Genomic DNA, 143,467 nt, shown 5'->3' with positions numbered 1-143,467 from the left:
CCTGAGTCCTACCCAGCTTTCTCTAACCCATCTCTGCATCATGAAGGACCAGAGCAGAGATCTTCACCGCACATACTGAGCCTGCTATGTAGGTCATCGCTGGACTCTTTCTGCTAACGTTCCTCACCTTCTATATACAGGAAACCCAGGAGATGTCTGCAGGAGTCTACCCCTGTCCAACTAGGTCTGTCCCAATAAATGAGTTGATGTGCAGAACAGAAAGGTAGCTTAGGGTGGGAGATTTGACCTTTGCCCCACTTTGACACCAAATAGACCACAAATATGGGAGGTGAGCATCAGCTGTGCTGCCTGCACTTCTTCCAGCATGGGAAGCCACGTATGAATGGGACCTCTAATGGCGTCAGGTCCAACCATTCCCTCCCATCGTGACCAAGCCTGAGGGGCCTCAGCTCATGAAGAGGTGACATCTACTACAGGAATTTGCCAAGGCCACCTTTAAGTGGGAATCAGTGGTGGAGCAAAGGGCAGTTGTCCAGAGTGCCACCATGATGTTCACCTCAGACGAGACAGTAGGAAACTCCTGGGACAAGTGGCACGCCCCCCAGAGACGCTGACCAGGGGCCCTAAAGACCCTGAGAACCATTAAGAAGGAAGGACACATGTCCAACTGATGCCTCCTTAGAGAACCATAGGGAATCCCGGAAGCAGAAGGTACCACGACCACAGACGCTTCGGCTATCCAGGGAGGATCTTTTGGCTGAGAAAAAGAAACAGGAAAGAATGTGAGGATATGGTGAAATCTAAGATCGTTCTTTGGCTATAAGAAGGATTTTCTCCCTAAATGCCTATGTTTGAGCTCCTGACCTGAGCCATTTACAATGGCCTGTCTTCTACTTCATCTTATTTAAACTCTCAGCAGCCTGGTAAGATAGGTATATTGTCCCCATTTTAACAGATGGGGCAACTGAGGTTCACAGAACTGACATCACCTTGTGCTCATAATCACACAAGAAATAATGACCAGAGGTCTGGGCACCATGGCTCACACCTGTAACCCCAGCACTTTGGTAGGGCAAGGCAAGAGGATTGCTTGAGCCCAGAGTTCGAGACCAGCTTGAGCAACATAGCAAGACCCCATCTCTCCCCCCCAAAAAATAATAATAATAATAATAATTAGCTGGGCTGGGCATGATGGCATCCCCACTACTCACTTGATTCCCGGAGTTCGAGGCCCCAGAGAGCTGTGATTTCACCACTGCCCTCCAGCCTGGACAAAGCAAGACTGTCTCAAAATTAAAATAAAATGAAATTCTATAAATGAACGAAAGAATAAAAAGGAAGAAAAAAAGAAATAATGGCCAGAACTCCTCCCCAGACCTTCTGAACCTATATCCAACCTCTCCCACTATACCCACTCTTCCCAACACATAGAAGATATACAGGAAACCTCGCAGAGCTTCACCCAAAGGAATGCTGTCCTTTGACTCTGCTCCCACAGGGCTCAGCAAAGGGCCGTCTTTTCTCACCATGACCCAGATCAGTGAGGACAAGTGGCTTTCTCTACCTCTCTGGCTCCTGGTTAACCCTGGTTACCATAGTTACCCAGCAGGACAAGCCGGGGGTGAGGCCACTGAAAATGACACTGACTCTGAAGGAAGGAGGCTGTGTCTCCTCCACTGCCTGGGAGCCCCAAGGCCAAGGGACTTGGCCTTTGAGGAAGAAGACTAGATGGGGCCAGGGCCTCGGCTTAGAGTCTGGCTCTGCCACTGGCTGGCTCCATGCCAAGGATCAAGAGCCTTAAAATGTTCATACCTTCGAGTCAGTCATTTCATTTCTGGGAGTATCTCATAACCAGATCCAGATGAGGACTCCTGCATAAAGACGTCACCAGTGCGTCATTCATACAGAAAATATTTGAAAACGAGCTAAGTGTATGACAATAGGGGAGTAGTTAGGTGAACTATGGAATATTAACTTATAAATGGAATTTCCAAACTCTCTGTAATATAACTTCCAATTCTAGTAATTGGAAGTTATATTACAGAGAGTTTGAAATAACATGAAAAAAATATTCTCAAGTTAAGTGTGGTGGGGTGCAATGGTTCACACCTGTAATCCCAACACTTTGCGAGGCCAAGGTGGGCAGATCACCTGAGCTCAGGAGTCGGAGATCGGCCTGGCCAACATGGTGAAACCCCATCTCTACTAAAAATACAAAAAAAAATTGCCAGGCGTGGTGGCTCACACCTGTAATCTCAACTACTCTGGAGGCTGAGGTAGGAAAATAGCTATGGAGGCATAGATTGCAGTGAGCCAAGATCATGCCACTGCACTCCAGCCTGGGTGATAGAGCAAGATTCTGTCTCAATAAAAAAAATAATAATAAAGTTAAGTGTAAAATAAAATGCAAAATTGCCCACTATAACATCAGTGATGTAAGGCAAAACGTGTAGAAAAAAGACCAGAAGGAGACTCACCATCATCTTAGCGCTGGTGGGTATGGGCATTAAATGAATACAAAAGAAAGCTACTTCTTTCTTTATTTATTTTTTCTTTTTTTCTTTTTTGAGACAGAGTTTCACTCAGTCACCTAGATGGGAGTGCACTGGCACAATCTTGGCTCACTGCAACCTCCGCCTGCCAGGTTCAAGCAATCCTTGTGCCTCAACCTTCCGAGTAGCTGGGATTACAGGCATGTGCCACCATGCCTGACTAATTTTTTTATTTTTACAGACAGAGTTTTACCATGTTGGCCAGGCTGGTCTCGAACTGGGATGACAGGCATGAGCCACCATGCCTGGCTGAAAATCACTTCTTTCTGCATGTTTGCATTTCCGATTTTTCTGCCTTATTACTTTACAAAGGAAAATATAAAATCAACTCTATTTTTTAAACAGAATATAAACTGAATCAGAAGATTTCCTATTATAAAAATGACAATTCTCCTCAAATTGATTTTATCATGTGAAATTATGATTTAAAATTCCATAAGAGTGTGTGTGTGTGTGTGTGTGCGTGTGTGTGTGTGTGTCAGAGAGATAAGGAGAAAGAGAAAGGTGTCAAGATGATTCTAAAATGTGTTTGGAAAGGCAAAAAACAAGACTATCCAAGTCAAACTTGAGAATGAAGAACAAGCTAGAAGACTTGTTTTCTGAATAAGATTTCACTAGATACCAAATTAAAGTTGAAATCTGGGGGGGAAAAAAAGGCTGAGCATGGTGGCTCACACCTGGAATTCCAGCACTTTGTGTGGCTGAGGCGAGCAGATCGCTGGTGTCCAGGAGTTAGAGACTAGCCTGGGCAATGTGGTGAAACCTAATCTCTACAAAATAAAAACTAAATTAGCTGAGCATGGGGGTGCACTCCTGCAGTCCCAGCTACTCAGGAGGCTGAGATGGGAGGATCACCTGAGCCCAGAGAAGTCGAGGCTGCAGTGAGCAGAGATTGCACCACGGCACTCCCGCCTGGATGACACAGTGAGACTCTGTCTCAAAAAAGAAAAAAAAAAGGGCATTGTAATATGATGTAAAGATAGACAGATCCATCAATTAGCTTAGGGAGTCCAGGAATAGCCCCACACCCGTGATGTTGGATGGAGGACAAAGGTGACACTGCATTGCACTGTGGAAAGGCAAGTCTCTTCTGTAAAGGATCAACCAGATGTCCCTATGAGAAAAAAGCCTTGACCCCTACTTCACACGGCATGCACAAAGCTATTCCAGATAAAGTGTCAGGCTAAATGTGAAAGATTAAAAAAAGCTTCTAAATATAAGAGAATATTTTCATGACCTCTGGGCATCAAAAATTTCTTAAACAGAAAACGGAAAGCACCAAGCATCAAATAAAATAGTAGATACATTTAGCAGATTAAGGTTTACAACTTCCATTCCCTGAAAGACACCACTAAGTGAGTAGAAAGACAAGCTAGAGTGGGAAAAAATATTTGAAATCCATAGATCTGACAAAGAACCTATGTTCAGAATATATAAAGAATTCTACAAACAAGCAGGGTGCAGTGGGCTCATGCCTGTAATCCCAGCACTTTGGGAGGCCAAGGCAGGTGGATCATCTGAGGTCAGGAGCTCAAGACCAGCCTGGCCAATGTGGTGAAACCCCATCTCTACTGAAAATACAAAAAACTAGCCAGGCATAGTTGGGCACACCTGTAGTCCCAACTACTTGAGAGGCTGAGGCACAAGAATCACTCGAACCTGAGAGGCAGAGGTTGCAGTGAGCCAAGATCACACCCCTGCACTGCAGCCTGGGTGACATCTCAGAAAAAAAAGAAGAATTAAGGAAAGAAGACAATCCAATACAAAAATGGGCAGAAGAAAGGAACAAGCACTTCACCAAAGAGGCTATCCCAATGGCCAGATTAAAACCATAATGGGACACTAGTTCAAGCTCATACGAACAACAAAAATGAGAGCTGGACGTGGTGGCTCATGCTTGTTATCCCAGCACTTTGGGAGGCCGAGGCAGGTGGATCACTAGGTCAGAAGATTGAGGCCATCCTGGCTAACACAGTGAAACCCCGTCTCTACTAAAAATACAAAAATACAAAAAAAAAAGTTAGCCAGGTATGGTGGCACATGCCTGTAGTCCCAGCTACTCGGGAGGCTGAGGCAGGAGAACTGCTTGAACACAGGAGGCAGAGGTTGCCTGAGCCAAGATCCCGCCACTGCACTCCATCCTGGGTGACAGAGTGAGATTCTGCCTAAAAAAATAATAATAATAAGCAACACTAATCCATGTTGACAAGAGTCAGGATAGCTATTTTCTTTGAGAGATTGCTGGAGAATGGAATGGGACACGTTGGGGGCTCCTGGGGTGCAAATGACATCTCTGATCCGGTGTTCGGGGGCCATGTGTAGGAACACTCACTCTCACCGGGTCTTCCTCCCCATGCTCCTGCACCACCGCCAAGCCAGAACTTTCTCCCTAAGCAGCTGGAAGATTCCAACACAAGCCTCCAGACTCCATGTCAAGATTCTTAGATGACTTTCTCCAGTCAAAAGCCACCCCGAGCACTCTTGTGACCCTCATCAGTACCCTCACTTTATCCCCCTTCCTGGATCTCCCCCTACTCCCCTCCAGAGAGGAGGAACAACCTGTTGTTGTCCATCTCAGCCAGCATCCCCTCTTACAGCCTCGTAATGGTCTCTGCCCCACTCGGACTCCGGCCCACCCACCCATCTCCCCGCTGCAGATCCAGAGAGGCATTTCCTTTCATCCAGTCCTTCAAACACTTCAGCATATCTGCTTGGCACACCCTCTGGCCCCTCTCCCCAAGATCCATTCTCCAGACAACTCTTCTCCTCCTTCAGACCTCAGTGTAAATAATGTTTCATCAAAAAAGCCTCTCCCAAGCCCATTATGCCCACCCAGAGTTTCTCCCTCACTGTCACCCAGGGCACTTGTCATCACTTGATATCTGCACATCTTCCCACTAAGTTCTCTGGAGACAGCACTGTTGTGCCCACTGTCTGGCACACAGTAGGTGCTCTCTTAGTGCCTTTGAACGGCCCAATGAATGAATGACTTACGTGGCTATGTCCACAGTTATTACTGCCTCCTCTGGCATGTGACCCTCATGAAGCCTTCTCCCTTCCCATACTACATTCTAGGAAGGATATTTTTTGGCTCATCTACTGAGTGTGACTATTTCACTCCCCCAAAAGCAAGCATTTCAGAACAAAATTTACCAGCCTTCTCATGGCCTTGAATTAGCCTTCATTACTCAAGACTAATTTAATTACAAGTAACAGAAACAAGCTGTAAAAAGAAATGATTTTTGACTCGCATGCATTAATCTGCTTTGATCTCAGGCAAGTCTGGCTGCAGAGCATCGAGGCACCACATCGGGTCTCAATCTCCCTCTCTGCACCTCTGGACCAGCCTAATCCTCAGAGGGAGTCTCTTCCCTCATGGAGGCATAACAGCTACCAGCAGCTCCAGACTGGTCTCCCATCCTCTCATAACCCCAGCAGAAGAGGACCTCTCTTTCCCACGGTTCCAACGAAAGTCCCAGTGCTTGATTCTATTGGCCAAGCTTGGGTCACATGTCTATCCAGAATCCGTGGAATCCTCTGATTGGCCAGGCCTGGTCATGTGCCTACTTCTGGGTATACAGACCCGCCATGTTGGCTCACTTGGCAAGAGCCTCTTCTTTGAGTTGAAATAACAACATCCACCTTTATTCCATGCTTTGTATGGCCCAGACCTTACACTTGGTCCTACATCTGTGCGTCTGTTTCATTTTCACAAGGACTGTATTATGATCTCCATCTTAAAGAAAAAGAAGTGGAGCTCTGGGCAGGAAGTACTTTCCCAAGGAAATGGGAGTTGGGGGAGGGTTAGGATAAGAACTAACTCCTGAGTCCATAGCTCTGGCCACATATGCCAGCCTCCTCCTGCCTCCCTGATCCCATCCCCTCCCCTAACCTGTGCCCCGGCCCACTAGACTCTCATATTGCCCAGGACTCACCACCTACTAAACACCAGAGAAGCCCTACAGAAAAACTCTGTTGAATGAGAAAGGGCCCGTCCCCCATCTGCCCAGCTGTCCAGTCTCCTGCTCAAACAAGCAGGCTGGGGACTGACGGGAGCAAGGCTCAGCCTTGACCCTTCCCCATTTTGGTCCTCCTGCCCACCTCATGTCCCAGGACCAGCTTCCAAGGTGGGGGAAGGAAGTGCAATGAATCCTGATGGGGCAGCTGAGGAGCTCCTGGGCTGCCTGGTCTGATCAAGGACCAGCACCCTTGGGAGGTCAGGTCTCTGTGACCCTGGGAGTGAATCGGCTCCCACTGCTCCCACAGAGAAGTGGAGAAAAGGATTCGAGCCCAGTGCCAATTCAAGGACAAGACAAGATTAGACACATCTTACACAGATTGCCCTTTGCAAATCCTTGGTCAAACTGGGATATTCCCCACATCCCCTTTTTACACCCTTCCTCAGATCAGGTCCCAGAAATAAGGTTCTATCTCCAGCCATGCCTGTGGGTTTGTCCTTTAGTAGTAGTAAAAACAACAGTGGCTTCCTCTTAAATTGCAACAGCTCTGGACCAGGATGAGAGCCAATCAGAAAGGCCATAGATTTAGCAGTCAGGAGCATGAACCATGCAGCCTGATGGTCTGGGTTCAAATCTTGGCTGCCACTCACCCTCCGCTGCAGGACCTTGGAGAGCTACCTAGCCTCTCTGAGTCTTAATTTCCTCGTCTATAAAATGGGGCTTGAATAGTACCGAGTCAGGAGGACTAAATGAGTTTGCACATGTGAAGTGTTAGCACAGGGCGTGACATGCAGTAAGGGCTCAAGGAGCGCTCTCCCTTAAGGGCTTTAAGCCATGTCCTCTGGAGAGAGAAAGGATACTTTCTTGCTACCAGGAGACTGAGGCCTCAGGGACGTGGCCACCTCCAGGATGGCACAGGTAGCTCAATCACTCAGTAGCCATATACGAGGGCCTCCTGAATGTCAGGGCCCGTGCTGGATCCCGGAGCACCACGCTGCACCAGAACCCATCCCAGAAGTGCTCAGCCAGGTGGGATTTAGTGGGAGAACCCAGGTCTCTGAGTTCTTGAGGCAACCGGGGCCGCCGCTGATAAAGGAAGCTGTGGTCTGAGGTCGAGCGTTTTTGGTGTTCCCATTACTTTCTAACCAAGCTCAGTTCTGCAAGCTGTGGAACGCAGCCAGCAAATCCTCTGTGCAACGCACGCCTTGGCAAGCACCCACCGAGCACCCAGCACTCAAAGAAGAGGCCAAGGTGCTGTGCTGTGATCCCACCTTCGAGGAAGTCCTCTGTCCTCCACATCCCTCCTGGTTCACCCCCAAGACAAAGGAAACAAGACAACATGCACGAAAGCCCCCGGCCAGGCTGGCACACAGTAGGTGTTTTGTGAATTGTCATCCGTTTACCTTGAGGAACACCTCACTGGACAAGTGCAAAGATCTGACTTTCTCTGCACAGAGGAAAATACTCTCAGAATATGATAGGGTCGCCGGACGTGGTGTCTCACGCCTATAATCCCAGCACTTTGGGAGGCTGAGGTGGACAGATCATGAGGTCAAGAGTTCAAGACCACCCTGACCAACATGGTGAAACCTCATCTCTACTAAAAATACAAAAAATTAGCTGGACATGGTGGCACACACCTGTAATCCCAGCTACTTAGGAGGCTGAGGCAGGAGAATCACTTGAACCTGAGAGGGAGAGTTTGCAGTGAGCTGAGATTGTGCCATTGCACTCCAGCCTAGGCAACAAGGCGAGACTTCGTCTCAAATATATATATATTATTTATTTACATATACATATATATGTGTGTGTATATATATATATATATATATATATACACATGACAGGGCCACAGATAACTCAGGATGCCTGACACTGACCAATCAGTGGCCTCTATCCACAGTACCTGCTCTTTCACCTTCCTGGCCATGTGCTCTAATGGGACAAACTCTGAAATGGGATCCAGGCACTTGGGATGGAGTCTTGGCTCTGCTGCTAAATCCATTTGAGACCTTAGACCTTTGTCCTGTGGATAAACCAAGAGATTTAGACAGTTTGTGAGCTCTTACAGCCACTGGGTCTCCAGCGCACATTCACTGGGGCCTTTCTCACTTTCTTACTCTGTGCCAGGCCCTAGGCTCTATCCCACAATGCTTGAGTGGAGCTCCTGTGCTGGGGACACACAGAGCAGGGTCACTGCATCAATCCTGGAGGATCTGCTGGAGGAGGTGGTACCTGGACTGAGTCTCACAGGATGAGTAGGAGTCAGGTGAGTGAAAGAATGAGGTTGAACAGTCCCAGTGGATCAGTGTAACTTAGAAAAAGCACTGTGGCAATTTGTGAAGGAAGAACTAGAGGGGGTGCCTGGAGTCCAGAGTTAGGGGCAGGCAGAGGGGTCTTGTTAGCCTCAGGACATCCCAGACCGAAGGTCGTTACCGAAGGTTCTTGACTGAAGGCTGGGGAGTCCTCAGGCAGTAGCTGGTGGCTGAGGCCATAGCAGACAAGACTATCGAGAAAGAAAGAGCATGCAGAGAGAGACACAGGCAGCAGGAAAGGGAAGCAGAGTGAGTGCCAGAGCAGGGGGTGGAGGTGAGAGCAGACACAGCCCCTGCGCCCACACGCAGGAGGACAAAGACCAAGAAGGTCTGGCCACCACATATCCCCATTTAGCACAGCCTGGACACACGCAGGTGCTCAACAAATGTTTGGGTTTTTTTTTTTTTTTTAAATCCTTTAAATGAAAAGATTAAGAAAATCCAGGAAAGGCCATGGTGGCTCACACCTGTAATCCCAACACTGTGGGAGGTTGAGGTGGGCAGATCACTCGAGGTCAGGAGTTCAAGACCAGCCGGCCAACATGGCAAAACTCTGTCTCTACTAAAAATACGAAAATTAGTCAGGCATGGTAGCATGCACCTGTGGTCCCAGCTACACGGGAGGCTGAGGCAGGAGAATCACTTGAACCTGGGAGGCAGAAGTTGCAGTGAGCCAACATCACACCATTGCACTCCAGCCTGGGTGACAGAGCAAGACTCCATCTCAAAAAAGAAAAAAGAAAGAAAACCCAGGAGAGGTGGAGGAAAGTTAAGCCCAGGAGAAGAGCAGACTGTGAGGAGGAGGAGCCACCCCTGGCACCAAGGCTACTAACAGGTCAGAACCACCGGGTTCTGCCCACAAAGGTCCTGGTCTCCTTGGAGGGATGTGGGATGGGGTGATAGACCCAGGGATTAGGACTGACTGGCAAGTGCAGACATGGAAACAGTGAGTGCGGAAAACTCTAGACCTTCTGATGAAAAATAGGAAAAGGAAGAAGAATGGAGTGGAAGATAAGGGGCTGAAGGAGGGGGAGGGGAGGGGAGCAGGAGGGACAGAAGAAGAACAGTGGCTAGAAGAGGAATGTGAAAGTCGGGTGCGGTGGCTCAAGCCTGTAGTCCCAGCACTTTGGGAGGCCGAGGCGGGTGGATCACGAGGTCAAGAGATCGAGACCATCCTGCTCAACATGGTGAAACCCCATCTCTACTAAAAATACAAAGAATTAGCTGGGCATGGTGGCACGTGCCTGTAACCCCAGCTACTCAGGAGGCTGAGGCAGGAGAATTGCCTGAACCCAGGAGGCGGAGGTTGCGGTGAGCCGAGATCGCGCCATTGCACTCCAGCCTGGGTAACAAGAGCGAAACTCCGCCTCAAAAAAAAAAAAAAAGGAATATGAGCCAAAAAAAATTAAATCCCAAACAGGTTACATGCTGAGTGATCTCAGGTGAGTCAAATCACATTCTGAGCCTCAGTTTCCTCAAGTGTAAAGTGAAAAGAAATAGCCCCTACCTGAAAAGTTACGGGGAGCATCCAGCATTACCTATGCTAAACATCTAGCACAGCACCCGGCAGGCCACAGTTCCCCAGAGAATGTGTCCTTGTCATCCTCTCGCCAGAGCCCCACACCAGCCCAAGAGTAGCAGGACACTCGTTATCAAAGCATTATCCCTATTTTACACATGAAAAAACTGAGTTACAGAGACTCGTCTCTACCTTCTCAGCCCCAACACCCCCAAACACACAGGGCAGCGTCTGTTCCCCAGTGGTATGGGAAAGGTGAGTGTGGCCCAGGGCCTGGCACAAGAAACATTTGGCGATTAAATGAATGAGACTGCCAGGCACAGTGGCTCACACCTGTGATCCCAGCACTCTGGGAGGCCAAGATGGGAAGATCAGTTGAGCCCAGGAATTCGAGACCAGCCTGGGCAACATAGTGAGACCTCCCGCAACAACTCTACCAAAAAAAAAAAAAATTAAAAATTAGCCAAGTGAGGAGAGGCATGGGGCTCAACACCTGTAATCCCAGCACTTTGGGAGGGCAAGGCAGGCGGATCACTTGAGGTCAGGCATTCAAGATCAGCCTGGCCAACATGGTGAAACCCTCTCTAGTAAAAATACAAAAAAATTTAAAAGGCATGGCGGCACATGCCTGTAATCCAAGTTACTCAGGAGGCTGAGGCAGGAGAATCACTTGAACCTGGGAGGTGGAGGTTGCAGTGAGCCGAGATGCTCCCCCAAACTCCAGCCTTGGCAACAGAACAAGACTCCATCTCAAAAAAAAAAAAAAAAAAAAAAAAAAATAGCTAAGTGTGGTGGAGAGTGCCTGAAGTCCCAGCTACTCAGAAGGCTGAGAATTGCTTGAGGTGGGAAGGCTGATGCTGCAGTGAGCCATTTGCCCCACTGCACTCCAAGCTTGGCGGACAGAACAAGACCTCATCTCCGAAAAAGAAGATCAAATGGGAGAGACACAGAAACCAAAGGAAAGCTTCCCTGGCCTGACGGCCACAGCACCACAAAATAAAAAGAGCCTGGAGGGTAGGTGATCAGAGCCAGGCGTGTGAGCCACAGGCACCACCTGGTCCAGGGATTCTCACACTAGAGTGTCAGCTTAAGTTCACCCAGAGAACTTGTGCCCTGGGCCCCACCCTAAACCCACCGAATCCAGGCATAAGGGGCAGGAGTCCAGGAATCTGCCCTTTCTACCCAGCACCCAGGTATTGCTGATGCCAGTGGCCCACGGACCATGGCCCTAGTTTATAGAGAAAAGGACCATCTATGAGATCACATGGCAAAGCCCTACAGGGCCTGACAGATCACCTGGGGGTCCAGGCTGCAAGCCACTGTCACTCCTGGTGCCTGCAGGTGCCCTGGGAGTGGAAGGCAAGGAAAGAAACCCCGGTGGGGAAGAAAGACAAGAAAATGCAGGATAATAGTTCCCATCTAGGCCAGGCGTGGTGGCTCATGCCAGTAATTCCAGTACTTTGAGAGGCTCAGGCGGGCGGATTACGAGGTAAGAGATTGAGACCATCCTGGCCAACATGGTGAAACCCCGTCTCCACTAAAAATTTAAAAAATTAGCTGGGTATGGTGGTGCACAGCTGTAGTCCCACTTTACTTGGGAGGAAGAGGCAGGAGAATCACCTGGGAGGTGGAGGTTGCAGTGAGCTAAGATCGCACCGCTGCACTCCAGCCTGGTGACAGAGCAAGACTCTGTCTCAAAAAAAAAAAAAAAATTTCCCATCTAATACACACCAGTACTCGTGCCTGTGTTCATGCCATCGGCACCCCTCCAAAACTATAAGGTGAGCTTTATTATTATGTCCACTTTTCAGGTGAGGTGAGTAATGTTCAAGAGCTGAAGCCCAAGACATCACAGCTGGTAGGTGTCAGGACGTGAAACCTGGTCTGTCTGGTGTGCTAGAGCCAACTTCCTTAACCACCTGGTACACTGCTTCCCGGAGAAGCAAGGAGAAGAGGAAGAAGAGGAGAGAGGAGAGGGCTCCAGCAGAGGGAGGAGGTGGGGCCTGCATGGAGAGGGGATGGTGTCCCCTCAGTGCCCACCCAGGTGGCCGAGCCAGGCTGGCTGCTCAGGGCAGAGAGTGCCTGCCTGTCCCGGTGCCCTGTGGTTGCCATGCCAACTCCCAGCCTGTGTTTGCGGATGTTGTATTTGATTTCACACGTTTGGAACTCCGATTACGTCATTTCGCAACACAGGGTTGCCATGACAGCCGGCCCCACGTTCCCCGGGTAGCTCACACCTTGGGGGACAGGGAGGGGCCCGGGCTGCTCCCCCAACCAAACCTCAACCCTGAGCCCCCCTCGGGGGGTGAGGCCAGGAATGGGGTTGGGAAGCACCTTGGGATCAATCAGCATCTACATGTGGGGAACCCACGGTCTGGGCGGTGAAACAGCTCCCCAGGCAACACACCGCCTGTTGACAGAGTCTTTGCACACCTGGCTGCACACAGCTGAGGGCCTGACAACTGGCACCCAGCAACCAGCCTGGCCTTCTGCCCTGATCGTCTCTCAGGGGCCTCAAAGTAGCTGCTGCCCTGGTCCATATGTGACTTTCCACAAACTCACAAAAGCATGTGCCAGTGTGGGGGTGGGCTGGTTGGCTGAGAACACCAGCCTTGGCGTCAGATTTAGGTGCAAATGGTGGCCTCGCACTAACCAAGCGTGCACCCTGGAACCTCGCTGAGCTTCCGCTTCCGTATCTGAATTTGATGATGGAGGTGCTTATCCCTTCTGGCTGGGAGGACTCACTTGAGCACACAGAGACCCATGCAGAGTAGAGCCAATCAACAGTGAGAGTTAAGCCTTCTATTTTCTTTCTTCTTTTCTTGTTTTTTTTTTGAGCTAAGTTCTGGCCCTGGCTTTGCTACCAGCCTGCACTGTGTGACTGTGGGCCACTGATCTTCCCTCTCTGGTCCTCTCAGCTAGTAATAATGTGATGCTCTTTCTCCACGTCTCACTTCCCTACCATTAAACTCTCCAGCCCTTGTCCCTGTATTACAGTTGTTTAGCATCTTATATCCTGGCTTCCATCTATTGGGTAACGTCAAACGGAAGGGCTGCCGGACTTAGTTTGGAAACCTCAGTATAATGTCTCTAAGTCCCAGCTTTTCCCAACAAGCTGCTCATAGAGACATAACATACATATGCTTCTATATGAGTTCTGACACCTGTCCATCTGTGTGTTTAGACATGCACATATATATGGATAAATCATGGATTTATACTGGTATTTCTGATTTCAGTTCAACATCAGAATGTCTCTTTATTTTTGAGATGGAGTCTCACTCTGGCCCAGGCTGGAGGACAGTGATGCGATCTCAGCTCACTGCAACCTCTGCCTCCCAGGTTCAAGCAATTCTCCTGCCTCAGCCTCCCAAGTAGCTGGGCTTACAGGTGTGCACCGCCACACCCAGCTAATATTTGTGTTTTTAGAAGAGATGAGGTTGCACCATGTTGGCCAGGCTGGTCTTGAACTCCTGACCTCAGGTGATCCGCCCACCTCGGCCTCCTAAAGGGCTGTGATTACAGTTGTGAGCCAAAGAAGGTCCCTTCTTATTATACCTCCCCACGTTCCTTCTTCATTGCATTCTTTTTAATTAATACTGGTTTTAACTGACATCTCATAATTGTATATATTTGTGGTCAGAGGCTCCCGTCTATCTGTAAATTGGGACTGGCCATTCTCCACCTCTATGTTATGAGACTCCCAGGGAAGATGACCAAGCCTCTCAAAAGGACACAGGACTTTTTTCATCATCAAGACCCTGTCACAGTCATCCTTGCAGAGGATTTGCCCACAGAAGTCCGAGAGACAGGCAACCAGTTAAATGCCCAATTTGGGCCAGGTGAGGTGACTAATGCCTGTAATCCCAGCACTTTGGGAGGCTGAGGCAGGAGGACTGCTTGAGTCCAGGAGTTCGGGACCACCCTGAGCAACTAAGTGAGACCACATCTCTACAAAACAAAGTCAAAAAATTAGCCAGGCGGGGTGGCACGTGCCTGAGATCCCAGCTACATGGGAGGAGGATCGCTTGAGCCCTGGAGCCTCAGGGAGGAGGACCCTTGAGGTGATCCCATGGCTCCTCCCATGTAGCCTCCTGTGTACAAAGGTCAAGGCTGCAGTGAGCTATGAGAGTGCCACTGCACTCCAGCCTGGGTGACAGAGCAAGACTCTGTCTCTGTTTTTAAAAAATAAATAAATAAATGCCCATTCTGTAGATGTGGAAAATAAAATGAGAACCGGAGAGGTGACAGGAGTTGCCCAGGATCTTAGCAACTGGTGAATAGAAACTCTGATCCTCTCCACCAAACGCACACCCTCGAACACCGTCCCGGAAAATGTGAGGAGTTATTCCCGATGGGGAGGGCCATACCCCCGGGCAGCCAAGGGCTTTCTAGGATGACCAGGGAGACTTGCCCACTGCCCCTGCTGCCACCCAGCACCCTGCCCGGCCCCCCTCACCAACCTGGATGCTTCCCCAGACCCGGAGCCAGGACCAACACGAGCTGTTTTCCCTTGATGCCACCTCCAACTCACATGTGCTTGAGTTTGCTGGAAAAATCAAACGCTGCCACATGTTCACAGACATGCACTGGGCGGGGTCATTCAGCCCAGTCCAACCCAGCATGTCTTTCTGGGGCTCAGCTTTGGCCTGGAGCAGAGTACAAGCTTGGAAGTCTGGCTGGCCTAGGTTCGAGCCCTCGCTCTTCCTCTGCCACGCGTTGTGATCCCCTTAACCCTCTAAGCTGCGGCTTCCTCAGCCACAACGTGAAAATGACAATGCTCGTTTCAGAGTTGTCGGATGAATGAAAGGACACAGCAGGCTCAAGACCGCCTGGCACAAATTTGCCCACTGAGTGTCCTCAAGGTCTGGAGCTTCTTTCTCTGCTTTTCACACCCGGTGCCATTCTCCCCACCTACATGCTCACGTGACATCTCTGCCTTCTCTCCTGTGTCCAGCCCATGCATCCTCCGAGTCTCTAGAAATCCAAAGCCTTCTTCTCTGTGACGCCCTCACAAAGCTGTCTTTTCTCTCCTTATGCCGTTTCTTTCCAGCATAAGGGAAACAGAACAGAGACCATAGGTACCTGCCACCACGCCTGGTTAATTTTCGTATTTTTAGTAGAGAGTGGGTTTCATCATATCAGCCAGGCTGGTCTTAAATTCCTGACCTTGTGATCTGCCCACCTCGGCCTCCCAAAGTGCTGGGATTACAGGCGTGAGCCACCGCGCCTGGCCTTCTGTTTGATTGTTGGAGGAACCTCCCTCCTGCAGTCCACGGTGGCAGGACCACTTCACATCCCCACCAGCAGCGCACGGAAGTCCCGGTTCCTCCACCCTCACCAACGGTTGTTATTTTCTGGTTTTCTTACTAGTAGCCATTCTAGTGGGTGTGACATGGTGAATTGCTAGATCTTACTGAATTATTGTATGTGAGGAGTTGAGGGGATAAAAGAGTGAGGGAAAGGGAAATAATGACTCCTGAGTTTGCAAATGGCCAACTGGGTGGGAGAAGATTCATTAGCTGAGTTGGGGTCTCTGGAAGGAGAAACGAGCATCAGGAGGAATTTGAGGTCCATTGAGCTTGGGGATACTATAGGACATCCTGGTTGAATATTCTGGTCTGGAGGCCTGAGAGAGTCTGTGCTGAAGATTCAAAGACACCAGCATCTGATGTGAAGCCACAAGTAAGAACAAGATTGCTTAGGAAGCAAGAGACGCAGAAAAAAGGAGGGCCCAGAACAGAAACCCGGGAGTCCCCACGCTTCAGTAGTGGGACAATGAAGGTATCCACAAGGGGCGATGGGAGATCAGCCCAAGAGGTAAGAGGAAAGCCAGGAAACACAGTTCCAAAATTGCATCATAATCTGGGACTGGGTTCTGCTATAAGCAACAGAAAACCCAAGTCAGTGGGTTAATCAAGACACAGGCTCAGTTCTCGCCTCTGGAAAAGAAATGCAGAGGTAGGCAGCCCACTGTCGTCGGAGCCTCGGACTCTTTCTCTCTTGCTTGCTATTCTTTGCCCTGATTTCCCTCTTCAAGGACGCCTCATGGTCACAAGATGTGCTGCAGCTCCAGCCATCACCTTCATGTTCCAGCAGCAAAAAGAGAAAGAAGCAAGAGCAGAAGATTTGCCTCCTGGTTGAGTGTTCCTGGAGGCCCTTCTCCACCCCTCTCCCCTGGTTTTCACTTCCACCTCATTGGCCACCCCCAGGTGCAAGGACGGTTGAGAAATGTGGTCCTTTAGCAGAGCACATTGTCTTCCTGAATAAGACCCAGGCTCTGTTAGTAAAGAAGCAGGGGAGAATGGCTGCAGGGGAGGCTCTAACACAGAGAGAGAAGTTCCCAGAAGGGAGAAAAGGGTAGATGCATTGGCTAAGGCATAAAGGGTTAACCACCGGACTCGGCAATGAGGTCTCAGGAACATCCCTCTGCCGGGTGATGGCGGGAGGTGGGGGCAGGTGGAGTCGGCAGCGGCTTGAAGCATACAGGAGAGAAATGCAGGCGTGTTCATTGACCAAGCTTGGGAAGTCCCAGGCCAAGGGAAGATCTTGGTGCCCAGGGAGAAGACACAGGATCAAGAGCAGTTCGGGGTCTTTTACCTTGAGATGTGAGGACTTAGCCATGATAGTAAGCTAAGAGGGCTGAGTCAGAGAAGGAAGGAGAAGGGATGGGGGGGGGCGGAGGACGGCAGGTGTGAGGCCCCGGGGGAAGTCGGGGGCAACAGGATCCAAAAGAGAGTGGCGGGGCAGCCAGCCAGGGGTTCAGAGGACAGCCGGTGAAGAGGGAGTGGAGGAGCCGCTGTCCGGTGGGGGGGGGGGGAGGAGGCAAACCAAGGATGTGCCCACCAAGGGCCTGAGGACCTGCACAACACAGGGGTGCCAGCAACAGAGGAGGGAGGGGTGGGACCAACCAGGGCTAGGGGAGTGGGGAGAGAGACAGCGCCAGGGAGGCCTGGGGAGAGAAGAGAGTGCTCCAGCAGGCTGGGCCTCTCAGAGGGCTGCACAGGAGGTCTCAGGGCAGACGTGGTGGGGTGGGGGCCCAGGGGGTGGGAAGTGGTCATCATCGGAGAGTGGGGCTCAGCATTTAGTGTTTCAGGGGAGGGCAGGCCTGAGGGATGGCAAGGCCCAGGGTGGCAAGGTGGTAGGCCATTGGAGAAGGGAGTCCCTGGAGATGAGAAGGTCCAAGAATTGGGCAGCCGGGGGGCTAGACAGGTCATCCGTGAGGTCACCAATATCACCCAAGTTCCTGGATAATGAATGATGGGATGGGTGGAGGGAAAGCGTGAGCCAAGTCTTCAAGGAATGCGGAAGGCATCGGAGAGGTCAGCGGGGGACGACGATGAAGACCCCAGCCTGGCAGAGTGTGACAGGGCCGGAGGAGTGTCCCCAAGGAAAGCAGGGTCCTGGGTGGGCAGGGGGTGAGGGGGAGCTGCGGACAGGCTGAGGAGGTCACAGAGAGGTCTGTGAGCTGTACAGACATCCAGGACCCCCACCTAGGACCAAAGGCTTGGGCGACGACAGATGCATCTGGAAAGGACTTGAGGAAGTCAGAAGGCGAGAGAGGGTCTCCGGGCACACCACCCCCAACGCGCCCGGTCTCCTCTGATCTTGGAAGCAAAGCAGGGTCGGGTCTGGCTAGTACTTGGACGGGAGAAGGCGAGAGGATCGAGTGTTCAGGGCACACTTGCTTATCCCACTTTTTATTTTATTTATTTATTTTTGTGAGATGGGAACTTTTGCCCAGGCTGGAGTGCAGTGGCGTGATCTCTGCTCACTGAAACCTCTGCCTACTGGGTTCAAGCAATTCTCCTGCCTCAACCTCCCAAGTAGCTGGGATTACAGGCTCATGCCACCATGCCCGGCTAATTTTTTGTATTTTTAGCAGAGATGAGGTTTCACCATGCTGGCCACGCTGGTCTCGAACTCCTGACCTCAAGTGATCCACCCGCCTTAGCCTCCCAAAGTGCTGGGATTACAGGCATGAGCCACCGCGACCGGCCCCGGTTATCCCATTTTACAGATGAGAAAACAGAGGCCCAGAGAGAAGAGATTCACCCAGGATCACACAGAGAGTGACTGAACTTGAGCAGGCCCCAGGCCTTTGCTCTGGCCACACAAGCCTGCACAAGTCCCTTCCCCTCTCCAGGCCACAGTTTCCCCATCTGTAAAAGGAGATCGGTGGATGTGGTGGCTGGACCTTACCTGTGACCCAGGAGGATTTGGTGACTACATAAAAGTATTTGGAGGGAGAGATCCCCTTTCCTGGCCCTGCCCTTTTAACTGAGTCATCTCCAAAAAGTAGACTTTCCAAATTCCCCCAACTCTGTGTTGGGTCCTCAGGGGGGCTGAGTCACAGGGAAAGTCGAGACTGGGAGGCAGGTGATTGATGCATATGAAGTCGAGTTGCCTCCAGGACGGGTACCTACATGCCCTCTTTCCCCAGAGCCTGCCACTCACCCACCGCGGTCACCCAGTTGGGTTTATCTGATCACGGCAAGCCCTCTGTGGTGAACAGACAGCGGGATGCGCATTCTCTGCCTCTCTGCCTTTGTCTCCACCCACTCCCGTCCATCTTCTGCATGCCGCTGGAGCCATCGTCCCACTGTCACCTCACTCCTCGTTCCTCCTCTGCTCTGAAGTTCCAGGGCTCCCCATTGCCTATAGAAAGTCAAGTCCATAACCTAGCACGCCAGCTCCTTCCTGATCCAGCCCCGTGGCCCTCTGCAGCAACACCATGCATGGGTCCTCCATGCCAACTTCATGCAGGCCTTGGGTCAGGCCATGTCCCCACCCCCTCCCTTCCAGCAGGATGCCCTTTCGTCTCTGCCAGTCCAAATAGCACAAGTGTGAAACCGTGACCCCAATGTCCCCATGTCCTCTAAGCTCACCATGTTCTTAGTTTCAACCAATAACTATGATTAATAAAATAGTCCAAAACCCCACGCTCCGTACTGCAGGGCCTCCAGGGCCCTTCTCAACACCGCGGACACCCCCCACGCTGGATCTCTGTGTCCTTTCACCACTGGCTCTCCCGTCGGCCTGAGCCACACGCCCCCCGCACCCTGCTGCCTCCCAACCTCTCTCTGCTCCCTGACCCTTCATTCCCCTGGCCCCCCACACAAGCCTGGGTGTGCAACAGACTCTGCTGAAGGTGTGGAGAAAGGAGAGAGACTTCAGAACCTAACCAGCAGCAACACCAAACCGAACATTCCTGGACCCTCCCTGCCAGCCCACCCCATGCCCCCCTGCCCCTGGGCCCCCTGCCACTGAGGAACCCTGGCCCATCTCCACTCTGCTCCATGTCCCCAGGGCCTGTCAGAGTCCCGCTCTCCAGCTGCCAACGCCTGCTCCTCACCTCACAGGGCCATGTCCTTCACTTTGCTCGGGAGGTGCCAGGAGGAGACACCTGCCCTCTATTAAACAAAAAGGGCCTCTGAAGGGAATTTCCCCAAGCTAAAGCACAGCCTCCTCCTGTCCCAGCCCCACCTCAAGCAGGGAGCAGCTGCCTTCAGTCCTTTATTTAAGTAACACTAGGGTTTTTTTAAGTGTTTTTTTCTCACAGTGTGGAATGTTACAGACAGAGGTGGGACCATCAAGCCCAATGTCATCGCTTAACACATAAGAGGCTGATAGAGACCCAGAGGGCAGGATCCCACCCAAAGAAAGCTCAGCAGTTTAGTGCCCCACTTGGTGGAGAACCTAGTTCTCTGACTCCAGATCTGGGGCATCTGCACTCCCCACAACGCCTGCTCTTCCATATCCAGAACAAGGTGGGGAGGTGGGGAGAAGAAACCGATATTTACTGAGCACCTGCTGTGTGCCAGGCATGGTGCTAAGCATTTTATATACATTATGTCATTTAATCCTCACATTCACCCTTCAGGTAAGAACTGCTATTATCCCCCTTTTACAACGAGCAAACTGACCGCCAAAGAGGAAGCCTCTAGTCCAGGCGTCCCCAGACTTTTTACACAGGGGGCCAGTTCACTGTCCCTCAGACCGTTGGAGGGCCGCCACATACTGTGCTCCTCTCACTGACCACCAGTGAAAGAGGTGCCCCTTCCTGAAGTGCGGCGGGGGGCCGGATAAATGGCCTCAGGGGGCCGTAGTTTGGGGACGCCTGCTCTAGTCGGTTACCCAGCGTCCCTCAGCTCAGAACTGGAATTACAATTCAGCCCAACTCTTTAAGAAATTAACCCAGCTTGGTCTGAAGCAGGGTTCTTATTCTTCATAACAATAAAAGCAAACATTTGTGGACTCTTTGCCAGGCAGCAGACTGAAAATCTCACATGATTTATAGTGTTTAATCTTCACAGTAATTCCAGGAAGCATGCAGGATTATTCCCATTTTACAGATGAGAAAACCAAGGCTCAGAAAAGTAAGGTGATCTGCCCAAGCTCTCACAGGTGATGCCTGGCAAAGATATATTCAAGCCCAGATTCATCCAGTCCAAGCTGCTCTCCCCACTCTCCCCACTCCTCTCCCCAGGAACCCCCTCATCCCTTCCTACTGGGAAGGCCAGGCGTGGCCGCAAAGGCCAGCCCCTACGCCTGCCTGTTCCTTTTGCTCCAGCCAGCTTTGGGGCCTCTTTTTCTCCCCACTTGTGGATTTACTTCTGGGCATCTGGGGACCCTCCATCTTAGAAGTTGGTTCTGCTCATGGTGCCAGCGAGGCAGATGTAGCCCCTCCATCCCCGCTCCCAAGTCTCAGCAGAAAGAATTAGATGTGGGACTAAGAAGCCCCCCAAGCAAAGCCCCAGCTGCTAGGCCCAGGCAACTCCTGAAGCTGGAAATGGGTGCCACTCAGGGACTGAGTCAGCTGATGCCCATTCAGGGCCAAGATAGGGCACTACTCTCCCTCCAGGCACTGCCACTACCACCCTGGTAACAGCATTCATAAATTTGACTCCTCCAGGCACCTCGCGTAAGCGAGATCAAACAGGATTTGTCTTTTCGCGTCTGACTTCTTTCACCCAGCACAACGTCTTCAAGGTCCGCCCATGATGCAGCCTGTGTCAAAGTTTCCTTCCTTCGTAAGGCTGAAGAGTATCACGTTGCATGTGTAGACCACATTTTGTTTCTCTGTTCCCTCCCTGTTGGTGCCCTGGCTCTCAGTTCTGGCCAGCTACAGCTGGAGAGACATGGGGTCCTCTGTCCCAGGAGTTGGGAGTGGACCTTTGTCATCTGGGGGGTGTCTCCCTTACAGTTCCTTGATTGCAAACAGGATCCGATTTGACATCCTTGTGCTTCAGGGGCATTTACTGAGAGACAGTGAAGAGCTCACAGGGTGGAGGGGAGGCTGGAAAACCGGGTTCAGATTCAAGTCCAGGAGAGGAAGGACGTGGGTCAGTGCTAGCAGCCCTAGTAGCATCTCATCGTGTCCCATGGGCTCTGATGAAACCAAGCCACAAGCAGGTCGGCTTAGGCAGGTCACGTGTTCCACCTCTAAGAGAGGAGAGGTGGACTAAGAGTGGGCAGGGAGGGAAGGGTCTCAGGGACCCTGGGTCCTGCATGGTCAAACCCAACCAACTGCCTCTACAGGGGGCCTCAGACATTTCTGGCATCTGTCTATTCTAGAGGCTTCTCAGGCTTGGTGCTGTGCTTCTTCCATCATACTAAGAGTTCCCCCTAGACCAGGACGGGCGATGCTTCCACACACAGAAGGAAGGAAGGAGAGAGGGGCGGAAGAAGGGAGAGGGAGGGAGGAGGATGGTGAGCTTTTAAAGCACCGTAATGAGTTTAACTTAGTGCTGAGCTCTTTTACATAAGTTATCCCTGCAAGTGAGGAAAGGAAGTCCTAGCAGAGCAAAGGAGCAGAGCAAAGGCATGGAGCTGTGACACAGCAGGGCTGCCAAGTGGCCCAGGGCTGACAGGGGCAAGGAAGATGGCCCAGGGGAGAAAGCTGGAGGTGGGGGCAAGGACCTGACAACGAAGAGCCTGGAACTGGGACACTAGGCGAAGAAGCTGGGCTCTCACTGAAGCTCGGCCTGACCTCCACCTTCCCAAGGCAGCCCAGGATCTAGCCACCTGCTAGCTACCCAGCTCACCCCACAAAATGGGACCCTCCTGAAAAATGTGCCTGGCTGAGCCCAGGAAGCCCTTCTAGAAAACTTCCCGGCATCCAAGTTGAGACCCTCAATTTGGTAGGACCTTCATTTGGCCCCAGCTTATGCCATCCCTTCCAGGGCCAAACAGACAAGGAACAAAAGAACAGGCCCACAGGCCACCTGGCCACCGATAGAGGGTCAGGAAGGGGAGCTCGTAGCAGAGATAAAAACACAATAATGGTAATTTTTTTACCACTTTTATGAGGCTAAAAATGAGCTGGAAAACAAAATAATCACGGCTTTCAAGCTAGATAAAAACACGTAATTTTGTTCTTGTTAACTCAACTAAAATGATTCACGGCCTGGTGGCCGGAGATTCAGTGTGTGATCTGATCAGCACGGTAACAGTTGCCAGCTGCAGATTTCTCTGCAACTGAGCTGCTCAAATGCCACGTGTCCCTGTAGGCTCACCCTGTCTTGGCCAGGTCTGTCTAAAGTGCCTGCTGACCTATACCACAAGCCCCGACCAGTAGGGCAGGGCAGTAAAGCCATGGGGTGTGGGGTCGGTAGGATCTGAGTGGGACTGGAGCGAGTGGCCTTCCATAGCTAGAGAAGGTTGGCCAATGGCCAGGGAGCAACCTGGACTGAAACCTTAGCTCCGTTGCAAAGCCATGAAACTGGTCAAGTCACTTCACCTCTCAGAGCCTCAACGTCCTCATCTGTGAAATGGAGATAACAACATCGACCCCTCAGAACTGTGAAATTAAGAAATCAGATGCAAAGGTGCTTATCCTGCTGAGATGCACATAGTAGGCCCACAGAAAATGGCCACTTTCCTCAGTCTACCCCCATTGGGCTGGTTGAACCCTTTCTCTTGCCCATCGTCCGAAGTGTCCCCCAGCCCTGTCTCTGAATCACGAAGGTAACATTCCCTTATAAGGTGACTACAGGAAGCAGGGCCCACTGGGTCTGAGCCAACCTCAGATGCAGATGCTTCCTGGGTCTATCCTGGATCCCACGGGCATGAGGTGTGAAGGCTGCCGCCAGGTGACAACCTGCCCTGAGTCACTGCAACAGACAAAGCCTGACGCCTCCCCAAGCAACAGCCCCACCACCCAGTGAGGCCCATTTATCTGCAATATCTTGGTCGGCCAAGCCAGCGCCCCAGGCCAGCAGGGCATTTGGTGAAAACCCAGGTCAGAACCTGCCAGGTCTTGCACGCTGGGCTCCACTCCCCGGGGAGGGCTGCATGGGACTTGGAGATGCTAGAGGCCATGAAGGATGGTGAAGGGCTCCATTCTTCTTCCACTCAGCACCCAGTGTCTGATGGCAGCAGCGCCACTGGCCCCCACTCTCTCCGCTCTGTCCATAGCTCCAGCCTGCTTCCTGTAATGGCCAGGTCTCTGCTCCAAGCCCTCACCTGCCAGAGGCTGCACCCTCCTGGGCCACGGGTCAGATGCTGGCTGGAGATGGGCTCTGTGGGTAAACGCACTGACTCTGGAGCCAGACTGCCTGGCTATGCATCTTGATCTGGAACTTGCTAGCGATGTGACCTTGGGTAAGTTACACAGCCTCTCCTGCTTCCTCACCTACAGAATAGAGAGAATACTTACCTACCTTGTAGACTCACGATGTGGTTAAGGAGCTGAAAAACAGCTCATCGTAAACGATCCCCAGTTTTGCCTTTTTAAAAAGTTGAGCCAACGTTTAAAAATAAGATTCCACAGAGAAATCTCGATTTTGGCTTTTCTTGAAAAAAATCAAAAAATTTGGAAAGACACATTCCTTCAAGGCACCGACTGGCATTCCTTTTGGATCAGTCGTTCTCAGCCCCAGCTGTACCTTGGAATCCAATTAGGGCCGAGAGCAGTGGCTCACACCTATAATCCCAGCACTTTGGGAGGCCGAGGCAGGCGGATCACCTGAGGTCGGGAGTTCGAGAGCAGCCTGACCAACATGGAGAAATCCTGTCTCTACTAAAAATACAAAATGAGGCGGGCGTGGTGACGCCCAGGTACTTGGGAGGCTGAGGCAGGAGAATCACTTGAACCCAGGAGGCAGAGGTTGCAGTGAGCTGAGATTACGCCATTGTACTCCAGCCTGGGCCACAAAAGCAAAACTCCTTCTCAAAAAAGAAAAAAAAAAAGAACCCCATTAGAATCACTGGGCAGACCAGGTGCAGTGCCCCACACCTATAATCCCAGCACTTTGGGAGGCTGAGGCAGGAGTTCAAGACCAGCCCAGGCAAGGTAGTGAGACCTTGTCTCTACAAAAATAATTTTAAAAAATTAATCAGCCAGGCACGGTGGTGTGCGCCCATAGTCCCAGCTACTTGGGAGGCTGAGGCAGGAGGATCGTTTGAGTTCAGAAAGTTGAGGCTGGAGTGTGCTATGATTGAGTCACAGCACTTCAGCCTGGGCAACTGAGTGAGACCCTGTCTCTAAAAAAGAAAGAAAAAGGCCAGGCACAGTGGCTCAAGCCTGTAATCCCAGCACTTTGGGAGGCCGAGGCGGACGGATCACGAGGTCAAGAGATCGAGACCATCCTGGTCAACATGGTGAAACCCCGTCTCTAGTAAAAATACAAAAAATTAGCTGGGCATGGTGGTGCGTACCTGTAATCCCAGCTACTCAGGAGGCTGAGGCAGGAGAATTGCCTGAACCCAGGAGGTGGAGGTTGTGGTGAGCCGAGATCGCGCCATTGCACTCCAGCCTGGGTAACGAGAGCGAAAGAAAGAAAGAAAGAAAGAATAAACAATCACCTGAGCAGCTATTAGAATATGTTGCTACTGAGCCTCACTCTGGTCCTAAGAAGTCAGAAACTGGGCCTGGGGTCCAGGCAGCCTACACCGTCAAAGCATCCCTGATGGTTCTGGTGGGCAGTCAGGGTTTAGGGCCCCTGCCTGAGGCAGACATTTTAGCTGTCCGCAGTGACATTGCCCTTCATCATTACACTGTGGCTTCTTTCAATTAGAGAGAACTTATTGGATCCCTGCTTTATTAGATCTTTATAAGATCCCTTATTGGATCTTGTGAAAATGGGGAAGAGACCCAGAAAGTCATGGGGTCTTCCTTATACTTGAAAGACTCAGCTCATTCCAGGGCCTGCCTGGTCGCCAGAAGCAGCAGCCTGTGGCCGTGGTCTCTGCCTCCTCTTTGGCCAAGCCCCATCCACATGTTCTTCAAGACAAACAACCCGCAAGTCCTCATCTTTAATCGAATCTCTTCTCTTTCTGAACACAGCACAAACTCTTGCTTCTCAGCACCTTCACCTCCAATGCCCAATTCCTGACTTCTTCCCTAGCAAACTTTTTTTTTGAGACAGTTTCGCTCTGTTGCCCAGGTTGAAGTGCAGTGGCTCAATCTTGGCTCACTGCAACCTCCACCTCCCAGGTTCAAGCAATTCTCCTGCCTCAGCCTCCAAAGAAACTAGGGCTACAGGCATATGCCATCACTTCTGGCTAATTTTTGTATTTTTTAAAAGTAAAGATGGGGTTTCACCACATTGGTTAGACTGGACATCTGACCTCAAGTGATCCACCCCCCTCAGCCTCCCAAAGTGCTGGGATTTCAGATGTGAGCGACCGTGCCCAGCCCTAGCAAACTTCTATTCATCCATCATGGCTCCGTTCGAGGCCCACCTCCTCCAGGAAGCCCTTCTCAACCTGCCAGGCAGAGTTGGAGTCTTTCTCCTTTATGTCCCAGGAGCATCTCATGCATCTTGTGATGCTTCACGCTGAGACACAGGATTCATTGCTTAGGGGTCTGCTTCCCACAAGATTGGGAGCTTCTCAGGAATGGAGCCATCTCTGGAGCCCCAAGGCCTAGTATAGGACCCAGCTGAAATCAGGAGTTCAGTGAGCGTTAGCTGAGTTTCCACATGGCCACCAGTCCTCCAGGAGCCCTTTCAGGAAGAATCTAATAGAAACCACACAAGAAACTTCCCTCTGATTCAAATCTCCAGTCCCTACAAAGGTAACCCCTAAAGTTTTACAAAGTGAAGTCAAGGTCAGGCCACCCGGTCATTCCCATGGCTTCTCATTGGCTCTGATTGGGTCATTCCCCCATTCCAGAGCCAGTCACTGTGGCCAGGAAAATCCAGTGCTCTGATTGGCCAGATCTGAGTCAAATGCCACTCTTCAGGTGTTGTCTTGGGAGGAGGGGAAGTGAGTCCTGGCACTCACAGGATGAAGTGTCACTGTGGTCCTGAAGACACGCCCTCTGCTCATCACACTCCCACAGCTGTGGTTCTAACATTTTCAAGAGAAGCATGCCTTTATGTGAACATTTTCCCAGATTGTACATTTTGTATTGCTTAGATGAGAAATTACCTAATGATAATGTATTTAATGTGAATTCAGGAATCCCTTGAAACTGATTTGTATTTTAGTCATCACTTCAGCATCAGTACCTTCATGTGTGTTATGCATTCAGCCTGCAGACAATGCTGGAAGCACTGTGAATATGAACCGGAGGCCCGTTCCTACTCCACTTGGCCCTCCCAAGAACGGACCTGGTGAGCGCGCAGCCAGAGTCTCGTGGGAAATTGACAAAGCTTCTCAATGAACAACAGAGCCCTCTCCCACTGCGTCACAGCCCCTCAGCCGGCGTATCACTGAGGATTTTTTGGTTGCAAGCAACAGAAATGACCTTTGCTGACCTCAGCAAAAGGAAACATCTTGGAAGGCTACTGGGAGCTCACAGGATCCACAGGAGTCTGGAGCACCAAGCTTGGGAACCAAAGATGCTACAGAGGTGCAAGAACAGAAGGCCCACGATTGGGCTGGCGATCTCAGCAACATAGTAAGGATCCTGCCTAGGAAGGGACAAAGCAGTCCCTTCAGCTCAAGGTACAGTGCCAGTGAAGGAGCTTCTGTTTAGCCTGCCTTTAGCTAAGGGAAACTGGGACCCCTGAGATAATTCCAGTAAAGCAGAATGGTGGCCGGCAGGAGAGTGGATGCTGGGAACCAGGAGCAAGGATGACACACCCTTCAGGTGGCTCTGATTGGGATCCACCCTCCTCAATCAGGAGACTACCCACTTTGAGTATGATGGTCAATTATTTCACTATTAGAGTTGCCACCACCTTTTTTTTTTTTTTTTCCTTATTGGTTATTCTGGAAGCATTCACTTGGATTTTTCCCTGCTCTGGTTTTCTGTATGTTTCTATAATCTTTCGGCTCCTGGGTGGTCTGGTTTCCTACAGGCAGCAGAGTCAGCTGGTTCTCACAGAGTCCATGCGCTCATGGAGGAAATGTGGCCTGAGCTGATGTCGCCCCACCCACGGAAAGGAAGTGACAGCCACACAAGGTGGAGGGATGTATGGGCTGTATCCACAAGGGTGATTTTGGTTACAAGGAACTGAAAACCCAATTCAAACAGCCTTAAAAAATAAAGGTGATTTATGGGCCCACATTATTGAAAGGTCCTTCAGGAAAGGCTTGATCCAGCAGCTTACCAGTGCCAGCAAGAGCCTGGTTACTTTTCTCTCACTTGGTCTGCCATTTTTAAGACTGGCTTCTTTTATAGGCACAAGACACTTGCCAGAAGTTCCCAGGACAAAAGTTTGACAGGTCTGGGTCTTATGCTCAATCTTAAACCAATCACTGAAATGCACTTAGTGACTTAGTCCTGCCCCTCCCTGGCATCAGAAGTGGAGTCAGTCCCTGGAACTACATGGATCTCCAAACCGAGATCAAGGTTATCTGGGAAGGGGTAGATACTGGGCAACAAGCTGCCCACACAGGCCCGCTGCCCTGGGCCACCAGGGACGTGGGAATTGGTGGGTTAACCATCACCATTGCAGCTGCCTTCCTGCATTAGGCATTGAACATGCATGAGTTCTATGATTTAGTGAACTGTCACAGAACCTTGGGATGTGGCCTGCTAATCCTATTTTGCAGACCAGGAAGCAGGTTAAATGAAGTGACTTGGAGCACCATACCCGGGGTGAGTCAGAGGCAGGATTTGAAGCCAGAGCTGTCAGACCCCAAAAGCCATTTTCCTCACCTCCACTCACATCTTGCCTCTCAATTATGTGCAAAGCTCTGCTGGGAACACCAGGAAAAGGAGCACATTTACTCAACTGGCCTTAACTGAGCACCTACTATGTATGTGCATCCTGCCAGACTCATTGGGGTATAATCCCTACCTTCAGTGAGGTTCTTTTTTTTAGAGACAGGGCCTTGCTCTGTCACCCAGGCTAAAGTGCAGTGGCACAATCATGGCTCACCACAGCCCCCAACTCCTGGGGTCAAGTGATCCTTCTGCCTCAGCCTCCCAAGTAGCTGAGACTACAGGTACGCACCACCATGCCTAGCTAATTTTTTGTAGAGAAGGAGTCTTGCTATGTTGCCTGGAGTGGTCTTGAACTTCTGGCCTCAAGTGATCTTCCTGTCTCGACCTCCCAAAGTGCTGGAATTACAGACATGAGCCCTCGTGCCCAGCTTCTGTGAGGTTCTTGATCTGGAAAGGAGACAGTCCCAAATCCACAAAGGCAACCCCACGGGAAGTACTATTTATTTCTGTGTTGTAAAGAAATATCTCTGGGCACTTCCCAAGCATTATTTCATTGAATACTTACAACAAGCTCTGGGAAATTGATTCCTGAGTTAACAGATGGACAGTGAGATTAAGTGACTCTAAGTCATTCGGCTGGTTGGGTTACGTGGTCTCACTTTCTAGGAGTCAAGGGGTCATTCAGGAAGGTTGGATCAGCGAGAGGGCAGCCATGGCGAGAAGGCAGCCATGGCAGGTACAGGTCCGTTGGGAATTGAAGGACGGGAGCAGGGGAGGGGCACTGTAGATTGTGGTGGGCAGAGAAGGCTTCCCAGAGAAGAACAAGTTTTGCTGAGAGAAGAGTAGAGATTGAAGATGCCTCGGCTTCTAGTGCTGCTATATGAGGGGCAACAGGTTGGGCACAGTGGCTCACACCTGTCATCCCAGAACTTTGGGAGGCTGAGGCGGGCGGATCACCTAAGGCCAGGAGTTGAAGACCAGCTTGGTAAATATGGTGAAATCCTGTCTCTACTAAAACTACAAACATTAGCTGGGTGTGGTGGCAGGCACCTGTAATCCCAGCTACTCAGGAGGCTGAAGCAGGAGAATTGCTTGAACCTGGGAGGTGGAGGTCGCAGTGAGCTGAGATCACGCCACTGAACTCCAGCCTGGGAGACAAGGGCAAAACTCTGCCTCAAAAAAAAAAAAAAAAAAAAAAAATGAGGGGCAACAATCCCCACTCCGTGGGACTGGGATCCTACGGAGCAAGCCAGAAATCTAGAAGCTGTCCTTAAGTGTTTCTCTCCCTACCCCCTCCCCATCCAATCAAGCATCAAGTCCTATTAATTTTACCTCCAAAATGTATCTCAAATCATCCACCTCTCTCTGTCTCTGGTGTCATTTCCCTCCTTCAAGCTCTCTGCTGCCTGGGCTGCTACCATGGCCAACGAACTGGTCTCCCAGCACCTGCTCGTCCCCTTCATCCATCCGCCATAATACAGCCAGAGAGATCCCATAGAACTTACACTCCATGATGTCACCCCCAGTTAAAACTCCTGCGGCTTCCTATTGCTCTCGAGGAAACCCCAAAACTCTTACTGTCACCTCCCTGGAGAGGCCCAAATGATCTGACCCTAGTTGATCCTCTCTTTGCCCGACTTCCTGGTAGTTCTGTTCCCTCTGCTTAGAACTATCTTCCCCATTCTAAGCCAGTTAACTCTCTCTCTCTCTCTCTCTCTCTCTCTCTCTCTCTCCCCCCCCCCCTTTCTCATGCAAGACATGCCTTTCGCCTTCCACCGTGATTATAAGGCCTCCTCAGCCTCACTCCCCTCCACTCACGTAGAACTGTGACTTCATTAAACCTGTTTTTCTTTATAGATTACTCAGTCTCAGGTATGTCTATCAGCAGCGTGAAAACAGACTAATACACTCATGCTTATGCTTGAAATCTCCATTCACAGGCCACTTGCTCAAGGAAGACTTTCTTGATTTCTCAGACCTGCCTTTATTTATGTAGTTAATTAGTTAGATTTTGTTTTTGTTTTTGTTTTTGAGACAGAGTCTCACTGGATCACCCAGACTGGAATACAATGGTGTGATCTTAGCTCACCGCAACCTCTGCCTCTCGAGTTCAACCAATTCTCCTGCATCAGCCTCCTAAGTAGCTGGGATTATAGGCGCTGGCCACCATGCCTGGTTAATTTTCTTTTTTTTTTTTTTTTTTTTTTGTCTTTTTAGTAGAGACCGGGTTTCACCATGTTGGCCAGGCTGGTTCCGAACTCCTGACCTCAGGTGATCCTCCTACCCCCAGACCTGCATTTATTAATCTCACCTAGTACTTCTTTGTAGCCCCAGTCACAATGATAATTACATTAAGTATGGGTTAAATTGGTCCCTGAAAGTCCATCTTCCCACTCATGGATACATTGTTTCTGCCTCTTTCTTAGGAGAACCATTTCACGCAATCGTGAAAATGGTGTCAGAAGCGGATCTGGAGGAAGCCTGGACGTGTGGATGTTGATACTGGTGAGGGCAGCCACCTTCCCTGCCCCGTGGAGAATGCCCAGATGAGAATGAGGCCCCAGACAGAGAAAGCAGAAGCAGGAGGCAGAGAGCAGCTAAGGCCAAAAATGTTTTGCCCTGGAGCCAGCGTGCCCGAAAGTCTCCCAATTAGGTGACCCTCTCCCCCAGCCCTGTGTTTCGCTTTGCTTTGCTGAAGGTGGTTTCACCTCGCAATTCCAGACTGCAAGTGCCTTGAAGACACAGTCTGTGTTTGTCTTCACTGCTGTACCCCCCGTCCTAGCTCAGAGCCTGGATTGATCACTATCTGCGGGCTGAATGAATGACGTGGAAAGTGGACAGGCCGTGGTGTGGGATCAGAAAGGAATCGTGATCAGTAAGAAACCGGCCGCTGTCTTTCTCTCTCATCACACGGGACACAGCGGGCTCGCCCAGAGCAGAAGCCTCCCTGGTGTCCTGTTACCAGGACCCTGCCCTCTGGGCAGGAGAGACCCCCAGCCCTCCCGCAGGGCCTGGCTTCCATGTAGCGGCCTTCTAGGACAGAAGAGGCCCTCTCGGGCCCTCCAGCTCAGGGCCTCCACCTCGCTCTCAGAACCTGAGGCCTCCCATTTCCTTCCTTCACTTCCCGGAATATTCCAGAGCTGACCCACCACCGCCCATGGCACGCCCAAGTAGCCAAGGTGACTGTTTACCCTCTGCCCTTAGAAACCATCTCTGGCTGGTGGCAGCAGCCACCCCACACAGCTGCCCTCTGTCCAGGCTGACCGAACAAGCAGAGGTGCTTCCTGCTAGGGTTGGCACTGCCAGGCTGGGTTTCCCACCCCTCCCCAGCCCCTCGCCCCACTGCTCCTGGCCCACTCAGCTCCCCACAGCCCCAGATGCCACACATTCACCTCTGGTCAGTCTGGGGACAGAGCGGGGAGCAGAACTCACCCCTTCCGGATCCTCCAGCCACACTGCCTAAGGTCCAGCGACACCCAGGTGGCACACAGAGACCACTCCTGCCTTGGCAGCCAGAGAGGCCTGAGCCAACCCGCTCCCCTGCTACCTGCAGCTTCCTGACCTCAGGCAGTGGCTCCAGCTCTCTGAGCCTCAGTTACTGGAAGTTACTCGCGATGCAGCCTGAGGACGACGGCTGTAGCCACCCCGGAGGCTGTTCTGACGGTGAAATTAGCGCAGTGCCAGCGTGGGATTCAACGCTGACTGACCGAGGGTGCTGTCGGGAGGGCCACCATGCCCCGAAGGGACACAGAGGGCTCACCTCTATTCTGAGAGGGTACTGAGGCTTCGTCCCCTTCCTGAGGGCACTGAGGGCTCCACCCTCTTCCTGGGGGGACACTAAGGGCTCCACCCCCTTCCTGGGGGGAGGCTGAGGGCTCCACCCTCTTCCTGAGGGGTTGCTGAGGGCTCCATCCCCTTCCTGGGGAGACACTGAGCATTCCACCCCCTTCCTGGGGGGACGCTGAGGGCTCCATCCCCTCTTGAGGGGACACTGAGAGTTTCATCCCCTTGCTGGGAGACACAGAGAACCTCACCTCTCTCCTGAGGGAACACAGAGGGATCACCCCTTACCCCAGGGTCGCTGGGCTGTGTGATCCCTGCCCCCCTCACCCCCAGTAATGAGTCCTGAGTTTGGGGTCAGCCACCTGGTTGGAAGGGAGCCAGAGATTCGAAACTGATGCTGCATGGTACAGTCAGACCTTTTTAATTTGATTAGTGTTTATCTGGGGAGGCTCTGAGAGGTCTGATGGTGCTTATGGGGGCCTGAAAAGCTCCCACGTTGTCCCTCAGCACTGCTGATCACCTAGTGGACCCCGTCCTCCTATGCGACCTGAGACCTGTCCTGGCCCTCTTCAGGACAAGCTTCCCAGCCACGCCCTCTTCCCGCAGCAGTCCTTCACCACCCCCGTCAGCACGTGCACCCAGCCACGTGCTCTTTGCTAAGAAACGAGTCCCCCCAACCTGTGAGCACGGACTTTGGAGTCAGAGGAGCAACGGGGTTCTCAACGTATGAGTCACCTGACTCCTCTGAGCATCACAGGGCAGGGACACATTACCTACCCCTGGATGCCGTAAGGATTAAACGTGGAAACTTAAGAAAGGTCTGGACACAGCAGCAGGCCCTCAATAAATGAGGAACACGCACAGGGGTATGGATTGAAGGTTTTTGTCCCCTCCCAAAATTCACATGTTGAAAACTTATCCCCAGTACAACAGCACTGGAAGGTGGCACCTTTTGGGAGCTGTTTAGGTCATGAGGGCTCTGCCCTCATAAATAGAGCGATGCTGTCATAAAAGAGCATGCAGGAGCGTAGGCTCCCTCTCTACTGCTCTTCTGCCACATGAGGACACAGCAGGAAGGCCCTTGCCGATGTCAACACCACGCTCTTGGACTTCCCAGCCTCTAGAACTGTGAGCAATATATTTCCGTTCTTGATAAATTACCTTCTCCCAGCTATTTTGTTAGAGCAGCTCAAATGGACTGAGATACAAGCCAGGAAATAACACATGTGCGTTCTTCCCAGCCCTTCTCTTGCTTGCTTTCTAAGGGGGACTTAAAAGCAGAGAAACCTGGAGAGAAGCCAGCAGCAGGTGACCAGGCCCCAGGCCCCAGGCCCCAAGCGAGGCACTAGGGATACAACTGGAAATGAGATTCAGCTTTTGCAAACTCACAATAAAAGTACCAGGAAGGCCCCAGCTACACCCTGTCCGCTTTCCCTTCCCACCCGGGCTCAGTGTGTGGACACTCCAGCCCACACATCACACCTCCCAGCTCTGTCTGCCTCCCCCAGACTCCATGGCCACCTCCAGGCCTAGCAGCACAGAGGAGTCCACCCTCGGGAGAATGCGCCAGGAAAGGGAACCACACAGGCCCTGGCACAGGCCGTTCCAGCATCCAGAGTGTGCTCCACAAGCCGCGGTGGTCTGGGCTCTGGGTGGGCACCTATCCTTGGCCCCTGACCCTGTGGGACGGGGTGTGGGCCAGAAGTGACCATAGCCAGGTCCGGGGTCCAAGCCTGGGCCCTGCTTGCCTAGACCTAGGGCAATTAGACACTGACTGGGTCCGTGCACGCTTAGAGTCAAACAGCGAGAACAGGTATTAAAGAACTTGAGGAAGGTGAAATCCGTAATACAAACGCCAATGGAGGGAGAGCCTGGCTTTACCTGGGAGCAGGAGGAAATCCCCCGATGCCCCCAGCCGAGGCTCCTCTGAGTCCTGCTGCCAGGGCTCCCTCCCAGACCCCCGGACAGAGCGTTTAGGGAGCTGTGCCCACAGCTGTGCCACGCTCTGGGCTCTGGGGCCCAGGGTCCCTGGGGCACTGTCTCCCAGCAGATGGCTTCCTGCCCAGCTGCAGAGGCATGCCCACCCCAGCCCAGGGAGCCAGAGGCTCAGCTGGCAGTTAACACGTGCCTTGAGGGCAGAGAGCCCCTGTTGGAGGGGGCACACCCTGTTTTTGCATTTGTTCAGCATTCTTTTATTGAGCACCTACAGCATGCCTGGCACCGATCTGGGTGCTGAGGATACACCTGTGCACAGACATGGCCCCTGAGCCCACGGATCCGGGCATCCTAGCTGGGGAGACCCGACAGTAAGACAAATAAATGCATGGCAAGATCATCCCCATAGTGGCAAGTTCCGTGAAGACAGTAAAACGGACAGGGAAGGCCTCATGGAGGAGGCTCCACTGAAGCCAAGACCTTTTAAAGGACTTAAAGTCAGGTCTGTCTGCACCACATCCTCACCATCGCGTGACCCTGCCTCCCTGTCCGGCTGGGGCACCCTCGGGTCTGAGGGGCCGGGAAAAGTGAGGGTGATGGTGGAAAGAAGCTCATGCCTCCTCCTCCCGCCGGAGAAAAACCTTCACAAACGGAGCGTGGAGGGAAGTGGTGATATAAAACCCACCACATATAAATAGGCCTGTCCGCTCCACAGTCGCCCGGGAAAGCTGCGGTCAGTTTGGACTTTGCTTAAGGCTGAGCTCCCGGCCACCGGGAGCCCAAAACGGCTGAACAAACTTCGAGCTTCACATGGGGCCGGCCCTCGGTGAGTTCAAGGCCAGAGCATTTCTCCAGAGTCAAAACCGCAACAGGAAGACACAGAAACAGTCTTCCGAGGAGGGCCGCCCTGGCGCAAGGGCCCCGGTCAGCGTTCCCAAAGGTCACCGTGGAGGAGGGCCGGGGAGAAGCCAGGAATACCCCCTAGCTCCAAAACCTTTCCCCCGCCCGGGTGCCACCATGCCTGAAATTTTGCCATGACAATTGAGGAACTGGATTAAGCCTTGCTGCGCCTTTACTCCTGCAAGAAAGAACACACTTCGTCCCGAACGCGGGGAGGGCGGGAAGAGGGGCCCCGGGGAGTGTGGCTGTTCTGACGGTGTAGCCCGAGGTCTCCTTGGCAGTTCTGACTTCAGATCGTCTGTACCCGTTTTCCATGGGAGCCAGCCGGTGTCTTCCAGGGACATAAGACATCCTCGCAGTTGTCTAGAGAACGGAGCCCCAGGCAGGGAGTCTGGAGCGCTTGGTTGTGGCTCTGCCACTTGGCCAAGTTTCCCCTCCTATTCCTGGGCCTTCATTGATCCTACAGTGGGGAGTGTGACCTCACTCAAGGCCAGGGGCCCTCGGGCTGACTCCCTTCCCTAATAAGAAGCAGAGATGCGGGCTTCAGAATGAAGGTGTTGGCGTCCATGGTGAGGGGAGGAGAGAGGAGAGAAGGGCCCTGGGGAAGAAGGTGGAGACGCTGGGATGAGAGCTGCCAGCTCTGCAGCTGCTGCCCGCTAGCCAGGTCCTGCCTCCTTCCTTGGACCCTTGGGCCCCCAGGCAGCTCAACCGAGTCACCCCAGAGCAGATCTCAGCCTGCACTTCGGCCAAGGTAGCTGCCAACGCCACGCCCCAGGGCTCCCCTCCTATGGGAGCAAGGAGGAGCTTTGCCAAAGCTGCTCAGACTGTCACTGGACCTCCAGTGGTGCCGGGGAAGTGACCAGCACAGAGACCCAAGCACTGTCCGTGCAGGAAAGAGCACGGGAGTTGGGGCAGGCAGAGACCTGGACCGGAATCTGCGCTCCATCCTTAATTGGCTGCCTGACCTCCACCAGTCAGTCCCTCAGCTTCTCTGAGTCTCAGTTGCACCATCTGTAGAATGGGACGAATGATCCCTCTGAGAAGCCATGGAGGCTCCTGGGACATGACGCACCCACTCTGCCTACCCCCACGCCTAGCACACAGTAGGAGTTTTAGAGAAAAATCATTCCCTCCCTCTAAGAAATACACGTTTACTGTGGACTTGATCCTGGTCCCAACATTTAACCCAGGGGCTAAGCTCATTCCACAGGATGAGCTGGATTTACAGTTCAGAAATATAATTGCCACCCAGACTCCTGCCACCAGACAGACTCCTGCAAGCAGACACTGCCACCCAGACTCCTGCTACTAGATCTCTATATTGTGGCCACCGTCTGAGGTCCTGCCACTGCAGGGATACAACCACTGATAGTACCCGCAATTGAGTGCACACCTACTATGTGTCGGGTGCTTCACACGCTTTCACTGTCTATTCATATTCTCACCTCAAGCGTCCAGCCTGAGGAAACTCCCGATTTTACAGATGTGCAAACTGAGCAGCAGCTCAGGGATGTGAAGTTCCTGCTCAGGAACCACGCAGTCAGTCCCACTGTCTGCCTGCAAAGCCCATGCGCTTACCACTAGGCTGCCCTGCCTGCCTCTGGAGGCTGAGAGAAGCCTGTGTTTCTCGGTACCCCAGTGAGGGCCACTGGGGAGAGCCCAGGAGAAATAGCAGAGGCCTGAGTGTCTCTCCTCACCAACCAGCAGATGACAATTTCACTAAAACCAAATTTCCCCACATGAAGAGCTTCTCCTCCTCCTTTTCAAAAGACCTGGGCTTCAGGGTGGATCCCCAAAGTGGCTCTGAATTCTGAAGCGGCCAAGAGTCGAGTCGTGATGCTGAGGGCACATTTCCAGGGTGATCATGTTTACCAAGTTCAATATAGTCTTTGTGAAATGTGAATTTGGGGCCATTCTGGGCAATCAGGGTCTTGGGGTTGCTGCTGGGAAAACCCCACAATGCCTCAGTTCTCTCTGGGAAAGTGCAGCTGTGCCTCCAGCCTGGGACTCACTCGCCACATTTATGGGCCAGCCGCAGTGATCAAGGCCCTGTGGGTCTCTCCAGCACCCCCACCATGGCTGTTGGTAAAGGGCAGAGCAAGGTCTCTAATGACCCTGTCCAGAGTCCCTTCCACCCTCCAGCTGCAGACAGAAACCTTCTGAATGGAACGCAGGAGGCAGGGTAAAATGCCTGCCCTTCCCCTGGCCAGAGTCTCACTGTTGAGTGGGAGGAAGGGGTCCTCAGGGGCAGCTGGGGGCTTTGGGGCCTCTCCCACTGCTACAGGGCCCCTTCTCCTCTGCAGGGGAAGGAGCACTGGATTTGAAGTCAGGCAGTCCTGTGTTCATGTCATGTCCTGACCGAGTGTCCTGGGCAAGACACTTCACCTCACTGGACCTCAGTTTCCTGATCTGTAAAATGGGAACAATGATACCTGCCCTGCCTGATTCACTGGGCTCATGAGAAGCTGTGTGAAGGTTTCTCCCATTGGGACATAGTCTGCAAATGTGTATAAGGCAATGTTTTCATCCCCTTCTGCCCGGCCAGCCTGACCAGCCCTGGGTCTCCAGAGGCTAGCCCAAGCTCTGCACAGAGGCGTATTCAGGGACTGTTTTGATGAACTGAATATATTAATATATATTCTTAATTCATCTCATCAGGTACCAGCCAACTTCAGGGCCAGTGCTGTGGATAACAAAGTCCCTCGGTCCTACGAGGAGCCCAAGCACTGTCAAAAATACGGGAGCCTGGCCAGGCGCGGTGGTTCAGCCTGCAATCCCAGCCCTTTGGGAGGTTGAGGCGGGCGGATCACCTGAGGTCAGGAGTTTGAGACCAACCTGACCCAACGTAGAGAAACCCCGTCTCTACTAAAAATACAAAAAAATTATCCGGGCATGGTGGTGCATGCCTGTAATCCTAGCTACTTGGGAAGCTGAGGCAGGAGAATTGCTTGAACCTTGGAGGCGGATGTTGCAGTGAGCTGAGATCCAACTACTGCACTCCAGCCTGGGCAACAAAAGAGAAACACCATCAAAAATACATACAGCTATGGGAGCCTGAGAGGTCGCAGGCCATGCTAGGCGCTGGGCACTCGTCTGGGTATAATTTGGTTCACGGATGTATAGCCCATCTCCCCCCACCAGCCTGTGCACTCCATGGACGCAGGAAATGGGTCTGGCTGGTTTTCTGCTAAATCCCCAGCACCTGGCCTGGAGCCTGACATGTGGCGGCTCCTCAGTGAATATTTATCGACTGAATGAAGGATCCTGTGGATCCGGCTCTGTTCCTTCCAGCACTCCCATCTCTCTTCGCCTCGGATTCTTTATCTGTAAGAGGTGAGGAGGTGGGAAAATAAACTGAGGTAACAAAGAACTCAGATAACAGTTCACAAAGCCCTTGGGTCACCAAAAGGCTCGCAGTGGGCATGGCTGCTATTATCACCGTTATCATCACTATCATATTGCAGAGATGAGAGGGATCCCGTAGGGGCTGCAAAGGGGAGCGCTCCAGCCGGGCCCCCAGTTTGTCCTGAAATACCACACACATTGCAGGTCCAGTGCCAGCCCCATAGTCCCACTTCGGCCTCCAGACAATGGTTTTTCTCCCCATATTTTGGAAGAAGAAATGAAGAACTTGAGACTCGGCAATGAGAGAACTCGCCCAGGTCACACAGCACCTAGGAGACCTGATCCTTTCTGAGTGACTACAGGGTGCCTGTCCCTGGATGAGCTGTGAGACTCACCTTGCCTCATTTTATCATGTCCATCTTACAGGTGAAGAAATGGAGGCCCACAGAGGTCACAGGGCTTGCCAGAGATCACAGCCAGTTAATAGCAAAGAACCATCTCCTGCCCCCACTCGGGCCTCAGCCTCCATCCCCGGTGGCCACTCCACCCCTAGGAGGCTGGGATCTGAGCGGGGCCCTGGCCACCCTCTGCCACTCCGGAAGTGCCCTGTGTCTGTACCTTGATCTCCACACCCACGGTGCCAGGAAACCCCAGCAGGGGCGGCGAGCTGCAGGATATTTATAGCGAGCGTGCAGAAAGCTGCCACCCCCATCTGTTTACCCAGCAACGCACTTCTCACTGGCCACTTACAGCCCCGCCAGCCACAGACAGACCCTCTCGGTCGCCTCATCTATTTTTTCCTCCCCACTTAATTTTGCATCATCCCAGCTTCCAAAATAAACTTCCCCAAACCAGCCAGGTTCATTCTGGCCCAGAATCCCTGCCCGAGAGCCCCCTTCAGCCCCTGCCCCCACATCGGCCCCCGCGGCGGAACCACCGAACCCAACCCGGCCCCTTGGCTGCCTCTGGCCTTGATTTAGAAGCAGCTGCTCCCGCCCCGGCGGTTTCTGACGATGCAGTGCCGGGCGTCTGCCTCGGTGGGGATGCCGGCTGGGCGTCTGTGGGCATGGTTGCCGGTAGGGGACTGAAGACACTGCCCCCTGGGCCCCATCTACCTCCCCAACACACATGCACACACACGTATGCACACGCATGTATACACAGAGCCCCCAGGCTTCAGCCTCCTCCAGGGCTCCTCTCCCCTGGCTCCCTGGCCCAGGCTGGCTTCCTCCAGCTTTGCATGCGGCCCGCCCACTCCTCACCTGCCCACCACCACTCTGAACTTCTCATTCCTCAGTCCCACCCTGCCATCTGACCTCCAGGCCTTTGCACGTGCTCTTCCCTTAGCCTAGAACACTTTTCCCCTCACCACAAGCTAGCCTTCCTAATCCCTCAGGCTCAAATTCTAGGTCACCTTTTCCAGGAAATTCCCTGTCCAGCATGTCCTGGGCCGTCCTACCTTCCACCAGCCAAGAGAAGCTTCTGAGTCACACCCAGGGTGGGATGGCGTTCCCTCCACCTTACCCACCCACCCCCACTTCCTTCTCCGTGAATTTCTCAGCCCAGCCCTGGCCCTGCACACATAAGCAAACCATCCCTCTCATCCCCAGGGGAACATATTCCTTCACCCCAGGACCAGATACCTGCCTTGCCTAATTCACTGGACTCATGAGAAGCTGCGTGATCATTCAGAGAGGATCACCAGAGAGGATCATTCAGCCCACCCCGCTGTTGCAGAAGGCAGGGACACCTCAGTCATTCCAGAATTACGATTCCAACTTGAGTTGTACATGTTTCAGGCTACTAAATCACAATACTATCTATCTCTTCTAAGTTTTTTTTTTTTTTTTTTGCAAAGGTTGAGGATAGGAAAGGAATTGTCATGTTTATTCCCATTTAAAAGAAAGATACTCATAGGTCCGTTCTTGGATAAAGACACTGTAACTTGGAGAATTCCACTTTAATTATTGATTCAGCACTGAGGCACTGAGCTCTCACCACGCGCCAGGCACACCACAGCACCAGGGGCACCACAGTGGGCAAAACAGGCACAGTTCCTGCTCTCCCAGAGACCCCATGCCTCCAGAAAAGACACGTTCAACAGGTGATTGCACCAATAACTGTTGAATAACCATTTGTGTTAGGTTGATGGTGTTTCAAAGCTCAGGACCAAGACAGAATACGTAATCAGAAGCCCAGGGAAGCCTTCTCAGACCCATTATGGAAGGTAAGGCCTGCAGCAAATTAGTCCACTAAAAAGCATGTTCGGTCCAGGCACAGTGTCTTCCACCTATAATCCCACACTTTGGGAGGCTGAAGCGGGAGGATCACTTGAACTCAGGAGTTCGAGACCAGCCTGGCCAACATGATGAAACCCCGTCTCTACTAAAAATACAAAAATTAGCTGGGTGTGCTGGTGCACACCTGTAATCCCAGCTACTCGGGAGGCTGAGGCAGGAGAAATGCTTGAACCTGGAAGGCAGAGGTTGCAATGAGCCGAGATCATGCCACTGCACTCCAGCCTGGGCAACAGAGAGAGACTCTGACACACTGACACACACACACACACACACACACACACACACACACACAGAGCAAGTGGAAGGGCATTCTCACAAGGAGAAACAGCACAGGTAATGGCCTAGAGAGACCCCTTGACCTCCCAAAGTGCTGGGATAACAGGTGCACATCACTGTGCCCAGTGGTGCGCACCCGCAGTCCCAGGTACTCAGGAAACTGATTGCTTGAGCCCAGGAATTCAAGGCTACAGCAAGCCATGATTGCATTACTACACTCTAGTCAGTGACTGGACAGCAAGACCCCGCCGCAAAGAAGGAAGGAAGGAAGGAAGGAAGGAAGGAAGGAAGGAAGGAAGGAAGGAAGGAAGGAAGGAGGGAAGAAGGAAGGAAGGAGAGAGAGAAAGAAAGAAAGGGAGAAGGAGGAGAAAAGAAAAGAAACATTCTGGAGCAGTTCAGCACCTCAGGCAGTAATCCTTAGCTGTCAGTTACATTCCCTGTTACCATGATCTTGACAAAATATCTCTGTTACCATGACCTTGACAAAATGTCTCCTCGAACTTATCTTGAATTTTTCCTTATCAATCAGACCTTTTTCTGATACTTCAGAATTTCAGGTGTCCAGACTGTCTCCCTCCCTCTTCCTGGTCACTGCAGGGCTAGATTTTAATTCCTCCAGGTTCCTCTGATTTCTTTCCTTGAAGGTGATGTGAATTACCTCTGAGAAAAAGTCAAGTTCACCCTGCCCGCCCCCAAGCTCCTCCAGGGCAATGGGCTGCGTTAGAGGCCTGCCATGTGGCAGGGATGGTCTCACAGGGCCTTGCCACCCCCAGAGAGTGTGTTTCCCAGGTTGAGTCCTGTTAAATGCGGCTGTTCTCCTAACCGCAGCTTCAACACAGACTCAGACTCAACCTTCTGTTGAAGGTCCAGCACCAGCAAAGCCTCCATGTCCCCCTGTGCCACTATGCTTCCCAGAGGAGTGGTATCCCTTCCAGGTCAAGCCATTTCAAAATTCAAGCAGGGGCCGGGTGCGGGTGGCTCATGCCCATAATCCCAACACTTTGAGAGGCTGAGGTGTATGGATTGCTTGAGCCCAGGAGTTTGAGACCAGCCTGGGCAACACAGTGAGACCCTGTCTCTACAAAAAAACACAAAAATTAGCCGGACATGGTGGTGCACGCCTAGCGTCCCAGCTACTCAGGAGGCTTAGGTGGGAGGATCATTCTCAACCAGGAGGTAGAAACTGCAGTGAGCCATGACTGTGCCAGTGCACTCCAGCCTGGGTGATGGAACAAGGTCCTATCTCAAAAAAAAAAAAAAAAAAGATTAAAGCAGAACACTCAGCTGCAACGAGTGTTTTCACCACAGTCCTCTGTTTCTGGAAGGAAAGAGCACACTCCCAGCTGACTCGGGGAGGGGACAAGGGGATGAAGACAGATTCCACATTGAATCTAGGATTCAGTCCAGTCGGAAAGACCACTTGAGGACAGAAGCCCTGTGAGGGAATCAGAGTCACAACCTGAGGCTGGGCCAGTGGACAAGACCCCAGACCTGCCAGCCAGGCTGTGAAAGGGGATCCCAGGACGGCAGGTAAAGATGAATGCCCTCCACCCCAATCGGTGAGAGCCCCATCCTTCAGGTGGGTAGAAAAGGGAAGCATGCCTTCCCCTGGGCAGGGAGGGGCTGGGGCATAACAAGGTCATAACTGGGTGTCCTTGGGTGAAATGAAGACTGCTGCAGGTACAGGCCTTAGAATCCTGGAATCACAGGACATTGGGGGGGGTTTTCTCCTCAGCATTACAAGAGACTTGAGAGAGAGGAGGTTAAGAACTCAGGGCCAGGTGCAGTGGCTCACACCTGTAATCTTTTTTTTTTTTTTTTTTTTTTTGAGACGGAGTTTCGCTCTTGTTACCCAGGCTGGAGTGCAATGGCGCGATCTCGGCTCACCGCAACCTCCGCCTCCTGGGTTCAGGCAATTCTCCTGCCTCAGCCTCCTGAGTAGCTGGGATTACAGGCACACGCCACCATGCCCAGCTAATTTTTTGTATTTTTAGTAGAGACGGGGTTTCACCATGTTGACCAGGATGGTCTCGATCTCTTCACCTCATGATCCACCCGCCTCGGCCTCCCAAAGTGCTGGGATTACAGGCTTGAGCCACCGCGCCCGGCTCACACCTGTAATCTTAACACTTTGCGAGGCCAAGGCAGGTGGATCACCTGAGGTCAAGAGTTCAAGACCGGGGAGGCCGAGGCAGGTGGATCACCAGGTCAAAAGATCGAGACCATCCTGGTCAACAGGGTGAAACCCCGTCTCTACTAAAAATACAAAAAATTAGCTGGGCATGGTGGCGTGTGCCTGTAATCCCAGCTACTCAGGAGGCTGAGGCAGGAGAATTGTTTGAACCCAGGAGGCGGAGGCTGCGGTGAGCCGAGTTCGCACCATTGCACTCCAGCAGTCTGGGCAACAAGAGCAAAACTCCGTCTCAAAAAAAAAAAAAAAAAAAAAGTTCAAGACCAACCTGGCCAACATAGTGAAACCCTGTCTCTACCAAAAATGCAAAAATTAGCCAGGCGTGGTAACAGGTGCCTGTAATCCCAGTTACTCTAGAGGCTGAGGCAGAAGAATGACTTGAACCCGGGGGCAGAGGTTGTAGTGAGCTGAGATCACGCCACTGTACTCCAGCCCGAAGGAAAGAACCAGACTCCATTTAAAAAAAAAAAAAAAAACTCAGGATTCCAGGTGGAGAAAATGGGCTTCACCTAAAGCAGGAAAGACTGCAGTCAGACTTGCAGTAGGAATCCTGACCATCCAAGCGGCAGCATCTGGAATGAACTCCCGAAGGCGGCTGTGGGCGCTGCATCCCCAGGACCAAATGCAGAAAGACCTACCCTGACTGGTGAGGCCGGATCAGAAGGGCCAGCTTTCCTGAATCTGACAACCCCTCCTTCATGGCAAAATGGCAATGGATTCCATAATGAGGGCACTTTTAGTTCACGGTCATAGCAAAATTACAAAAAAACAACATAATCTATTCAGACGTTGGGGCACATACAGAAAGTCCAGGGACAGAGGAACAGATTAATCGGCGGTACAAACACGGACTGCCGGTTGGGGACCCTCTACAAATCAGCTTCATGTCTGCACCAGCCACGGGCACCTTAAAAAGCCACAACTGGGGGAAAAGGGGGCATGGCTCTAGATTAATAAAAGTCAGGAGATATAACAATCAAATACCATACGTGAACCTTGTGTAAGTCCTGATTGGAGAAGCCATCGGTAAACAGACTTTTTTAAACTACTGGGGACATTTGATTCTGATGGTGGCATTAATTTCATTAGGTAAGATTATAACATGGTGGTCATGTAAGAAACTGTCCTTGTGTTCGAGACAGCGGTGTACTGGTAAATGTTTAACAACCAGTTCTGTGGGATAGGGAGGTGGAGGGGAGCCCTGGTTTGTGGTGTGTGCCAATTCCCATGGTGTAAACTCTCCCACCGTGGCCAATTTCAAGCCACCAACCTGATGTCCCTGAACACGGAGTTGGAAGAGATGCGCCTGTCAGGTCCTAGCCGCTGAAATCAGCGGCTCTGGCACACCCTTGGTTTTAGAGCCGCACGCTGAAGTATGTACAGGCGAAATGAAAAGGTATCTGGCATGTGTTTTGAAATAATTTAGTAAATATTTTTTAAAGTTTTAAAAGTAAAGCTCACGCCTGTAATCCCAGAACACTTGAGGTCAGGAGTTCGAGACCAGCCTAGACAACATGGTGAAATCCCAACTCTACTAAAAATACAAAAATCAGCCGGGTTGGTGGCACTCACCTGCAGTAATCCCAGCTACTTGGGAGGCTGAGGCAAGAGAATCACTTAAACCCGGGAGGTGGAGGCTACAGTGAACTGAGATCACACCATTGTACTCCAGCCTGGGTGACAGAGCAAGACTCTGTCTCAAAAAAAAAAAAAAAAAAGCAGATGAAACAAATGGGATGCAATATTGATAATTGTTGAATCTGGGTAATTCAGATATGGGTGTTTATTAATACTATTATTCTTTATTGTGTATATTTGAACATTTCACAGTAAAACATTTAAACTTGTGATTATCTTCTATATAGGAGGAAGGCTGTTAGTCCAAGAATTCTGGGTGTTCAGATTGATTTCCAGATCTCTAACTCTGCAGCTTCCCAGCAGTCTGGAGGTAAGGAATGGGAGCCACACGCCTTAATCCGTCTTCTGATTATCAATGGGTCATAACCAAGGTTACTCTACAGACCTGGTGCCAGGTGAAGGGTGGAAAGAAAGCCCTAAAAAGAAAAAGAAACCTGTGTCCTGGTTGGCAACCCTCGTTATACCATCTGCTACCAGTGTGATGATCTCAGGCAACTTCACTGGACTCCCTGAGGCTGTTTTCTCATTGGCAAAATAAGGGTACTAATAGCTTATGGTAAAGATTAAATGCATTGTGTAGGCACAGCTCTTGAGGTGTTCCGTGACACACAGTAGGATGCTCAGTAAATACTGGCTTCCTTCCTTCCCATAGGCATCTGATAGGGGTTACAGGGGCATGAGTGAGCTGTTAAATATACAGTCCCCAGCCGGGCTCGGTGGCTCACACCTGTAATTCTAGCACTTTGGGAGGCCAAGGCGGGTGGATCACAAGGTCAGGAGATCAAGACCATCCTGGCTAACACGATGAAACCCGATCTCTACTAAAAATACAAAAAAAAATAGCAAGGCTTGGTGGCGCGCCCCTGTAGTCCCAGCTACTCAAGAGGCTGAGGCAGGAGGATCACTTGAACCCAGGAGGTGAAGGTTGCAGTGTGCCGAGATCACATCTCTGCACTCCAGCCTGGGCGAAAGAGTGAAACTGTCTCAAAAAAAAAAAAAAAAAAATGCAGCCCCCATCTAAAGGCAAAGATCGCTCTTCACCTGAGAATGTGGGTCCCATGTTGCCATATCTCCCATTTCTCAAGAGAAGCTGGAGATCTAGCTTCTTATGTGAAATCTCCCAGTCTTGAGAGAGTATCAACACATTTATGAACTTGAAAACACACTAGGCAGGCCAAGCAAAACACCGCCGCAGACCAAGTCGCACCAGTGTGCGACTTCTGGTTCCAACCATAGATCAAGATGAAGCACTAACAATCACGAAAGCCTTACTCAACATTCACCGAAGCTGGGCGGTGCTCAGAAGACCTGTGCTCAGAAGCCTTCACACGCCTCATCAACTGATTCCTCATGACATCTCTATGATCCACTTGAACAGATGAGGAAACTGAGGCTCAGGGAGGCAAAGAGACCTGTCAGGGCCAGGAACAAACGCAGGTCTTTAAGGAGCAAATGCCAGTCCCAGAGAAGAGCAGGAACTTGTCCAGGGCTGCAAATAATGTGGCTGGCTGGCTGGGACTGAGCAATTTCCCATTCCCTCCCTGGTCAGGGTGAACAGCCTTGGAGGAGATAGACGCCTGTCAGAACTGCCCAGCCAACCCTGACACAATGCAGGCCATGGCGGCAGGGGAAGAAACTACCTTTTATCTCCTTGAAAAATGCATGGATAGGCATTAAGAATGTTCTAAACCCCAATTAGCCAGGTGTGGTGGCGGGTGCCTGTAATCCCAGCTACTCAGGAGGTAGAGGCAGGAGACTTGCTTGAGCCTGGGACGCAGAGATTGCAGCGAGCCGAGATCACGACATGGCACTACAGCCTGGGCGACAAGAGCAAGACTCCATCTCAAAAAGAAAAAAAAAAAAAAAGAATTTTCTAGACCCAGAGCCTAATGCCCCCAGTTTCTCCACCTCACAAATCTGGGAAATTGGACTAGAAACCCCAGTTACCACCCGACCAGACACTCTTACCAGGCGCTTCCAGGACTGAGCTGGAGACACATCCAGCCACATGGCTTGGGACCTACTCCCTGAGAGCTGGTGACAACTTAGACACGCTGAATGTGATGCTTTCTGATTAAAAACTTGGCTGGGTTTCCCTTCCTCGGTGAATTTTCCTAGTTATTAAGGAGGGAGAACTAACTGTAAAAATGGGCCGCTCAGGAAGTTAAGGAACTGGTCCCTTCAAGAAAGATGTATTCAGATTCCATTATGTGTGAGGTACTCACGGCATTGGGTACAGAGAGGGATATGGAGTGGAGGGCCCTGCCTCGGATTTTGAGGGTTTCTAGTAACCCCCAGGAGGAACCTACAGAAACCCCATGAGCTTCCCCTTCTGAACACGGACATTAATTCTGACATGTGAAAGACTTTCATCCATTGAACAGCATTGTGCTGGCTCAGTGCCCAGACCACCTGCTTCCAAACGCTGGCCGTGCTGCTCACTGACTGTGTGACTTTAGAGAATCCACTCGACCTCGCTGGGCCTCAGTTTCTCCACATGTAAAATGGGAATAACAATAGTCTTAGGTATGTGACAGGGTTGTTAATATGTCTTATAGCAGTTTTAGGGCCACACTGGGGCTTCCCCTCCTGTAAATGGGACTAATAACAGTATCTACTTACCAGAGCTGTGACCAGGATTCCAGGAGTTAATGCAAAGGAACAAAGCACTTGAGACGGTGGCTGGTATACAGGAAGCACCAGACACACACACACTTTTTTTTTTTTTTTTTTTTTTTTTTTTTTTTTGAGACTTCTCTTGTTGCCCAGGCTGGAGTTCAGTGGCACAACCTCGGCTCACCACAACCTCCGCCTCCCAGGTTCAAGTGATTCTCCTGCCTCAGCCTCCCGAGTAGCTGGGATTACAGGCATGCACCACCACACCTGGCTAATTTTGTATTTTTAGTAGAGACGGGGTTTCATCATGTTGGTCAGGCTGGTCTCAAACTCTGGACCTCAGGTGATTCACCCATCTTGGCCTCCCAAAGTGCTGGGATTACAGGTGTGAGTCACTGCGCCCGGCCCAGGTGCACTCTTACTACTGATATTAAAGAGCTGTTGACAATTTGACTTGCTGGTTAATTTGCATTGATATCTCCACAGTTGGGCTATTCTTAAAAGTTAGAAGAGCGTTTCCTCCAAGAGACTTTCTCATTAAGAATTTCCACTGACTCAGAGCAAAGGGCTCCTCCTCTCCATCATCACGGATGAGAGAGACCTTCCAGTCAGTGGTTCCAGTTCTCTCCCTCCTGGTCTCAGCTTGGTCCCGCTCGTGGGGCTCACTCACACCCACTCATATGCATCTCCCAGCACCCCAGGAGAAGGTGAGCCAGGTAACGTTGTCCACACCTGATGGATACAAAACTGAAGGTCCTGTAGCTTCCCAAAGGTCCAGTGTCATGTGCTTTGGGACGGGGGGGCTTAAGCACAAACACCTGAGTCCCAGGCTCAGGGTGGTATTCGAGCCAGGGATGTGGCTCTGGAGTCCCAGGCCCACCACGTTCTTTAAGCAAGTCACCTTGGTGTCTTCATCTGTAAAACGGGGGTGACAACAGTACCTACTGCCTAGATTTGTTGCAAGGATTGAATGAGTTCACACTGAGCACGATGCCTGCCACACCAGGGCACATTTGAGTGGCACGATGCCTCCTAGGTAGCCTAGCAGAGTCTTGGTCTACGCCTGGTAGCCTAGCAAATCTTCCAGTTAGAGCCCCCTGTCACTCTTGAAAACATCCTGGTTTGGAAGAAAATTATATGGCCATCCTAACATAATTGCCTGTTGCCATCTAAATTATTATTATTGTTATTATTATTATTTTCCATCATACCACAATGAGTCGCCAGGAAGTGAACATGTTGCCTCAAAATAGGTCAGCACTTCAGTGCCACTCTTAAACCCAGGTGAGAGTGGCCCTTGCTCTGGTCCCCCCGAGTCTGGCCCTCCTCCAGCTAACTTCTCATCACAGGGAGGGAAGACCATGGGAACGAGCAGACATGCCCACCAGGAGCTTGTGCCACCTCCACTAGAGCATACTCTGAATTCCCAGGCCCCTGGAGTTCCCTGCACAGATGGCCCTGAGCCCACTGCCAGGACCTATGTGGGTCTCTTCCCCAGATCCCGCCTGAAGAGAGAGTGTACCATGAGTGTGCCGAGCCCTAAGCCTGAGGAGTGACCAAGGGACAGAGCTTGCACGTGCAGACTGAGATGTTCACAAGTGTGCACAAGGCCCTTGAAGGACAGTTCAGAGGCGGAGGTGGGAAAAGGTAGGGGGCAGGGGCACAGGCCAGGCACTAGCGGCCCCTCTCCCTGCGCCACCAGCTCCAGGGCAAGGTCTGAGGAGTATGAGAAAGCCACACTCAAAGCCAGCTTCCCGCCTTGCTAGGAAAGTGGATTCATCAAGATAGAGGAATAAAACATATTTTATTTTGCATTTTGTTAGCTTGATTTATAACCTGCAAATATTTGGACATATGGTATGTGAACCTCCCTCCATCTGTACTCTTGCCCAGCCCCACAAATCCCTGTCACCTTCCGCCCGGTCCCAATACCAAGTGTTTACTGAGCCCCTCCTCTGTTCTGAGCCCAGGGGACTCCAGGGCACCATCTCCAGCGCCCAGACATGATGGCCTCTGTAGGAGCAAACCTCATACTCCAAAATCAGTGAAGAACTGGCGTCAGGGGTGAGGGCATAGACCTGGTCCTTGCCTCTGCTCCCAACCCCTAGGGAGGTGAGGTAGGTCCTTCCCTTTCTGGGCCTTAGTTTTGCTGTTTAGGTAAGAGGCCCCTCTAGCTCTGAGCAGTCTGGAGGGTCAGGGGCACACAGAATCAGATCAGTGACCTGAGAGGGCGTGGCCTGGGCTTGGGCAGACAGTTCTTAGGGGTTACTGTGGTGTGGAATTGAGCTTTCTGGACTAGCCAAGCAGTCCATTCCATTCCATTCATTTATTCCTTCCACAAACATGGCAGCCACCCCTCTGTGCCCGAAATCAACAAGAGGCTGAATCCGCCTAGTATGGGAGGATAATTAGAACAAGCACTCAGAAAACCAAATGCTAAGCGACACTTGGTGAGTGGGCAAGAGAACTTCCCTAAACTCCTCCTGTCCTCCCAATCTCGGCGTCTTAAGCCCACTTCTCGGATGAGAAAACGGAGGCGCAGAGTCAAGACCCTGCCGCCTGAGGCGCGCCCAGATCTTGTGGCTAGCCAGAAGCAAGGTTTCGGATTCCCACTGTCTCGGGCCGCTGTCCCAAGCTGCCCGAAGTGGTGAGGCCCCGTCCAACTCCCGGAAGGCTGTAGGGAGGTGAGCGCCAGGGAGTGGCTGGGCCGCTAGACTCGGGGGCCAGGAGGCAGGGAGGGGCCGGGCAGGGGGCGGCCGGGCGACGTCCAGCGCCCCGGTGCGCGGCCCGGGACACCCGGAGCGCCAGCGCCTGGGCGCGCGCGAGTGGCAGCAGCGCTCCGGTGGGTCCGCCGCGATCCAGTCGGGGTCTGGGCTCCAGGCGCCGGCGGGGGGCGGTGGCGGGGGCGGCGAGGGCCGCGCTGCAGTGCACGCAGCGTCGGTTTGGGGGAGCTGTGCCCGCCTGTCCCCGAGGCCGGGGCGGCGACCGGACAGCTGGGTCGCCGCGCCTCTAGCCGGGCCGGGCTCGGCGGCGCGCAGCCAGGCGTGCTTGGAGCGGGCTCGGGCCCCAAGTCCTCCCAGACGCCTGGCCGGGGAGGCCCCCGGAGCAGCCCAGTCCCGCGGGCTAGGGCGGCAGCCGCCGCCGCTCCGGCCCGCCCCCGGGGGGTGTCCCGGGCCGCTGGGCCCGCCCAGGTAACCCCATCCTCGGCCCGCCCCCGGCCCGCCCCCCCGGCCGCCCGCCCGCCCGCCCGCCCGCCTCCGCCGCCGCCGCCGCCGCATCCCGGCTCTGGGGCGGCGCTGACAGTCTGGTCCGCGCTGGGCAGCGGGCGCAGCAGCGGGCAGGCGGCCGGCAGGCACACGGAGGCAGAGCCCCGCCGCGCGCGCCCCGGCCCGCGTCCAGCGCCGCACCCCGGCCCGCCCGCGGGCGCCCACCTGCCGCCCCGACGGGAGGCCTCCCGCGGCCGCAGCCGCTGCCCCGGGCCGGGCGCCCGCGGCGGCACCATGAGTCCCCGCTCGTGCCTGCGTTCGCTGCGCCTCCTCGTCTTCGCCGTCTTCTCGGCCGCCGCGAGCAACTGGCTGTAAGTCGGGCCGGGGCGGGGCGGGGCGGGGCAGGCCCCGGGGGCAGCGGCCGGTGCCAGGCGGCGCGGGGCAGCGGACGCGGGGCGCCCGGCAGGTGTCTCCGCCGCGGGACCTGAGGCTCGCTCGCTCCGCTGCGGCCGCCACGACCCCAGCCTCCCTCTGCACACCCGGAGTCCCCTCCTGCCGGGGTCCGGCTCCCTGCGCAGAGGCGGCAGGGGTGGCGGCGGCAGCGTCCGGTGGCACCCATAGGCGGCTCGGGGCGCTCGAGGGCACCAGGGGTGCGAACGCGGGGCGGTGGCCCGGGAGGGGCGTGGGGCGCGGGGTGCAGCTCAGCCGGGCTGACAGGTCGCCGAGGAAGCCCATTGCAGGGAAGGGCTCCGGGACATAATAGCAGGTTAATCCCGAGAAGTCCGGAGCGAGCTCCCCGCGCCGAGCTGCGCCGCGCTGCGGGCTGGGCTGGAGGCGTGCAGGAACCTGTTTGTGCTTGCGGGGCGGGAGCCGGAGATAGAAGGAAGGGACCGGGACGCCTGGTCTCTCAGGGCCCCGGGCCTTGGTTTTGCCCTGGGGCAGGAAGAAACTCCATCCAGACCTTAAAGAAGATAACGGCCCCCACCTCCCCGAGTCTCGCCTAAGGAGGAAGGGGTGGTAACCGCTGGTGACCTGTCTGTTTCTCCTTGACTGGGTCTGCGCTCAGGGCGCTCCCTGGGTAGGGGCGGAAGGTTTGCTGGGGGGAGGGGAACTAAAGGGACGAGCTCCAGTGAGTGGGTGGACAGGGAGCAAGAGGACCTGCCCTCTGTTCATCCCCGCTCAGAGACGCTTCCCCATGCCCCACGCTTGACCCTGGCCCCAGTTCCTCCTGCTCAGAGCTCTGCCACCATCCGCTGTGGGCAGCCAGTGGGGAGCCAGGCTCCAATATTGATCTGAAAAGCATGGGGTGGGAAGGGGGATCGCCAACAGTGTAGCTGGGGTTTCCATGGAGACAGGGAGAGAGGAAAAAATTCTCTCTGCATCAAGACCAAAGAACAAATATCTCCCATGAAATTGCCCCGAGTGTCCAATGGCTGTTGCTATGAGGTCATTGTGGCCAGCCGGAGCCCTCCAGGCTGGAAGGAGCCTGTTCGCTGGGGTCAGAGCCACCCAGGGCTTGGGGGACGGAGGTGATGTGGAATTCTCCCAGCTGTTCGGAGAGCAAACTCCAAGACAGCCCGAAGTGGCTGCAGAGCTTTTGTTTTTCTTGGAGCCTTAATTTGATTAACACTTCAGGAGCAGTGGCAGAGTGTACAGAAACCAGGGCACCACCACCTTCTCTCACTGCCCCCCTGCAGTCCACCCCCCTGAATGCTGCCTGGGTCGCAGAGCTGGGGAGGTAGCTGATTTGGACTTGAAGGACCCTGGGGGGTCCCTGGAGCTGGTTCTTGTATGCATGCGTTCAGAGCTGGGGTCTCCGAAACAGAGCTGGGCATCAGGAGGAGCAAGAACTGGGTCCCACCTGCCCAGCACCGCCAGAGCCACAAAAAAGCAAAGACAAAAAAAAAGTGGCAGTCCAAGCATCTGGCCCAGGCCTGCATGGAAGACAGCGACATCTGCAGTGGAAAGTCGTTCCGGAGCATCTGGTCTTCGACTCATTTTACAGATGAGGAAACTGAGGACTAGGGAGGGGACGCTACTTGCCCAAACTCAGAGCTAAGCACTGAACCCAGGTGTTCTGGCTCCCAGGCAGTGGCCTTATACCCCCTTCCCTGAAGCTGCCCCAAAGCGCAGCCAGCATGGCCTGGGTGGCATCACCACTCACCTTCACCCATGTCTGCCCCCAGAATCCCAGCCAGGAAGGCAACCCCGGCTTTGGATCGCACAAACCATGGGGAATTCCAACAACTCAGTTCTCCTGCCTGTGCTGTTGGGGGTGGGGTGAGGAGGGGTGGCCTAGGAGGAGAAGAGAGGTTGGCAAACCTGTTCTCTGCAACGGTGATGGTTCACGTTGCCACGAAGCAGGTCTCTGGATGACCTAGCTCACTCCTGCTCCACCCCTGGCTTCAAGCCAAGGGTCTCTCTGCTCTGCCCAAGGCAAGAGGAACAAGGGGCTTCCCAGGACCCTCCCAAACCAGAGAGGCTATGAAGGAGCACACACCAAGGTTGGGTCCGATATTTATCAACCTCCATCAAACCATCAGCTGGCCACGGACGGCAGTGCTGGGGGAAATGGATGTCACAGCCTGGCCTCCCACAAGCCTGGAGTCTAGGTAGAGAGACATGATAAAACCACAAATGGGTGGAACAAGGCGCATGCTCTGTGACTGTCAGAGGGAAGAGCTGAGTGTGAGCCTGAGCAGGCAGAGAGGGACTTGGTCTGAAACTGTAGGATCATGACAATAATAATTATTATTATAATGACTCCTACTGCACGATCTAAATCCCAACAACGTTTCAATGCCATTACAGGCAAGAAAGCTGGGGATCCTAGAGGTAACTGCCCAAGTCACCCAGCTGGTAAACGGCAGAGGTGTCCGACTGAAATGCTGCCTCTAGAAGGAAAAGCTCAGACAGGCAGGTGGCCCTGCAGGCATGTGCTCCTGCAGGCGTGGTGGCTGGTACTGTGTCTTTTCAAGTGTGAGGCATGAGGAATCCTGGCCGCAAGAGGAGAGTGGACAGCAGCTGCCAAGGAGCAAGGTCTGCGTTCAGCTCCCCTCCCAATCCCTGGAGTCAGGCTTCGGTCCAGGGTGGGTCTGCTGGCCGGTGGCAAGAGACAGGGCTATCCGTTGTCTCAGAAGGGCGTGTGGCCTGGTGAGGAGGCCAGGTGTCCTGCCGCATGCAGATGTTGCATAGGATGGAGGCTGGGGCTGGGAGGGCAGCCTGAGGCCTGGGCAGGTCCGGAGAAGCTGGGAGCTGTTGATTAGACTCTCCTGTCTGGCACCCAGAGGAGCCGGCTGACAGCTTGTGACAGCTCCCACTACCGAGTGAGGGCCGGATACAGAGTCGCTGGGGGAAGGAAGGCTGGGACTCTGCCCTAAAGGAGGCTGCCCTGCCATGGACCTGAGCTCAGAAATGTTTCTGAATGTCCCCTCTTCCCTGCACTGACGCTGTGCCGGGAGTCAGGACACTGGGTTCCAGTCCCAGCTCTGGGCCACATATTGGGTGGCCCCTTCCTCCCTCTGGGCCACAGTCCTCAGCAGATTGTTCTGAACCCCAAATGGAAGGGCTGGGGAAGGTTAGGGAATAAATAAACTAAGGTTTCAGGATTTCGGATCTCTCAGAGGAAGGTAGTGGGGTAGCAGGGTTCTAGCAGAATCTCACTGGTGAGGGATGGGAGCCCATGCTGCACTCAGAGACAGGCCAGTGGCATGGCCAAGAAGCAGATCTTTGAGATCCAACTGAGTTCTGCCCTGCGAAGCTGAGTGACCCTGGACAGGTTACTCAACCTCTCTGAGCCTCGGGTTTCTTATCTGTAAAATGGTTCCCACCGATCCAAATGGTGCACGAAGGTGGTTGAGAAGAGTCAGCTCATGCATGTAGCAAGCTGGCATGGGGCCAGCCACACTGACGGAAATGGCAACCGTGCCAGCTGCTGGAACCAAGGGCTGCTGTCGGGGAGCTGCAGGGCCATGTCCCTATCGATAGGGGTGGTGGAGGAAACAAGCTTTCAAGCTGCTGCTCCCAAACTCTGTTTATCCCAGACTGGCCGGCCCAGATCCACTGATCTCACACAGGTAGGATCTTTCCGAGTGCACCTGTGGGTGCACTCGGAAAGCTACAACCCCCTTGCTCAATAAGGGTGCCTACAGGAGCTTCCCAGAGTCAGGGAGCCCTAGCCTGGCTCACAAGCCCATCTTGCTGGCCAGAGGAGTTGCTGCTTTTAGTGCCCTGGGGGAGATGAAGGAGGCATCACGGCTTCACTGGCTCTGAGTCCGACTTCGGGCCAAGCTCCCCTAAGCCTGCTTGCCCGGGGGCAGGGGGCCTTTTACATCTCCCTTGGCCATGGGTGGAGTCCAACACTCTGGATACAACTCCCTGGGGCAGGGATGGGGCAGAGCCAGCCCAGACGTGCAGTGCCAGCCACACAAGTACAGATGTGGCCCATCTCCCCCACGAAGTGTCCCCCTGATTCCCAGCTTTAAAAGATCCCTCTCTCCCCTCTGAATAGTCAAAAGCCCATCTCCTTGGAGCTCCTCCATGGCTCTGGGCAGTGAATTGCAATCACAAACACGCTCACTGTACTTTACAGTTCACACCAGGCTTTCTCAACCTCCATATCACTGATACTTGGGACTGGATACTTCTTCTGTATGGGTCTTTTCTGTGCATTGTAGGATATTTAGCAGCATTCCGGACCCTTACCGGCTAGATAGCCAGTAGCATCCCCCCAGGTAACAACACAAAATGTCTGTAGATTTTGCCAAATGTCCCCTAGGGGATGGGGGTGCAAAATCATCCCCCCATTAAGAATCAATGGTTTACAAAGACCTTTCCCAACCGATTACCCTATTTGAACCGCACACCCTCCCCTCCAAGCCTCACCACACCGCTTTCGGAGGAGAGGAGTGCATATTGCTTTCAGCTCCACTTCAGAGGCCGAGCAGTGCAGTGACTTCCCCAGGGTCATTCTGCAAATCAGAAGCAGGACTGGAATTGCTCTCACATGTCCAGATTTTATGGTTTTCATCCCCTGCCTATAGCACCATTTCATATTATATGTAACTTCAGTCTAATAGTGTGGTTTCTTTACTGCTTCTACAAGGTTATAAACATCTGGAAGCCGTGGCTGTGACATAAACACCTCTGAATATCTCACAGTGCCTGGCACGTGCCTGCCGGGCACTAGGTGCTCAGCCATCTTTGATGGATGAATGGAAGGCAGGCTTGTTCCCAGAGGGTTCCCAGCTGTTGTCCAATGGTAGCCCATCTTCAAAGGCCTGGAGTAGGAGGAAGGCTCTGCTCCACTGCCCCGAGGCTCGGGGATACTAAAAAGCACAGAGGTGGCTGGCAGGAAGTGAGACTGCTGCCCCCCAGATCTGCTGCTCTGCCCCTCACCCCTGGGCTGGGACAGACCCTGAGAGCCAGGTTGAGGGTTTTTCCCCCAGCACTGCAGCGCCCCAGGACCAGACTCCCCCGGGGGGGCGGGTGGCTCAGGCAGCAGTCACGACCCAGCTGTCTGCTACAGTTTGACTTTCTTCCCTCAACCCTGGATTAGCAATTGAGCAACACAGCAAGCATCTGACAAGACAGTGCTCCCCAAACCTGTTGAAACTCGCCCAATTTAGGCCCTGTGGGTGCACTCGGAAAGCTGAGTATTTACAAGGCTCCTCCTCTCGCTTCTGCCTCTGGGAAGAGGGGCTTGGGCTGAGCCAGTGGGAGCTGTGGGTGGGGTGACAGATGCCTGCCGTGCGCCCTCCAGTCACCCCTCCACTGCATGGAGCAGGCGCAGCTGCAGGCAGAGCTGCGACCCCAGGGCTGCTCTCCAGATTTCCACAGGAGTTGCCAGGTTTTATCTCTGAGTCCTGAACTGCATCTTCTGTGATTCAGCCAACCTCGGGAAGGCTCGCTCCCTGCCGTGACCCCACCAGCTCCCCCTCCCCCATGTCCTGGCAAACTGAAACCAAACTGTGTTCTGAAGGTTCCCTGCCAAGTCAGACCCCGGAGAGGAGGGGACCTGGTCTGAGGAGAGAGAGGGAGGGAGGTGGGAGGAGGAAGGGATGCATCCTCCAGGGGAAAGGAGCCTCTGACAGCTCACATGGATCTTTGGAGAGGCCCATTAGAACAGCGGGAATGCTGACCGGCCTGGGGGCCCTTCCCTGCGGTGACTCTGAACGGTCCCTTCAGACCCTATTTCTCACTCTGTTCACACAAGAGCCCTGAAATCCCAGGATTGGGCACCAGAGACCCTTCCCCAAGGGCTGAAGACGGCAGAGTAGCCCCTCCTTAGTTGGGTGCCCAGCTGTTCTGGAACCCCAAGCTTCGAGGCATCAGAGTGAGGGGGTTCTTGGGGATTCTCAGCTCAACCCCGTTGGGGAGGCTTCATGCCAGGGATGGCCTGGGATGCCCCCATGCAAACATGTCAAGCACTTCCCCACCTCAGGGCCTGTGCTGGGCACTCAGGGCCTGTGCTGGGCACTCAGGGCAGTACAGCATGGCAGTGGTAGAACTCCATCCCAGGGCTCCCAGAGCTAGCTGTTCCCGCAGCCGCTGGAAGCAGCCCCACAGCCCCGACACCCTAGCCAGTTATTCTCTGCTTGGGGGACGAGCCACACCAAGGTTTCCTCCCTGCCTTGGTGGGGGTGGCAGTAGGGGGTCCAGCCATGGGCTCTCCCAGGACTGGGCCTTTGAAAGGGATTCCCCAAGGCCAAAGAACTCTCTAGAAGCCGGGCGCCTCACTCCAGGAAGCAGCACTGGCTCTCGACATTCCACCTGGGGTTTCACCTGTCCCTCCTCTTTCCCCACCCTAGGTTCCCTTAGCCCAGCAGGGAGGACAGTTCAATGGTTCGGTGGCCACAGGACATGAAAGGTTCTGGGGACGCGGCTTGGGTGGGTCTGCTGATCGGGGGATAAGGTAAGGTCAGGCAAGCCTTCAATTTGACGCCCACTCCCCCAGCAAGACACCTGCCTTGGGGAGAGAAGGAAGTTCTCACCTGAGGAGCTCTGGGCCCATTCGGGCTCCTGTCCAAGTGGCTACTTCATGGGAACGCATACACCAGCGCTCTGGGCACACACACAGTGAGATGGGAAATGGGGCGGGGGCTCCCAAACAGGAAGTGGGGGCCACAGAGCTCTGGGGAGTGACACAGGTAAGGGGGCTGGGGTACCAGGATACTGGAAGTAATGGGAACTGGGAAGTCAGGAGTCAGAAAATGAGGACATTGAGGCTTCCGAGGATGGAAGATGCGAGCGAAAGGTCCCAGGAGACAGGGAAGAGGGAAAAGGGCCCCAGGTGCAGAGCAGGGCGCACCGGCGGTGAGGCTCAGGCCCAGGGGAGGCTCCTAAGCCAAGGAGGACCTGTTTTCAAATCCTAACCTTCCACTGCACGCTGTATGGCCTCGGACACGTGCTTCTCTGAGTTTGTTTCCTCATCGGCAAAACGGAGGGGATGACACCTGCCACGCCAGCCCTGCGCTGTTGCACTAAGGACATACTGAGGCACGTGACTACCGATGGCAGGGCATAAGTGAAGGTCACACGCATCCGTTCTGTTATGCCTACAAATGGTTTCCAAGTCCCCTTGACACTCCTGAGCTTATCCTGGACACACACTGTCCCTGCCCTCACCCCGCTCTCCCAGCTCTTGACGTCCTAGCAGCACCGCCCACTCTGCCCATCTCTCACACTCCCCAGCCTCACAGGGTCTGACGGTCGCCAGGAAACACACTCTCGAACTCTGCAGACCTCATCTGGAGACTGTCAAAAACCTGCCATCGGGATGGCTGCCAAGGTCATTCACTGTACCCCGGGGGAGCACGCCCTACCTCTCAGGCACGATCAGCTGAAAAAAAGATCGGGAACCCAGGTCTAAGAGGGCAGAGAGAGCCAAGCAAAAAAAACCACTCAAATGAGCGGAAGTCTGGTCGCAGTGTGGCAGAGGGGCAGCGGGAGGAACCGGGAGAGGCTACGGGAGGGGTGGTGACGGCCCCAGTGGCAGTGAGCATCTCGGTGCTGCTGCTAGAACAATGCTACAGCAGGGACGAGCATCTCCTGCGCGCACGTTTCATTCGTTTAGGCCTCCTGGGCACAGGAATCCCAGTCTCCCCACTTTACAGATGAGCAGGCTGAGGCTCAGAGTTGTTCACTAGCTTGCTTCAAGCAACACAAAGATGAGATTTGGACCCAGGAGGCCTTGGTGCGTGTCCTTACTGCACCGCCTGCCACGGTAAAGGCCAAGGGTCCCTGGGGCTAGAGCACTGTGAGGGAGGACAGGAGGATACTCAGACTGTGGTTGTAGAAACATTCGAAGATCTAAAAGTGAGTGGGGAGCATGGTGAGGATCTTGGAAACCAGGTGCCATCCCCCTAAGAACACAGTCCTGGATGGGGACCAGGGTCACTTTTGCCCCTATCGGCCACTCTGTTTTCTTCCGGCTCCCCCTCCCACCCACTTGGCCTCCTTCTCCCTGGTATCGCAGGCACGACCGCTCCTGAGGAGGCTCTAAATGTGGCCCAGGCAGGCAGGGAGGCCAAAGGGAGGGGGCAGAGAGGCCTGGGCTGGCGTCCCAGCCCCCACCTGGACACCCGCAGGGCCACCAGGACACTGATCTGCTTGGCCTCCCAAACGCTCCAGCTATTTCCCGTCCCCTCTCCTCCTGACTCACAGAGTAAGAGCCGGGAGGAATCGCAGAGGTGCAGATTTTCCTCTAGGAATTTGTATATTTTTTTAAAAAAGCAAGCAAACCTGGAAAAGCTTGGGACAAGCCCAGCTAATTTTAGTTTCTAATGAAAACAGCAGGTGGCTGAGAGGATCTGATCTCCCTGGCAGGGCAAGGGCCCTCCAGCCTTGCAGGCTGTAGGCACGGGCCGGGCTCGGGGAGGGCCTCCTGGGAGGAGCCTGCAGGACCTGTAGCCCTCGCTGGAGAAGATCAGGGCATGAGCTGGCTAGTAGCGGCAGCAGGGGCGGCCTGGGCTGGTGGGGTAACCTGATCAACGGCAGGGCCATGGCTACAGTCCTGGGTGGCCAGGGCAGCAGGCGGTAAATTGCTAAGCCTGTACTCTGTGGTGGCAGGAAGGAGCCTAAATTGGGGCACTGCAGCCAGGACAGGAGAAGCCTCTGGGATGGCCAAGACCCTGCACAGCCTGGCCTGGCCCACCCATCATGCCCTGGCTCTCTGTCACCCCTAGAAAGAGCTGGTGCACTCCATGTTTGAGCCTGGCCCGGCTCCAGGGTCAGCGGACGGCACACGTGTCTCTGGGATTGAGCCACCCTGGGGTGCTGGAAGGGGATTCCTGAGGCATCCAGGACTAATCAGGCCTTGCTCTGATGGCTCTCCAGGCCCTCAGCAAACCAAAAGACCACCGCAACCCCACATTCCTCCTTCGTCCCTATCCTTCCCCATCCTGAGCACTCTGCCAGGAAGCGAACAGAGGAAACCCCGTCAGAATAGAGCCCTCCATCCTTGCTGCAAACATTTATTAAACACCTTCTATGCACCATGCCTTGTGCGAGGCACCAAGGGTGGTGTTAGCCCCCTCAGCAGGTAAATGAGGCAGATCCACGGCCAGGTACAGAGGAAAGAAGGTTGAGAGTCGAAGCTAGGTTTGCACTGCAGCTCACAGCTCTAGCTATGGAACTTTGAGCAGGTTGCTTTGTCTCTGTAGCCTCAGTTTGCTCATCTGTAAAATGGGACCAGACACTAGCTGGATGCTGAAGCAGGCAAGCAGAAACATTGTGGATGAGGGCCTGTAATGCCTGGGATTCTCACTCTCCAGAGCCAGTGCCCAGTTCCATTTCCAGCGCTGGCACCCAGCCCTGCCCAGGCGAGACCCTGGGGTCTAGGGGAACGGGTAGGGGTGGGGCTGGGCCCCATGTGTACGGAAGGGGACAGCTGCTGTGCCAGATGAAGGCAGGGGCTGGGGGTGGGCACTGGTGCCAACGGAAGAGGTTGCTCAGCTCCTTCCTGGAAGCTGGCCCAGTGACTCATGGCCACGGCAGCCCAGCAGCTCACCCGAAGCCCCTGTGACTGTCATTCAGCCTATCTCCCCTTGCTGCGTTCTGAGCCTAGGTGGGGGGATGTGGGTAGCTCCCCTGCCCTGGTCCATCTCACTACTTGTTCAATGGCAGAGACACATCTGTCAGACTGGCATGGGGTGAGCAGGCCCCTGAGGCCCGGCCACACCCTACCCTGCCAGCAGAAGGAGGCCCACCGACTCTGACAGTGGGAAAGGCCATATGGACCCCCCGGTTTACCGTACCCATGAGGAGACAGGCTCCAAGTATGGCAGAGACTTGCCCAAGGTCATGGTGGGTCGGGGCTGCTACCCCTGCCCAGAGAACCCCTGCCCTGGGGTGCCTCCCTTGACTAGAGGCCAAGCACCAGCACAGCCAGACGTAGCCTCCTTGGCTGCAAGCAGCAGGAGCAGAGGCTGAGTTGGGGATGAGCCAGCTCTGTGCCCCCACATCACAAACAGGGCCCCCACCCTTCTCTAAGAGGCCAAGCCTGGGTCTGGACAGGAAAGGATCCACCACCAGGCTCAATTTCTTGTCCCCCCAGCAAGGGACACCTGTGGCCTCCTGAACGTGGACCTGGCCCACCGCCAGTAGCCGGGCTCTTGGCGCCCCCTGCAGGCCAAGAGCAACAGGTGGGACTGGCTCACAGGCGACCCAGGGCTGCTGGGCAGAGGCAGGGGAGCACACAGGCAGGGCTCTCCGTCCAAATACAGCCTCCGCTGCTTCTCAGCTCCCTTCCTGCTCTTGCCTTCCCTCTGAGGGGCTCCAGGCTCCTGCCTCGGCCTGGTCAGGACAACATCATTCTGCACATCCCTCGGGCTGCACCTGGTAGAGAGGAAGGAGGGGCGGGGAGGCCCCTGGGAGACCAGGAATGCCGCGGGTAGGGAGGGGAGGTCGGCCTTCCTCGACCTGAGACCACTTCGCACTTGCCCCATGCTGCGCATGTGCCCCCACCATTACCTGGCACCTACGATGTACCCGACAGCCAGGTGCGTCACACAACAAATCATGGGCATTCCTCTCTGCACCCCTCTGGGTGAGAACCGTTATCTCCATTTACAGATAAGGAAGGCCAGGCCCAGGCGCCACAGCCACGGGGAAAAGGAATCACGCTGGGGATCGATGCCACAGTGAGGAGGAGAGTGGCGTCCCTGAGTCAGAGCTCCCTATGACTGAGAAGGAAACATCACCCATACCTACCCAGACTGCTCTCCAGCCTGGTGCCCGCCTGGCCTCCCAGCTGCACCTGAGGCATATTAAAACCTCAGACGCCCACCAACCCCCGCCAGGGCTGGGGCCCAGGCACCTCCGCTTTCTACAACCCCTGCACACGTTTCTGATGCACAGCCAGAAGCAAGAACCATTGCTTCGTCTGATCCACATACCTGACAATTAAACTTAGCTGCTGCCTGCAAACCTCCGGAGATGGGGAGATGGCCCCTAACTGCACCCTGGCTAGCATCTTCGGGTTGAACAAACCCAGCTTCCAGCTGCTTCTGGCCCTGGTGTCAATTCTAGTCTGTGAGCCAATACTGTCTCTACCCAAGGCTGTGAAGCCAGGCAAACGCCAGGTTCAAGTCCAGCTCAACCTCACTGGCCATGTGGTCCGGCACATGAGGCAAATTACATAACCTGTCTGCACCTGTTACCTCCTCTTTCAAATGGGAGTTGGTTGGCTTTCTGAGAGGAGTAAATGCAATAATGTAAAGTCCTTAGCCCGGTCCTAAGTTCCATAAAAGTTACCTATACTTATCATCAGAAAAACTACCCATAGATAGGTCTTTCTGTATACTTTTCTATTTGCTCACCATTCATTCATTCCCTTATTCGGCAAACAAATGGCAACTTCCTGCCTCGTTGCCTCGGGCCAGTGTCAGGCCATCTCTGACACACAGATCCCTCCTGCTCCAGATAGCAAAGCAGTTCTTTGACTCAGACAGAACCAGTGGTCCCTTCTCTTATTACAGATGAGGAAACCGAGGCCCAGAGAACAGTGACCTTCCCTTTATCCTTCTTCAAACAAGACATTGGTGCAGCTTCCTTGATAAGATGCAACAGCTTCTCCACTGCCACCCCTAGAAAATCCCTGACCCTTGGGAGACTCTGTTTGCTGAGCAAGCCCCGGGGGAGGCCTGGCTCAAGATGCTCACTCTTCTTCCAGAGCCTTTATTCTGTGTGGCTGAGGCTAAAGGTAGAGCCAGGCCTGGAGGTTCCTACTGAGAGGCATGGGAAGGCTCCCTGCTCCATCTCTGGGCCTCAGTGTGCCCACCTGTAAAACGAGGGGTCTGGGCCAGATCCCATGTTAGGGAATATTCCTTAGGTGTGAGTCTCTGCGTTCTGTTGCTCCTCCAGGAACCTGGAAGGCAGCCTTGCCCCGGGAAGTGATCAGATGCATCTCCCACTCACCAGATGGGAAAGGGGTCCTTCCAGAGTCACCACTTGGCTCTCCTCTCTTGCGGGCTGCCTCTTCTGCACCTAACATGAGCACTTGGCCCTGGCTGGGGACACTGGGGCGAAGGGTAGGGCAGGCTGAGGGGCAATGGTCAGGGCACAACCTCTGGGTTGTCCAGACCCGAGCTCTAATCCAGGTCTGCGCTTAGAGCTGGGCGACCTGGAGCCAGTCACCACCTCTCTGAACAAGACCTGACACTTATGTGCTCAGTTAACGCGAGCTCCCCTTCCCTCATGAGGGGTACAGCTCCTCCCTCACAGGGCCCTTCCCCAGCTCCCATCCCAATGGCACTTTCATGTCTTGCTCCAGGTCCCTTTACCTTCTGGCCCAGATCACAGGGATCAGGGCCTTTCCAGGCCCCTTGAATGCCACCAAGGAGGACAGGCAGGAGAAAGACCTATGAGTTTGAAGGGGCTTGAAGCTTAGTTCTGGCACTTGCTATCTATCTGTGTCACCTTCAGCCTGTCACCCTCTTGGTCATTTTAGAATTCATAAAATGGACCAGGCATGGTGGCTCATGTCTGTAATCCCAGCACTTTGGGGGGCGATGGGGGGCAGTGAGCGGATCACCTGAGGTTGGGAATTTGAAACCAGCCTGACAAACGTGGAGAAACCCTGTCTCTACTAAAAACACAAAATTAGCTGGGCATGGTGGCACACGTTCTGTAATCCCAGATACTTGGGAGGCTGAGGCAGGAGAATCACTTGAACCCAGGAAATGGAGGTTGCAGTGAGCTAAGATCATGCCATTGCACTCCAGGCTGGGCAACAAGAGCAAAACCCTGTCTCAAAAAAAAAAAAAAATAGATTCCATGAAATGGGCATAAAGATCACCTCATAGATTTGGGGCGAGGATGCAACAGGGCGAAGTGCAGCCACGGTGCGCGGCACTCAGGAGGTGACCTATAACCATGGTGTTCTTGTCCTCCACTGAAATCGAAACACTCACAGCCCCTCCTCCCGCCTGTGCCTGGTCCTGGAGCACCTTCACAGAACTCCTCTCATCAAGATCGTGATCCTTGCAATAACCCTCTGAGGAGTAGCCATCGCTGCCCCATCTCCCCAGCATCGAAACTCAAGGGGCAGAGGGGAGAGCACGCTGCACTTGGCTTTTGAACCATCCCCACAGCCCACTCTCGCCACCACCAGCCATATCCTGACTACCACTGGACCCTAGCCTGTCACTGCCCTCACTGTCCCAACTCCAAAGGGCTGCAGCAATGACACCGGTCTCCATCTGGTGGTCCTAGGATGTGGCTGGCAGTAAGGATCTTGGTGTTGTGGCCAGAAGGTGGGCCAAGGTCACTGGGGTTCCTGCCTCAGGCAGGGAAGGAGACATCCTGGGCAGACAGCGGCTCCAGCCTCCTAGCTAGAGGGCATCTTGGCAGGAAACAGTTGAAGCCCACAGCCAGGTCTGGGGTAAGGTCTTGGCACAGACAGTGGCACAGGGCCACCAGGGCAGAGAGGGATCCCGTAAGGGCTCAGTCAGCTTCCCTCCCACTGCTGCTGCCTGCTTTGCCCGACTTGAGATACAGGTCTTTAGTGGAAGACGGTATCTCCACTCCCCTGTGCCCCTAGAGCTGGGCGAGAGGGCTATAACTGGATCCAGAGAGAAGTTGGCACCTAGGCCCAGTCACTGGGATGAGTCAGTTCCCAGAGGCCCGGGCCGGAGCACAGGCCTGAGCCGGGAAAGATGAGGAGGTGGGCTCTGCATCGCATGCCACCCTCTCCCCAGGTACCTGGCTAAGCTGTCGTCAGTGGGGAGCATCTCAGAGGAGGAGACGTGCGAGAAACTCAAGGGCCTGATCCAGAGGCAGGTGCAGATGTGCAAGCGGAACCTGGAAGTCATGGACTCCGTGCGCCGTGGTGCCCAACTGGCCATTGAGGAGTGCCAGTACCAGTTTCGGAACCGGCGCTGGAACTGCTCCACACTCGAATCCCTGCCCGTCTTCGGCAAGGTGGTGACGCAAGGTGAGAGAAGGGTGTGCGGGGCTGCCGGGGAGCCTGTGGTGCCAGGGCGTGGTCCCAGGCAGGAGATGAGATGCTCGTGAGCAGCAGGACTATTACAGGTCAGTTCTGAAGCAAAACCAGCACAGGGCCCAAGTGAGGGCATAAAGGACACAGAGCGTTGGGAGCCCAGAGACAGGAGGATGATCCAGGCGGGAGGCACATGTGGGACGGGGGCCATCGGAAGAGGCGGCAGCTCTGTGCTGGTGCAGCACTCAAAAGCATGCAGTGTCTCCAGGAGAGCTAGCCTCCTGGAAGTGTAAGCAGATGATGAAGGAAGAAACTGAGACTTGGGCAGGGTACAGGACTGACTTGCCCAAGGCTCCTCAGAGGGAGAGGAGCAGTCAGGGCTCAGACCTGAGACCCTGAACCCCCGGCCCAGTGCTCTTCCCACCCCAGCACTTGGGCCCATCCCCTTCCTTGGTACATCCGACCAACCCTATTGTACACCTCTAGCACGGCCGGGCTGGAGATACAGGGATGAGCAGAAACAGAGGCACATGGAGGTTAGGTAGCTTGCCCGAGGTCATCGAACTACAAAGTGGCAGAGCCAGGACTTAACCCCCGGCAGTCCTGCTCCAAGGTCTGAGGTCTTACCCTCGATGGGGAAACGCTGTGATCAAGGGGCCCGGGGAGCCTGTGGGAGCACAGTGTGGACACCACCCTGGCTGGGGCTGGGATGCTCAGGGAAGGCTTCCCTGAGGAGGTTGGCCCTCAGCTGATACCAGACATATGAGACAGCATGAAGCCAGAATCAGTGGGGCCAGGGCATAGAGCACATTCTGTGGAGCTGGAAGTCTCCTCCAGAAGTCGCTGGCCAAGCCCCTGCCCTCGAGGAAGTACTCTAAACCACGGGCCCCTTTTTCTACTTACCGAGCATGAAACTGACACTTCTGAGCCACTAACCATCGACAGGGTCCTTTGACTTGCTCAGACAGCAGGAAGGGGTTGCCTGGGCCAACCCTTCTCCTGGCACCTGTGGTCCTGGACGGCCCGGGCTGCTGGGCTTGTGGCAAACCATTTGGATGTTGCTGGAAACCAACTGTGATAGAAATTTGGAAGCCATTCTCCTAGGAGCTGGCAGGGGCCAAAAAGGCATGATCTCGTTTGGCATTGCTGAACATCGCTGCTCTGGAAAAGCAACAGAGACCCAGTGAGCAGCCTGGCAGTGGAGGATTTCCCAGGATGGCAGTGCTGCCTCCAGGGGCCCAGGACGGCCTGGTCGATGGGGCCCCAGAACCAGCCTCAAACAGCAGCCCCTGAGCCTGGGAAGCCCTTGCATGCAGTAGGTGTGTCTTGGGCAGATCGGTGGATAGACTGGCTGTCACCCTCTCCCCACCTCCCTTTCTACATGCAACGCCCTCTACCTCAAACACCCAAGCCCCTTCCTGAGGGCTCAGCAGTTCCCTCCTCCGCAACACCTTCTCAGATCTTCCTCCTGGGTTCCAAAGCTCTTTGCTGCTGTGCGATTTTTTTAAATCATCATTTCAAACTTACAGAAGAGTTGCAAAAGTAGTACAAGGAATTCCTATATCCTCGTCACTCAGTTCACCAACAGCTTACACTTTCACCCATTTGCCTTGTTATTCTCTATTTATATAGAGAGAGATACAACATTTTTGTCTAAACCACTTGTGGTCACACTGCTTCCAGCACACCTTTTAAATTGAAATGTGCATCTCGTCACCCAACTCCATTCCCCTATCACTGGGACTCGAGCCCTTCGAAGCCCTCATTGACCTGTTTCTCAGCATGTGGCAAAGCCTGGCATGGAGGAGACAGTGGATGCCATCTAATGACAGAAAGCAGGTCGGAGTCGAGGACTCAAAGGGGCAAGGAAGGGAGAAGCCTGGGGCCATGCTGGCCTGAAGCCATCATGGGTACTCAGGACCCAGAGAAAAGCCCTCCTTACCTATGGGAGAGGAACCAAGGGGCACCCAGCACGGGCTCAGCAAGTTCTGAGGGACGCTGATATTCCTGCCAGGGCCGGGTGCCACCTGCTCTGGACCGAAGTCTGAGTGGTGGAGTCAAACGTCCAACCCCCTTTGGAGGGGGACATGTCAAGGTGCCGAGGCTAGGCCAGTCACACCCGGCAGGTACCAGTCGCACTTGGAGGAAGAGGCTGAGCTCTGCTCACTCATCAAACTCTTCCCTTTTGCATTTTTTGTTTTCTTCCCTAGTAAAATTCCTCTTAGAAACTTCTTAATTTGTCTCCACTGACTAAGAGGAAAAGGGGCTTGCCCTTCCTGAGGTCCGAGAGGAAGCCCTGCTCTCAGAAGGTCCAGGGACTGGCTAGTGAGGCAGATGGAGGAAGGGCGTGGACAAGCATGGCCCCCGACAAGTGACTGCACTCCCCTGGGCATCAGTGTCCTCGCCTGGCACCAAAACCACACGCAGACCCACCTCATGAGGCTGTCACAGAGATACAGTGACTTCATGCACGGCAAGCACTGCGTGTAGGCCCTCACCCAAGAGGGGCGCCTCCCGTCACCAGCTGCTATCACCTGCAGCAGCCAGTGGTAAGCGGGCCTCGCTCACATGCCCAGCCCTCAGGACTAAGGACATGGCTGGAGCCTGCATACATGAGTGGCCTGGCTTGGTCGTGGCATCAGACGTGGAAGACAGAGCTAACAGACCAGACCAGCCCCCATGGGGACTTAGAGGAGAGAAGGAGCCCCCATTTGTTGAGGGCCTGTCGTGTGCTATTGCATCGGGTCACCCTTGTGACACTGTGAGTTTATAGTCCTGTTCTCCCACATCACAGCTGAGAAAGGAGACTCGGCAAGCAGAGGGTGGGAACACCCCCAGCCCTGGGCCTGCCGACTCTTGGCTGGGAGATTCTGAGCAAGGTCTGTGCCCTCTCTAAGTCTCAGTGTCCTCCTTGACAACCCCAGGACCAGCCTCGTAGGATTCCCGTGAGGATCGGGGAGATTAGGAAGGGCTAACTGACCCCCTCAGGGCTCAGGGCTGGTGGGTCCCACTGCCAGCACTGCCCCAGGTCTTAGCCTCCCCTGCTCCTGGCCTGGAGGCAAGGAGGACAGTGAACTAATAAAGAACAGTGAGGCAGGTGTGTAATTTGGGGCAAAACCGTGTGTTCCAGGCTGAAAATCTACCAAAAATTTGGTAAAGATGGCATCTGGCATGGCCGGGAGTGCGGGGATCAGTGGTTCTTGGCTGAGCAGGTATCCAGGGCTAGATGTGGGCTGGCCTCTGTGTTTTAGTCACTTCTTAATCCCAAGGCCTATTAAAATATTAAATGAGCAGGCTCTGCACATAAAAGGTAACTGATAGTCAATGAATCATTAAATACTGAATGAACTGATAAATATCAAATAAACCAATAAATATCCATTGAACCAAAGGGTGTGAGGGTGGGAGGGAGGCTATAGGGCTTGGCAAAGGCGTGCGGGGCCTCCGGTTGGGCTGGCCTGGGCAGGATGGCAGAGGTAGGAAAAGCAGTGAAAAGTGCCCTTCTCCCGCTCTCCTCCCTCTGGAGACAGCACCGGGCCTCCTCGGCGTCTACCATGTCTCATTCTACCACCTTGAGCAAGTCCCTGTCCTGAGATGACGGCCATGATGAATTCTGAGGCCCCTTCAGGCTCTGACTGCTACGGCTGGGAGGCCATGTGGTGCCCTGGCCATAGCAAAGCGAGGGTCCAAACCCAGGCCTGTGTGTCCATTCATTCCCCATGTCTAAACCATCTAGGACACCTTCCTGACTACAGCACCACGCAGACCTAAGAAGCAAATGCTCTGTAGTCCTGGGTGTGCCTCACTAACACCTGTGCTCTCACCTTTGTCCTCAATATTGGCATCACACTGGACCCAATAATGGGTTGAACACTTTTTTCTCCTGCATGACCTCTGTGGCCAGCCTTTTGATGCCATAAGTTACAGAAGATCTGGGGAGAGGGTACCCCAGAGACACTCCCAGACTGGGAATGCCTTGAAGCTCCAGTGGCCAGACACACACAAGACAATTAGAAGATAAAACTGGCGACATCCTGATTCCGACACGTGAGGCAGGGAGAGAGAGGTGTGAGGTCTGGCCTGCTGCGGTGGCATTATCCCCGTGTGAGAGGGGAGAACACTCAGGAAACCTCAGAAAGAAAGGTCACACTGCTAGTGAGAATCCAGTACAACTTTCCTCTGAAGCTTTGCTCTTTCCCTTACCCTATATTGTCTCTTAAATCCAAAAAAGCTTCCAAGAGGTGGTTACAAGAAAAGGTGGGGTTTTGCACATCTGAGAGAGTAAAGGGAACTGGAAAGGCAGATTGAGCAGGGATAGAGGTTAAAGAATGGGGGATAAGGTTATCCTGGGAAACGGTGCCTGTCCTGCCCCACCTCCCCAAGACTCCAGCTGGGCCTCACCTCCATCAAGATACCGGCCCTGGTACCCAGGGGATCAGCAAGCCTATGGCTTCATTGCTGGTCCAACTCAGCCTTAGCCAGTTCTCCAAACACTCCAAACTGCTCAAACACCCTTCCTTCTCCCGTATCTGGGAAAGACTTCACAAGTGATATGCTCTAAAGAGCACAGGCTGAGTCCAACAGGCCTTAGTTCCAATCCCTACTTGGCCATTTACTGCCTGAGGGACCTGGAGCAAGCCACCAAGCCTGAGCTTTTCTTCTATAGAGCAGAGCTGTAGAGAACTGATTACTGAGACTGTCGTGCGCCTCAGGCAGCACATAGCAGGCCCTCAGAAAGAGGGGCTGTTACTGGATCTACAGGATAACTGAATTCCCAGGCAGTGCAGCCTTAGCACCTTGGAAAAGGTAGCATTGAGGCTGGACCCAGAGGACACCCAAGTATTTAGACCTGTGATGTCAGGGGCCGGGGATGCTCTCTGGGAAGAAGAAACAGCGGAAGAAAGGAACTGGGTAGAGGAAGGGGCAAATGGCTGTATGAAAAAGGAAGAACACCACAGAGAGTGCTGCCTTACCCTGGCCCGGGAAAGGACCAGGTGAGGATTGCCTTTCTGCCTTGGACAGCCCCTGGCCAGGGCACACCATCTGCCACCTTGCTAGGGAACCCCTGCTGCTACCTGCCCAGGTGGACCATAGGTCTTTCTCTATGTCTGAGTGGCCCCTGGGAGAGTGCTCTGCCAGATCCTCCTCGAGCAAGCAGGGCTCCAGCATGGGCACCTGGGCAGAGGTGAGGAGCTGGGAAGGGCCACCACACTGGAGTCCAAGGGCTGGAAGCCAGGACTAGGTGGAGAAGGCTGGTGGAGGAGCCTCCATCAGCTTTCGGGGCACGGATGCTTGCCCACATCGTCCAGACTTTCTGGGGCCTCCTGTGCTGAGCCCAGAAGCCAACTGCTCACCATCCCCCAGTAAAGAACCCACAGAAGGAACTGGGCTTGTCCTACAGCATGTGAAGTTTGGTGGTGGTGGGGGGGGGTCCCTAAGGAAGCCCTTCTTGGCTTCGTATGTGGGTGGTGGAATTAACTGCATGTGGACGCCCAGGGGATCAGGGGCTCTGGGAGGCAGAATAATGTCAAGTTTGAAAGCTCTGGAGTCTGGCTGCCTGGGTTCAAATTCTCGCTCCACCACTTCCTGGCTGGGTGTTGTTGGACAAGTTGCTTCACCACTCAGTGCCTCAGTTTTCTCATCTGTCAAAGAAAGATGAAAGTATCTACTTCATAGGGTTGTTAGGACAAGTATATAATATATGTAAAGTGCTTAGACAGGGCCCAGCACATGGTAAACTGCCTATAAGCTTTAGCTCATTAGTATCTTCCTTCCAGAATCTCTTCCGTGAGGCCCATCCCAAGCTGAGAAAACTGCAGTGTTCTTGCTCCTGAGGCCAGGGCAAAAAGAGCCTGGAGTCTCAGTGGATGAATGTTGGTTTGGGGAATGAGGCAGAGGTCTCTCTGAGCAACCTCCCTGGGGGCCCTGCACCCCAGGGACCACCAGTACACAGGGGAGATCAGCCTGGAGCTGGTTTGGGCTGGGGCGGCCTGGGAGCCAAGACCAGCAGAGGAGGAAGAACCATGCGAGGCCAGGCTGAGGCGACCTGCCAGTCTCATCAGCCAGCCCCATCTCCTTCTTTGACTTCCCTTCCCCCTTGATCTTTGGGGCAAAGATCTGTGCTGGTTCAGGCCTGGAAATACCAGAAATACCAGAAACTGAAGTTGTCTCTCTTTGGGCGGCCACAGCATAAAACCAACCAACATGATCCTGCTATTAACCTCAATTAACTTGCAGAAGACTCAGTTTCAGGCTGTCGAGGCTCCATTGCTCCAGCCAAGCCCCCCAACGCTGGCCCAAAATGGCCAACCCAGGGAGGAGAGCGGGCAGTGGAGAGTGGGTAGTGGGCACTATCGCCAGCTCAAGGCCGAACCAAGAACAGGGCGTCCTGAGTGGTCGGGGACTGAGCTGCCTCCCGCCCCAGCGCTCAGCCTCTACTGCCTCTGTCCACAGACGGGCACAGAGAAGGTGATTGTTTCCATCTGACCATGGTGACTGCTCCCTGGGGCAGCCAAGTGCACAGGCCTGGGTGTCACAGAGGTAACTGCCAACCATGGGGCCAAAGCCGGCCCCCTCCGCTCCTGCGGACACAGACACTCCGGCAAGAGACAGAAGGACAGTCACAGCACACAGAGGCCTTCCTCACAGGGTCCAGGAGGGGAGCATGGCCTGCTGTCTGGTCACACACCCAGCCAGCCATGCATACTCCAGCTCACACAGTGTCTCCCACCCCCAGAAAGAAAGTCCACAACAGCTACACCCCCGAGGCACAGTTCTTAGGATAAAAACATCCATTCAGGCAGCGGACGAGGGCCGGCACCAAAATAGAATCACTGAGAAGTCATGGGGCAGAGGCAGACAGACGCGTGCTTGAGTCTTGGTTCTGTGGTACTCTGGCTGGGTGACTGGGACCAAATCCCTTCCCCCGCTGATCCTCCATTTCTCCATCTATAGAATGGGATAAAATGAAGTCCCCAGTGGTGGCGAGCTTAGGCATACTAGGTAGCTCCTAATTAGCCACAGTAGGGGTCAGGGGTTATGTAGAAGCTATTGTTATTAAGTCTACTCTGAGAAAGCAAGACGTTTTCAGAAATAGGCCCAGTCTGAGGAAGGGGCAGGATCATAAGGTGGGGTGACTCCTCAGAGCCCAGTGGGGCCAGCTGGGGAATGGAAGCCAGATCTGGGTATTAGAGTCCAGTCCTCCTTCCTACCTGCAGCCTGGCAAGCCAGTTCACCTCCCCCAGCCTGTCTGGTCTTCCATAAACCTTCACAAACCTTCTGGGGAGGGAGTAAGAACAGCTTTCCACAGGAGCTGAGAACACAGGCTCTGAAGCCAGACTGTCGGCTGGTTCAGTGGCCTCGGAAAAGCCAACGAGCCTGTTTAAATGGAGATGGCAATAGTACTTGCCTCCTGGGGTGATTGTGAGGATGGCAGGATCCTCCCATGTGAAGAGCCCTAAGCCTTGCCTGGTTAAGAAAGCAGATCCAGCTATTGGTGTGATAAGAACCAGCGCCACGGGGTGCCTAGCACACAATTTCTCCCTGTCTTGCTCCCTCCTGGCCTCCAGCACGCAGGAGGCCCAACGTGCCCCTCCCCTTCTACAAAGGAGAAGGGACCCTGGGACCCAGCTCTGCCCTCCCTCTGCCTCCCACAGGTACTCGGGAGGCGGCCTTCGTGTATGCCATCTCCTCGGCAGGTGTGGCCTTTGCAGTGACGCGGGCATGCAGCAGTGGAGAGCTGGAGAAGTGCGGCTGTGACCGGACAGTGCACGGGGTCAGCCCGGAGGGTAGGTACAGGAGGTGGTCAGAGTGGGAGGGCGGGGGTTTTGGCCTTGGCCCTTGCTCACCCCAGCCCTCTCTGTGCCCACCACACCCCAGGCTTCCAGTGGTCAGGATGCTCTGACAACATCGCCTACGGTGTGGCCTTCTCACAGTCGTTTGTGGATGTGCGGGAGAGAAGCAAGGGGGCCTCGTCCAGCAGAGCCCTCATGAACCTCCACAACAATGAGGCCGGCAGGAAGGTAGTGTGGCACTACCCCCAACAGCAGTGGGGCAGGGATAGCGCGGGCAGGGCCCCACACACTCTCCCACCCACACGGCCACTCAGAAAACATTTCTGCAAGCTCTTGCCAGCACCTGGCACCTTCTACAGGCCAGTGGGGTTCAGGCCAGGCCAGGTGAGTGCACAGACAGGTGGGCAGGTGTTACAGAACAGGGTAAGTGGCCCCCTCCACATATGTGCCCCCTCCACACACATATGCACATGCATGTCCATCCTTGTCTCTCACACACACTCACTCCCCAAAGAAGCGCAGAACTAGGATGTGAACCTTTCTCTCCATCGCCACCAAGATGGTGTACCTAACTGCAATGCCACCTGCCTACCAATGCCTGCTTCCCAAGGTTCCTGTGGAGGGCAAATGCGGCAATGCTCTCCCGACCCAGAACCTGTCACTCACTGTTGGTAGGACACCATCCTTAATGCTTCTCTTTCATCAGCTCCCAGTGTCCCAACTGCAGGGGCAGTACCTCATTCACCTGTCCCAGCACTGCTTAGCAGCCCAGTCCTACAGAATTCGTAAGACGAAGCACGACAGCAAATCTGAGTGCAGCGTCAGCCCCAGGGAACCCGACTCTCCGCGTCGGCCTCCAAGGCCCCTCCCCTGCATCTCCTGCTGACCCCTCTCCCTACGCTCTCCCACAGGCCATCCTGACACACATGCGGGTAGAGTGCAAGTGCCACGGGGTGTCAGGCTCCTGTGAGGTGAAGACGTGCTGGCGAGCCGTGCCACCCTTCCGCCAGGTGGGTCACGCACTGAAGGAGAAGTTTGATGGTGCCACTGAGGTGGAGCCGCGCCGCGTGGGCTCCTCCAGGGCGCTGGTGCCACGCAACGCACAGTTCAAGCCACATACAGATGAGGACCTGGTGTACTTGGAGCCCAGCCCCGACTTCTGCGAGCAGGACATGCGCAGCGGTGTGCTGGGCACGAGAGGCCGCACATGCAACAAGACATCCAAGGCCATCGACGGCTGTGAGCTGCTGTGCTGCGGCCGCGGCTTCCACACGGCGCAGGTGGAGCTGGCTGAACGCTGCAGCTGCAAATTCCACTGGTGCTGCTTCGTCAAGTGCCGGCAGTGCCAGCGGCTCGTGGAGCTGCACACGTGCCGATGACCGCCTGCCTAGCCCTGCACCAGCAACCACCTCATGACCCAGGGAAGGCCCATAATTTAAACAGTCTCCCACCACCTACCCCAAGAGATACTCGTTGTATTTTTTGTTTTGGTTTGGTTTTTGGGTCTTCATGTTATTTATTGCCGAAACCAGGCAGGCGACCCCAAGGGCACCAACCAGGGCCTCCCCAAAGCCTGGGCCTTTGTGGCTGCCACTGACCAAAGGGACCTTGCTCGTGCTTCTGGCTGCCCGCATGTGGTTGCCACTGAACACTCAGTTGTTATCTGTGTCCATTTTTCTACTTGCAGACTTAAGGTGGAGTAACAAGGAGTATTACCACCACAGAGCTACTAACCGTGTCATCGGGGAAGAGGGGGCCTTATGGCAGGGAAAATAGGTACCGTCTGATGGAAGTCACACCCTCTGGAAAAAAGAACTCTCAACTCTCCAGCACTCATACACACACGGACTCCTGGCAGCTTAGGCCTAGAAACCATGTCTCTCAAAAGCCCTGAGAAAGGGAACAAGCAGATAACCAGGTCAAGGGCACCAGGTTCATTTCCACCCTCACATGGGCAGCTAGCAGTTCAATCTCTGTAGGCCATTCCAGGCAAGAAGAGGGAGGTGAGGCCTGCCATCCTAGACCAGGGATCCTAGCTGTGCCTTTGCAGTATGCCCCTGAGTCACCTATCACAGTGCTGTTCGTCCATGAAACTGAAAATGGAAAACACACACACACACACACACACACACACACACACACACACACACACGAGAGAGAGGGAGGAAAGAGAGGGCTGTGCAGTAAAGTCCTCTCCCATTATCTTACTCAACACCGTTTATTGAGCAAATACTATGTGTTCTAGGCAGCCCTATGGCCACAACAGTCCTGGGAAGCAGACAAAACAGGAATGCTAGTGCCCATCTGACGGCAGAGAGGGCAATGCTCACCAGACCTCACAGCAAGCTGGATAGAGAGGCAGAGCCAGGAGAGTCCTCCAGCCAAGGCTCCTCCTTGGTTCCTGTACACAGAGGCAGAGAAACTGCAGGTCTTCTTGGGGCTGAGCCTGGGGTAGGGGGGTTCTGGTTAGAGGAAAAGGGGCAGGAAAGCAGCAGGAGCCAGAGACCACAAACTGAGCTGCAGCCCACATGGTTCCTGAGGGCAGAATGGGCTCTGAGAGAAGACACGAACAGCTGACAGTGAGGTCTCAGCAGTGTACCCATCCCCAGCACCTCTGGGTCCCTGGGGTCCCAGGTACCATGGGTACTGCAAGATTTCCCAAGAAACAGCACCAGCAACCCAGGCCTGACCCTGTGCAAACCATCAGGAGCCCAGCCCAGGCTTGTGAGCGGGACATGTAAGGAGCAGGAGCTTGCCCCTGAGCCAGCTGCTTCTCAGATGGGCTCCCAATCAGCCGAGGAACTTGCTGTCAGCCCAGTTTCCAGACTGCCCCCACAATGGGGCTCTAAGTTTCAGGTCTGAAATCTTGTGCTCTGTGATCCCATTTGGGGTTCCCACACTCCAAGCTCTTGGCTCCTGTGTTCAGTGGCTGAATTCAGCACCCGAGATTCGGGATACGGGCTCCAGGCTGCAGAAACTTTTCTCCAGGCATTGTGGCTTGTGCCTCCTAGTGTTGGCTTCCTCACAAAGACAGGGTCAACACCTTTGGCCCCCAGCCAAGATCTCTGCTCAATGTCCATACAAGGAGGAAGCCAAAACCAAGTGAGGTGTGGAGCCACATTCAAATGTGGGGATAATCTTGGGGCAGGCCAGCTCTGATGTGGATGAAAAGCTGGGCCAACTGTCACCACAGCTGCCCAGCTAGGTGCACTGCTCCTCTGGCTAGCTGTTCAGCTGTCCACTAAGCCCAGAAAAAATGCTACCCCTCACTAGCAGAGGCCAGACCCAGAAAAAGGGAAGTGAGGAGCCCTCCCCTCCCAGAGACAAAAGCTGAGCCACTTTCCCCACCCAAGGAACAGTAGGTCCAGGCTGGATGCTGATATGATGGGAAGTGCCCTTTTCACCTGCCAGGAAGCTCCTAAAGCAGATCCTCCTGGGGTTCTGAAGGTTGTGACCTAGGTTAATCAGATCAGATTCTAGGAACCACTGCCCAAGCCGACCACCACCAGTGCTGCAGAGGTCAAAGGAATCCACAGCCACAGGAAAAGGAGCTTCTTTGGACATGCCCAGCTCCAAACGGACCTGGGGGAACTGGCACAACCCTTACATAACCCACTCCATCTTGGCCCCACCATGGCCTGGAAATTGGCCAGAGGGTCCACGTCCTACCCAAACCACTCTCCTCTCATCCCAAGGCAAAGGTGATGTCCTTAGGCCTAGGGCTGGATCAGCCCAGCTCTGGATGCTGCTAACCCATTCTGCTGCCCCGCCCCATCCTCCAGTTTTTATACGAGGCTCTTTGCCATTGTGATGTCCTCATGGCATAGTCTGATGCATGATAAAATGATTATTTCTTTATCTTGCAATTGTGACAGTGACTTTTTTTATAGAATAGGGAGAAGAGACTTGGAGAAGGACATGAGAATAGCAGATAAATAGTAGCAAATTCTTTATGTAGGGGCCCCTTTGCCTTAATAGGTGGTTTAAGGGCCACAAAGACCCATCTGCATGCCTTCTGAAACTTCCCTTTTAACACACAAAGGCTTCTTCATGTGCGTTTCACTGCATCATGACCAGCTACTTAAACCTTGGCCTGGTCAGATCTTTCAGGAGTGTTGATGTGGAGCAGAGGGCCTGGTAAACTGGGTACTAACAGGGAGGTAGGGGACGATGGAAGAGGATTTAGTTTCTGTCCTGCAACATGGGAATCCACGGCCTGTGGCTTACAGGTAAACGCCAGGATTAGAACCCAGTTAGAATAAAGAGTCTGGGTGGAAAACTTCATATAACTCAAGTCTAAAGCCACAGCCAAGGGAACTCGCTGCTGAGAGGGAGATCCAGGGTGGCTTCTCAGGAACCTTCATTCTGAGTAAAATCCTCTCATTCTTACCAAGGCAGGCCCCACCCCCGCTGCAAGCAAATTCACACCAGCCGGGGAATGGATAGGCTGCTGCGTGCTCAGCTTTCCAAACGTTTAGCGGGGTGAAGGGCTAAAGGAAAAGTGCTTTCAGGACATCAGGAGGGTATATGAATTTGTGAAGGATCGCGGGCAGAGGCATAATAGACAAAGGGAGGTCCTAGAGTTATAGGTGGGTGGAAAAGGGACACCTCCTCTTCAAAAAGGCAGAGAGGGCATAGAGGACACCAGAGGAGCAAGTCAGTCAAGATCAGCAACACGGTGACACGCCACCTCCACAGAAAATTCAAAAATTAACCCAGCACAGTGGCACACACCTGTAGTTTCATCTACTCAGGAAGCTGAGGAGCAGGGATCGCTTGAGCTGGGGGACAGACGTTGCAGTGAGCTGAGACTGCAGCTCCAGCGTAGGTGACAGAGCAAAACCCTGTCTCAAAACAAAACTAAACAAAAAAGTCCAGGTGACTGTGCTGAACAATTTTCCTAGCACTGTGAAAAGGTCCCAGGCTTTGAAATCAGATAGACCTGGTTTGAATCCCAGTGCTGCCACTTCTTCACTAGATAAAACCTTGGACAATTCATTGTCCTCTCCCAGACTCAATTCTTAATCTGTACAATGGGCCTGCTCCCACCCCCTTACACACACACTTCAGTGGGGCTAATAATAGAATCTATTTATTGGTGGTGTTAAATATGAGAACATCTATAAAGTTCAACAACTCTTCTAGGAAGCTGCTGGCTCCTTTGCCCAAATGCCCTCACCTCAGTTGCTGCCCTGAGCTCCCTCAGCATCTTCTCTAATTCTCCCTCTTCGCTTTGTGACGACCCTCCCAGACAACTCTCACTGGAAATATTACTATTCCCTTTTCAGGAACCTAGGAGGCAGTTGAGGTCATTGTAAGATGAAGGGAACGGAAGGGGAGTTGAAACGAGGAGTGGCTCAATCCCTCTAATTCACATGGAACAGGTTGGGGGCTGAGGCAGTTGCCCCAAGACTTTGGCCCTACTCAGGGCTCAGAAGCAGGCAGATCTCTACCCAAAGTAGACAACCCCTGGTTGGAAAGCAGAGAACCCCAGCGGCCAGGATACCCAGGCAGCAGCCGACAAGGTTATGGCAAAGCTGTCCGTAGGCACCAGCTGGAAGGGCTGACTGAGATCCCAATGTCTGGGAAAAGCAGGGCAAGGCCAGAGAGCAAGGCCAAGTCGGAGTGCCAGAGCTGCGGAAAAGGGTGTAGTGGGCCCCAGGACTCTGCTCGAGGGGACGGAAGGAAGGCTTTCAGGCTCCCAGGCTGGGTAGGCTTGCAGAGAGCCCGTGTCCAGGCTCCACCCTTGTAGCTGCCCTCAGAGCTTGGGCCTGAAGGTCTCTGGGAGGGTTGTGAAAACGCAGTGATAAAGCAGACCCCCTTCTCAGCCTCTCACTGAGAACGACCAGCCATGGGAAGTCTGGGGAGTAGCAGAGGCCAAGCAAAGGCCAGAGAACACAGGAAAACAGGGCAGAAAGGAATTCCAGGAACCAGACAACTGCGGGACGCTAAGAAAGGCTAGACCCAGAGTGAGGAAAAGGCAGAGTGGGAGGACAGACATGAGGAAGACAGGGAGAAAGACAAGAAAAGACACTGCGCGAGCTCCGAGCAGCGACTGAGGTGAGGGCATCTAGGCAAAGGAGCCCAGCAGCTTCCTAGTAAGAGGAGAAAGTGCTGAGCTTCAGAGAAAGCGTCTGATTCAGAAGGGGAGCTGGGGAGGCGCAGTCTAAGGCATGTGGGGGAGGGGTGTGTGGAACACAGCCTGGCCTGGCCCAGTCAATGACTTCATAAGCATCTCCCCCCATTCCTTCCTGAGCCGCCAGTCCTGGTGACCCCCTGCCCACATCTCAAGGGTCTAGGCCAAGCAGGCGCTGACAGGGGAGAGAAGGGGCCCTTCTGGGCCAGGCCCCCAAGCCTGGCACAGTGCCCGCTTGGGGAGGAGGTGACTGGAGGCCCAGCCCTTGTCAGCATCCCGGCCGGCACTTCGGAGGCAATTAGCAGCCCAGCTGAGCTAATCCCCCGCCCGGTGAGGCCAACACAAACAGGCCCAGACCGGGTGCACACTCGCCTCCCTGTTTGCTGAGGGGCCCGGTGGTCCGCCAAGAACAACACCAATAACCCAGGGCCTTCTCTAGGTTAAGAGGAGGATCGAGGCCTGCTGAAGAGCTGACAGTGCCCGACAGAGCACACTCTGGCCAGGTGCCCTGGCTGCCCCAGAAAGGCAGCCACTGTTCCCAAGCCTTGGGCCAGTCGGGAAGAGGAAGCTGGACACAAGGAGCCATGTATTCCAATTCAGCACACACCCTACCTCCTCATGCCACCTGTGAGGAGGAAAGCCCCACGCAAGCTTACACCACCGGCCTGAGGATTACAGGCTCAGTGTTGGACAGGGAAGGCCAAAGGAAACTCAGACCTGACCCCTGCCCTCAAGGAGCGGAGTCAAGCCAGAGAACAGATTGTGTGTATCACCTTGGAGCAGCGCCAGTCTCTAGCCCCACCAACACCCCAAGACTTGGAAAGGTTCAGATAGAACCCTCAAAACAAATAAGGGAAAGGGGGACCCAGGTGAAGGAACTGAGGCCCAGAGATTGATCACTGGGGAAGATGGTACAAAAGCCAGTGGGAAGGACCCAAGACAGGCTTTGCCAGACTGGTCCGGGACCAGGCAGTGGCTCCTCTGGGCTTAAGTAGCTCACCTTAGCAGCAACTGGGAGACCCCAGGCCCCAGGCGTGGCCCTTCTCATGGAGCCCCGCTTTTTTCTGTTTTTGAGGCAGTCTCCCCCTGTCACCCAGGATAGAGTGCTGTGGCACAATCTCGGCTCACTGCAACCCCTGCCTCGTGGGTTCAAGCAGTTCTCCTGTCTCACCCTGCCAAGTGGTTGGGATTCCAGGCGCCTGCTACCATACCCAGCTAATTTTTGTATTTTTAGTAGAGACAGGGTTTCACCATGTTGGTCAGTCTCAAACCCCTGACCTCAAGTGATCCACCTGCCTCAGCTTCCCAAAGTGCTGGGATTATAGGCGTGAGCCATCGTACCCAGCCTAGCCCCACCTCTTGACTCCAGACCAACTCCACCTTCATCAGCCCCGAGTCTGATCCCGCTTCTCAGCCAAAGCCTCCAGTCAATTTGGCTCCTCACCTACCCAAGTACTCCCTTTTTCTCATAAGTCCTCACAGACCTCCTGCCAGACATAAGGGTCAAAAATGGACTTCATAGCGACATCAGAAATGGTTGCTTCCCTCAAGCTTCTATTTGAGAAAGCAACAGACATGGCTTCCCTGAGAGAGCAGTGACCCCTCGGGACACCACTAATTATCAATACTCAACACCACACTATCTACTGAGCAACTCGCCGATTATGGGTAAAGCCGCACTAAAGCAGTTTACTAGCAGTATCCCATGTCATGGTCATAGGCAAGCAAGTGAACACAAGCACTTCGTGTCAGATAAACCAGCCAAGAAGCAGGTGTAGGCTTCATCGCTGTTTTACAGGTGAGACTGAGGCCTGCAGAAGGGAAGAGACTTGCCCAAGGCTGGAACCTAAGGCTTCAGCCTCCTGGTCAGAATGGAATGAGTGTCGCCAGAGCCCCTCCTGAGTCCCACAGACCCTCCATTTCCCTCACTTCACTACTGGCACAGACCTACCTTGGGTGCTTTCTGGTCAGAGGACTTCAGAGCCTTGAGCCTACCCCTCCCCACACAGGAACATGAAATCTGTCTCAAGCTGGGCTAAGCTGAACTCTGTCTACAGCTTTCTCTTTAAGGCAGGGGATGAGGAAGCCTGGAGTCACATTGCTAGAACTGACAAAGCCATAGCTGGAAACAGCAGCCCTCCCCCCAGCCCTTTCCCTGGTTGGCGTGGCAGAACTTTAGGCCCAGTTCCAGGCCTGCCAGATTGGCCGTCAGGTTCCTGCCTGCAGCAGGAAGGGGCTGACAATCCAGTCTAAACCCCTTCTGGGCTGCTCTCACACCTGGCTCTGGAGCATCTCGCTTGGACCAAGGTATAGACAAGTTGATGAGTCCTTTTCCCCTTCAGTTCAGCCAAACAGGGAGGTATTTTTCAAAAACATCTTTTACTAGGAAATTGAAGGAAAACAAACAGATCGTAAGGACACAGAAACAAGCAGATTCCTAAGCAGGACTTAACCAGCACCTAACCAGAGCCCTATAGATGCTTGCTTCTCCCTTCTCTCCTGATGAAGCCTCTTTCTAGGCATCAGAAGACCTGGTCTCATTCTAGCTCCACTGCTAGCAGCCTGAAGAATCTAAAGCAAGTTCATAAACCTCTAAACCTCATCTGTAAAATACAGATGAAGATATCGCAGGGCCAGGACTGGACCCAGTTCTAATTCTGAAGCCTCCTTCTACACAGCCTTCCTGACCCCACACCTCCACCATTATGGTTGCTGGAGGCCCAAGTGAAACACTGTATGGGGAAGTGCTGTATGGATTGGGAAGGGCTATAAGGGACGTTGATGGTAGTCACTGTCCAGTACACTGGCTACTTCCTTAAGAGTGAGAGAAGTGTATATTGGGCATGTAGATGATGGCTCTCCAGGCTCCTGGTCTCATCGGGTTTAGGTGACACTAGATTTGCTTGCTGGATCTCTCTTCTCCCATCCCTCCTCCTCCTGCCTTCCAGCAACTCCTGCAACCTGGGCCTCCTCCCCCATCTCCTTCTTGGACAGCGGCTGGAGCCACCTGGGAAGCTTCAGGAATGGCTGATGGTTATCACAGCCAGGACAGGGCGAGCTGCTGCCCCTCTGATTCATCACAGAGCTGGAGTGGATCCAGAGAAGTGACCAACAGGATGCAGGACTGCTGCTATGAATTCAGATAGCTTCAATCCGGGAAGAGGGAGGCTGAGAGGAGTCGCTCAATCCCTCAAATCAGAAGGGTGTGAGGAGAGGGGACTTCAGACTTGCTCTCCTAAACAACAGGCAATGGTGTGGTGGGAAAAGCCTGAGAGCTGAAGTTCCACAGCTTCCCCATCTGTCCCATTTCAAAGAACTCCTGTGAGAACTGAACCATATTGCAGGTCGGCATCTAATGAATAGCTCTCTCCCCCATTCCCTTCACTTCTGATCTGGGACACACACTCACCCTTCCCACCCCCGACCCTCTCGTCTCAGAATCTAGGAGACACTCAATGTGGGTATGATTGCTGGTCCACAAGCTGCTCAGGCGCCCACTGCCAACCACAGCAGGCTTCAGTTTGATAGGGAGACCCCAGTACGGCAAGGGGTAAGACAGGTTACTCCCCTCCACTGTGCCCTCAAGCGTCACAGCTCTGTACAGCTTACCCAGTGAAGCAGCCACTTGCTGGCAAGCAAGAGATTCTCAAGCTTTAACCTACGTCCCCTGCCTCTGAGAGACAAACTGCTGCCTTGTTAAATGTGTCATTTCAAAATAAATCTTGTGACTAAAAACAAATCAAAGCAATTGTGACTTTGAAATAACCATTTCTTTATTATTATTATTCTCATCTGATTAAAATAAGCATTTCAAATTGTACACATCACTTGTCTACCAGCTATTCTATTACTACCCCCAAGGGGAGCTGGTAGTTAAAAGTTCTGAAGTCAGAAGTTCAAGGCTACAGTAAGCTATGAATGCAACACTACACTTCAGCTTCAGTGACAGAGTGAGACTCTGTCTTTATAAAAATATATTTTTTTTAATTTTAATGTAGAGACAGGGTTCCACCATGTTGACCAGGTTGGCCTAACAGATGTGAGCCACTGTGCTCAGCCATACTTTACCACTTTTCTATAGAAACCAATATGGAACCCCACTTTTCATTGCCAGTTGACTAATTTCAGCTTAAGTAAACTAATAATTTAGTTATTGACATATAAGAGGCTTAATGTCAACTCTATACTAGAAATTTTTACGTTTTCCATAAGGAAGTTAGCTACAACATACCACCAATAGCACCAGCTGGATCTCAGTTACAAGAAAAAATAGCTCAGAACATTCTCAGAAGTAAAATTTTTTTAAAGTTGTGAAGTCAAACAACCCCAGCTCTACCATGGACTGGCTGTGAACCTTGGGCAAGTCATTAACTTGTTTCCTCAGTTATAAACTGGGAATGAAGACAGTAGCCATCTCACAGAGCTATCACGAAGACACAGCATGTGAAACCCTTAGCACACTGCTGGTCATAGAGCCAGGGCTCAGCCATTAGCTATTCTACTGCTTTTAACACCAGAGAATGTTCCTGCCCTCACTTCCAATCTTCAGACTCCTGAGCCAGCAGATGTTTAACAGTAGGCTCCCCAAGACTTCAGTTAGGCAGAGGACCACATTTTACAGAAAAAAAGGGCTGGTGCCCCTTTGACAGACCTGTGCTTCCTGAGGTACAAGCCACATTGTGTCACACATACTACTGCTTACACATTCATACCCCCGACTAAACTGTGAGCACCTTCAGGGTGACATCTGGAACTTCTATCTCATAGTGAGGGTGGGAAGGAAGCCCTGAATGTCAAATGAACTGAGACATGCATGTCGGGAAAAAAGCAACACAACCATCTGCTGAACACCAGAGAGGTGCAAGATAGACCGACTCTCTGATGACGGGCCACACAGAAGTGCGCTCCAGCCCTTTTCGAAAATGCTACAGGTCCATGACTGTCACTCTGGACTCTTCATTCCCAAGAATAAAGAAGTCCAGGGAATAGATTAAACTACCTCTACCCACTACTATCACTGGACTTCAGGGCCCCTTAATTCCCCTTTCAGGGCCCCAGAGAAGAGCCTTGGCCTGGGTACACAACCCGTGGTCCCTGTGAAAGGCCTCTCTGGAGGGCCAGCCCACATGGCTTTGTTATAAATGATGTCCTGGACAGCTATCTGACCCACTGCCTTCTGGTCTCATCTCAAAGTTCCTGAAGGCCCAGCCAAAGACAACAGTGTGGACTTGTTTTTTCGGGGCCCAAAGTAGAAGGTTCCTCAGCACCTGGGAGCAGCTGGAAGCTGGAACTCAGGATTCATCACTGCTGGTCTCCCCATCCTGTGCCAAGTGCATCTGTAAACAAGCCTTCTCAGTGGCTCCCTGCAGCTGCTCCCCAAATGGGTCAAAACAAAGAGAAACAGGCTAGAATCAGGGTAGCCCATAGCTTACAAGTGAGAACTGAGCCAGGCAGGGCCTAGTCTGAAAGGTGGTCCCAAGATACAGCCAGGCCTGCACTGCTGGCCCTGTGCCCAAAGCCTTGGACGGGTTCAACATTGCCCACAAATGCTGCCCTTGCCAAGGTGTTGAGACCTCAAGAGCCACGGGGCCTGTGTCACACTGCTGTAGGTCCCACTGTTTTACAAGCTGGCGGGAAGAAAGAGCTTGCTGGGGTGGAGATGCCTGGATGCTGGGCTGTTGTGTGTGACTCTGTTTGCTATAAAACAGCCAGACATTCCTAGGACCTGGAACCTCGCCGAGGCCATGGAATTAGCCTTCCCAGCCATATATCTCCAGGCGGGGGACAGGCCTGAGACATCTGAGATAATAAAGACATGATTGTCTCAGCCCTGGGGCTTGTCTCCCCTTTGTCCCAGGGCCCGGCAGCCAGCAAAAAGTTTAAAGACATCCTCTCCCTTCTCCTGGGAAAATGCAAATGCACCAGATTCTATAGGCCCTAGGGTGAACTTCCCAAAAACCAGACCTGGGTCCGGGATTCCTACTCTCAGTACCCCAAAGCAGAAGGTAACTTGGCAGCACACAGGAGAGACACAAATAGCTAGAACATAAGACACTCACTACATCCATTCTCATGCATGTATCTCTAATTCTCACCAGCCCTACAATATAGCAATGATTTAATTTTGGGGATAAAGCAACTAAAGCTAAGAGGTTAATGGACTTGTCCAAAGTCACAGCTATTAGATGGCACAAAGGGGTTTGAAATCTAGATTCATTTTATCCCAAAATCTGTAATTTCTGTGGTAACCTGAAAACTGCTTTTTAAAAAATGTTCCTTCTTGGCCGGGCATGGTGGCTCATGCCTGTAATCCCAGCACTTTAGGAGGCCAAGGTGGGCGGATAATGAGGTCAGGAGTTCGAGACCAGTCCAGCCAACATAGTGAAACCCCGTCTCTACTAAAAATGGAAAAAATTAGGCAGATGTGGTGGTGTGCACCTGTAATCCCAGCTACTCCGGTGGCTGAGGCAAGAGAATCACATAAACCCGGGAGGCGGAGGCTGCAGTGAGCTAAGATCCTGCTATTGCACCCCAGCCCAGGTGACACTGTAAGACTCCGTCTCAAAAAATAAAAATTAGTTCCTTCTTCCCTAACTTATAGTTTCTCAACCCCAAAAGGGGGAGGAGGACTCCCTTTAACACATGAAGGGAAAAATTCATATGAGGGAGGCAAAATCCAGATTCCTTAATCTGAAAGCCAAAGCAGCTGCTGTCAGCCTCGTCTCCATAAGTCACTTCTACCTCAATCTGAGCAACAGCCTGTCCCAAGGGTAGGTGGCATCATGAAGGGAAAACAGGGACCTGACAGGTTGCTAAGAATGAAATCCCTACATGCTCCAAGGATGACTCTTACCCACTTCACAATGAGTGGACAGCTGGTTCTAGCCTTCCTAACCATGGGAAAGAAGAAGGGGCACCACCCACACAAAAGTAAGGTATTTGAGTAGAGAGAACACTGGACTCAGAACCGAAAGACTCCAGTTCAATCTGTAAAATCTTGTAGAAGCTCAACTCTAAGCCCATTTTCTCATTTGTAAAATAAACACCTATTCTATTTGCTTCACAGGCTTTATGAAGATGAACATGAAAGCATTTTCTCAGTGGCTTTATAAATAGATGGTATTACGACCCATGCAAACTTTTTCCCTGTTGCCTTCTTTTGCATTCCTGACTCCCCTCTTCTCCCTGCCTTTCTTCTGTTCATCCATCTGAACTATGTGCTCAACATCATGCTAGATACAAGGAGAAGCTCAAACACAGGTTAAGAAAAGAGAGCAGAGACATTAAGAAAATCAGACAGTGCAAGACCAGTGCCACTTGGTTCCCCGTGAACAAGAACCGGGCCTGCTGAGGCCCAGGAACAGAGCTCAATCATATACTTCTAAGTCACAGGCCTGCCCAGGACACTCTCAGCCTGGCTGCAGGGCCGCAGGATTAGAGGTTTAGGGTCTTCCTAAGTCAGACATTCATTGCTGGACCACATGATCGTTTTCAAGGCTACTTCTAGCCCCAAGATTCTACCAATTTGCCCATAACTCACAGCTTTTTCTATCCTCAATTCACTGGTCTCTACAAACCAGGCAGCGTCAACTCCATTAGAAATACAGCAAAAGGGGCCGGGCGCGGTGGCTCAAGCCTGTAATCCCAGCACTTTGGGAGGCCGAGGCGGGTGGATCACGAGGTCAAGAGATCGAGACCATCCTGGTCAACATGGTGAAACCCCGTCTCTACTAAAAATACAAAAAATTAGCTGGGCATGGCAGCGCGTGTCTGTAATCCCAGCTACTCAGGAGGCTGAGACAGGAGAATTGCCTGAACCCAGGAGGCGGAGGTTGCGGTGAGCCCAGATCGCGCCATTGCACTCCAGCCTGGGTAACGAGAGCGAAACTCCATCTCAAAAAAAAAAAAAAAAAAAAAATTCAGGCTCGATGTGGTGGTTTATGCCTGTAATCTCAGCACTTTGGGAGGTTGAGGCAGGTGGATTACCTGAGATCAGGAGTTCAAGATCAGCCTGGTCAATATGGTCAAACCCCGTCTCTATTAAAAAACTACAGATCGAGACCATCCTGGTCAACATGGTGAAACCCCGTCTCTACTAAAAATACAAAAAATTAGCTGGGCATCGTGGCGCGTGCCTGTAATCCCAGCTACTCAGGAGGCTGAGGCAGGAGAATTGCCTGAACCCAGGAGGCGGAGGTTGCAATGAGCCGAGATCGCGCCATTGCACTCCAGCCTGGGTAACAAGAGCGAAACTCCATCTCAAAAAAAAAAAAAAAAAAAAAAAATACAGCAAAAGGGGGCTGAGAGAAACCAAGAATAGGAAGTCCTCCTAAATGGCCCAGGGAAAAGGTGAACATTCCGCTGACTTACCCATTTTGGCCACCTAGACTCAGAACTCTGTAAGAACGGGGAGGTCATCTGGTGTAACAGTCTCAATGGCCGCCCTCAAGAGTTCTCTGCTTGTACCTATTTAAAACAACCTCAACAGCCCTGAAATCGACCAATTTCCTCCAAGCACCATCCCAGACACAGACATTTCACTATTCCCTAACAGCCTAATTCTGCTTGAAGGGACGGAATGTGTCTGTCTAAAACAGAGGATGTCTTGGTCTGCAAGTTCTCCAAAGACAGAATCTACACCAAGGCTTGACGCACGACCCAATTTAAAATGAAAAATAAAAATAAATAAATAAAACAAGGAGAATGAAGATTGATACTTGGCTGAAGGTTAACTGAAAGGCAATTTCATGACAATCAAGCAGCCTGGGGTCTAGGGAATTGGCAGCAATTACTTTAAGAAATGAGGAGCAAGATCATCAGCTTCGGAGGGCAGTAGTGTTTCTGTATCTACACAGGCTGCGGGTATGGTGATGATATTCTCTGGGCGGTGGGCTATTTTCCCAGCAATGTGGGAGCCTGTACTCTCCTCTCACGGACAATTAGAAAGAAGCTGAAGAAACCTTGCTAAGTTCCAGGTGCACAACCAGCCAGTCTTTTCTTGCTGTTTCTCTGCCATCTAGTGGCAGCTCTGGATCATTACAGGCTCACCTCATGGTCATTTTCCTTTGTCCTTCCAGTAACTTCCTAAATAACGATACCACTTAGACAGTAACGATACCACTTAGACAGCTACGTATACTGATGGGTGCCTTCCCCATATTATTGCTAGTCTTCACAACACTGCAAGGCACATATTAATTTCATTTTTCAAATGAGAAAGTCAAGGCTTACAGAAGTCACTTGTCCAGGGTTACAAAGGCTCAGTAGAAAATGTGATACCAAACTCCATCCTCATGCCATTGTATCACTCCACCGGAAGGAACAGAAGGTCTCAAAACTAAACCTAATTTCAATTCTTCCATAAACCCCTACATGCTCCAACTCCCCACAGCTGGCTACTACCTTGGTCAAGTAGATGGCACCACTGCCTCCTCCAGCCCCACAATACACACCGGACATCACACTGGGAACTGGGCAAATAACCTCACTCCATTGCTCCATCTGAAAACTGAGAGACCACCTAAAAATGTGTTCACAATGTTCACTGTAACCAAAAGGTGGAAATAACTCACCTGCCCATCAATCGATGAATAAGCAAAATGTGGTATATCCATACAATGGAATACTATTTACCCATAAAAAGGAATGTAGTAGTAACATGCTACCATATGGATGAAGCTTGAAAACACACTACGTGAAACAAGTTGGTTAAAAAAAGACTACATATTATATAAAGTATCCACAATGGGCAAATCTACAGTGACAAGAAGTGGTTCGGGGGTTACCTAGGGCTGGGCAGATAGGGCAGAAAGTTTTGGGGGATGACAGCGAAAAGACAGAGTTTTTGAAGGAAAGAAAATGTTCTAAAATTTATCAGATGACAGTTACACAACTTTGTGACTAAACTAAAATCCACTGACTTGTACACATAAGTGAATTGTATGGTACAGGAACTGTATCTCAATAAAGCTGTTACACTCACACCACCACCCCAAAATTCACAGGGCTAGTCTCAATAACCTCTAGAAGTCCTTCCCACTCTTTTTATTATTTTTTTTTTTGAGACAGAGTCTCACTCTGTCACCCACGCTGGAGTGCAATGGCACAGTCTTGGGCTGATTGCAACCTCCGCCTCCCTGGTTCAAAGGATTCTCCTGCCTCAGCCTCCCAAGGAGCTGGGAGTATAGGCATGTGCCACCACACCCAGCTAATTTTTTTATTTTTATTTTTTTTTTATTTTTATTTTTTTTTAGGGCTGGAAGTTGATTTTTAATGATAAAGTACAATGGAGGGAGGGCAGCAGGGCTAAGCCAAGCTGTCTGGGGTGTGGTGTGGCGGGGTGCTGGCTACACAAACTGCTGCTGCTGCTGCTGCTGCTTGGTGGCCGCCTTGCTGGCGAGGTCCTTGGCCTTCTCTGTAGCTGCCAGTGCTGTCTCCTTTGCCTTCTCCTTGGCTTCCTTGGCTGTCTCAACAAGTGTTTTGGAAGGGGCCTCACCTTGCAGCTTTGCCAAGATATATTCAAAACCCTTCATAGTTTTGGTCACGTTGCTTTTGAACCGGGCAAGACCAAATTCCTGGACAGCTCTGGAGACACCAAATAAGCTGGAGGAGACCCAGGCTTCACGGCGGATTTCGGTCCAGCCACTGTTGTCAGAGTTCACACAGTAAACACATCGTTCCTCCACCACCATCAGCCGGGCGTGGTTGATGTTCCAGGTGAAGGTGGTCATGGTCTGATTCTGTGGGTCCACAATAGAGTCCTCCAGGACGTACACCGAGTGAGCAACATTGGCAGGAAACAGTCGCTTGGCCCAGCGGGGCATCCTGTTGGTCTTGGTCAGGAGTCGCCGGGACAGCAGTTTCTGGTCAGGGGTCACCTCCCGGTGTACTATGTCTTCCGTCAAGACATGTTTGCTATAGGGATTCGGGTACCGCTGCCAGAAGGCGGCGAACACTTGGTCCCAGGAACTCCGGAGCACTCTCTGGCCCAGGAAATACTTCACCATCGTCCCGGCCGGAGCGGGCTCAGCACCCACGCAGCATCAGGGGTGCGGAGCCTGGGAGGCACGCGGGGGCCGGGCTGGGCCGGGGCTCGGCGCACACCCGCCGCCAGGCTCGTAGCTCAGTCACCACCGCACCGCGCCCAAGCAGCTGCCGCTGCCGCCACCGCCGCCACCATGAGTTGCCCGGCTGGGAGCCAATTTTTGTATTTTTAGTAGAGACGGGGTTTCACTATGTTGCCCGGGCTGGTCTCGAAATCCTGACCTCGTGATCTGCCCACCTCAGCCTCCCAAAGTGCTGGGATTACAGGTGTGAGCCACCGCGCTCAGCATTTTTTTTTTTTTTTTTTTTTTTTTTAAGACAGGGTTTCGCTCTTTTGCCCAGGCTGGAGTGAAGTGGCACAGTCTCAGCTCACTGCAACCTCCGCCCTCCTGGGTTCAAGCAATTCTCCTGCCTCAGCCTCCCAAGTAGCTGGGATTAGAGGTACCTGCCACCACACCTGGCTAACTTTTGTATTTTTAGTAGAGACAGGGTTTCACCATGTTGGCCAGGCTGGTCTCAAAATCCTGACCTCAGGTGTTCCACCCACCTAGGCCTCCCAATGTGCTAGGATTACAAGTGTGAGTCACCACGCCTGGCCCCCACTATCTTTTTAAAACTGAGAGACTCACCTATCATTATCATTTCCAGCACTGACAACTTGGCCTGAACCAAGTTCAACTAACTTGAACCAAGACTATAATATCCTCAAAGCAATTAAAATGAGAGAAGAAACAAATGTAATCTGAATCTTCTAGCTCTTTAAATTACCTATGGTTCTATGATACAGATAAAACCTAGATTTCGAGAAGCAGTTTATCTTCCTTATGGCCTGTTAAGACTTGCAAGGATCTCCTTTTTAAATCCCAGAAGTCTAAGTAATCAGACCTGATGGGACTATGGAGTCCCCTACTTTTGCTCTATCGCATTTAACACCATCTCTGACATATACACATCTGTCTGCCTCCCCCTACTAGAACATTAAGTCCCACCAGTGTAAGAATTTTGTCTTGGTCATTCGGCTCGTGAGAGGTACTGATATGGTTGGGCTGTGTCCCCACCTAAATCTCATCTTGAATTGTAGTTCCCATAATCCCCATGTCCCCACATGTCATGGGAGGGACTTGGTGGCAGGTAAGGGAATCATGAGGCTGGTTCCCTCCATGCTATTCTAGTGATAATGAGTGAGTTCTCACAAGATCTGATGGTTACATAAGGGGCTTCCCCCCACTTTGCTCTGCACTTCTCTCTCCTGCCATCTTTATAAATTACCCAGTCTTGGGTATGTCTTTTATTAGCAGCAGGAGAACAAACTACAACAGGTACTAAGTAGATGTTTGTTAAATCAATGAATTTAAGAACAAATGAATGAACTGCATTGTTAGTGTTATGCAGGCAAAGGAACTATACAGTACCTTTAGATCTGTACCAGGTATACCACTAAGGCATACCAAAGAAAAATGCAGCATGTTAAGAAATATGACTGACATCACTGTAGGCAGTGACTGAATGTTGCAAAATAATACACCTCTACTGACAAACAATTAGATCTGTTCCCAAAGTCACTTCTAGTCACCCTCGATCAGGCAAATCACACTTTGCTTCTTCCCTTTATTATTACAATTATTCCCAGAAGTGCATCAGACCTATCACTGGCCCCATGGGGAGGCACCATTAGCTCCTCCAAGAGCTCTATGAGCTAAAAAGGCACTGGTTACAGCTCTCCAATCCCATGATCGTGATCCACACATCACTGGTTACCACATGGTAACAATTCCTTAGAACCTCTATCAGAGGAGAATAGGACCAGGCTGGCATAAAAGAACACTGGCCTAAAAACAGAGGCCGAGAGTTTAGTCACCAAATAGCTGTGCAGTCCTAAGCAAACTGTTTTCCTTCCCAGACCATACCCTTATTTTAAATTTAATGAATTACCACCCTTGGCCTACCCATCTCACAGACTGTGGGGACAAACTGAAAGAATGTGACACACTGTGCAAATGTAAAATCCTGGTCATTATTTTCAGGGAGGAAACAGGCCTCACCACATTTCAGCACTAGCTGGGTCTTATCCAGAAGGACTTGAGGGTTCACCAGAAAATATTGCTGGGATTGCTTGACAGGTTTTTGAACTGCAGTCCTATCCATCTGAACTATTAAGCACAGTCTACATGAAATGCTCAATTCAAACCTATCTGCCATTTGGGCTATCTTTGTAAATCTCAAGATCTTGAAGCAGCAAGCTTCCCTCAAGATAATCATACAACAGCTAACGATAACCAAAAACTGTTCTAAAATACGCACATGAACTTGTCTAATGCTCACAAAACCCTATGAGGTGGTATTGTTACTATCCTCACAAGAAAAACATCCAAGTTAAATATCTTGCCCAAGATCCCACAGCCAGTAAACAGTGAACCTAAGATTCAAACCCAGGCAGTCTGGCTGTAGAATCTGTTTTTACTACTACTTTATGCTGCCTCTTACAAAACAGACAAGATACACACAAGCATTCCTGAGATAAATAAAATGCGTAAACAAAAGTAAATCACAGCAACAAATTACCATTTTGTACCCACAAACGTTACAAAATTGGGTGCTGTTCTATGAGAAATCCATGTCAGACAAAGGTTTGTCTGTCCTGTTATCTGAGTGCTCACTGGAGGAGAGTACGTTATCCCTAAATCCTAATGACAATTCTGCAAAAGGTAACCAGGTATAATTGGCTTGATTTTACAGATGCATAAGTCAAGACTCAAACACTAAAGCAGTTTGCCCAAACACAACTAGTCATTAACATAGCCAGATTCAAAGTTAGGTCCTTCTACTCCAAAATACATATGCTTTTCCTACTATTCAAAACTGTTTATCTTTAAAATCAAAAAGTTATATACAGAACTAGCACTAAAATGATTCCTGAAACATGAACAACAGGAAATGTGCTATTTTACGTAAACTGTAATGAAGAATGCCAGGATACTTACAAGAAGGGAGACAGGTAAGTATGTGTAAAGGGATCTAGTTTCACCACTGAATTTATGCTTGGATCCTACTGGTATTCCCAAAAAGAAGTGATCCACAAGGTAGAAAAATATGCTGTCTGCCACTGTTAAGAAGCCATATATATCCTATAAACAAAAACCAACTCAGTCTTTACTGGTTACTGCTATATATTTTTTTAAAAAACACTACAGACTGAACCAAAATTAGAATCTTTCAACTATATCAGTAAAAATCTAACTTCATCAAAGATGACACCTATATAGATAATAAACACAAAACTCTTAAAGACTCAACAGTGTACTTGTATATTTAGTACACAGGTTTTATAGATTTTTGTTAACTACCTGTCTATAGCTAGCAAAAAATCCTGAGCTGTAAGAGGCTACAGAGACAATCCTGTACCAGTGGTGTTCAAATCCCTTGGCAACACCCTACAGGTTAACTAGGGCTACACAAAGTGTATCTCTGTATGTGACAAGGAGGCAGTAGGAACAGCAAAACTGCTGGGCCTGCTTTAATTACAGCAACTCTGTTTCATACATCTTGTCTGTTTCTATAATGGGGCTCTATATAAGCTTTTGTTTAGGAAAAAGACGGTCTACTCAAAAAGGCACAAACCAAAAAGAAACAGAGATTCATTCTACTGAGATGAGGAAACTGAGGCCCAAAAAGGTATGACAACTTGCCCAAGGAAACTCTGGTGCCTCAACTAGAACCTGAGCCTTCAACTCCCAACTGAGAGCTCCTTCCAACAGTGTTATTACTACCATGGGAGAAATTAAGATATAACATCAAACAAATGCAAGCTAGGATCAAACACGGGGCACGATTTATCATGCTGTGTGTACCAGGGTTCACAGATTAGCAGAGGACATAATCACAAACTCAGCATCCTGCAGTAAACTCATTATTCTTACAAAAAGCCAGTGAAGAATTCACAGGTGCTGCTCCACCCTTCACAAGCTGCCAAGGGATGCACCCAACTCCTTAACACCAATAATTCCAATACAACTGTGAAGTCATCAAGTGATGGAGAAAAAGCAGCATTTCTTTAAGAGCTTCTGAATCAAGACCAAAAATTCCCTCTCCCATCAGACTAGTGCAAACCTTACAAAGGAGGGCCAAGAAGCTGGCACTGGGGCCCCATGGTGCATCTGGAACTCCATACACATTTCCAGCCCAATCAGAGTTGGTTAGAGGTGAAATTAAAAACCTTACCCTACTCCTGGCAATGAAGATGAGGAGGAAGCCCCTCACTGATATAGCAGCCTAAGACCCAGAAGTCAACAGGGTTTTCTGGTCCTGATTTGATGTGAGCCAACAATGGTAAGTGATGATGACAGCTGCTATCTATCCCATTCACAGATGAGTACCTTCTACTTGCCAGCCACTGTGCTAAGCGCTTCACATATAGCAATTCATGTAACTCTCACAACTCTTGGGCAAAGTATAACTATTTCCACTACACAGAGCATTTTAAGTTACTCGCCTGAAGACACAGATCAAGTTAGTGGCAGAGCCAAACTCAAATCCAAAGCCTATGCATGTACTTTGCACAACACCAACAATCCCAAGTTGTTCAGCCTCAGTTTTGCCGTTTGACAAATGACACCATCCATCCCTGCCTCTTTTACAGAGTTGTACTGAGGTCAAGTGAAATCACTAATACAAACATGATTTGACGTTTAGGAGTTTATTACCTAAACTCAAAAACTGCCCGAGGATCCCTGACCATTTGTGGAGAAGATGTAGCCAGAAGCCCCAGTCATCTCCCAGTGCTTGAGTCAAGCTAATGAAAGGGAGCCAGGTTGCAGAGCTGGCTCCTAACCTCCTAAGACCTTGGTTATTCATTAAGGTGCAACTTTCTCACCAAACAAACCCTGCTCTTCCCAACTCACAGGGCTGCTATAATAATTTTTTTAAAAAAAAGGAAGCTGAACAGACTCTAGAGACAGACTACTTAAATACAAATCCCAGTTCCCTCACTTACTAGCTCTGAATCCCTGGACAAGTTTTTAATCCTAACATGCCTCAGTTTCCACACCTGAAAAAATGGGAGATTGCTGAGAATACTGAGTTAATTCACACAATGTCTTAAAAGAATGCCATGTAGACAGGAAACACTCAAACATTTTTTTTAAAGGACCAAATGACACAATGGGCAAAGGCACCTTATAATCCTCTAAAACTACACGTTTAGATCCTCTAAAGAAGGTGTCATTCTCTCCTGCTACAACTGATCCTAAAGTCACCTTTCCCAAAAAGCTCCTACCCAACAAATCTACCCTAACAGATGAAGCCTTTTATGCCCCTTTGCTTGCCCCATGATGCCTGAACTACAATTGTCAGCTTTGTAGTCACATATATTTTATTTCCACAAAAGATACATGATTAAGCACACAGGTTCCAAAATCAGACAGATACAATTTCTAACTCTGGCTGCAGATACCAAGTGACTTTATGTCTGAGTCCTACTCCATGAAAAGAAGAAATCTGTACTATCCACCTCACAGAGCTGTTGTGAATAGCAAGTGTGATAACACCATGTGCTTAACACATTGCAAAGCACACAGTAAGAGCTCAATTAACAAAGCTGTTATTTCACCAGAACATGTCCCCATTTCTTTCATGATCCTCAGCAGTTAGGGCAGAGCCCTGCTAGGGTGTGATTAATATTTCTTCCTCAATGCACTCATTTACTTGCGGTGGCCTTGAGAGTTACCTTTCCTTCTACTGCACCCGTCCCTATGACGTGATGAAGCAGGGATCCCAGCCACTCTCCAAACATGCCTGGGCCCTCCTTTTTTCACACTCCCTCCACTCAGAAATCCATAAACACTGGGCACGGTGGCTCACACCTATAATCCCAGCAGTTTCAGAGGCCGAGGCAGGTGTATCACTTGAGCTCAAGAGTTCAAGACCAGCCTGGGCAACATGGCAAAACCCCATTTCTACAAAAAATACAAGAATTACCCAAGAGTGGTGGCACACACCTGTAGTACCTGCTACTCAGGAGATTGAGGCGGGAGGATCACTTGAACTGGGGAGGTCAACGGTGCAACAACCCAAGACCATGACACTGCCCTCCAGCCTGGGTGACAGAGCGAGACCCTGTCTCCAAAAAATAAATAAACTGTAATGACCTAGAGCCCAGAATTACTCTAAAATTCATGTCTGACATAAATAAAACCTTAAGAAATCATATCATGTCATGGTTTTCAAGCCAATGGTGCATTAATCAGATGGGCTTTATAGACGTGATGCCTCCAAAAAATAATTTTTTATAGAAATTTAAATGGTGCTCAGATCTTATCTTAAAGCAATATAGCCCCAAGCACTGTTTTCCTTTTTTAAAAATAAGCTTCTGAGGGCAGGCACAGTGACTCATGCCTGTAATTCCAGCACTTTGGGAGGCTAAGGCAGGTGGATCACGAGGTCAGGAGTTTGAGACCAGCCTGGCCAACACAGTGAAACCATGTCTCTACTAAAAATACAAGAATTAGCCAGGTGTGGTGGTATGCGCCCGGGTGTGAAACCTGTAAAACTCTGAGAAAAAATAAGCTTCTTAGGTAACATTACACAAAACCCTTTAACTTTTTTAAAATTTCAAAAAGGTTCTGTCACCAAGGTGTACACTGGTCCCTAAACATAGCTAATCAAAGTTCTATCTGGGGATCTTTTAGAAATTAGATTGATTCTCAAGTTCCACTGCATACCTACGGATTCGGAATCTCAGGAGAATTTTTTTTTTTTAGCCTTCCCATTTAATTGTTGACCAACCAAGGAACCTGAACTGCATTTGACACTCAACAATAACTAAGTATGCAATTGCTTTACAGATGAAGAGGCCAGGAAAGCGGAAGCTACCTACCAAAGGGCACGTATTCATCACAACAAAAAGATGCTTGTTCAAAACGTAGCACTCTAGTCTCTACCCCTCAAGATTTGGAGTAAATCCTACAGGGTCCAAGAATTCTGGTAACAAAGACAAGCAGTTTGCAGTTCACACCGAGAAACGCACTGCTCTGCGGGATGCCTCAGAGAAAACAGAACCATCATGATCTTGTACTCTATCATATTCGGATTAAGAAAATGCTATACTTACCTTTGCCTTAAAATCTGTCACTTCTCCTTCAGAGAAGGAATGCATGGTGAACCCCAAATCCAACGAGCATTTCTTTGCTTTTGGGGAAATCACCTATGAGACTGCGACACTGTATTAAAGTAAGGGCTTTCCTCCCATCTTGACCCACTAATCAGCAGTGTGATTTTAAACCTCCCACTGTACTCCTTTATTAGACATACTTCATTTTTCCAAAGTACAGCTTTAATGACTCACTGGATATGCCTCGAAGAGGCAAGTGCCTAACTTCACAAAAGTTTAACCATTCAGTCAGAAACTAGTTCTAATGCACAAATTACCTGAGGGCAGCAAAACAGGAAGTACAGAGAGATTCTAGGAAAAATTAGGTAGAGCTGCAAGAAGGCAATACTCGGCTTTGAGAAGGGACTTAAGAACATGGATTTAAGGCCGGGCATGGTGGCTCATGCCTGTAATCCCAGCACTTTGAGAGGCCAAGGTGGGCGGATCACCTGAGGTCAGGAGTTCAAGACCAGCCTGGCCAATATGATGAAACTGCCCCCCGCCCTACTAAAAATATAAAAATTAGCTATGTGTGGTGGCTCACATCTGTAGTCCCAGCTACTCGGGAGGCTGAGGCACGAGAATTGTCTGAAACCAGGAGGCAGAGGCTACAGTAAGGGGAGATCATGCCACTGCGCTCCAGCCTGGGTGACAGAGTAAGACCCGGTCTCAGTAATAATAATTATATATATTTAAGAGGTAAAACTGGACCTAACATAGCACTGTAAGCACCACAGAAGAAGACAGGAATGCAGGTTTCACACCCAGCTCTGCTACCGTACAGCTGTGTGGTGACAGGAAAGTCATCTAAATGTCCTCAACTCTCCTTACCACGTGCGAGATGCAGGAATTTAAACTAGCTAGTCTCAATTCTGTGACTGTGGTATGTGAACAAAAAAGGAATAAAAAATTGTTCCCCACCCAGTTCTCCATCTTAGCCTATTTTTAATCCCACTATCTAAATAAATACAATGTAGAGTAACAATTATCTCAATACCACATTGCATATGAACTGTCCAAGCTGTGCACTGCACAAGGGCAACACATCTAAGGCAGTACTATTTGCCTCACAAAGTAGATCTGTGTATTTCCTGTAAGTTCTAGCAGGTAGCAACCAAATGCCTTGTTCTCTAAAAAATAAAATCACTAAATTATTACAAGTCGTTCATAAAAGTATCTTTGGAAGGGCCTTTTTTAATCTGCACAAAGGCTGTGTGTGGCCTGGGCAGTGGCCCAGATAACCATCAGGGGTTCCAACTGACCACCCGCATAGCAGCACACACACACAGAATACAGTGGACAGAGCACCCTATGAGCCACTCAGACCAAAGTCCTTACCCCTGCCTGCTTACATCTGCACTGCTTGAGATTGTCATTCTCCAATGTCTTTAGTGCCAGGGAAGGCAACAGGTTTTTGATGAATAATGACGAATGTGTGTCATGAATATGCACACAGAGATAAAACCTCTACTCTCTTGAGAGCAATGCAAAGTGAAAAGAGATGACACGGTTAGTCAAGAGGAAGCAGCTATCAAAATTTTAAGGGAAAGAAAATTCCAGGTGGAATTCAGAAGACATCTATTTTACGCTCTGTATATACTCAGTGCCTTAATTGCTTTAAAAACCCTATTTGTTGAATTTTCTAATTGACTCTAAGAATGAATGAACAGCCAGGCGTGACTCACACCTGTAATCCCAGCACTTTGGGAGGCCAAGTTTGAGACCAGCCTGGCCAACGTGGCGAAACCCCATCTCTACTAAAAATACAAAAAATTAGCCAGGCGTGGTGGCGCATGTCTGTAATCCCAGCCACTCGGGAGACTGAGGCACGAGAATCACTTGAACCTGGGAGGCAGAGGTTGCAGTGAGCCAAGATTGCACCAATGCATTCCAGGCTGGGCAACAGGAGCAAAACTCCGTCTCAAAAAGAATACAAAAATTAGCCAGGCGTGGTGATGGGTGCCTGTAATCCTAGCTCTAGCTACTCAGGAGGCTGAGGCAGGAGAATTGCTTGAACCCGAGACGGGGAGGTTGTGGTGAACCAAGATCTCGCCATTACACTCCAGCCTGGGTGACAAGAACAAGACTCTGTCTCAAAATAAAAAGGAAAGAATGAATAGCAGTGACTTGGGATCGGCTATATGGCATCTCTGGGCTATGGAATACGAGAGAGTATAAATGCACTTTCCCTTGCCCCTCTTTGGCCTACCATGAGAAAGTCCACACTCAGGCAGCCACTGCTCTCTGGAACTAGGCTCCAGAATGAGAAACACAGAGCCCACCTCAGCCCAATCTGAAGGCTAGAGACAAGTTCAGCTGACCCATGAGTGAGAAATATAAATGCTTGCTTTAATAAGCTATATTGGCATGGTTTAATGCACCGTTATTCTGGCAAGTGAATAAAATGAGAATTTTTTTTAAGGTGAAGGCACTTTGAAAAGACTTGAAGTAGTATTTAAAAGTATTCAAGCAGCCTGGAAAGAAAATGTGATTGGGCCATATAATTAAATCACCATGCTCTTTAGTTGGGTGGATACAGAGTAAGACTTACAGAAGACAAATGTGCCATAAAGCCACTTCCCTAAAATAATCATTCAGAGATGTCCTAACCATCAGCCCTTCCTAAGAGAGAATGGAGTTGCTACTTCCTGGTGAAATGTTTTCCCTTCCCCCACGGTTATAATTTAGAAATTACGTAACAAATTTCTAAATTTATACCCAGCAGAAACTAAGTTTCAATCCTTCTCAAGCAGGGCCCTTGTATTCCAAGTTTCTTAGCACCCAGCACCAAAATAACCACTAATTAACCTCAAAAATAGAAGAAGAAAAGGAAAATAGTCCAAAACTAACAATGAAGTAAAAGAAGTACCACTATTTTCTTCATTCTATGAAGGTAACAATTATGACAGCACAAATTTTTTGACAACTTGCAGTTCAAAAGGAAGAAAAAGTACTTCTACATTAAATGTACACAGAAGTTAAGAGGTATCCTGATTGCAATACTAAAATGTGAGGAAAATACACCTCAGACTGAAGGAAATATTACAACTGTTCTTTCAAACCACAATCCTTTTCTTCCCCCTTAGAATATGCTCCCCTTCTGGCATGAAGTCCAGCTTGAAGAACACAGCTTTAACAAACTATAAAACCTATTTCTAAGATGTTCAGTAAAACGCTATAAATCCCAATAATATATTAACATCGTATTAAATACTGTAAATTCTAACACAAACTAACCCTGTAAAGACTATTTTCAATAACCCTTTCCAACCTCTAAACCATACTCCTTGGAAAATATTACTCACCTACTAAGCCATGACTATAAACAAGCTTGTTAAGTCAAATAGAAAACAATATTTAAATGTAAAACGTTAGCTGCATCCATTTGCTAGCCAAGTTTTTCTGACATGCAGAAATCAATCTGAAAACATTTTTAAAAAACATTAGCTTCTATCAATCCCCTTGCCATCCTTGTTCTTCTGATACATAGATAATTCATTGACACAACCATAACACCTGCTTTATTTCACTTATTCATAAAATAATATACCCATCAAATGACTATTTCTAGAGCCATCTCATATGTCAAACATTGCTTTAGGACAAAGACACAGCAACAGTCAAGGACCCATATGCCCCTGACTACACTAAGGATACATATGTCTCTGCTTTTCAGGGCATCACATGATCCAGGTTATCGTTCCCTAATATGGCCAAAAAGGAATAAATAAGATGCATTTCTTGGTTAGAACTGTTAAAGCTTACATCTGCCTCTTCCTAACCCCTTCTCAACCAACCCAGCTTAATTGTAGCACAGTATGCAAATCATGCCAGACATGACTCCATGCAGAGAACTATCAAAATGAGGCCACAGTGTATCAACCTTAACTAATTTTAAGGGTTCTTAGTTTCTAAGATTCTTGTACAGATCAGTAAAATGTCCTAAAGGTAAATAAACATTTCTAGCCAGCTAAAGGAAACGTACCCCACACTGAGATTCACAGCATGGAATCCGTATTCTGATAGAAGTAATTTGAGATAACCACCTATGTGCAGTGGTTCCCAAACTTGGCTACATTTTAGAAATACCTGGAAAATATAAAAATCACACTGTTCAAGTACACTCCAGTTAGCAGCCAAGTCTGAGAACCACTGATGCAGAAAACTTGGGGGGAAACAAGCTGCTTTCCAATGATCTACGGATTAAAGGTACACTGACATTTCCTTCCTGCACAAGAAGTGAGCTTCCTGAACACTGCTTCACTAAGAATTATTGTGGACCTACTTGGTATTTAAGAGAAGGAGTTCCTGCCCTGCCTACCAAACTTGGGGGAGAAAGCACAAACCTGAATATACAGAGGGCCAAATATTATCGCAAACTGAATGCCAGAAAATAAAAATAACAAAGCTTTAAAATTTTATCCCAAGATTTGTTAAAAATTGATGTTATCAAGAGTCAAGTTCCCACTCCTCAACATCTGAAAAGTAAGAGACGGAGGGAAAATAACAACCCTCAGGCTGGCTTGTGAAGGGTTTTTGTTTGTTTAATACATCTGAAAAGAATGCATATACAAAGAATTGAGACATGAGAAAGCATTGGTTCAACACTAATGAATCTACAAGAATTAGGATTGGGAAGGTGGGAAAGATTACCTCAACATTTTTAAAAACTGGAAACTGCAACCAAAATAAGCTGATAAAATCCCTATTAACACTTATGAAGAGTCTTCATAAGACTCTTTCCATGATTTTATTAAGCTAGAGAGCCTCACTTGGCTGCTCTAGGGTTCCTCATATGTAAAACAGAAATAAGGGGATTCCCCTGACTGGTCCCCATGTTGTTAAGTGTTCTCCCCACCCCCACCCTACCCCCAGCTTCTTAATGAAGCAGGCCTCCATCCTCTTGAGAGGATGTGAATCATTCCACAGATGTCTGTCTTCTAGCACCACCCCTCGTATTTCCTCTACATACCAGGTCTTCAGCTGCATTCTAGGAACACCATATACTACTGAGTTGCAAATCTATGCTAAGCATATAAGACAATGACTGACAGGGAAAAAAAATTTTTTTAATTACAAACTCAATTCATTTGGTGTATTTCAAAGGTGCAATACTTTTCTTCATTTATCAGTGAAAGAAGTTAGAAACTAACTTCCCCAAAAAATCAGCAAATGGCAAACAAATGTCCTTGAAAGTCACAGTCACATATAGTGCGTCCTAGAAAAGAGGAGGGGCAAGACAGGCTCCACCCACTTTCATGAGTTTCATCAAATACTGGATCTACTCAAGGGTGGAGAGAAAAGGCAACTTTCAAAAAGGAGTATGTTATTAAATGAGGCATTTACTATACTCCTTCCTAAGAGCACCAGATGGGGAACATGTTTTCTAAACTAGATCTAGGAAGTGGAATGTGGAATCAATCCGTCCTCCTCCCCTTAAGGGCTAACCACTGGTTAATGAATTAAAAAAACAAGACTAAAAAACAAACCCCACACACACTCCCCCCAAAAAAAGAGGAGGGGGGGAAAAAAAAAAACAAAAAAACACTAAGATGTCCCAGATTACTCTCCAGAGTGGAACCAGGGAGCAGCTTCAACAATTCCAATGAGTCTGTTACAGAGTCATCCACAAGCATGCCTTGCTTTAAAAAAAAAAAAAAAAAAAAAAACTTTTTTTTAAACAACAAAACAAAAACTAGTACTAATCACTTTTATGACAATATACAATTACTCAAAATTAACTAGTACTGGGAGGGGAAGGGGGGGTCCATACCTATGGGCCTTGTCTCACACGAGTGCATGTGGGTAGGTGCAGGGCATTTGTCATTATTGCAAAAACGAATTTTAATTTTTAATCTTTAGTTTGATTTAAACATTGCTTTTAGTATGATGCTGACACCAGCTGTGCAGAAAGGGCTCTGAAGAGATGTTCATAGCAGCACACACCTGCGGCTCTTCTTCGGTTCTGGAGGCTCCAGGGCAGCCAATATTGCTTCGTCAAATACATTCTTTAGGCCTTTCTGAAAAGGGGTAGAAAGAAAAAATGGGCGGTCTGATTTTCAGTATAATAGAGTTCAAATTTAAAACATTCAAACCCCCAAGAGTTGGCGAAGAAATAAACATTAAAAACAACCCTGAATCTCAACACAATAATCTCACTTCACCAAGATTTGTCCAGGGCACTGGAAGGATTCAGCAATTCAGGATCAGAGGAGCAGATATTCACGAAAGAGACAGTGGTCCTTTGAGAAAGCTTTGTGCAGACCAATGTATGTCACAAGAAGCAAACAAGCACATGGGTCATTTGCTCATTCAATATGAGTTCTGTAATGTGCTGCTGAAACATTTTACATAAAAACAAGGGAAGCAGCTCTGCATTCAAATGAAACAGCTGGATGTGAAACAGGACTGAGAGGACGGGCATGGGTCAGTGGCATCCTTATTCTACGGAAGGCACAGGCAAAGAGAGAGAGGGTGATTATGGTAGCTGCAAAGATAGTCACTTTGAACTCCCTTTATCCCACCAATTAGACAGAGCCAAGGAGATCCAAGGGAGCAAAAATGTGGGTACTTGATACATATGTAAAATTAGAGCCAGTCAGTGCAACAGGAATAAAGCTTCATCAGGCATTTATACAAACAGTTGTATATTTTAATTTCAAAATTTGAAAGTAACCACAATTGTATATTTCCCTCACAATAAAATCAGAAGCAGGAAAATATAAAGGTGGCAGCTTTACATCTCAACATTAACAAACTGTAAGTCAACTGTTTAAATGGATGCTATTCTTAAAAGATAATGCAACAAATGAACTTATAAAGCAGTAGCAGATACATCAATATCTTCCCCACCCCAGACTGACAAATACTCCACTACAGCACAGACAGCCAAAGCAACAGCAACACAAAGTTTCACTGCACAAAGAAAAATTAGAAAAGAATCCTCCCTTCCCCATTACACTCGACTAGGTCACCCCTTTCCCATAAAGTTTGTCATGCAATTACAATTAACAATTGATCATAAGAGTCAAATGGTGTTTGTGTTACTTTCTCCACCTAGAACTAAGATCTAGAAGTGTTAAAACTCTTGTTATTTTCTCCAAAAGGACATTCTTAATACCAGACCAAGTTTCCTTTTTCAATAGTAATCCAAACCAAAAAGCTCTGAGCATCAGGCAACTCAAGCAGCAGAAAGTTAAAAAAGTCCAACTTGACTACTGATCACAGAAAATTTCTGTAAGATATTGCATTCTTGATCAAAACTAATACAGAGGTTGCTCTAAGGTGGTGAGTAAAAAGACGCAGAGGCTTTCAAACAGGATGGTTTTATTCCTTTGTTTTTAAACGATCTTTCTACAGTAGTGGGACAGGAAGCAGCAGCAAAGAAGGGAAGGACAAAACAGTTTAGAATATACAGCACTTCCTTTTGGGTTGAGTTTCCGGAGGCTCGAGGGCAGCTAGGATAGCCTCATCAAACACATTCTTCAGACCTCTCTACAAGACAGAGGGGAGGAGAGAGAATAGCAGCCAGGTTAGAGGATTAGAAAGACTAGCAGGTACAACAGCAGTCGGATTAAATGAGCTGAATTCACAGAAGCAGTGTGCCTTAAGAAAAATGCCAGAATGCTAGATCTTGAGCCCATTATTGGAAGAGTAGGTAATTGACCAAAAACTTCACCTCAAGCAAGGTTAACTGAGCAGGAAAGCAATTTTTATTAAAATGCAATATGTTGACTTCTAACACATTTTGGAAATAAATCTACTGCAATTTCAGGCTTATGTGAATTCAGCCCCTGAATAACTGAAGGACACAAATAGCAGACTAACAGGCATGCTATGTGTTTCTAGGTTCAATGACATATCTGAATGCGATTAATCAGGATTTCAGAGTAAACTGGTTTCCCAGAACAAAAAGCTTTGGACGTTTAAAAGGAGTGTTAATTGTGCAACAGTACCAACTAGACGGAGTTTGAAGAACGGACTCTAGAAACAGCACACACTTCAGTTATTCAGCAATGTTATTAGAGCAAGTAACCACCACCCAAGTCATAAGAAAACAAAGAATGGGATCCTAGAATGAGTTTTAGCAAGCAATCCAGTGCTTTAAGATGTCTGCATGGGTATCGGAGCATAAAGCATGGAGTGAAAACGAAGAATATTCTCAGATCTTAAGGGGATGAAGATACAGAAATACACTTACACCTCAGCCAGAAACTCCAACATGACTGTGACTCAGTAGTGGTGGTACTTAGGACCCAGGTCTATAGACTCACCTAAACTCACCTAAATCTGAAGCCACAAGTTTACCACCCAAGGTTGTTTCACATGTTCTTTAGTTTGATCAGTTTGATCCCAAGTAAATATGTCCTAAAAGTCCCAGAACACAGCTCCAATTTTAAGTGCCAACCCCAGACTATCCCAAGTGTTCCCACCTCTACCCTGCCCCCATCCATGACATCCCACAGGACTGGTATTCATACATCACATTAGATACAAAATAAATAAGAAACGGCAATAAATCCTTTAAAAGAAGCAAAGAGATTAAAAAGCTTTCTTCTTTCTACATCATTTACAAAGTAGAAATACTACATAAAAGTTAAAATTCCTCTGCAATCCTTTCTAAGAACCAACTCTGGTTCCTAGTCAAATATAAAAGGAAGAAGGGAGTACAGAAAGGAAAATGTACTTTATAAGGAAAAAAAAGAGGAGGAAAACCATTAGAAACTAGAGTGTATCCCTTAACAAGAAGGAATTCCTTTCTCTGTAATCTTTGCTTGACCATTATCTGTTTACATTAAGACTTTAGTTTTAGAGGAATCAACAAACAGAATTTGTAATCCTAAAAGTTCTAGCTCCCAAACACAACGACAGACCCCATTTTATAACTTCTCCTCTTTTGACTTTTCCATACTTCAAACTCTCCTAAGAAAAATATACCCGCTAAGACCTTTTAAACTTCATATTCGCTACGAAGTGACTTACTATATACATTTGTTGACACTAAAAATCATATATTAAAAGCATCCAATTATCTAAAGCTTTACTAGTGACCTAAAAGTGGATCCACAGGGCCTATGTCTTTCCCTCAAGGAACCCCTATCTAGAGAACAGAAATATGCATCAGAAGCACACAGAATTAATGTCTGACACAGACACAAGTGTTTCACACATGACATTCTGTGCCTCTATATACACACACAGTTTTCTGGGAATTTTATTAAAACAAAGAAAGCAGCACCAGGCATTTTTTTAAACTCTCAAAATAGTACTGTGTGTAAGATGTAAAATCTTCTAAACTTTTAAATAGCTGCTTTTATAACAGCACTAAACTGCCCCAAAAACTAGGATCAGAAGATTATGTTTAAAGCATCTGGTATTAGGCCTTGACGTTATCCTGAGGGATATCCCAGTTAAGCATCCAAGTTTTACTGTAAATATCCAACCAAGTACTATATTGAAGTTTATTATACTAGGCCCTATAAACTAAATACCTCGTATATATGTAATAAGTAATCATATATTTATGCCATTTACCCTAGTATACATGGAGTTAAGAATCCAATGTTTCTTAAAAAAAAAACAATAAAAATTAACAATTACCTGAAAAAGCAAGCATAATGTAATGAGTTTAATACAATTATTAGAAACCTCCACCCTTCAATCTTGTCCTATTTTAATTAGGCATGTTTGCTCACTGTTCCAACTTGAAAGCACCATTACCAGTACTGAACATAAGAATTTTGTGCTAATTATTTCCATAATTTTTTCCTTTGTCCCCAGAACAGTACTCAAAGGATAGAACCAACAATATCATGAAGGTGAAAAAGCTTAAACCATACACATCAGTTACAAGTCCCATTCTAAATACCCTAAAACATTGCTCCTTATCCTCAAAATCTGAGTTTCCCATCAAACTACTAAAGGAGTTCCAATTAAATCACTCAAAAAAGGCCAGAATGAAAGAGAGGTCCACATGAGGAAGGAATACTTCCAAAAACATAGGAATAGAGACACTATATAAAGCATGCTTGAGAACTGTGGCAGAAATAGCCATGGCCCGCCTTCTTTGACAGGAAAGTCTCAATCATTATGACTAATTCCCTATCCTGGTTGCATTACCCAAGAAACAGTATAATATCAATTGTCAGAATTGGCAAGAAAAGATGAGACTTATTTAGATGAAAATTTAAGTGCCTAGAAAAAAAAAATCATTCACATCCTCTCGTGCAAATTTGTGCTTATCTGAACCTTTCCTGTAAGGTTTTCGGCGAATCATTCAGTACAACATGAGAGCTTACCAACACAAGCAGTTTAGAAACTATATAATTATTCTCCAAAAAACACAGAGGCCTCTAACAAAAGAGTATACAACATGAAGCTGCTCATATTCTTGCTGGGCATCTCTGGGCACTGTTGATCACTGTTAGAAATAACTCCTGTATCCTAATGCTCTAATAAATGACTAGACCGTAAATACGCATTGGGTTTCATGCCATCCTTACCTGTGTGAGTGCAGAACACTCCACATACTTGACAGCCTTCAGATCACGGGCCAGCTTTTCAGCAGTCTCTGGAGTGATAGGCTTCTGTTTGTTCTTGGCAAGTTTCTCAATAGTAGAGGGGTCATCTCTGAGATCAATTTGGGTCCCAACAAGCAAGAAAGGAGTCTTTGGACAGTGATGAGTTATCTCAGGCACCCACTAAAAAAAGGTATTTTAAAATACACCTTCGTTAATCCACAAACCTCTAATGCTATTTATTACAGGTCAGTAGAAATTCTGGGATGACCTTCTTCGGCCAAGAATATCTGATCAGCTTACCTTTTCTTTCACATTTTCAAATGAAGATGGAGAAACCACTGAAAAACAGACTAGAAATACATCTGTTTGTGGATAACTCAGCGGTCGTAATCTGTCATAATCCTCTTGCCCTAGAAAAAAGAAAAATATTGGACTGAATTCAGCAACTGAATCTTGATGTCCTCAAAGCGTTAAAAGCACGCTGGTCATTACTCAAAAAGCAACTTACTTATCTAATAAAATGCATAGCTCTGTAATATAATATGTGGGCAATATTCTCAATAAGCTAATTCTACATACTTTAAGCACTCAGAACAGCAACGAATTTATTACTGTTATTTGCTTTTATTACTAGTTTGTGGTGTTCAATCTTTGTGTCCATTAGAAACCCAATAATAAATGTAATAATAGAAATGGTTAAAAATCAATCCTCTTAATTCCAGCACTTTGGGAGGCCAAGGAAAGTAGATCACCTAAGATCAGGAGTTTGAGACCCACCTGGCCAACATGGTGAAACCTACTAAAAATACAAAAATTAGCCAGGCATGGTGGCACACGTCTATAATCCCAGCCACTTGGGAGGCTGAGGCAGGAGAATTGCGTGAACCCAGAAGGCAGAGGTTGCAGTGAGCCAATATCATGTCACTGTACTCCAGCCAAGACAGAGCAAAACTCCATCTAAGGGAAAAAAAAAAAAAAAAAAAAAAAAAAAAATCCTTGCCAGATATGGTAAAGAAACAATCACAGTAAAATCATCTAAGCAAAGAAAAACCTCAGTGAAACCCAGATGACAAAATCCACTGCCTATCATGACTACAAACACAGGTTGATATATTTAGTTAATGTGTACATGTAAGACCGGTATCTAAAACTGATAAAGCCTCGGAAAAACTTTTGGCAAGAATTAATGTATACTCAAAATAATAAAAATACTTAGAATTAACTTAAATCAGAGGCAAAAGACTTGGACAACAAAAATTTCAAAACTGCTGAAATAAAGAAGACATAAAATAAATGGAAACACATCCCACGTTCATGAATTTGAAGACTTAACACTGTTGACATGTCAATATTATCCAAAGCAACCTACAGATTCAATGCAATCCCCATCAAAATCCCAAGGGATCCTAAATAGCCAAAATAATCATGAGAAAGAAGAATAAAGCTGAAGGACTCCCACTTCCTGATTTCAAAACTTACTACAAGGCTATGATAGTCAAAACACTGTGGTATTGGCACAGAGACACATATAAGACAATGGAATAGACTAGAGAACCCAGAAATAAACCCCTACATACATGGTCAAATAGTTGTTTTTTTTTTTTTTTTTTTTTTTAAAGACAGAGTCTTATTTTATCACTTTGGCTGGAGTGCAATGGCACAATCTCGGCTCACTGCAACCTCTGCCTCCCAAGTTTAAGAGATTCTGTTGCCTCCGCCCCGCAAGTAGCTGGGACTGCAGGCACACACCACCACGCCAAGCTAAGTTTTGTATTTTTAGTAGAGATAGGGTTTCACCATGTTGGCCAGGCTGGTCTTGAACTTCTGACCTCAGGTGATCTGCCCACCTCACCCTTCCAAAGTGCTAGGATTTCAGATGTGAGCTACTGCAACCAGCCTAGGTCAAATACTTTTTGATAACGGTGCCAAGATCATTTAGTGGTAAAAGGATTCTTCAATAAATGGTGCTGAGAAAATGAGATACCACATGCAAAAGACAATGTTGGAACCTTACCTAATACCATATACAAAAATTAACTCAAAATAGATAAAGGCTTAAATGTTAGACATAAAACTTTGAAACTCCCAAAAAACATAGGGCAAAAGAGTCACAGTTGGACTTGGCAATTAATGTCTTTGAACGTCACACCAATCAAAAAAAAAAAACTTCATAAAATTATAAAAATTTTCTACATCAAAGATAGTTATCAACAGAATAAAAAGGAAACCAACAAAACAGGAAAAAAAAATTTGCAAATCATGTATGTGAAAAGAAATTAATATCCAGAATCTACAGAGAATTCCTAAAACCAAAAAAAAAAAAAAAAAAAAAAACCCAATTTAAAAATGAGCAAAGAACTTGGCTGAACAGACCTTTCTCCAAAGAATATAAACAAATGGCCATAAAATGCTCATTATCACTAATCATTAAGGCAATGCAAATCAAAACCAAAATTAGATACCACCTCACACTAATTAGGATGGCTACAATTAAAAAAAAAAAAAAGCAAAATTAGTGTTTAAGAGAATGTGACTACATCAAGTCCCAGCATACTACTGGTGGGACTATAAAATGGTACAGCCACTGTGGAAAACATTATAGAGGTTCCTAAAAAAAAAAATTGAAAACAGAATTACCACATGATCCAACAATTCCACTTATGGGTATATACCCCAAAAGAACTGAAAGCAGAGCCTCAACAAGAAACTTTTATACTCATGCTGATATTCAGTATTATTCAAAATAGTTAAAACGTAGAAGCAATTCATAGCACCAGTATTAAAACTAGAACCAAACATCCATCAACTTGTTAATGGATAAACAAAATTGTGATATATTCACAGAACAGAATACCACTCAGCAATCAAAAGAAACATCTACCAATACAGACAACATGAACAACTCTACATTACACTAAGTAAAAAGAGTCAAACACAAATGACTACATATTGTTTGGTTCCATTTATATGAAACCCTAGAAAAGCAAAATGGTAGAAACAAAAAAAGCAGATCTGTGGTTCCCTGGAACCAGGTCAAGGGACAGGGCTGACTGCAAAAGGGAACCCAGAAATAAACCCTCACAAATATCGTCAAATAATTTTTGATAAGGGCCCCAAGACCATTCAGTGGTAAAAGGGCTCGCCACGGAAAATTTGAGGGTAATAAAAATGTTGTGCATTTTATTATGGTGGAGAATCAGCAAAATGCATCACACTAAATACTTAAAATTTTTTTTTAAGACAAAGTCTTGCTCTGTCACTCAGGCGAGAGAGCACTGGCAGGATCTCGGCTCACTGCAATCTCCCAGCAATTCTCCTGTCTCAGCCACCCGAGTAGCTGGGACGTACAGGTACATGCCACCACACTCGGCTAATTTTTGTATTTCAGTAGAGACGAGGTTTCACCATATTGGCCAGGCTGATCTCAAACTCCTCACCTCAGGTGATCTGCTCAACTCAGCCTCCCAAAGTGCTGCAATTACAGGCATGAGCCACCATGCCCAGCCTTAAAATGATTTTTATTGTACTACTCATCAATAAAGCTTTAAAAAGTACTCACCAGAAAATGTAAAGGCTTACCAAAAATAAACTGAAATCTGAAAATATTAATTTTCAACCACAAGTAGCCATAAATTATCTTTTCTCTGTGCCCTTGGAGATAAATGAACACAGAAAAAAATCCCTTATTTACCATGAGATTATGGGTCACTGTTTTCTATTTTCCAAGTTTACTATACCATTACTTTCCTAATTTTTAATGTATTAAATCTTTCTCTAAACTTATCTCTCCATTTCATATTCTCAATCAAATCCAAATAGTTCCTCATGGTACACAGTATAACACATTCCATGAGAGCAACATGTTAGCTTGCAGACAGTAACAGAATAACTCAAAGCAGAAAGTTTAGAATTCCTACATTTTAAAGATATTCTAAAGGATACCTTTCTGAGATGTTCCTCTGGCTAACCGAGTTGGTAGTAAGATGGCACACAGAGAAAAGTCAGAAATTAAGATGTGCAGCCACTCTTAGAAACAAGAAATGAGGTTCATTTAAGGAAGAAAGTAATTTGTTCTTATGATTTGGACAGCTGACAAATGTCAATACTGTGAGCTAGATACTGGTTCACTCTCAAAATATTTTCAGATACAGTATAAAATAAATAAGCTATCCATCATAAGAAACTAAACATGTTATTAGACACATAAATTGAATAAGCCTTCAAATATCAGAGTTATAATAATAAATACTGTACATGGCTTACAACCTTATAACCTTAGGCATATTTAGGAAACTCTAGGCTTTAAAAAGCAGGCAGGGATGACAGGAGAGAATCAGCGGTCATGATTCCTATTAATTCATTCCCTTAGTCCCTCCCCAACCACTAATACAGTTACCAATTCTCTGCAAGGTGTACACATAGGATTTTAGGTCAATTCCGAGCTTGTGTAATGCACTCTGCTCTCACTCTACTTCACCTACTACACTGTTCACCCAGGGTACTCCAAACTGCTTTTTGCCAATCCAGGTCTTGGAACTGCTCCTTGGCCAAGCATCAACGATCACTATGTTCAATCCTGCTAACTAATAAAAGGCAAGCACTTTGCTCATGTGCTAGTTTCTCAAAATGGCCACAAGGGACACTCAACTAGCAACTGTTAAAGATCAAAACAGTATAAAAGACATTAAGTTTTTACCTGCAGTATCAAAAAGTCCAAGAGTGTATGGTTCTCCACCAATCATAACTGTGACTGCATAGTTGTCAAAAACCTAAAAACAAAAAAATACAACATTGTCACTGTGCAAGAGAGTTAAAATGAGACAGGACAACTCTTAAGCTAAGGCAGTGTTTCCTTGCTAGACTTAAGTGTCCCTTAGTCTAGCCATCATCCTTATATAACCAATCTGGCCAACCACGTCCCTGCGTGAGCTAAATGATTCATGGAAAAAGACAAAGGATGTGTTCTGAGATTTCTGCTCTACTTCAGCAACCTGGATAAAGAGCCAAAAGGCCAGGCGCGGTGGCTCACGCCTGTAATCCCAGCACTTTGGGAGGCCGAGGTGGGTGGATCACAAGGTCAAGAGATCAAGACCATCCTGGCCAACATGGTGAAACCCCATTTCTACTAAAAAATACAAAAAAATTAGCTGGGCGTGGTGGCACGCGCCTATAGTCCCAGCTACTTGGGAGGCTGAGATTGGAGAATTGCTTGAACCAGTGAGCTGATGTCGCACCACTGCACTCCAGCCTGGCGCCTGGTGACAGAGACTCTGTCTCAAAAAAAAAAAAAGAGCCAAACAAGGTTTAGAGGTGTCACAGGATCAGAGTCCTCTAGCTACACTAAATCAACCTGTTCAAGTTTTAAACTTTTGAGACAGTGGTCTACCTCAACACTCAATCGTATTCTTAAGAAATTATTTCTTCACAGACCATTTCCTTTTCATCTAGAATTAAAATCTCCTAGATACATGACCTTTCTTTCTTTCAGAGTCCTAGAAAAGGTAAGCCTTGTTACAAGCAAGTCCATCTGAAAGAAATAGTGGTTCCCTCAAAGTACTCAAAGAAACTGTCCAAGATAAGGCTGGCAGATTATTTCCTGGGAATTTCTTTCCTTCTTTTTTGGGGGGTTCAAACGATTCTCCTGCCTCAGCCTCCCAAGCAGCTGGGATTACAGGAGCATGCCACCACACCCAGATAATTTTTGTATTTTTAGTAGAGACAGGGTTTCACTCTGTTGGCCAGGCAGGTCTCTTAATTCCTAACCTCGTGATCCACCTGCCTTGGCCTACCAAAGTCCTGGGATTACAGGCATGAACCACAGTGCCCAGCCTGCTGGGAATTTATGAGTAAAATTCTGTTATCGGGTACAAACTGCATGACCTTCTTTAACAAGATGCTTGATATGTAAATAGACCATGAATCCCTTATCACATTCAGTAAAGCATATGTTAATATTGGTGGTACTAAGTTATTTGTGAAAACAGGAGGTTTAACAATAAATGGGAAAAGACCCAACACAAATTCTAGATTCTTCTGAATTAATTTACAACTGAAAAGCAATGCCTTTGGCTATGCAAGGTGGCTAACGCCTGTAATCCCAGCACTCTGGGAAGCCGGGGCGGGCAGAAAAACACCTGAGGTCGGGCGTTTGAGACCAGTCTGACCAATGTGCAGAAACCTCGGCTCTACTAAAGATACAAAGTTAACTTTGGGAGGCTGAGGAGGGTAGATCTTGAGGTCAGGAGTTCGAGACCAGCCTGACCAACATGGTGAAACCCTGTCTCTACTAACAATACAAAAAATAGCTGGGCATGGTGACAGACACCTGTAATCCCAGCTACTTGCGAGGCTGAGGCAGGATCATTTGAACTCAGGAGACAGAGGTTGCAGTTAGCTGAAATCGTGCCACTGCACTCCAGCCTGGGCAACAGGAAGAGGCTCCGTCTCAAAAAATATATATATACACAAAATTAGCCGGTCTTGAAGGCAAATGCCTGTAATCCCAGCTACTCTGGAGGCTGAGGCAGGAGAATTGCTTAAACCTGGGAGGTAGAGGTTGCAGTGAGCCAAGATCACACCATTGTACTCTAGCCTGGGCAACAGGAGGGAAAGTCTGTCAAAAAAAAAAAAAAAAAGGGAAAGAAAGAAAGAATGAAAAGCAGTGTTTTCATACACAACTGTAATCTGTCAATTTACATTAAAAAATTTAAAAATTAAATGACATATAAAATTTTTAAAAAGCAAAGAAAAGCTTTCCAACTAAGAGAAGAATACCATATTTTAAGACCAGGTCTACTAAACCTTTTAGCTACCTACTCTAATTTTCTGATTCATGTTTTAATAGATTGTGCAAGAGCCAGAGAAGCAAGGGTATGAGGGAGATGACAGTTAAAGGAAAGTCCGTTCTTAAGAACAACGAAATGGAATGGATGTGGTTAAGCTCTCAAACCAAACAGGTTATAAATCACACTTAAACGACTCAAAAACAGCCCTCCTTTACTGGATTGCTCATATCCAAAACTAGACTAAGAATCAGAAAAGCCGGCTTCAATTCCAAACTCTACTTAACGCTAGTGTTTAATTACTTAGACTTCTAAGTCTCATCCCTAAATCAGGCCAGAATACCTCATCCATAAGAGATGGGTAAGACTATGTACTGTCCCTTCCAGCTCTAAATTTCTATTACTCTAGAAATGGCAAGCCCCAATTTATAGATGAGAACAAAAATGCATTTTACACCAAATCCATTTCCATACTAACTTAAACAGGTACCATGAGAGCATTATTTGTGCCTCATGGTCCATTCATTTACCTAAAGCAGCTCATTCCAAATTTTATTCTACTAGTACTCTTCCTCTCGCCCTATCCTTTTTCCAGAGATCTACACACAAACATACATATAAAACACCCACAAGCCCACTTTAAATAGAAGATCAAAGTCATAAAAGACTCAGAAATTATGTTTACAAGTAACTTCAATGGATGCTGAAACAGAATATTTTGGTAGCTGTCCTCACTCTGAAACAAGATTCGTGTACCTCTACAAGTCTCTTAAGCCCACTGAACCTCAAAACATCTTCCATTTATGCTGTCTCCAAATGGGCCAATTAAAAAAATAAATGTGATTTTAGTGTTTCATAATACCTTAAAATTCTCCCCCCTTCAAAAAAAAAAAAACTTTACTCATTTTTGAGACAGGGTCTCACTACCTTTCACAAATGAGTGAAACTCTAAATAGCTCTCTCTCTCACTTTAATATTTTTATTACTCCCATCTTCCTTCTACCATTCCAAAAAGTTGATTAAAAAAACAATTATGGGGCCAGGCGCAGTGATTCACCCCTGTAATCCCAACACTTCGGGAGGCCAAGGCAGGTGGACCATTTGAGGTCAGGAGTTGGAGGCCAGCCTGGCCAACATGGTGAAACCTAGCCTCAACTAAAAATATAAAAATTAGTCGGGCGTGGTGGCCGGTGCCTGTAATCCCAGCTATTCAGGAGGCTGAGGCAGGAGAACCACTTGAACCTGGGAGGCAGAGGTTGCAGTGAGCCAAGACTGTGCCAATGCACTCCAGCTTGGGCAACAGAGTGAGACTCCATCTCAAAAAACAAACAAAGAAACAAACAAAAAACAGCTGTGTTGGGTGACCTCCCCAAAGGTTTCTTTTGGTATTCTCCTAACATAATGGTCTTCTCTTCTCTGCCTCTAAGACCCAGTTTGGAACTCCATTACTGCTAAGAGAATAGCTCTGCAAGAAAAGCGGGGACACACACTACTTTCTCTGAAGTTACAGGACCCAAATGGTATCCCAGGAGACCTCCAAGTATTGGATCAATAATTGGCCAAAATATAAAAAAGAAAAAGGTCACCTCATTCCAAGATGTGGGGCATACTTCACCAAATTGAGACCACCACTCGTTAGAATCTTGTCTACCGGAGTTTTGCCTCCCAGCACTTCTTGCAAACCCTTGTGTCACCCCTTCTGACTTTCCACTGATTTTTCAGCTGTTTAATTTTAAAGTGTATATAATTTACCCATGAGAAGTCAAGATCTTTAAAAACAGGAAACAAAGGCAGACAACAGAAAAAATTCAGTACACATAGAGAAAGTGTTTCCAAAAGGATATCAAATTTTAACACATTTTACTAACAGAAGGAAGCTTTTATACTTACAGTCGGTACATATTCTGATGGAAATTTATTTGTTGTGTAGGATATCAGGAGACATGTTTTACCAACAGCACCATCACCCACAACAACACACTTAATTGTCTGCATTGCTGAAATAGTTTTGTATCCACTTTAAGTATTTCAAATCTGATGTTAACCTGCAAAAAGATTAAAGACATTTGTTTTGTTTATTTATACTTATACGTGTATTTTTTTTCCCTCAGCAATAGGTTAACAGGCACTCAGAGCAAGAAAAGAACACAATTATTATGGCTAAAAGAACCCAGTAAGAAAAATATTGACTTGCTAATAGTTATAATAACAAAGAAAGTCCATTTCTAGGTTTCTGATCCATGGCTGTTTCAACTTCTTAAGTGTTATTTTTAAAAGGTCCAAAGTGGTGTGATAAGCAGCATATTCCTTTTTATAAAGAGAGAAGGCTGGGTGCAGTGGCTCACACCTGTAATCCCAGCACTTTGGGAGGCCAAGGCAGGTGGATCATGAGGTCAAGAGATCATCCTGGCCACCCCGTCTCCACTAAAATTACAAAAATTAGCTGGGTGTGGTGGTGCATGCCTATAGTCCCAGTTACTCAGGAGGTTGGAGGGAGAATCACTTGAACCCAGGAGGTGGAGGTTTCAATGACCCAAGATCAGGCCACTGCACTCCAGCCTGGTGACAGAGCAAGACTCCGTCTCCAAAAAAAAGAGAGGAGGCTATATCAGAGAAAATTCCAAGTAGTGTGCTAAATATTATTTTGTGAAAGCTGTTCTTCGTTTATAAGTGCACACACACATATATATATGCATGCATGTGAACTAGACTGCAATACAAAGGCCACTGCTTTACAGAATGATTCATTATCCAGCCTTAGGGCTATAGTTACTCAGGTTCTAACCAACAAGCAGCAGAGCACCACACGATCACACAGTAATTACATGAGTAACATGAGGAACTGAACAAAGATCAGGGTGATCACTGGTCTTAGTAGCTGTTTTAGCACCAGAATGCCTAGTCCAAAACTTTTATTTTTATAACGAAAAAGTCAGATTGCTCTAAATCATAGTGACTTATAAACAGATACTACAGCTTCTTACTAGAGTCCTCCATTTTAAGAAGCTATCAATTACAAGTACCAAAGAGTCAATAATTTGAGATTTTCACATTTAAACATCTCTAAAGTCAGAATGTATCTTTACTGAGTCTCTTAGAATCATTATCAGCCATTTTCCCCCACATTTTGACTTCTATGAAATTAGAATGTTAGAGTCAATGAAATACTCTAACAGTTTTCTGAAAGAATAAAAAGAAACACCAACCAAGATATACCTAGATTTTAAGATAAAGTCCTATTTAAATTATAATCCTAAAGGGATTATAGTTAAACATAAAAATAGAGAACCACCTCACTCTTAGTCAGATGCCACATGCTTCAACAGCACCATTCACAACACTTCAGCAAAACAATTTATAAATGCCTATTAACATCTCTGTAAATGAATGTATACTGCCTCATGTACCATTATACTTCTAGCACTGAGCACTTCTAGACCAGTGCACTGTGAGCTGCTGAATGGATGCAAAACTCATGAAACAAAAAGAACATGAAACTATGTTAGTATGTTTCAAGAAATATACACTCTCCCATTCCTCATCAAAATTATCTGCAGTATATGTATCTTTTTTTTTTTCTTTTGAGACAGGGTTTTATTCCCATCACCCAGGCTGGAGTGCAGTGACACAACCTCGGCTCACTGCAACCTCCACCTCTCAGACTCAAACAATCCTCCCACCTTGGCCTCCCAAGAAGCTGGAACCACAGGCACATGCCACCATGCCTGGCTTTTTTTTTTTTTTTTTTTTTTTTTTTTAAAAGACTGGGTCTCACTGTTACCCAGGCTGGTCCTGAACTTCGGGGCTCAAACAATCCACTCACTTCGGCCTCCCAAAGTACTGAGATTACATGCATGAGCCACCGCAACCAGCCATATTTATCTTTCTTTATTCAATTTCCTTTTATATCTCCTTTTTCCTTCTCTTTTTATGCACTAGCGAAGCACCCAAACTAATGTAGCATTAAAAGTTAAGGACCCTGACCCCTAAGCTAAATCAATTACTGGTTCAATCTAAAAGCATTCTCAAATAATAACAGTAAGCAGCAAATACTTATATAGCATTATACTAAGTGCCATATACTATTCAAACCATATTACACATATTCACACATTTCATCCTCCCAAAAAGCCTATGAAGTATGTACTATATCATTCCTATTTTACAGGTAAGAAGAGGCTCAGCAAGTAACTAAGCCAAGGTTATTCAGCCAGTAAGGGGTAGAATTATAATTTAAACCCAAGCAGTCTGACTCTCAAGTCCATGCCTTTTTTTTTTTTTTTTTTTTTTTTTTAAAGTCTCACTCTACGGCCTAGGCTGGAGTACAGTGGCATGATCTCTGCTCCACTGCAACCTCTGCTTCCTGGGTTCAAGCAATTCTCCTGCCTCAGCCTCCCGAGTAGCTGGGATTACAGGCACATGCCACCACACCTGGCTAATTTTTTTATTTTTAGTAGAAACAAAGTTTCACCATGTTGGTCAGGCTGGTCTTGAACTCCTGACCTCAAGTAATCCAACCGCCTGGGCCTCCCAAAGTGCTAGGATTACAGGCGTGAGCCACTGTGCCCAGCCTCAAGTCCCCGCTCTTAATAAACATTACATTACACTATACTGTCTGATAAGTGACATTAATAAAAACAAATGTAATCAGTGCTAGTGGAGTGACAGGTATATATCCACGAGAGTTACCAGAAATGCAAACAGGAAGGTAAAAATAAAGAAGAGGAAGCAAAAAAACAGGGGCGAAGCAAAAAAAACGGGCTAAGCTCACTTCCTGTTTTTCAACCTGCATATAACTACTGAATTTTATTGGGAAAGGGGAGGCAAGAAGAAAGAGCAAGATAAGAGTTTGCGCTTCCCCTTTCTATTTATCCACAAGTCTTCCACTTCTTAGACTTCCTGACCTGACTGTTAGCAATTTGTTACAAACTGGTTGGTTGTTGAGTTCCATTAAGAGCCTAGGCTTTGGAATCAGAGTGGCTTTACCACACTCTAGCTATGTCACCTCTGTGTACTTTGGTTTCCCTGTCTGTAAAATGAAAACAGTATTACTTTTCTCATAAGGTAAATTGACTGAATAAGTTAATACATGTAAAGAACTTGCAACAGTGCTTGGCATACAGTACATGCTTAGTAAATGTTAATTATTCATCTTAAACAAGAATACCTTTAAGTCAATATAAGAAATTTTAAAACAGCAACAATACCAAACTTCTTAGAAACTCCTAACACTTTTTATCTCCAAGATAATTATAGTACAATAAGCCCTCCATGTCCACAGATGTAGAATCCATAGATATAGATGGCTAACTGTACTATGCCATTTTACATAAGAAACTTTTGAGCATTCAAGGATTGTATTCTTGGAGAGTTCTGGAACCAATCCCCTATGATATCAACGGACAATTATACTAATTATTCTCCGTCCAAATATAATCAAATTTAGAGTTACCATTACAAAGACGGTCACTTCAGAGTCAAGTTCTAATTAACACTATTCTGCAAAGCATCTGGCATGTATTAATAACTGTTTTATGCGTTAAATAAAAACTATTTTGGAGGCTACTATTGTGGACTAATCTCCTACACTGGGCCCCCAGAGACTAGACTAAAAATCAAAATGGAGTCATCCATGTTAAAGATTCACATCACTAAACTTAAATTTAGTTATCTGACCTGAGAAACAGGAGAGATGACAGCCAGTTTTCTAAACAGGCCACTTTCAATCTTCAATTGGAATAATGAAATTCCCTCTGCTTTAATCCTTACACAAAAAAAGCAGCCTGAAGTAACCTGATATTAACTAATCAGTTATTTTTCTATTGTTCTATATTCTCCCTGTTCCTGCCTTGTAAGAAAGGTAGCTCTAACTAACAGGCACTTTATTCTTTGCTTCCCCTATTCTCAGCTCTTCTCTGTAAAGCCAACCTCTTCTGCTCATCTCCTTCAAACACACTGTTTTTTGGAATGAAGCAATGCTCAATTTTAAAATTGCAATAAAGCCAAGTGAGATTTAAATGTGTTGTAGTTCAGCCCTTTAACACCAGGGCTCACCTGTAATCCTTGCACTTTGGAAGACCAAAGTAGGAGGATCACCTGAGCTCAGGAATTCAAGACCAGCCTGAGCAACATAGTTAAGACATGGCCTCTATTTTTTTTTTTTTAAATGTCAACAGATATTCCACAGATTGGGATGGGTAAAGGGAGCAACCAAGGGAGACACTTTGGGTTTTGCAATATATATAGGCCAGATATGTTCATATACCCTATGTTAATTTCCTGTTAAAATAATATCAAATCACTATGGCAGCAAAGAGGCCACAAAGAAACAATTCCCATTCTGCTGACCAGAAAAGTTATTTTGCACCAGGGGCAGTGGCTTACATCTGTCATCCCAGCACTCTGGGAGGCCGAGGCAAGCGGATCACAAGGTTAGGAGATCGAGACCATCCTAGCTAACAAGTGAATCCCTGTCTCTACTAAAAATACAAAAAATTAGCTGGGCATGGTGGCAGGTGCCTGTAGTCTCAGCTCCTTGGGAGGCTAGAGCAGAAGAATCGCTTGAACCCGGGAGGCAAAGGTTGCAGTAAGCCAAGACTGCACCACCACACTCCAGCCTGGGTAACACAGTGAGACTGTCTCAAAAAAAAAAAAAAAGAAAAGAAAGAAAAGTTATTTTGCACCAATAACCAAATGGTATCCCTTTTTAACAGTGAAATTGATTTGTACCACAACTTAGAATCAGGGCTCGGCAACTTACAGCATTAAAAAATGATTCAGGCCGGGCGCGGTGGCTCAAGCCTGTAATCCCAGCACTTTGGGAGGCCGAGGCGGGTGGATCACGAGGTCAAGAGATCGAGACCATCCTGGTCAACATGGTGAAACCCCGTCTCTACTAAAAATACAAAAAAAAAATCAGCTGGGCATGGTGGTGCGTGCCTGTAATCCCAGCTACTCAGGAGGCTGAGGCAGGAGAATTGCCTGAACCCAGGAGGCGGAGGTTGCGGTGAGCCGAGATCGCGCCATTGCACTCCAGCCTGGGTAACAAGAGCGAAACTCCATCTCAAAAAAAAAAAAAAAAAAAAAAAAAAAAGATTCTACAGGGTCAGGCATGGTAGCTGAAGCCTGTAATCCCAGCAATTCGGGAGGCCAAGGTGGGGGATTGCTTGAGCCCAGGAGTTTGGGACCAGTCTGGGCAACACAGTGAGATTCCATCTCTACAAAGAAATAAAATATTAGCTGGGTGAAGTGGCACACACTTGTAATCCCAGCTGTCAGGGAGGCTGTGGTGGGAAGACTGCTTGAATCCAAGGCTGCAGTTAGCTACGATTATGTCACTGTACTCCAGCCTGGGTGACAGAGACAGACCCTGTCTCAAATTTTGTTTTTAAATTATTCTGCCATCATAAGTAAATAAAATTGTGAAATACAGTGTATCTTCCTTCTTTACATCCTATCTACCCCACCAATACATGTATGGTCTAGTTTTGTTTTGTTTTTTTGAGACGGAGTCTCACTCTGTCACCCAGGCTGGAGTGCAACAGCATGATTTCAGCTCACTAAAACCTCCGCCTCCCGGGTTCAAGTGAGTCTCCCATCTCAGTCTCCCAAATAACTGAGACTACAGGTACATGCCACCATGCCTGACTAATTTTGTATTTTTTAGTAGAGACAGGTTTTCGCCACGTTGGTCAGGCTGGTCTCAAAATCCTGAGCTCAGGTGATCTACCCGCCTTGGCCTCCCAAAGTGCTGAGATTACAGGCATGAGCCATGGCACCCTGCCTCTTCTAGGTTAACACTATGGGAATCCAAATATCCTTTGAGAATCTCAGAGCTAAAGCACCTGAAATTTTGTGAAGTCCATGCGCTATAGATTTTAAAAAGCTATGGAACCCTCTCTATGGTATCATTATGACTGGCTGGCTGCCATCTCCAGCAGACAATCCCTGAGCAAAGGATCTGGACAGAGGAAAGGGAGGCTCCCAGCTGCAAATGTCCTATTTTCCTGTGCCCCATGGCTCATTCTAGGAACAAACATACAGCAATCTTAAGATTTGAGTTTAATATTTGCTAATGTTTTACAAAAAATTTATATTCTGATTACACTCCTTATAAAACTATGTCAAGTATTAATAGTAACTGTGAACAAAAAGCAACTCAAATTTTTGGTAATACACTGTGGCAATATTTGGACTGTGTCCCCAGTTCCTAGCAGAGAGCTCCTAAAAACCCCAGGAATTTCCTAAGTGATGAGTGTCTTTTGTTATTCATAACAAATTCACACCTGAATTTATGTTAATAAATTGACAGTGCGGAGGTGGAAGGGGTGCTAGAAGACTCAGGATGGGGCTAGTCACCAGAAAGACAAAGTGATTAGAGGGATGTAACTTTCAGGCCCACGCACCCACCTCCAGAGAAGGGAGGGGGCCTGGAAACAGCTCTATGAAAACTCCAAAACAGGAGATTTGGAGAGCTTCCAGGTCTGTGAACATTTCAAGATGAGGGAAAAGCAGGTCCTGGGAAGGCAACACTCGAAGGCCTCCCCAAACCATAGCCACGCCCTATAAATCTCTTCCATTGGGCTGTTCATGAGTTGCACCCTTTTATAGCAAAAGCATAAAGGTAAGTAAAATATTTCCCTGAGTTCTGTGAGTTGTTCTAGCTAATAATCAAAGCTAAGAAGGGTCAGGAGACTCCCAAAATTTGTAGTCTACTAGGGAGAGGTGTAGGTAGCCTAGAGAGTGCATTTGTAGCTGCTGGCTATGAGGGCAGTCTTGCAAGACTGAGCCCTTAAGCTCTGGGGTGGCGAATCAGAATTAAACTGTTAGTAACAGAACCGAATTTTCGAATTTTCTTTTTCTGACACCACATTCACTCCAATCCAAAACACCCTAAAAGTAAAGCTGTCTTCATGTGGAATACATTTGCCCCTGAAGTAACTCATTTTCATACTTAGGATACAAGAAAGAAGAAGCACTACAAGAATCAAGAGAAGAATGACCCAATTTCACAAATCTTCCTTACCAATTCAACAGAAGGACTAGTCTAGATGTGGGATTACACAGAAAATCAAAACTACTTGTCTCTCCTGTCAAATCCAGCCACTTTGGAAAATGTAGCTTATATAATCTTCTGCTGTAAGTTATAGCTGCATATCTAACATACAATTTTTTTTTTTTTTTTGGAGACAGAGTTTCGCTCTTGTTACCCAGGCTGGAGTGCAATGGCACCATCTTGGCTCACCGCAACCTCCGCCTCCTGGGTTCAGGCAATTCTCCTGCCTCAGCCTCCTGAGTAGCTGGGATTACAGGCACGCGCCACCATGCCCAGCTAATTTTTTTATTTTTAGTAGAGACAGGGTTTCACCATGTTGACCAGGATGATCTTGATCTCTTGACCTCGTGATCCACCCGCCTCGGCCTCCCAAAGTGCTGGGATTACAGGCTTGAGCCACCGCGCCTGGCCCTAATATACAATTTTTTAAACATCTGCCCATGCATGTGATTTTTAGGCCACCAAATGTACTCAAACCACAGCAACGTATTCCATGCATTCACATGCATGCAGGTGTGCTAACGTACTGTCTTGTTTGCTTCTGTATCACAGAAAATATGTAACAAAAAGCATACAGCTGGCCTTGTATGTTCAACTAAGAGTACTGCTTAGAAAATCCTACCCTGAGACAGGACACAGTGGCTCATACCTATAACCCCAGCACTTTGAGAGGCGAAGGCAGGTGGATTACTTGAGGCTAGGAGTTCAAGACCAACGTAGGCAACATGGCAAAACCACATCTCTACCAAAAATACAAAAATTAGCTGGGCATGGTGGCATGTGCCACCACTTGGGAGGCTGGGGTAGGAGGATCACCTAAGCCCAGGAGGTAGATGTTGCAAAGTAAGACAAGACAAGACTGTGCCATTGCAATCCACCTGGGCAACACAGCAAGATGCTTTCAAAAAAAAAAAAAAAAAAAAAAAAAGTCCTACCCAGGCTGGGTGTGGGGGCTTATGCTTGTAATCCCAACACTTTGGGAGGTCACAGCAGAAGGACTGATTGAGCCCAGGAGGTCAAGACCAGCTTAGGCAATATGGCAAAACCCCATCTCTACAAAAAAATACAAAATAGTGGTGGCATATGCCTGTAGTCCCAGCTACTGGGGAGGCTGAGGTGAGAAATCATCCGAGCCAGAAAGGTCAAGGCTAATCACACCACTGCACTCCAGCCTGAGTAACAGAACAAGACCCTATATCAGCCAGGAGCAGTGGCTCATGCCTGTAATCCCAGCATGTTGGAAGGCTGAGGCAGGCGGATCACTTGAGGTCAGGAGTTTGTGACTAATCTGGCCAACATGGTGAAACTCAGTCTCTACCAAAAATACAAAAATTAGCTGGGTGTGATAGCACTCACCTATAGTCCCAGCTATTTGGGAGGGTGAGGCAGGAGAAATGCTTGAACCCGGGAGGCAGAGGTTGCAGTGAGCCGTGATCATGTCACCACGCTCCAGCCTGGGCGACAGAGTGGAAAAAAAAAAAAAGGAATAGAGTGGAGATTACAGTAAGACTTTTCCTCAAAATATTCAAGACTTGTTGATTTACTCGTTCATTCAACAAGTCTTTAGTAAGCACCTACTATGTGCCAAGTTTCGTCCTATACACAGACATACCCCACAATTCATGTAACAAAGTTCACACCTTCTTGGAGCAACAATTCCAAAGGGGTACACAGACAATAAACAAGCATCACACCCTACATATTCCTCCTTTATAACACTACCAACTGGCATCCTTATGTGTAACTTTCCCATTCCAGTCTCTTAACTAAGAAACTAGCAGGTGGCCAGAACACAGCACGAGTTGAAGCCAGCATGGCAGCTGAGCCCAAGACCAACTGTCCAAGAACCTACTGCACATGAAGTTAATGCAAAGAGCACTGGACTCAGAAACTAAGAAATAAATAGAAGAGAAATAAAATAAGGTAAGAGCACTGGTACTCATATTTGCCAGAGCTTAATAAAAGAAAAGAATTTCATAATAGAAGAGCAGAGCCTCTTGTTATGTTAAGATCATCTCTATGGAAGGAATGTCATTCATCGTATTTAATCCTGAGGTTGAGAAATTAATGCTTATACTAAGAACAAAGCAGAAACTGAAGATGAAGCAGTGGAACTTTTATGTGTCAGATGAAAGGCTAGAAAATGAGACCTTGGTGGGGACAATCAGGGAAAAAAAAGTTTGCCAAAGGGGAAATCAAGCCAATTATGAAGACAATGAAAATGGAGACCTGCAACTAATTAAAGCAAAGAAAATGTTCTTAAAGGCCCACGATCAAAATAGATGCCTTAAGAGATGCCCCAGAGATGCCTTGTGAAAGTTAGCAGCATGTTTTGTAAGTGGTCCTCATGGTGCCTCTATAGTGAATACTGTTAACGTTTATTTGCAAAGAGATGTGTAATTTTGGAAACAGGCTGTTTGGAAACAGATGGGTAATGGTTGTTATACATCCTATGCTAAATGGCATTCAGTGGATTTTTAGCCCTTGATCTTCAAATATCCAGGTTTGTTTCCTAAAGATTTTTTTTGTTTTTGAGAGAGGGTCTCACTCTGTCACCTAGGCCAGAGAGGAGTGGTTCAATCACAGCTCACTGCACCTTCAAACTTCCTGGGCTCACGAGATGCTCCCATCTCAGCCTTCTGAGTAGCTGGGACTACAGATGCGCATCACCATGCCCAGCTAATTTTTCTGTACTTTGTAGAGATAAGATTTTGCCATGTTGCCCAAGCTGGTCTCAAACTGCTGGGCTCAAGCAATCCACCTGCCTCAGCCTCTCAAAGTACTGGGATTATAGGCATGAGTCAACACACCCAGGCCCTAGATTTTCTTAGCTCAGATTTCTAAAATATAGTTATCTAGTCATATATTTTAAATTGACATAGATTAATACCAAAATTGCCCTTATGCTTATATTTTACATTAAATTATTAACTATGTCAAGTCAATTCATGCCCAGGATGGAGTGCAATGGCGCAATCTCTGTTCACTGCAACCTCTGCCTCCCAGGTTCAAGTGATTCTCCTGCCTCAGTCTCCCAAGTAGCTGGGGTTACAGGCATGTGCCACCGGCTAATTTTTATATTTTTCGTATAGACGGGGTTTCACCATGTCGGTCACGCTGCTCTCAAACTACCGACCTCAGGTGATCCGCCTGCCTCAGCCTCCAAAAGTGCTGGGATTATAGACATGAGCCACCTCACCAGGCCATCCCTCAGGTCTTTACCAACAATACTCCTGTCCCTGCTCTTTAAAGCTTTTGGCTTCTCGCGCTCCAGAATCTCAGCTCAAATCATCATCTCCTCAGAAAGTCCTCCCCTGACCACATTACCCAGGACAACAGTGCCCTCCCTCTTACCATATTACCTTATGTCCTTTATTGTAAGGTCATAATATATAATTATCTATTATACGGCAGTAGAGACAGATTTTTAAAAATAAGGAAATCTCCGTAAAGGCAGTAACTGCTGTATGCCCAAAAAAAATAGCTGAATACCAGTCACACAGTACTCACTCACCAAATAAATCACAGGAGTACTTAATCATGTTATTTTTAGTCGCATATGCTTATGTTTATTCTAATAGATTTTTTTTTCCTTTGGAGACAGGGTCTCACTCTGTCACCCATGCTGGAGCACAGTGGCACAACTTTAGCTTGCTGCAACCTCTGCCTCCCACACTCAAGCAATTCTCCTGCCTCAGCCACCCAAGCAGGTATAAGCATGCACCACCTCGCTCAGCCCCCTCTAACAGATTTTAAGTTCTCTGGGGGAAGGCCGGGCACGGTGGCTCACGCCTGTAATCCCAGCACTTTGGGAGGCCAAGACGGGTGGATCACGAGGTCAAGAGATCGAGACCATCCTGGTCAACATGGTGAAACCCCGTCTCTACTAAAAATACAAAAATTAGCTGGGCATGGTGGCCCGTGCCTGTAATCCCAGCTACTCAGGAGGCTGAGGCAGGAGAATTGCTTGAACCCAGGAGACGGAGGTTGCAGTGAGCCAAGATCGTGCCATTGCACTCCAGCCTGTGTAACAAGAGCAAAACTCTGCCTCAAAAAAAAAAAAAAAAAAAAGTTCTCTGGGGGAACAACTAGGCTTATACTTCTTTATTCCCGCTCCCCATGTAGCCAATACAATACTGAATATACTAAGGGCAGGAACAAATAAAATTATTAAATGTCTTTTAAAACTTTGTTAAGTAGTAATATGAAAAAAACAGCCAGCATGATGGCTCAAGCCTGTAATCCAAGCACTTTGGAGGACAAGGTGGGCGGATCACCTGAGGTCAGGAGTTCAAGACCAGCCTGACCAATAAGGTGAAACCCCATCTTTAAAAAAAAGAAAAAAACGGCCGGGCACAGTGGCCTGTAATCCCAGCACTTTGGGAGGGAGGCCAAGGTGGGTGAATCACTTGAGGTCAGGAATTCAAGACAAGCCTGGCCAACCTGGTGAAACCCTGTCTCTGCTAAAAAAATACAAAAAATTAGCCAGGTGTGGTGGCACGCACCTGTAATCCCAGCTACTGGGGAGGCTAAGGCTTGAGAATCACTTGAACCCAGGAGGAGACTGCAGTGAAATGAGATCACCTCACTGCACTCCAGTATAGTGACAGAGTGAGACTCTATGACTCAAAAAAAAAAAAAAAATGAGACTTTTAAAGACCAGCAAATACTGTATAGGTTCTCATCTTAGCTCCACCTCAATGTGTATGATCCTGACAAGTTACTTCACTTGTATGACTTAACTTTCTCATCTACAAATTAACCTCTAATTCACAAAACCACTATAAAGAGAAATGAGATAATGCATATAAAGCAACTAGTTTAGTATACCACCTAACAGAGAGTAAATATACCTAATATGGCACCTTATTCTTATGCAAAATCAAAACTTGCAGAAACAGCCATAAAGATCAGAATAGTTAAGTAAAAGCATCTAAATACTATGAATAAGAGGGAACTCAGAAAAATCCTTGCTTCTACTAGACAGGGTTATTTGCTAATTTGATCAATACTTTCAGAAATCCCTTCACTCCAATCTCAAAGAGTAATTTAGTAAGTATCACATTTGTAGCCAAGAGATTCAAAATATCATAGAAAGAGCTGTAAACCACCTCTATTTTAAAACACAAAATAACCTAATCACATAATAATTATTTCTCAAGTCTCTAACAAGCCCAAGGAAACTATAGAGTAGCAGTAAACAGCATGTGTTTTCAATCAAGCGTCCCTAAAGCTCAGATTCCCATTCTTGTGTGATTTTGGGCAAGCTACTTAATTATTGTCTTCCTTCTTTAGTAAACAGAGATGACAGTATCACCATCAGAGGCTGTCAGTCACTCTGCAAAGAGCACTTAACACTCAACTATGAACTCTTACTATCACCATGAAATAATTCAAATAAGCAGGCAACTTAGAATCCTCTCGAGGCAATCTTCCACAGCAGACTGTGTTCTACACTCCATCAACGTGAAAGCCAATCACACATCCCTGAAAACAAAATAAGAGCACTGACAAGTGCTGGGCCATGGTGGCTTACCCATGGAATCCAAGCACTTTGGGAGGCCGAGGCGGGCAGATCACCTGAGGTCAGGGGTTTGAGACCAGCCTAGGCAACACGGTGAAACCCTGTGTCGACCAAAAATACAAAAATTAGCCAGGCAAGATGGGGCACTCTCCCAGCTACATGGGAGGCTGAGATAGGAGAACTGCTTGAACCCAGGCAACGGAGGTTGCAGTTAGCCAAGATCACATCATTGCATCCAGCTTAGGTGACAGAGCAAGACCCAGTCTCAAAAAAAAAAAAAAAGCAATCAGAGTATTTGATTGGAAGAGAAGAAAGATTACAGTAAGAGTTTCCCTCAAAATATTAGGAATACTCAAGGGTTTTTGTTTTTTTTTTAATGCCCTACACATATATTCCCACTTCAGGTAATTTATCCAGAAAGAAGAAAATACTTTATATCAAGAAACAATGGAATGCTATACCATCAAAACAGTTAATGTAAAAGAAAAACAATAATATACTACAGGATGAAATGCTATATATATTAAAGATGATTGTGAAGGCCTGGCACAGTGGCTCTTGCCTATAATCCGAGATCTTTGGGAGGCCAAGGCAGAAAGATCATATGAGCTCAAGACCAGCCTGGCCAACATGGTGAAACCCCATCTCTACTAAAAACACAAAAATTAGACAGTGTGGTGGCTCAGACCTGTAATCCCAGCTACTTGGGAGGCTGAGGCACAAGAATCACTTGAACCTGGGAGCAGAAGGATGCAGCGGAGGTGTGATGGCATCACTACACTATTGCCTGGGAGACAGGGCAAGACTGTCTCAAAAAAAAAAAAAAAATTGTGAAGACTACCAACGAGGTAACGCAATTTTATTAAAAGCAGGTAACTGTTAAATCTTTTTTTGTTCTAAAGGGGGGAAGTGAAAAGGAAATTTAACAGTAGTTGCGCTGGTATGTATGCAGTTAAAGAACAAGATCCCAAGCACCTAACAGACCCTCTCTAATTAGGTCACAAGTTAGGACCTAAAAAAATCTGTTAAAATAGGCTTTTCTAGGCCAGGTACAGTGGCTCAAACCTGTAACCCCAGCACTCTGGGAGGCCAAGGTGGGCAGATCACGAGGTCAAGAGATTGAGATCCTTGTGGCCAACATAGTGAAACCCCATCTCTACTAAAATAAAAAATTAGTTGGGGGTGGTGGTGCTCGCCTGTAGTCCCAGCGACGCAGGAGGCTGAGGCTGGAGAATTGCTCCAACCCAGGAGGCTGAGGTTGCAGTGAGCCGAGATCACACCACGCACTCCAGCCAAGCACCTGGTGACAGAGCAAGACTCTGTCTCCCCCGCCAAAAAAAAAAAAAAAAAAAAAAAAGCCTTTTTTCTTCCAAGAACCAACTCTACTAACTTATTACAAAAGTCATCTAGGCTAGATATGTAAGTGCCTATTACAGCATTACTGGTAAAAGAAATCTTGCCACCAGGCGCAGTGGTACGTGCCTGTAGTCCTAGCAACTCAGGAGGCTAAGGTGGGAGGACTGCTTGAGCCCAGGAGTTCTGGGCTGTAGTGCGCTATGCCAATCAGGTGTCCGCACTAAGTTCAGCATCAATATGGTGACGTCCCGGGAGCAGGGGACCACCAGATTGCCTAAGGAGGAGTGAACCGGCCCAGGTCAGAAACGGAGCAGGTCAAAACTCCCATGCTGATCAGTAGTGGGATCATGCCTGTGAATAGCCACTGCACTCCAGCCTAGGCAACACAGCGAGACCCCGTCTCTTTTAAAAAAAAGAAAGAAAGAAAGAAAGAAAAGAAATCAAATCTTGCCTTCAAAGGCCTTTAAAACATTCCAATAATTTACTAAATGCTTACCCTGTGCCAAATACTATGCTAGAAAGCTCATCATACATCACCTAGTATACTTTACTGGTTATAAGTAGAAGAGGGTAACAACTGTAGTAGTCTCAGATTGCTACAACTTTACACTATAAACTACAAGTGCCAAAGATTTTCAAAAAGTAAACATGGGAGAGTAATCTAGAATAATGTGAGAATAAATCTCTAGTTAGATGGGAGTATCAGGAGAAAAGGCACCAGCAAGCATGCAAAATGGAAGAAACAAAAAAAAAAAAAAAGAGTCCAAGTCATGTAGACTCTAAAAGCTAATCAGAACAGTTTTAATTCAGAAAGCTGTCACTTCTTCCATATCCATGAACAACAGTATTTTAGGAATATCATTATTGTACTTGTATTCCAAGGTGAACTGCCAAAGGCAACCAGATGATCAAGGAACTCATAAAGTACTGTAATAATCTAAGATTGAAATGGAGGATCTGCCCTAGGGTAGTAGCATAAAAATAGAGAATAGGTCATCAGATTGGAGGTGGAATGTTTAAGGAGAAAGTTATAAAGAAGTCTTTTAGTTTGAAAAACTAGAGGATAGGTTTGTACCACAGACAAATGGAGAAGTCTGGAAAAATCTTTTTTTTTTTTAAACAGAGCCACAGTTTCACTATGCTGACCAGGCTAGTCTCAAACTCCTGGCCTCAAGCAATCCTCCCACCTAAGCCTCCCAAAGTGCTGGGATCACAGACATGCGCCACCACACCCAATCAGAAAAAAATTATTTTTTTATTTTTGAGACGAAGTTTCGCTCTTGTTACCCAGGTTGGAGTGCCATGGCGCGATCTCGGCGCACCGCAACCTCCGTCTCCTGGGTTCAGGCAATTCTCCTGCCTCAGCCTCCTGAGTAGCTGGGATTACAGGCATGCGTCACCATGCCCAGCTAATTTTTTGTGTTTTTAGTAGAGACAGGGTTTCACCATGTTGACCAGGATGGTATCGATCTCTTAACCTCGTGATCCACCCGCCTCGGCCTCCCAAAGTGCTGGGATTACAGGCTTGAGCCACCGTGCCCAGCCAGAAAAAAACCCTTAAGATCAGGTACTTATGTTCTTATACATGCACCAAAAAAAGAAAAGAAAAATCTTTTCAGAATCAGTACAGAGTAATTTGGTCCTAAGTCTACAAGAATGAAATCTTATGCCAGCCTGCATCTGAAATCCTAAACCACCATACATTTCCAGCATACAATAAGTCACTACATTACCTAGACAGCAAACATGACAAATTGAAAACCTTTCTGTGAAAGATTATGAGGTGAGGTGCCAACTACAAAACAAGCTATGATTATTTAGACTTTCTGTGTTCTGTTTGATGAGGTAGAGGTACCTACATTCAGATTCTCAGACAATTTGTCTTATAAACCACAAGCCATTTTTTAAATGGGTAAAACAGCTGAGCACAGAGGCTCACACCTGTAATCCCAGCACTTTGGGAGGCCAAGGCAGGCGTATCACTTGAGGCCAAGAGTTTAAGACCAGCCTGACCAATATGGTGAAACCCCATCTCTACTAAAAATATAAAAGTTAGGTGGATATAGTGTCACAACCCTGTAGTACCAGCTATTCGGGAGGCTGAGGCAGGAGAATTGCTTGAACCCGGAAGGTGGAGGCTGCAGTGAGTCAAGATCACGCCACTGCACTCCTGACTAGGCAACAGAGCAAGACTTCTCAAAAAAAAAAAAAAAAAAAAAAGGCAGAGTGTTCCATAGAAGTGATGGTGAGGATGAAACTCCATCAAACAAGTTTAAGAAACATCGAGTTAGGCTAGGCGCCGTGGCTCATGCCTGTAATCCCAGCACTTTGGGAGGCCGAGCCGGGCAGATCACTTGAGGTCAGGAGTTCAAGACCAGCCTGGCCAACATGGTGAAACCCTGTCTCTACTAAAAATGCAAAATCAGCCAGGCATGGTGGCAGGCAACCAGATCGCGCAACTGAACTCCTGAACTCCAGCCTGGGCAACAGAGCAACACTCTGTCCCAAAAAAAAAAAAAAAAAAAAAAAAAATCAAATTAAACTGATTGACAGTCTACTTCTCTAATCCTTCAAAATAAACTTACATAATGATTTCCAAGATGAGGACATAACAAAGTGTTTCTAACTTTTTTTTTCTGAGATGAAGTTTTGCTCTTGTTGCCCAGACTGGAGTGCAGTGGTGCAATTCGGTTCGCTGCAACCTCCGCTCCCAGGCTCAAGCGATTCTCCTGCCTCAGCCTCCCCAGTAGCTGAGATTACAGGCACCCACCAACACACACAGCTAATTTTTTTGTATTTTTAGTAGAGATGGGATTTCACTGTGTTGGCTAGGCTGGTCTCTAACTCCTGACTTCAGGTGACCCATCTGCCTCGGACTCTAAAAGTGCTAGATTAACAAGCACGAGCCACTGTGCCCATCTGGGTTTCTAAGTTATATGACACCCAAGCCCATGGAATCATCTTTCAGATATTCTGAAACACACTAAGCCACACAGGCATTACTCTAAAAACTAAAATTAATCCCATACCCTCATCTTTATTAGCTTATAAACTATTAAAATGATCTAACATTCCCTCTGGCCCTCTGATAAACAGAGCAAATAAATAGCATGAATAAAATAGCAAAATAAAAATCATTTAAGTCGTAGCACTGATATTCATAGAACTAACCTTTCAAGTTATCTGGTAAACCGAATTTTACATTTTAAAATCTCATCACTTATTTTAAAATCTTATTGTTAATCTTAAACTCTATAATAAATTTTTTTGGCAAATAAGTGATATGAATGTATTAATTCAATTTCAGAATTGATCTAAACCTGAGTTCTACTCCAACAGCATTCAGCTAATGAAACAAATACTAGCAGCTAAAATTGTAATGAAAATCCCTGAAACCAGAGATAAATATTATTCAAAAAACTTTATTCTTCACTTCCTACTCCTCTTCATCTGCTTTTAAACAGATTTAAAAACAAAGTAAAAATACTACAAAAGCTCCTAAACTGTCTTTCAGCAAAGCGAATCATAGCTGAAATCTTGCTTATGCTTTCTTCTACTAAATTTGTCTTTTCTCATACTCCTTTTAACATGAATTAATACAATATTCTTTTATTCCACCTCCATCTCCCTCTGGTTTCATCATGTTCCTCATTTGATCTGTTCTCAGACAGCCCTCCTCTTTCCACAAGGAGTAACAAATTGTGATCATCTTTTTTTTTTTTTTTTTAACTTTTTGAGATGGAGTCTCGGCTATCGCACACTTAAGAACCAGTGGCACAATCTCAGCTCATCAGAGCCTCTGCCTCCCGGGTTCAAGCAATTCTGTGCCTCAGTCTCCCAAGTAACTGGGATTATAAGTGCATGCCACCACAGCTGGCTAATTTTTGCATTTTTTGTAGAGACAGGGTTTCATCATGTTCACCAGGCTGGTCTTGAACTCCAAACCTCAGGTGATCTACCTGCCTTGCCCTCCCAAAGCGCTAGGATTACAGGCATGAGCCACTGCACCCAACCTGGTGATAACTGGAAAGGATGTAGATGGCTTCAGATGGCCACTTAAGACACAGAGAATGGACACAGGTAATAAACACTGGTGTTCCTGAGACACTGATCCCCCAGCTCTCAGGGATAGTGCTGGTGAATTTCTCCTACACCAAATAGTTAAAGAAAGAAAAAAGAAACATTAGCAAAATAAATTAAATCTGAATCTTGAAAAATAGTAATAGGCCAGGCACAGTGGCTCATGCCTATAATCCCAGCATTTTAGGAGGCTAGGTGGGCGGATTACCTGAGACCAGGAGTCTGAGACCAGCCTAGCCAACATGGTGAAATCCTGTCTCTACTAAAAATACAAAAATTAGGGCCAGGTGTAGTGGCTCATGCCTGTAATCCGAGCACTCTGGGAGGGCAAGGCAGGTGGATCACGAGGTCAGGAGTTCAAGACCAGACTGGCCAACATGGTAAAACCCCATCTCTACTAAAAAATACAAAAATTAGCTGAGCATGGTGGCTCGTGCCTATAATCCCAACTATTTGGGAGGCTGAGGTAGGAGAATTGCTTGAACCGGGACCCGGGAGACAAGAGGCTGCAGTGAGCCAAGATCACACCACTACAATCCAGCCTGGGCTAGAGAGAGAGACTCCATCGCAAAAAAAAAAAAAAAAAAAAAAACCATATATATATACATATATGTGTGTATATATACACACACAAAAATTAGTCGGACATGGTGGTACACACCGGTAATCCCAGCTATTCAGGAGACTGAGGCAGGAAAATCGCTTGAGCCTGGGAGGCGGAGGTTGCAGTGAGCCAAGATCGCACCACTACACTCTAGCCTGGGCAACAAAGCAAGAATCTGTCTAAAAAAAAAAAAAAAAAAAAAAAAGCTATAAATTTTTCAGGAGGGTAGCTGAGAAAGATGATTTCTGTTAACATTTTCCCTTGAAATTGGAAATACGATTTTAGCAAAGAAAGCAGAAAACATTTTTTACATTTAACCAGCTAAATGCCAAGTCCGTATTTCACCTAAGATTTCATAATGAATATGAATTATCCTAATCATATGCTTAGACCATTCCTCTTCAATTGAAAACAATTAGTTTTCAATAAAATGTCACTTAAATTCAAATGTATAATTCAGGCCCAGTTCAGTGGCTCATAACTGTAATCCCACAGCTCTGGGAGGCCAAGGTGGGAGGATCACTTGAGGCCAGAAGTTCAAGAGCAGCCTGGGCAACATAAGAAGGCCCCATTTCTACAAAAGAAAAAATATTTACAATTAGCCAAGCATGGTGGTCTGTGTGTGTAATCCCAGCTACTTTGGAGGCTGAGGCTGGAGGATCCCTTGAGCCCAGTAGTTCAAGGTTATAGTGAGCTATAATCACACCACACACTGCAGCCTGGGTGACAGGGCCAGACTCTATCTCTAAAAAATAAAAATAAATTTAAAGATACATAATTCATACTCTAAACAATAATAAGATTATTTCAGGCCAGTGTGGTGACTCATGCCTGTAACTGTAATCCCAACACTTTGGGAGGCCAAGGCGAGAGGATCACCTGAGGACAGGAGTTTGAGACCAGCCTGACCAACATGGAGAAACCCCATCGCTACTAAAAATACAAAATTAGCCAGGTGTGGTGGCGCATGTCTGTAATCCCAGCTACTCGGGACGCTGAGGCAGAAGAATCACTTGAACCTGGGAGGCAGAGGTTACCGTGAGCCAAGATCATGCCATTGCACTTCAGCTTGGGCAACAAGAGTAAAACTCCGTCTCAGAAAAAAAAGAGAGAGATTATTTCATTATTAACAGTGGGCAATGACACTTTCATAACTAAACAAGGCCGGGCACGGTGGCTCATGCCTGTAATCCCAGCATTTTGGGAGGCTGAGGCAGGCGGATCACCTGAGGTTGGGAGTTCGAGACCAGCCTAACAGACATGGACGAATCCCATCTCTACTAAAAATACAAAATTAGCCGGGCATGGTAGCACATGCCTATAATCCCAGCTACTCAGGAGGCTGAGACAGGAGAAAAATTTGAACCCAGGAAACAAAGGTTGTGGTGAGCAGAAATCGTGCCATTGCACTCCGGCCTGTGCAACAAGAGTGAAACTCTGTTTCAAAAAAAAACTTTAAACAACACATTAGTTCCTGATAATGAGCAGACATGAGGCAATTCTACATAATAGGCAGGAACTACAATTCCTTTAAAAACTAAATAGGCTTCAGATTCATTTTCTGATTATGATCCTTGCAATAATTCTGGTACACTGCCTAAAATAAACCAGGCTATGCTTCAGTTGGAAAATAAAAGGAAATACAGCATTCATGTTGTTTCTGAAATCTGAGACATCACTCTAGCAGTCCTGAAGAGGATACTTCAAACATCAATATGCATAAAAATCATGTGGGAATCTTATAAAAGTACAGATTCTGAGTCAGTAGGACTGGAATGGATCCTGATAGTTCTAACGAGCTCCCATGTGATACTTATGCTGCTGGATTTGTAGACTATACTGCAAACCTGAGGCCTTACCCCTTGTTTCTATGACAATGGTAAAGATAATAGATAAAAATGTAAAGGAGGCAGCAATACCCACTTCATTTAGAAATGTTTTTGGATTCTTGAAATTAGCCCGGGAGGAGGATGGTTATTAAAATGTTCATGTTTAAGGGAAACACAGCTTCTCAAAGATGGTGGGGAAGGGTCCTCAGAGTTTTGCTAAGGGCAAAAACCCAAACAGCACTCGCTGTGTGTCAGTGAATAATCCTAAACACATCACATATATTAACTAATTCAATCTTCCTAACAACCCTGCAACACTGTGAAGTAAGCACTATTGCTACCCCTATTTTAGAGGAAGTAAACCTGAGTCACGAAGACGTTACTTACACTGCACATAGCTAGTAAGTGGCAGAACCAGGATCTCAGCACAGGTAGTCTGGTTCCAGAGTCTATGATTTTAATCACTATAGTAGCAATACATCAATCAAGAACACACAGGAGAACTGAAAAGGATACAAGATTAAAGTGTAAAGCTTTACAGAACAAGAGTAAGTAACAGAGCCTAGACAGAGCACCAATGCTTAGTGAATACCATGACTTAACAATACAATTTTCTGTTCTGTTAGAAACTGTTCTGGACTTTAACATAATGGCTAATGCCAAATCTTTGATTTTAAAAGTATTTTTCTAAAATTACAAGGAGAGACACCACAATGGTGGCAAAAAGGCTAGTTTCACTTCATGGAATAAGCAGTTTGAGACCAATGTCCCAGAAGAGCTCTGACATTCAGGACTTAAAATAGCAGCAGCAGCAGAGGTAGGTGAAATGGCAAGTAGTAAAAACATTTTTGGACTGAAGGGATGAGAAACTAAAAGTAGAAACCAGTAAGACACAAAGCATAATGTGACCAGGAATCTAATACGGTAGTGAACAAGTGGCAAAAACAAGTTATCTGCAAACAGAGAAAGAGAGGAAGTTAAGGAAACAAACATTAAGTGAATAATTTTCAGGAGAATAAGGGAACCAGTCATCATAGAGTTCCTAAGTGATGGTAAATTGTCCAGACAGTGCAGCTGCAGAAGATACTGAACTAAACAGATGGAAAAAGTCAAGCAAGAGTAAATTAGTAATCACTACTTCAATGAGCCCAAATAAAGATATGGCTGACCAAGCACAAAAGTTGTCTCAGGAAACACAGCACAAAAGCCCATGGAATATGCAGAAAGAGAAAATGTTAACCCTCAGACATCATCAAATTCATTCATTTGAAAAATACTTCTTAAAACCTACTATATGTTTGACAGTATTCTAGGCATTAGCAATGGGGTGACCATGCCAGGTCAATGCCCTGCCCTCATGGAACTTACAATCTAATGAAGAAATGTATGTGGAAGAGAACACTGAATGAGGCATTATTATAGAAGCCCTTTAATACAGAGGGGTATGTTTAGGGAAAATATATTAACACAATATTTAACCCCATTCTCCCCTTCAAAGGAAGCCCTGCAGCCTAAGGTGCTCATTAAGTATTTCTCATCCTCTGAAAAAAAAAAAAAAGACAAACTAAAATAGAGAACTGCATTTAAAATATATCTATAAATAAAAGTACAACTTGTCTTTTACTTCCAAGAAAGCCTGTCCACAGCACAGCAGCTCATGCCCATATCCCAGCACTTTCAGAGGCCAACAGGAGCAGATAGCTTGAGTCCAGGCATTCCAGACCAGCCTGGCAATATGACAAAACCCTATCTCTACAAAAAAAAAAAAAAAAACACAAAAATTAGTCAGGCCTGGTTGCATGCAGCAGTAGTCCCAGCTACTGCAGAGGCTGAGGTGGAAGGACCAGTTGAGCCTGGGAGGCCGAGGTTGCAGTGAGCTGTTATCACACCATTGTACTCCAGCCTGGACTACAGAGTAAACCCTATCTCAAAAAAAAAAAAAAAAAAAAAAACCTCAACTCATTTTTTTATTTAAGTCCCCATACTACTCTAGGCTATAACATCTGCCTTAGACTTCCCAAAAAATTAAGTTTAATAAGAACAGCTGGCCGGGCGCGGTGGCTCAAGCCTGTAATCCCAGCACTTTGGGAGGCCGAGGCGGGTGGATCACGAGGTCGAGAGATCGAGACCATCCTGGTCAACATGGTGAAACCCTGTCTCTACTAAAAATACAAAAAATTAGCTGGGCATGGTGGCACGTGCCTGTAATCCCAGCTACTCAGGAGGCTGAGGCAGGAGAATTGCCTGAACCCAGGAGGCGGAGGTTGCGGTGAGCCGAGATCGCGCGATTGCACTCCAGCCTGAGTAACAAGAGTGAAACTCCGTCTCAAAAAAAAAAAATAAGAAGAACAGCTGTTGGTTGTAACCTGAAAACATTTTAAGGGCAAATAGAGGATGTAATACCTTCTGGGTCTTGAAGAAATTACTGAAAACAAGCTCATTTAATATTTAGTTGATTACCAGTCTCTTATCTCCATCTCAGTATAAGAACTATACATTCAAACCAAGGTTATTTTCTCAAGGGAAAGACACAAATTGGTATTAAAATTCTGGAGTTTCGCTCTTGTTACCCAGGCTGGAGTGCAATGGCGCGATCTCGGCTCACCGCAACCTCTGCCTCCTGGGTTCAGGCAATTCTCCTGCCTCAGCCTCCTGAGTAGCTGGGATTACAGGCACGCACCACCATGCCCAGCTAACTTTTTGTATTTTTAGTAGAGATGGGGTTTCACCTTGTTGACCAGGATGGTCTCGATCTCTCGACCTCGTGATCCACCAGCCTCGGCCTCCCAAAGTGCTGGGATTACAGGCTTGAGCCACCGCGCCTGGCCTAAAATCCTGAAATACAGCAAGCTCAAGAAAATAAGGCAGTAGATGCGTTCCAATTTTATTATCCTAAGATAATCACATCAAGGCTAACAAATGTATTTCAGAAGATCCAAGTTCCACACCTATCCCATGGTCTGTAATGCCTACACACTGCAGAAAGCTGCCTTGAACCAACACTCCTTTTGTTTTAACAATCTGTTCTCTCTATAGAAATGAGAAACAGTGGGAAAGCACTTGTTTCGACATGAACTATCTTTACAACAATGCATTACTCAACTGGATCTCATTTGCTTTACAGTGTTAAGATTTTTCTGTGTTATTATTGCAGTCGCAGCATATAAAATTTAGGATGTAAACACTTAGGGGAACAAAAATTGTGATCTCTGCTTGACCCCAGGAGTTCGAGACCAGCCTGGGCAAGATGGCAAAACCTGGTCTGTAAAAACACACACACACACACACACACACACACACACACACACACAAATTAAGCCAGGCATGGTGGCACATGCCTGTAGTACCAGCTACTCAGAAGGCTGAGGTGGGAAAATCACTTGAGCACGAGAGGCGGAGGCTGAGGTGGGCTGCACTCTAGCCTGGGAGTGCAATATCCATTGTATTTAGTAACGTCTGAGACCTTTTCTCAAAAAAAAAAAAAAAAAAAAAAGAAAGAAAGAAAATTGTGATGCCAAAAGTATGAAAACATTAAGTTTTTTGCTTAAAAATCCAAGTCTCGTTTTTAGTAAAAAAACTAAAATGTCTAGCATAGACCAGGCGGAAAGATGCCCTTTTCAACACACCTGCGCCACAAAAAGTGCACTTGAACCAACTGAGGGAGGTTCTCAGCATGCAGTAAGTCATAAAGGAGAAGTCAAACAGTCTGGGAAAGTCATGTTGGACCGAAAAAGTGTTCCCACAAATAAAACCACTTCATTCTAGTAATAGTCAAAGGGACCTCGATTTAAAGTTAATGTCCACACAAGGGGCTGTGGACGGTGTTGTCTTATATAGTTTATTACCTGACACAAGCTAATCCTGGGATTTTATATCTTCCTGGCTTTTAGGTGCATTGAAGGCGACCATGAACACAGTAACAAGGTTTCAAAACATCATCTGAATACGACGCGCTGGGAAGCAGGCAAAATAAGCCAGAGGGTGACCGACTAAAGCTGCAAAATGCGGTCTGCATTTCTAAGTCCCTGACTTGTAGGAGTTAAGTCTCACTCCTTACACTGCGATGACGTAATCTTCCACACTGCATTTCTCCTAGACTTAAAGGGGAGGAAAAAACAAACGAACAAAGAAAATTTCCCCCCAATAAGAGGAATTAAGCAAGCAGCAGAACGACGGTTTCGGGAGGCGGTTAGGTAACTCCCCGAAAAGGAAGCTTCAGCTGAATCGGCAGGGAGCGGGCTGAAGACGAGCACGGCAATGCTAGGAACCGACCTCAGGCAGGAACACGGCGGCCCGGGGCTCGGGGCCACCCGGCCCGGACGACGCGACCCGAGCGGAGGGCAGCGCCGACAGGCACCGCCGCGGGCAGCCCGCGAGCCGCCCTCCCGCCGCCGCCCGCCGCGGCCGCAACGCCGCTCCCCTCCCCCCGTGCCGCAAAATGTCCGCGGCTGCGCCCGGCGAAGCAGGAAGTCGGGCCGGAGCGCAAGGCACAGAACCCAGCCCGCGAGCCCCGGGGACCGGCGCCCGGCCCTCCCCAGGCGCCCGCGAGTCGCTCCGAGGCCCCCGGCACCCGGGCCCCTGCCGCCCTCAGGAGCCCGCGCGGCCGGGCTTGGGGGAGGGGAGCCCGGGCGCCCGGGATGGGTGTGCCCCTTCCTTCCGCCCCTGCCGGTGACAGCCCGGCCTCGCTCGCGCCCCGAGCCCCGGCCGCGCGCGCCTCCACGGGTGGGAGCCCCCCGGCTCCCCCGCCGCGCCCCCCGCCCCGGGTCCCCCACAGAACGCCGACTCGCGCCCGCCCGGAGGACGCAGCTCGAGCCGGGCACTCCCCCGCGACCCGCGCTCCCAGGCCCCCCGAGATTCCGCAGACGGGGTGTCCCCGAAGACTGGGAGAGGACAGGGACGGCGGGGACGGGCGGGTGGGGGAGCCGCTCCCGCGGGGAGCCTCAGGCCCCGCACTCACCTCAGCTTCTCCACCGGGGCGTTGGCAGCACTGCGCGGGGTCTCCTCGGCTGCCGGACAGGGGCACGCACCTGACGTCAGCGCGCAGGAGACACGCAGTTGGGTGCCCGCGGCAGTGGGAGGAACAGGGAAGGGGAAGAGGCTGGGGCGGGTCGAGGCGGCGCCTGGACTGCCCTGGCTCCGCCCGCCTGTCGAGCACGCGCTGGTCGGCGCCGCTGGAGTTCCTGGCAATGCCCCGCATCTTTTCCCAATGATTGTGTTTGTAATAATACTGGTCATGGTCGTTTGCAAAAAGCTTCCACTACCAGTTCTTTCTTGTTTGTTTCTTTGTTTTTCTGAGACACTCTCACTCTGTTGCCCAGGCTGGAGTGCAATGGCTCGATTTCAGCTCACTACAACCTCTACCTCTTGGGTTCAAGCGTCCTCCTACCTCAGCCTCCTAAGTAGCTGAGATCACTGGCACCTGTCACCACGCCAGATTAATTTTTGTATTTTTAGCAGAGACGGAGTTTTGTCATTTTGCCCAGGCTGGTCTCAAACTCCTAACCTCAAGCTAGTACCTGCCTCGGCCTCCCAGAATGCTAGGATTACAGGCGTGAGCCGCCGCACCCGGCCCACTACCAGGTATTTTGATCCCTTGCAACCTTGTGAAGCAAGATATTATCATCCTATTTTGCAGAGAAGACGGAGGCTTCTCTGAAAGGGCTGGTGACTTGCCCCAGATCAGAGGAATGGACAGCCTCTCATTCCCCCTGCCCTGTATTCAGTCCGACGTGACGTGAGAACTGAATACCGCTCTTCTTATCTCCACCTACACCCCAGTGTCCCTTGCTGTAGCCACATGGGTCACATGAGTTACAATCTTCCCCCCAACCAGTCCTTGATTTTTTTTGTTTGTTTTAGGCAGTCTTGCTCTGTCACCCAGGCTGAAGTGCAGTGGCATGATCTCAGCTCACTGCAGCCCCGACCTCCCGGCAGTTCTCCCACTTCAGCCTCCTGAGTAGCTGGGACCACAGGCACATGCCACTGTGCCTGGCTAATTTTTTATTTTTTTGTAGAGCTGAGGTTTTGCTGGGTTGCCCAGGCCGGTCTCGAACTCCTGGATGCAAGTTATCAGCCTGCCTCAGACTCCCAAAGTGCTGGGTTTACAAGGTGTGAGCCAAGGCCTTGAACTTTCTTTGCTCTGCCACCCTCCTCTTCCCCTGACTTTTGGTTGTCTCTCTCAACCCTCAAATATCACTGCCTTCTCCAATCACCTTTATCTTCGCAGTATCTGTTTATTTTTTGTTTTCTCTGCTAGTCTGAAAGTTTCAGGAAAGTAGAGAACTTCCCTCTCTTATTCTTGAGATGTTTCCCTATGTTAGAGAAAAATAGCTTAAATAGCTTGTCTTAATAACAGCTCATTTATTGATTACTGCCACAGCTATTTGGCCAACAAAGACACTTAATTTCCGTATATTTGACTTAATAGTCATACTTTCTTTTGGATTTTTTCATTACACAAGAGTAAGAACTACATCTTTTAGTGTTTACTGCCAGTATGGCTAATAGCTTTGCAGGTAGTAGTAGCTAATTTAATACTCACAGCCACCCTATGAGTTAAGAACTGTTACCCTCACTTTATGGTTGTATGAACTGAAGCTCA

The 143,467-nt window shown here is 48.8% G+C and overlaps 2 protein-coding genes and 1 pseudogene across 5 annotated transcripts; 1 reads left to right on the top strand and 2 right to left on the bottom strand.

The window, feature by feature from the left end:
- Positions 1 to 50,654: 50,654 nt before the first annotated feature.
- On the top strand, positions 50,655 to 76,740 carry WNT4 (Wnt family member 4). The gene is made up of 5 exons (XM_039474278.2): positions 50,655 to 50,931; positions 64,759 to 64,994; positions 72,656 to 72,787; positions 72,879 to 73,021; positions 73,705 to 76,740. The coding sequence occupies exons 1-5, from the start codon at positions 50,855 to 50,857 to the stop codon at positions 74,170 to 74,172; spliced, it is 1,056 nt and encodes a 351-aa protein (XP_039330212.1). The 5' UTR covers positions 50,655 to 50,854; the 3' UTR covers positions 74,173 to 76,740.
- Positions 76,741 to 86,837: 10,097 nt separating this feature from the next.
- LOC120366043 (PRELI domain-containing protein 1, mitochondrial pseudogene) lies at positions 86,838 to 102,065 on the bottom strand (annotated as a pseudogene).
- A 699-nt stretch (positions 102,066 to 102,764) lies between these two features.
- On the bottom strand, positions 102,765 to 141,915 carry CDC42 (cell division cycle 42). Of its 4 annotated transcripts, none has more exons than XM_039474064.2 (6): positions 141,824 to 141,914; positions 116,309 to 116,463; positions 112,333 to 112,405; positions 107,937 to 108,046; positions 107,619 to 107,816; positions 102,765 to 103,136 (listed from the first exon to the last, which is right to left on the bottom strand). In XM_039474064.2, exons 2-6 carry the CDS (start codon positions 116,411 to 116,413, stop codon positions 103,047 to 103,049), a joined length of 576 nt encoding a protein of 191 aa, XP_039329998.1. In that variant the 5' UTR covers positions 116,414 to 116,463; positions 141,824 to 141,914; the 3' UTR covers positions 102,765 to 103,046. The 4 variants fall into 4 exon arrangements, with proteins under 4 accessions (XP_039329998.1, XP_010343777.1, XP_074236358.1 ...); XM_010345475.3 differs by lacking the exon at positions 141,824 to 141,914 and adding an exon at positions 140,712 to 141,127; XM_074380257.1 differs by lacking the exon at positions 141,824 to 141,914 and adding an exon at positions 124,830 to 127,266.
- Positions 141,916 to 143,467: the final 1,552 nt, after the last annotated feature.

This window comes from Saimiri boliviensis, chromosome 11, assembly GCF_048565385.1.
Source record: "Saimiri boliviensis isolate mSaiBol1 chromosome 11, mSaiBol1.pri, whole genome shotgun sequence".
In the NCBI taxonomy this organism is placed as follows: Eukaryota; Metazoa; Chordata; class Mammalia; order Primates; family Cebidae; genus Saimiri; species Saimiri boliviensis.
This window is presented reverse-complemented; position numbering and strand designations above follow the sequence as displayed.

Excerpts from the sequence above, each read along its gene's own strand:
- WNT4 (XM_039474278.2), top strand. The coding sequence starts at position 50,855 with ATGAGTCCCCGCTCGTGCCTGCGTTCGCTGCGCCTCCTCGTCTTCGCC. Across the intron at positions 72,788-72,878 it reads GCACGGGGTCAGCCCGGAGG|GCTTCCAGTGGTCAGGATGC; the intron begins GTAGGTACAGGA and ends ACCACACCCCAG. Across the intron at positions 73,022-73,704 it reads ACAATGAGGCCGGCAGGAAG|GCCATCCTGACACACATGCG; the intron begins GTAGTGTGGCAC and ends GCTCTCCCACAG.
- CDC42 (XM_039474065.2), bottom strand. The coding sequence starts at position 116,413 with ATGCAGACAATTAAGTGTGTTGTTGTGGGTGATGGTGCTGTTGGTAAA. Across the intron at positions 108,047-112,332 it reads TGGACTTTTTGATACTGCAG|GGCAAGAGGATTATGACAGA; the intron begins GTAAAAACTTAA and ends TCTTTTTTCTAG. Across the intron at positions 104,611-107,618 it reads AGTGTTCTGCACTCACACAG|AGAGGTCTGAAGAATGTGTT; the intron begins GTAAGGATGGCA and ends TCTGTCTTGTAG.